Here is a 144179-nt window from a genome sequence, read left to right on the forward strand (position 1 = left end):
GTCCAGTGCAACTTCCACATTTAACTTAGAAGCTAGAGCCACAGACATTTTTTATCAAGTAAGTATGCACTTCGTTAACTCCTCCAAAGACAAGGGGTTGATTTCAAACTTCTCAAAAAGACACAGATGGGATCATTTGAAGAATACGTAAGTTTCTTTTTTAGGAACTGTCCTTGGTTTTTATCTGGTAAAGAACAGAAGTCTCCCCATGAAAACAACTGTAGCTGTGGATACAAACCTAAGTGAAAAACATGGGGAATCTTGTCATTTATGTAGAATCCAACATGCCAAACAAATTTTAATCTAGCTAATGTTAAAAGCCACATGGGAACTGGTCTATTTCTCAACTAAATGAGCAAACCTGTTGTTTTCAGTTTCTCGTCTTCTTACATGAAACTCATTCCATCCCATTTCAGTATTGATTTCTCAACAGTTCACAAATTGCTCTAACATTTGTATGCACTTCTAATAAAACAGTTTTATGCTGTTTTTAGAGTGTATTTTGAAGATACTATTAATTAACACACTTTTTAAAACCTGAAAACTGTATCATCAAATTCACAAAAATATAAATGGTGAAGAAAAACTATTTGGTTAAGAATGAATTGGGAGGATTTATACAAAAAGGTGAGCTTAACCAATTTCTCCACCACCCCTAGCCTTGACCCGTATTTCTTTGGGCAATCCATTCTGGAACATCCTTTCCCCACAAAGAATCCCTGACATCTCATTTTGCAGCTCTGGGTTGGCAGCCAACTACTGGCCATCTGGGTACAAGAACACACGGATGCTGGCATTGTGTTAAGTTGTAGGAATTTATTTTAAATAACCTACAGTTGATTAAAAGGGAATTCATGATAAAAATAGAAGATACTTGTCAAGGAAAGACTGCGGGAAACTTGTCTTTGCACCACACTAAGCTAACAATGCCTCTAAAACTAATGGATTATAGCAAAAAAGGCTTCACATTAAAATTCTGCTTTATTTTTTAAATTTTTGTACACAATTACAAAAGAAAAAAAATAAAAGCCCTAAATAAATCTTGATTCTTTTTTTTTCTTTTTTTTTTTGGACCAAAGCTCACTTCCCTCAAAATTTTATTGACCTGTGAAGGTTCTCTTTACACAATAAAATCTTTCAAGTAAAAGAGAGCAGAAAGGTTTTTTTTTAAAAAAAAAGGGGGGGAGGGGAGAAAAAAAAATCTGTCATAGGAAAAACAAACCAAAACAAAACCCACAAATGTGGATATTTCTCATATATATATATATCTATACATATATATATAATGTACTCAGAACAAAGTATGATGGGAATACATTTTGTCACAAATTTGTTTGTACTCATAATCTATTAACCCTCCCCGGCCCTTTCCCTCCTATCTTCTGCAAATCTACATGATCTTTAAGATCAAGAAGAAAAAAAAAGTTTAAATATTTTAAAATAATTAAAAGTACTAAAAATTCACATTAACAAAAAAAGTAACACTCAAGTCAGGAAGGATCTTCCCATCATGCTTTGCTTTGAAGAGATGTTGCATTTTTATTCTAGGTTTCATTACCATGATGGTGGCAAGTAAAAATGAAAACAACAGGGTGTTTCCAGGATGACCGCTGTGGCCAAAACCAGTGTGCTAAGGGCTTCAGTTGTGTTAAATTAATGAGGGGGGTGGGGAGAAATTAAGGAGTCCATTTTCTATTAAAATATAGAAGTTATTGCAAAACCCTAACTGTAAAAACATACCAATATCTCATTGGATTCTGTATACAGTAGCTAATGATTTCCAAGCTCTTCAGTGTAATGGCAAATTTGTCTGGTAGAACATTAACAAATTCCTCCATTCACTTGTCCTTACTCCAGAGATAAAACACAACCATACAGCTAGAATTTAGGTCTCTGAAACAGATTTAAATAAGTTGTCCATAGGACAACTGTCTTGGCTCCTCTACAATATTTCCAGGCATATCTTTTCTCAAAGATGTTGGGTATTTTATCAGACACTCACTTTCCCCTCTGACACCCCCCCACCCCCCAATATAAAGAACAAGTAAGGCTCACAGTTTATCAATCTCCCTAAAATCAGGCTATTCTCATTTTCTTCCATAAAATCCAGCCCATTAAAATCACATTAAAACTCGTAGTCTTCATCTGCCATGTCAATTGCCCAGGCAAATTTCTCTCGCTGAGTTTTGTTATATATTTTCTCTATAGGTATTCCAAATTTCTTGCACCTTAAAATGGGAGAAGGGGGGGGGGAGAGAGAGAAATGGAGATAAATCAGTAGCAGTTGATGATGACAAAAAATTACTACTGTCAACATTTCAAAAACTCAAGGATTCTACCATTCACCATCCAAGCCTATAACATATACATGGAGGAGGGGCCTGACCATGTCTACCATCAATTCTTAAAACCTTGCCTGAAGTCAGGTTATACTGGGAGACTGTAAGATAGGAGTTCATGGAGGCTAGGAGCAAAAGCTTCAGATTATAGTGTTTGAAACTCTAACATTTAAGACATACATGGGCAATGTATGACTTGTTGCTGAACCCTAACTCTCATTAGACTTAATTACCGTGGACCACTATAAAGCTCTATTTGATTAGACTTGCAGAAGTATCTATCCCCATCCCTAATCTAATGTAATTATGATTTGAAATTTTATATCCCTGTAATAAATCTTGAACAGGAGACACCCTCGTATATGTATGCAAACACAGAAACACTGCATTTACATTGCATATGAATGTTTTGATCTCAAAGTCACTATAGTGACTCGACCTTGAAATAACCTGAGTCAGCCAGTCTACAGCCCTGATGGAAAGTATTCTTCAGTTCTGAATCATGTGCATTTTGCAGACAGAGCACCAGCAGATATTGTTACAATTCAAGGTTAAAGCATCAATATACTGTTCCCCTAGATTTTATCATGCATAATTAGCCCAAACACAGTCATGGAACCAGGAGTCTGAGAAAAGAGGTTATTCAGTTCAGAAAGCAAGTGGCCAAATCCCTTTTCAAATCTATCCTAATGTTCAGTATAGCATTTTCCATTGCTTCTTTTCTTGCATTTCATAAGGATCATCACATCAAGACCTCAGTGTGACTGGAAGATCTGATACCTACATGGCCTGTGCTTTCCTGGATCTTCAGAACATGCAAGTCAGTATTTGCAACTCATTCTTGGTACTGCTCCATTCGTGGGCAGAACTTGTATTTCCAGGGTTGTGCTTTTCTCCTTATGTTATATTAGTGCCATATTGTTCAGACAGAGACTTCCTAGTTACTGCCCGAAGTAGTAACTATGCTCTAAGGGGCACTCTGCCTTTTTGCAGAGACTTTGGAGCAGAAGGTACTACATAACTGGTGACGGTAAGTTAATAACAACTGATAATGTTATTTATAGGTAACGTCTTATTTATGTTTTTGCTGTTTTAAGGATGTAAACTGCCTAGAATCTTCGAAGAAGTGACAAATATATGCATCAAACAATCTTCCAGTGGTATTTAGGCAACCATCATGTTAATAAACTACCAATAATTCTGGGAGCTTGGTTTTGTGCTGGGGTGCACAGAAGCTTCATTCCAGGTCTGTATGAATTGAACTCTGTGGAACTATAGGACGATTCACAGTATAGCTAAGCAGCAGGACTATTGTGAGCTTCACTTCTTTCTGTGACTAAATAAAAAAATCAAAACCCAATCATCCAGTTGTTACTTTCTTTCTATACCACAAAATGAAGCAATTGTTTATTTTCTCTTAGAATAAGTAAATACATCTGTTTGCTTCACTTCCTTTTTCTCCTGAAATAATTTTGAATTTGACTTGTCCCCAAAGTTAGGGACAGGACTAAAGGCATTATTTTGTGCAAGGAAGCAAGATATGCTATTTTGCTGGATATACCATTTTCGACTGTAGAGCAGCTCTCCCATGAATATTTTGGCACATTAAAAAACACATGCTTGCAACTAAAATCTTTCTCCCTCAACATGCTGCTTTTGTCACTACAAGAAAATGTTCACCCGATTTCTACTTCCCAAGAATCTTATTCTGCCCTCACTGGATGTAGGCTACATATAGATTGAATTGTATCTGCATCAGCCTTTTGAAACTACTGTATGAATCAAGAAAAGACCTAGCTTTACAGAACTGGCTTGCAAAGCCAAATATGATAAAAAGCAAACAAGGACCTGCAAACCCACCAAAACATAGGCCTAACTGACTTCAAAGGGATGATGGCTCCAAATCATTCTCTTCCTTTCCAAACAAGAACTTACCAAGCAACAGAAATTCTAGGATCCAGATAATTTAGTTTGGAGGTACTCAAGGCTATTTGCTTGTTTTCTTCTCGGTCTGTTGCTTGAACTTCCAACTTCATCAGCTGTTCCTCCACCCTTTGTACAGCCTTCTTTTTACTTTCCACAGTCCTGTGAAAGATGAGAAGAAATAAAATATGTAAGAACATTAAGTAGCTTTTCAAAATATATTTTTCCAAGGGGAATTAAGTATCCATGCAGGAAAAAAAAATCCCTTCAATGGACTGCTAAGCACATGTGAAGTTACTCTTCTGCAGAACTGAGAAGGGATTGTCGTCATTTCCCTGTACTAGAAGTATAAAATGCCTAACAATGCTTATTTCCCATGGCCTCCTAATCAGAGTTTATGGTAGGTCAGGACTATGTCCCTTATATAGATACGGTGAACAGATAAGGTGACTTATCCAAAGTGGCCCAGAAAGACTTCGGTTGGGAAGGAAATTGAATCAAAGGGCTTCTGGGCTTCATTCCAACAGATGTCCATGTCAAAGTTCCAGCTTTTGCAGGACGCTTAAACCGCAGAGACTAGGCAGACCATGGCTATTGTTTTAATTTGTTTTTTGTATAGTTTTTTTAATTGAAAGTGTGCATATCTAAGTTGGACCTACATACGATAGCTAAAGAAAGGAATAATGAATTACCTCACTATAGACAGAATGTTGCTCATAACCTGATCGGCCAGTTCTGATGTATACTTTTTATGCTGTTATTAGGCAGAACTGCTGGACAAGACAGAAATGAGGGAGCACTGCTCAGGGAGTGAGCAATGTGTGTGTTACTGACTTCTTGAAGCTCATGAGAAATACACCTAATGTAGCATCTTTCCAGACATACCTGGGCATCTTTCTATTCAGTATGAGAAGGCTGAAATGCTGCTCAAAACGCAGTGTGTGGGACAGTTGCCAGCAATAATGTTTTCATGTCTTTTGACTCTTGTACATCCAAGTATTCATTTAAACAGTCCTGTGTGGGTATTCACTGCCCTTGCAATCAGAACCAAATAAGGGAATATGAAAGCCTATTCCCTGGCTGGCCAACTCTGTCACATCCCATTGCTTAACAGTGTTGCCCTTTACGCATATGAAGAGAAAGCTGCCTTTATGTTAGTAGGCTCTTCACATGACTAGGGTTGCCAGATGAAACTCTGTAATGAGAAAAGGTGCAGCTTTCATCTGAAGTTATGTCTGTTAAAAGTTCCTTTACTACCCAAGGATTAAAGATGCAAGACTCCATATTCTTTTGCAGCTTGCCATACTAACATGATTTAGATTATAATGATACTTATGTATACTTATACATGATTTGTAAATCATGCAGGAAACCTACTTGTGTAGTTACCACTCCTACCTACCTACCTGTTCAATCAACCAACCACCCAATCTATATGATGCCTCAATCACAGGCAACTCTACCCTTGCCATTTCAGAATTTTCCTTTCCATGTGTGCAACAGCACTAAGGACACAGGAAGCAGACCCAATCCCTTCCTTATGTTAAGGCACAAAGTGATGAATATGCTTATATGGTAAAAGTATTTAAGCCTCACAGTTATAACAACAAAAAGGTAAATGTTCAAGTTCAGTTAACAGAGAGAGGAGAGTCCATGATTCTTCCAGAATGTTAACTTGTAAAAAAAAGTTTCAAGACAATCTAGGCACAAACCCAATTAACGTGTCTGCATAGAGGACACAAGAAATCATAAGAAATGGAAGGACTGAACACTGCTTCACATGTTAAAAGGAAACAATACCAGCATAAGTATGTGCAACAAGCCAACTAGGAGCTACAGTAGGAGGGATCTACAAGATAAAAGCATGAAAGCAAAACATGAGAATTAATCACAGACTTCTACTTTATGATACCTTGCCCAGGGAAACTTTTTACGGGCACAGAGCTGGGAACAGATGCAAAAGAGCAATGCAACCTATATGTGTCTATTCAGGAGGAAGACTCATTATCCTTGCTCAGATCAGTCGGCACAGAATTGCAGGCCAAGAGTAGATCTGAGACAGAACATTCAAAAGTTGAGTAAATATTCAATAAGAGACATTTTAAAAGATCTTTCATTTGGAGCCAGAGTGAAATAAGGAAATGCTTACATATGTGGCTATCTCAAAGCAGCCAGACTTACTTTTTAGACTTCTCATCCCTTCGGATCTTGGCATCAGCTTTGGCGCTTTTCATCTCTCTCTTGGCCTCGGCCAACTGTTCCTTCTTGGCATCAATCTAGATCATGCAAAACAGATTACAAACCAGAATATAGAGATGGGAAAGAATTGCAGTTGAAAAGCTGAAAGGTTTAGATAACTTTTTTTCCCAAAGAGTCTGCTTCCAGATTCCATGACAGAATATCTAGATTCTAGAAGGAAATAATATCCTACATAATCAAGAATCCCCTTTCTATCTCATTGATAGAAAAGTCTAATATTTATTGTTTCATTTATTTAATAAATAGATATATCACCAGCTGCCAAGGTTCCTCAGTGGACATTAAAGCAGTTAAAATAGCAATTAAAATAATCAGGTAAAACAATTAATAAAATTAATAATTAAAATGATTAAAACCTATACAAAAATATGTATTTTCAATGGCTGTTTAAAAAGCTAATGAGGATGTTAAACCCCTTAACTTCCATGCAGTGCATTCCAAAGTGCTGGAGCAGCAACTCAACCCCACTCCATAAGAACGGCTGTCTCAGGTCACTGTCAGACAAGCTCACAACAACTGCAGATGAACCTCTTTGTATGACCTCAGTAAACATGGACATGTTCTCTCAAATAGCCTGGATCTAAGCCATTTCTGGCATTAAAGGTACAGATCAATGATCTGTATCTTGTCCAGAAACAAACTGACAGTGCAACACTTCATATAAGTCCAAGCACAAGTATAACAGTCTCTGCATTCTTCCCAAGAGAAACCTGAGTTCTGTACCAACTTAACTTTCTGGACCAGACACAAGGGCAGCCCCACACAGAACACATTGTAGACAATTTGGAGTACCAGCACTTTCACCAGTTTTAAAGTCATCATCACCCAGGCAAGGACATAGTTGGTGTTATCAACCAAACCTGGTAAAAGGTACCACTGGCCATTGCCTCAACCTGGGAAAGATTTGCATCCAGAGGCACCCTGAACTGTGTACCTCCTTCTTCTAGGAGAGTGGGATCCCAGACACACAAAGCAAATTTACTACCTCCCTGGAATTATGGCCCCTCACAATCAGCATCTCTGTCTTGTCTTGAATCAGACAAGAGAAGAGAACAAAAGTTTACCAAACTCAACCTTGCCCCCCCCCAAAAAACCTGCTAGGTTTCTAAATACTAAATTTAAGGCACTTATACGTATTTTAGAATCAGAAAGACTTTGGAGGCCATCAAAATCTAATGTCATCATACATGATAGATAATTCTGATTGTAGCTACTCTGAAAGATGGCTCTTTAGTTTGTTTAATAATTATAGTTGAGGAGAACTGAGCCTCCAGAGATGGACTGTTACACCGTCAAACAGCTGTTACCATTTCTTCCCCCCTTCGTAATAACTACAGGTAGTCTTTGACATATGACCATTTGAAGCTACAACGGTGCTGAAAAAAGTGACTTACGACTGGTTCTTGCACTTAGAACTGTTGCAGTGCCCTGCAGTCAAATGACCAAAATCTAGGTGCTTGGCAACCAGCGTGTATTTATGATTGGTGTCCTGGGGTCACATGAAGGTTGCCATTTGTGACTTTCCCAGGGGGCTTCCAACAAACAAAGTCAATGGGGAAAGCTGGATTCGCTTAACAACTGCAGCAAAAAGGTCATAAAATTGGGCATGACTCACATAATGACCGCATCGCTTAGTGATGGAAGTTCCAGTCCCAATTGTGGTGATAAGTCAAGGACTACCTGTATTTTCTTAAAATGTCAACTTAATAGTTCTAGCTTTGCCCCCTGGAGCTACAGAGAAAAAGTCTGCTCCATATTTTACATAGTAACTTTTCATATATTTTAAGAGAGATTTATGAAATCTCTTATTAACTTCCTCTTACCCAGACCAAACATACTCAGTTCTTTTAGCTTTTTTTCATAAGGCTTTGTTGCTAGACCTCTCATCCACATCCTCCTTCAAACAATAGAATATGTCCACCTTAAAACCGTGCACAGAAGAAACACAACCTGATTAACACAGAATAAAGCAAACCTATTACAATGCATGGTTTTAGAAGGGTGAAGGATTTCCTTAACTCATTCTCCATCTACTGTCTGAGAACGGAGAACTGAAAGGCAGCACATTCTGGCCTTATACAATCCAAGGGCCACTGAGAAGCTGTACCCTAAGCCTTTCAGGACAAACCAGAGATGTCTACAGGATCAGAGGATTTTGTCAAAGCTCTGCCCCTTTCCTGCAAACATGGGACAGTGCACCAGTGCTTTTGTCAGATAGCTCCTATTGTGGACTCCTCTGGGAAGAACATTATGGCAAGTGGAAGAGTGACCAGAGCTCTTGAACAGAGAAGAAGCAGTTGCAGGGAACCTGACTTGCCCTCCCCGTCAAACTGACAGTTGCCATGCAGCTGCTAAATTAAAAACACAGCCTGCCCATCCACCCACATCTGCAGTTACCAGTTCTACAGATAATACCAATTGCATGTTCGCACAAACTAGATGCAAGTCTTTGCTGAGGTTTAGCTATGTTCACAGAACAGCAAAGCTAGGAATGCTGGTATTTACTTTCATCCTAAAGAACTCAGAAAAGCTCCTAAGCTTTTATAGTACAAGCTTGGCCTCAGATAATCCTTTAAATCAGTATTTCTTAATTCTTTTTGAGACCACAGAATATCAAATAATATATTTGAGTTAACATCTATTACTGTTTCTTTAAAAAAATAAAAAAGCCTTTTACTGTGCCCTCTACTTCCAGCTTAAGGCTGAAAGGCACATCATAATCAGTAATAATAGCAGCAGGACTCAACAGTTTGGGCACCAGATGGTCTTCACTGAGAACTGGCCAAGATAGCCTGGCCTTGGGGTGTAAAGATGCTCACCCACATCTACCCAGAAGTTTAGGCAGGATAACACTGCTGAGTAGCCGCACAAAACGCAAGCCATATATTATGTATGAAAATGTTCTAGACTGCTTGGGATGGGCCTGATGCACTAGGAAGTTTGTGGAGGCACAGGCCTCAGAACTAATGATGCTGCCTACTGAGGGAGGGATGGGGGAACTAGGAGCATTCATGCCGCTGGCATTGTCAGTGCACTTTAGTGCTTCCATTTGGCTGTGCTGTCATTTGACTTGACAAAGCTGTGGGTTCTATGAAGTAGGGCTGTGTAAATCTTCAAGGTAATATGACAGCGTCACCTTGAACCGAGCAGGGAATTCTGCACAGGCATAGAAAAGCTTCACATTGCAGCAAAATGGCTAGATGTATCACTCTAAGCTGCTTCACTTTTGAAGCAAGTCACTTTGATTTCTTTGTCTGAGGTACCACAGAGCTGATGCAGGCAATGCATCAAAAGAAACTCAGCAGTTAAATGGGACCAGGTGCACAAAAATGAATTTTTATAAATGCTTATGGCACATGTGTAAGTTGCTAAAAGAACACAGGTGTTACATAGAACTTGCATCATAAAATACTGTTTTAGATCAAGTTGCTCCTATCCTGAAAAAATTACTTGTACAATAGTCAGGAGCCTTTCAATCACAAGTGGGATTTTTCTTTCCCACTCCCTTCTTTTCTCTGAGAGTCCTCCACCTGAGAGTGCCGTGAGAGTCCTCCACCTCAAACTGTTCCTGGGGGTGGTGGTTTCTTTGTTAAGTAGTATATAATGACATTATATACAGAAGGGTGTGATCAGTAAATAAGTGAAAATTAGAGCCCTACCCTGAGCCAGAGTGCTTCTTATATCTAAAATTACTTAATGTCCTGAGGACCAAATGTATTTTATCTATATTATTGTTGCTGTCACAAATCAATTCACTGTACAATTAAGGTCTCTTCATTAAAGGTTATGGTCTTCAGTCTACCATGCTGGTCCAGTGCAGGTTGGCAGATGTTTTCTAATTTCCCAGTCTAGGGCAGAGAGAGCATGACTGGCCCAAAGTCACCTAGCTGGCTTCCTTGCTAAAGGATGACTAGAACCTAGGTCTCCCTGCTCCTGGTTCAGCACCTTAACCACTACACCACAATGTCCCTCATGTACTGTATATCTAATTTATTCTGCTTTTACTAGGTATCTTTTATGACTGTTTTTCAGAATTAAAATGTAATTAGAATTTGATTTTCAGAATTAAAATTTACAGAAACAGAGAAATACAGATTTTAGAATGGCTTGGTATGATGAGCTTGCACTGAAAGACGACATTTCTGTAACAAAACTAAACAGAATACAGATGTCTATAAAAAAAAACCCAAACACTTGTCAAGTATTTTGAGAAGAATGTATGGTAAGAAAGAGAGTTAACAAAAGTCAATTAACTTTATCTTTTAACTGAAAATGTAGCAGTCAATTACCTTGGTCTGTAAATTCATCATGGATTTTTCAAAGGTCTTTGGAGGTGCCCTCTGGTGGTTGCAGAGAATAGCAACAGCTCTGTTGGCACGATTGTAAGACAGGATCTTTGCTGCGATGTTATCATCCGCTGGAAGAGTTCAAAAGAAACACATTTCGTTTCATACAGCAAGATGAAAGTTTATGAAAAGCCGATTTCTAACAACTGAAAAAAAAGTCAGGGAGCTTTGAGCATATCTATCAGTTACCTCCATAATCATGAAGGCTAGAAGTTAGTTTATGCAGTTTCAGATCTGCTCTAAACAAGGGAGTGAAGTCTATATTGCAATTAACATTCGTAGAAAAGATGAGACAGGCTACCCCAAAAGGTACTTACGGGTTGTGAGTTCCTTCAGCTGCTGTTGTAGCGTAATAGAGGCATTATATGTTCGGAATACCTTGGCTGTCAGTCCTTCCATAAGATCTTGAAGATGCTTATTTAAGATGCTAGTCTGGAGGAATGAGGGGAAAGGAGTAAATAAATAAATATATAAACACACACACACACACCAATTTAACAAATGGGGAAGTATATAAACAAATTTAACTGGAAAGTTGAGGGCAGAGTGGCAAAGCATGGAAACAGTAACTGCACCCCAAACAACAGGAGCTATAAAGTTGAGGCATTCTGTACAATGGCCTGCATTCTCCTTCATAAGACCCAGATATTTTCATTAATTTATTCTTATTCAACTTGGCCTTAAAACCATTTCAAATATTGGGAGTAGCAGACCTAAAAGTAGATGGTGTCTCCTCTACTTTCACTTCCTTTCTACTCAGCTAGATAATTGCTGATGGCTGTATGATATTAACATGCAGCTATTCCACCTAAGAGGAGGGTGGAAATGAATGAAATACATGATAGTAATTGCAATATTCCCTTAAACTTTAAAGAAGAGGTAAATAACCAAACTTCTCTATACTTCTTCATCCTCTATCTTATTAAAATGTATTATATAAAAAGTTAAAAGGATATAAATACTATATTTTTTCATTTTTGGAAAGATTTTTAAAGGATTTAATGAAAAAAAGAGTAATTTTTCATCATTAAAAAGTTCCAAATTAAGATAAAAGCAATGCAAGGATTGAAAAAACAGCATCACACATTCTCACTGCACCTCTAAAGGCTGCATAACAAAATTTTTAAAATTAATTCTTTGCAAAACCAAAAAACAAACAAGAGGTATGACAACGACAACCTCTAGAAAGCTAAAAACAGTAACAACTGTGGAAAATACAAGTCTCTGTCCCCCTCTCCCCAATATGCCTGTGTACATATATGTATGTAAGTACACACACACACACACACACACACACACACGGAGAGAGGGAGAAAGAAACAGCATAGTTTAATTATCAAACAATATACCCATCTAAAATAACATTTGTGCTGAAGGAGGCAATCTTATTAACATAAAGAACTGTGTCCATATTTGGCTAAACCTATTCTTTATAACAGGGCTTTTCACACATTTTGTTAAATTGTCTGCGAGTGCATACAAATTACCTGCACTTTAGGATACCATAGATCCAATGACAGATGTACTTTCATTTGCCAACGTTTTGTAAAAACAAAACTTTGTTGCTAACAATATGCATGACAGATTCTGCTGGGGCACCTCTGTATCTTCTATTAAATGTAAAATTACATTTACTCCAAGCCATACCAGAACAACCAATAGGCATTGGTTTCACAGAAGGAAGTTTAAGAAACACCCCTTCAAGCTTACAGTGGTACATAAGGCTCTTAAGTGCAAGGAAAATAAGATACTCACATTAAGCCTGTCAAACAGATCGTCTTCTGGCTGCTTATTCTCCATGAATAACTGAAGATTCTTAAAAACCTGCAAAGTAATTGCAAGGGACAGAAACAAGCATGAAACAAGGAAACTGGAGGTTCTGCTGGCATGACATATTACTTTCCTCACTATATCACCAGATGTCATATTAATATGTTTGCTGGACACACACTGTATGCTAAGCCATGATGTGGACTATTGGTTTTGGCTGTGAGTGTAGTGTAAACTCAGCTACTGTGGTTTGTAAGCCAAGATTTATCGCCTATGTAATGTGTACAGCCAACCATGATTTAGTCAATAAACCATGGCTGTGCAAACCATAACGTAGCATGGTATGTGACATCAGATTTTGCTTACGGGTCCCTGTATTCTACAGTGTGCTAGTTCTGTTTGTTGATATGTAACAAAAGTCAGACGGCTATTATTCACTGTTAATAAAGCTAAATTTCCCAGATTCACAGCAGAATTCTAGAGGTGAATATTGGAGCCCATTTTCTATGAGAACAGGTGAAATTATTTGCTGTTTTTAGTTGGTAATAAAATAAAGAGGTAAACATAAGGAATATAAGAGATTCTGAAAATAAAAATGCTAAAGGTAGGAATACTGAAGGATTGATGACTGCAAACAATTATCCATGTTCAGTAGAAACATGCCTTTTATTATCAGCAGCTGGAGACCAAGCACAGCAAAGGGGTGATGCCTTTGTGATTCCTTGAGGGTTTCCCAGAAGCACAAAGCGATTGCACTGTGCATGCTGAACTTGGTGAAACATTGGCCCAATCAAGTGGAACAATTATACGAACAGCAATCAAAAGGCAAAGGAGATTTACAGGTAAAGCTACCCAATCTGTGGATTTCTTTAGAAAGATCCCTTACCCTTTTCTCAACAGGTACTTTGTTATAATATCGTATGGAGTCTTTTCCAAGGAAATCGAATTCTACTACATATTCCTGACCATCTAATTCTGGATGCAAATTGATATGTTCCACACGGAGGGAGCAACAGCCCACTGTGTCAGCGGTCTCCCCTTCTTCTTTCTCATTGCCAGCTCTCAGAGCAAGCTACAAATACGAAACAGTGAGACAGAAAAATAGAGAGGTCAGTTTAAACGGATGGAAACATTTTAATCATGCAATTCATTGGCGGGAGGCTACTTCAAGTTCACTAAGCGAAGAAGCTATTTATTTAAAATTCCAGAGCTGAGATTGGAGATATCTGAAAATTCACAGATTATAGTAACTAGAAGTCATGCATATTTATGCAACTTGGAGCCATCAGTACATGCACTTTAGGTAAACTGACATGGAATACAAAGCATAAATAAGATTAGCATAGCCTAGGATTACTGGCACAAATGTTTCTGCTCTGTTTGTCATTCTTTAATACCAGAGCTGTTACTGCAGAATATTCTATACACCTCTGATTCTGCAGAAGGAAACCTTCACCAAATTATTTGTGAAGATACATTCTAGGAAAGTAGGCAGAGCTTTATCTGAACAGTCCATTTGTCAGATGAAGTTCCCTATCCCTGCTATACAAGATAACAGTTCTTGTCCATTTAAATTCCCTCCTGTCTTCTCCGAGGATTTCAACAGCACCTGTTATACCTTGTTCACGCCAAAGTTGTACAAGGCTTGCAGTCAGGAGTACTGTTTATTTAGAACAAAAGCAATCTGTAAAAGTCAGAGTCTCACTTTATCAATGAAGTACAATGCCACAGCCCTTTGCCGCACTTTCATCTCTTTGGATTTCCAGTCTTCTCGATATTGATTTCGAATCCTATCTACACATTTCTTCAATCTCCGAGCAGTTTCATATTTCTGCCAGTCCTTCTCACCCTGCCAAGAAAATCACGGTGAACAACGTGATGGGTTGCTCAAGTATATCAGGGCCCTTATTTGGAAAGGGGATACCATTTTTCATTTATTTTGACCAGATATGACTTGATTCTTGATTGATACTTCTGATTTCAGAAGAGAAAAGCACTTTTAAAAATAAGTTTAAGATAACAAAAGTTTTTCTTAATGATTGAAAAAAGCATTAAAAATAAAGTCTACTTTGGATCTTCAGATATGCAATACATCTTTCCCAAAAGCATTAGTCATGACAGAAATAGTCTAGACACAAAACATTACCTTGATTCTAGAGCTGGGGTTCAACATGATGTACTTAATGGATCCCTGAATATTCTCAGTCCATGATACCAGCCAGGTTACTTTGTTATCATGCCGAACTTCTTTCCATTTATGTCCAGGCGGAGGTGGAGGGACTTTAGAATCCCTAGGCAGGGGAAATGCAAACACGTTTCAAAACTGGAAAGTTCATGAGGAAGCAATAAAGTATCAGTAAGCAAACTAATTATTCAGCCAGATTCAGGCAATGAAGACTGGCATTGTAACTACTACAGTATGATACACTGAGATTTATGACGCATTTTTACGAGTATTTCACTCAATTTGTATGACTGCCACTCACGACTCTGGTAAACCAGTATTCTTCAGCTTTAACACCTGATAAGCAGGCAAGCTTGAGCATGTGAATCTCAATTTTATGAATTCCTGAATAGATTCTTATAAATGAACATTTATTCTGAGCAAAACTGACAGGCTGGGTTTATATATAGCACAAAGCCATTAATGTGGTCAGTCTGTTTTTGCTTTACTGTGACATGTGGATTTATCCATTATGGCTTAATACTCTAAGTAAACCAGGCCATTACAGCTTATTCAACAAACAATATGAACCCTGCCAATAATAGCCACAATTTTAAGCTAATTAGCACAGCTTTATGGTCAAACTCTTCAAAATTAGTCTAACTGGCTTCTCTGATTGTGGAGGAATGAGCTTCATTTCTTCCAAGGCAGCACAGAAGCCAATCAAAAAGGCAAAGGAGAGATAAACCACTCTGCCCTTCTCTGCCTGCCTGCCATTACTTTCCTGGGCAAGAAAAGATTGAATTTTAAGTAAAAAAAAAACCCTCGGGGTAAATCGGGCACTACAATATGATGTTTTGAAGACAGCAAGTCAAATGATGTTGAAAAATCAGGTTTACAACCGCTTCGTCCTCTGATATATCTCATCTCGCTCTACGTCCAACATCACCCATTCCTATCCTCTCATCCTTTAAATTTGTTAAATTCTAGGTAACATTCTGCTCCTCAGACATAAAGCTACCAATATTAAGATCTTCTGCAATGGGGCTTGACTGCTCTTCTGCCTTAGACTATTTTACGTCTTGAACCAAAGAGTTTTCAATAGATCAAACACTGTCAGTATCTTAAGTATGAACAATTCCACATTTTATACTAAGCCAGGGACTTCATTTGGGCTTGTGCTGCAGTCTACAAGGGCTATGAAAAAATGTCTATCCCAGGAAGATATGACTGGTTCCCACTTTCCCAGTATTTAGGAAGAAGGCAAAACTACATCTCCTTTGACCTCTTTTAACTATTATACTAATTTTGTCTTATTTTAGTATTTTAATTGTATGGATTTTATTGTTGTGTTTTATATTTTCTATATATTTTTATAAGCTGCCAGGAGTGCATATAGAAGCAGAAAGGCAGAGTTTGCATATTAGAACAATGATACTAACAATAATAGCCTACAGTATTGCCTAGGTGTCCAAATATAAGCTGATCTGAGTTTTCTGCAGGAAAAATATGATATAAATATAACCACTTCCAGTTGCTATTTGTAGCTTACAATCTGAATATATGAGTCACTTTAGCACTATACACTATATAAAAGAAAAACTATCTTTACATACTAATGACATGATAACGTTTTGTGTATTTTGAATAACTGGTATAATACACTGGTTTTCCTGTTCTGTACCACACTAGGAGAGGTTCTGGACAGAGCTAACTTGAGAGGGGTGTTATTTGAGTGAAAAGTGTGTGTTTAGCTGCTGTCCTCTCTAATCAGAACTCTTTTCTAAAAGTATAAAAGGTCTCCCATCCTCACTTGCTACAGTTGATGATGATGTCTTCAGGCATTATCCGTCGCTTTAGCATGCCCATTTTGGGATGGTTACCACGACCTCTGAAGAGACCTGGAGGCTCAATCTTAAAGTTGGCAATTCTTTCCTTATGATTATCCATGATACAATAACCATATTCTTTTAATAACCGCTCATTCTCCTCTTTAATTTTCTAGAGGGACACATACATACAAAGAAAAAAAAATATAATATATCCAAAGCCACTGTATCAATTATACAGAGCCAGCAATCGAATAAATTCATTAGCTGTTGTGTTCCACAGGGTTCCTAGGCACAGGATTCTTACTGCAAGTGCACTACAAAAAAACAGCTACATTTGGTCTACACATCATAGAAAGGGCTTGAAAGTTATTTATCAAAATACCTGAGGGCTTCATAACCGTAATATGTACACCTACCTCAAGAGATTGCATACATATCTACTAATATGTCTGTCCCACTGAGTTCAGTTAGGTTTATTCTAGGTAAGTAGATACTAGTATGTACCCTCATATACTAACCTGAGACTAAACTTGAATGAACACAAATTCAGAATAATTTAAGATAAACTCTCTTCACTCCCCCCAGCTGACTTCAGGTTTCCTTGCTCAAACAAGAATTGCTGTGCGTGTGCTATAGAACAGAGGTGGTCTTGAACAATGTTCAAGTTACTACGAAAGACCCTTATCCCATATCTTTACCCTGACTGATCCTCCTTAGCACCCCAGCTTTTATTCCTAACAAGAGAATCTATGGTTCAATCATCAGTCTACAAGAAGGCTTTATCCTCTTATATATAGTATAAAACCAGCTATTTCAGATCATTTATTTAAAAAGAATGAAAGAAATCTGAGGACTAAAACATAAAAGAGGGGCAAATTCCATGGTGCTACTACACAGAGATCTACATGTGTATGGCTTCTCAATTCTCTGCAATATATCTACTTACCTAACTTTTTTATGTCTGCCTGGAAAAGGATAATCACTATATCTGGTATGAAGTCTTGACACTTATCTGATCATAACATTTGAACCAGTAGATTCCTTATATATTCTTTATGATTTGGACATCCTGCCCTTCTCTAAGATCCCAAGGTAATATACCAAATATATCATTTCATTTTATTGCCAGACCATCTCTGGAAGGTAGACTGGGCTGAGAGACAGTGAGTAAGAACAGAAAAAAAGCCCATGCCCATCTTAGTCCAGATTTTATTTTTTACAGTGGCCAGCCAAATGCCTCTAGGGTGCTTATAAGCAAGAAATGGAAATATGATCTCCTCCTCCTATGGTTTCCTTGCAACTGGTATTTGGAAGCATGCTGTCTTAATTCAAAAGAAAAACTGAATCTTCAGGATCAATAGCACTTGACAAACTTTGCCTCCATAAATCTATTCAAGTCTTCTTTTAAAGCCATCCAAGTTAGGGGCCATCACATTCTGTATTACATAGGTTAATTATGTGGTACTGAATATAAAAAATGCTTCCTGTTCTCTGTTTAACATCTTCTGATCAACTTAATGGGATGACCTCTGGTCTCACTATTCTGGAAGATGCAAAAAGAAACCTTCTTGTCCACTTTATCCAAACTATGTATGATTTTCTACAACTCCAACCTACAGACTCCCAAATATTCTAGCCTTTTCTTGTACAGAAGATTTTTGAGGCTCCAGTCATTTTGGTTAGTGCTTTTTCCAACTCTACTGTATCTTTCTCAAGCCTGTACACAGCACTTCAGATATCCCATAGATTTGTGCTAGGGCCTTACAATGCTGTCATTTTTATTTTCAACCACCTCCTAATGAATCTTAGTATGGAATTTGCCTTTTTTATAGCCTCAGCATACTGCATCACTATGTTCATTGTTCTATCCAGTGTGATCCCAATTTTTTTCCTGGTTAGTTACAGACTATTGAGATCCCATCACTTGCCTTCTGGAGCTCTTCAGTCACTTTTGGTTTTTACTATCTTGAATAGTGGCAGACTTGGCCAATTCACTGTTTATCCCTAAATCTACATCCTTTATGAAGGAGCTAAAAGCATTGGTCCCAAAAGAAAAACTTCAGTGGCTCTACTTCTTGCCTCCTTCCACTGAGAAAACTGCCCATTTATTCCTAGTATTTACTTTTTATTTTTTAACCAGACTGCAATCAATAAAATAACAGGTCCTCTTACCCTATGGACACGAAATTTACTCAAGAGCTTTTAATGAAGAACTTCGTATTCTTGCATTTTCAAAAAGCCTTTGACAATGTCAAAAGGATCATCTTCATCTATTTGCCTGTTGATACTCTAAAAAAACTCTAGAGGTTTCATGAGGAAGTATTTACCTTTGCAGAATCCAGCTTTATTTTCCTTTAGAAAGGCTTGTTTTTCTGTGTACCTAATTATTTTTTCTTTGATTACTTTTTCTACTGATTTGCTTAGAAAAGATGCCCAGCTCACAGGCCTATTGTTTCCTATATCTCCTTTGGAGCCCTTTTAAAATATTGATGTGAATATTGGGCACTGAGCCCAATTTGAGGGACAAGATAAATATTTTTCCTAGGTCAGCAATTTTATATTTAAATTCTTTAAATGTGGATGCCATCAGGACCTCATGACCATGTGACTGTATATCTTTAGGAGAAAGAGATGAGGTCTAAACCTATGTGGCAAGTTTATATTAATCCTGGTAGCAGGATGTGATGCATTGATACAAGACAAAGATGCAGCTTGTCTCTCCTAACATCACTGATATTGCAACTTAGAGCCTGAGAAGCAACACATGTGAAGTAACACATGTGTAGACCTTGCCTCTTCTACACTATTATTATTAAAAATAAAACATGGAAGCATTCATTTTTTGCTAAAATATACATAAAAACAGAGAGCCTGCTTTCTATTATTGTAAATTACTGGAAATCTAATACTGTCAACTATTATTAAAGCTGGTGCGATTACCTGTGGCACCACGATAAAAAGCTAAATCCCAAGTATAAAAAACCCCCCACCACTGAAGCCCATGCTTCATCCCCATATTACTCTATGTAATGGAAATAAAGACACTTGTAAAATCTGGTGAACAGAGAACATGTAGTATAGCTGGAGAGCATTCCAATTATAAGTTCTATTTTTCAAGGGTAAAATTTTTAGAACTTAATTGTAAGTAAAGATACCTGTTTTTCTTCCTTGGTCATTTGCTTTCTGGCTTCTGATTGGGCCTTGAAATACTGACTCATATGACCAAAGTCACATTTGCTGAGGCTGGTGATGATTCCCTTTTCTTCTGGAGTCATTTCCTGCAAAAAGAAAACCAGATTATTAAAGTATTATTAGTTAAATGAGATAAATAAAATAAATGAATGCAGTTGTTTGTTAGATTTATATTCTGCCTTTCTTCCATGAGCTAAGCTCTGAGTTGAATGTCAAAGCAGAAGTAGGCACAAAATAGTAAAAAACCAGGGCCTTCTTGGACATTTCTAGGTATCTTGTTAATTTTAATAGCAAAGAGCTTTTAAGAAAGCTGACAAGAAACAGTTTTGCTCTTGGTAACAAGCACCTAGCTTCCTTCTAAGATGGAAAAAATTGAACTGCATTACTAAAAGGCATCAGAGACCAGTATTTTACCTTTTATAAACATTCATATTAATGAAGCATGGCTCCCATGCTTTAAGTTTCTTGCTATTAGAGAGAAGCTTTCCATCTATCAAAAAACAGAGAGATAAAACTCTGGGAAACTGCTATTTTCACTCTAAAAAGAATGAAGTAGCCCACCACATACTATCCTTCCATAAAAGGCTGTTCATACCTTTCTCCAGTCTTTAAAGAAGTTTTTCCTGAAAATATCCTTTGTAGTGTACTCATGATCAAGCATTTTTGCAAAGAAAGTTGCAACCTCTTCTGCTTTGGGACTGAGTTTCATGACTTTACCTGAACGAAGAAAACTATGCATGAAATAACAAGGCAATATTCTAAAGATATTCAGCCTTTCAGCCACTCATTCCTCTTACCTCAGATAGAAAAGAACAAGGAACACACCTACCAGCAGATATACAGTGCAAGCCAGAATAATAACTCTGCAAACAAGTTATTTTGTTTCAAAAAAAAATAATAAAAGTCGTTAGCTTTGCTCCCAATTCTACTATGGACAGTGTGACCTCAGAGTGGGACACTAGCTAGGCAAGTCCAGCTGAGAAGCAGAGGAAACATCTTGTGAGGTGATCTGGGATTTATTTGAAGTGGATAGAATTCTCTGTGAGATTAGCTGCATCACCTGTGGGTTGAATTTCTGCCAACAAGGTGGTGTTGGAGGGTAGTTTAGAGTGGAGGTTAATGCATTCTTGGAATGGGGGTTGATTCCATTGGCCATGAAAGAGAAGCCATTTCTTGACCAAACTGTTCTGGATAATTATCAACCAATCTTAAACCTTCCTTTTTTTTTTTTTTTTTTAAGGGAAGACCGTCGAGAAGATAGTAGAAATACACAAGCAAAAAACTATTGATAAAGTGCATTATCTGGACCCTTTCCAATTAGGATTCAGGCTAAATCACATAGATTGCTCTTGTGGATATCACAACAACAGACCTGTAGATCTGTGGCTGGATCAGGATAAAGGGAGGCAATCCCCCTGGTTGCTATCAGCTACCCTTCTGGAATATCTGCAAGGGCTGGGAGTGAAGGCATTGCTTTGCAGTAGTTCTCCTCCTTCCTGAGAGGCTGGTTCCAGTTACAGTGGGGTGGGGTGGGAGAGGGTGATCCCTCAGGTACTCCACTATGTGGTACTACCAGTCTTGGCCCTTTCTTCCCTACTGTTTAAGATCTACATGACATTACTGGGACAGATATAATTAATATGCTGATTTTACACAGTTATAGATTGCTATTCTGGGTTGAACAGGAGATGTGGTTAAAGTTCTGTCTCAGTGCCTGGAGGCTCTGTCTGATGGGGATAAAGAGGCTTTGGATTAATCCTAGTGATAATAAGTGGATATCATTAGAATATCAGAGAAATTCCATATTTACTTCTAGAGGAGTTCTCTTGGGTGGAGCTGGTTCTCAATCATGAAGTCCCCTTGTTGTCACAGCTTCTACTAAAATAGGTGAAAGCCTGGCCAAAAGGGCCCTTGTAAAATTACTTATCACCTGCCCATTGGGTTTGTTCCTCAAATGGGAAATTTGCTGACAATTACACTCTGTGACGTCAAGTCTTGACTTCTGTACTTGCTATACATGGAGCTCCCTTGAAGATCATTTGGATGCTTCAGCTATTTCTGCATATGGCAGCAGCACACAGGTGGTATGGACTTGCCTGAGCTCTATAATTGGATGCTGCCAGTTAATTTCTGGGTGCAAGTTAAAGTGCTAGTTACTAAAGCTGCTTAGGGCCTGGATATCTCCAAGACTGTGTGTTCTTGGAGAAATCTGCCAATTCAGTGAGATCCAGAAGAGAAGGCATATTAAGAATCCTGCCAGCAATAATGTCGTCGTCATCATCATCATCATGGATATGCCTCCTTTAGCAATGGGCCCTCTCCTCTGGAATTGCTTCCTCCTTTCTCTACAAAGTTTCCAAAGAGCCTTGCAAACTTGCGGGGTTTTTTGGAGAGCCTTTGGGGAAGAGATAGGTAGTTGAACTCCCTCTGAGATAGAAGCCTCCAGATATTTTAGAGGACTATTGCTCTAATCCTTGAGCACTGGACCTTGCTGGCTGAGGCTAATGGAAGACACAATCCAAAATATTGGGAAATGTATCAGTTTTCCTACTCTGGATTACTAAAATGCTTTCATTCCAGAAAAATGTGGAGCTAGAAATTGGCAGCAGACTGTCTTTATCCCATATCTGCTTTTAAGCATCACCCTGGGCTAGGGGTGTGCCAAATGGAAGAATAGTGGTATTTTTAAATTCACTACTCAAAGACTTACTGTTAAAGGGCTGTCTTCTTAACATTTCAGCAATTTGCTACTATCCCATTTCCCCTTGATTCAAGAATATAATAGAAGCTCAACATGAAATATCTAGATATGTGGAAAAGCAGCTTCTTCCACAGCTCAAAGGGTAAGCAACTATTGCACTAATGTTGGTGATGCCTCTTTTTCCTATCCAATATGCCTAACGCAGACTCAGGCTGCATAACATCACTCTAGTACATCCAGAGAGGGCATCTGCCAGCATTCCACAGCAGCAGCAATGAAAAACAAATCCTTTCGATCATTTTAGAATAAGTGATTCTTGAAAATTCCAATTACAAGTATTTCTACAAGTGTAATTAAGACACAGAGAAAAAGCAAAGATTAAATCCTCTTGGGTATGTTTGGCAGGAGGGAGGGAAGACTTCCTCAGTGAGTTTTAAGAGAATCAGCCATACGAGAAGCAGCAGAGAAGAGTTTTTCTGTATGTTCAGTCAAGATGCCTTACCACCTATGATTTGAGAATGCTTCTAGGATATCTTTCCAATGAACTTAAATCATGATTTAGTAACATATGGGTGATTGTTGCTATAAATGTTACTCTGTTATAGATACTGAACTGTGAAGGACAGAAAAGGGGTGGTATATCTTTCCAAAGATACAAAAATACCATCAGGAAAAAAAAGGGAGGGGGGCTTCTTAGTATTTGAGAGAAAGCAAGTGTCCATCCTTTCAGGCTACATTAGAAGCACATCCATATCAGTGTGGAACATAAGGCAAAAGCTAGCTCTGTATATGTTTATTTTCCCATGAGGACTGAATATAAACATTTGAGAAGAAATAAAGCAACAGGACTAAAAGTATTCTCTACTATCTCTCCTCAGAATCCTGCAAGGCCCAGAAACCAGTGACCCAGTACACTAAAAGTGTGTGTTATAGACAGATTTAGATCTTCCTTACTGGACTGAGACAAAACTCTTGCGACAGATGTGCAAATTCAGTTTCAGGTACAACTTTCTTACCTGTCCATCCACCTCTACCCATTATTTTATTTATAGACCACCTGACTCCTCAGTGACTCTGGGTGGCTTACAACTAAAAACCCAACCTATTAAAGAACATAATGGACCAGAAAAGCAAAATACCAAAGCAAAACCAAAACAGATAAAAGCAAAGCAAAATAAAAAAGGGCTCCATAATCAACCTGTCTCTAAGACCTAGGAGAACAACATTAATATTTTAAAGAAAATGATTTCAGAACAAGTTCCATTAATTCCTCAAGAGTAACAAATAAAATCTCAGGCAGTGAAAACATCCAATTTCCTATAACCTAACTTGATCTTTGGTTGAAAAAACACTTCTGTGTGGATGAGAATACTCAACTTTCACCCTTGATAACAATATTGAACATGCATATAGACTGAGAACAAGTCAAGTTTGCCCATGAGCCACAACAGGACACAAGTAGAAAACTACCTTGTCCCAGCAGCAGCAGCAGCAACTTTCAGATACACAGCCAGCAATGGAAGGGGAAAGGATTTATAGACCCTAATAGGGATTCTCACATCACAAGTATTGAAAAAACAAAAGGTGGGGAGAGGGAAGTGTATTGGGCAACCAGCGTCCTCCTGGATTTAGCATCTACTACAGGGTAAAATTCATCTAGGAGACTACAGTGTTGTTCATATACCTCATACTAGGTCTGGCAATATAAGCACTTCCATAAAAGCAACTTACTCTCTTTCGGCTAGCATAGAATGCCTCTGCATATAAGGGACTCCAGTACGAGCTTCCCCTTTTTATATATTGTTTTATTTAGCAGCTGCCATCTACATCCCACCTGAATAGGCAGAATGAGCACACAAAAGGGTAGTCTATGTCACTGAACAATCAGCTGGAAAAGGTTTTGATTAGTATACTGGTGTTATACATTAGTATCTCTGTCACGGCTCTAGAACACTTGCTGGGGCCCGCATGCAGAAAGCGCAATTCACACTTTGAGGCTCCTTTTCAGCATATAAAGAGATAGCGACTGAATTACAACTCTTCCTGTCAAATGAGAATTTATTAAAAATAACAATGTTTTTAAAAATAAAAATAATCTTGGAGATAGTTTTCTATCAGCCTAAATGTCACCTATAGATCAAACCAAGTATGGCTTGGAAAGAAGCTTGCGTATTAATTATTAACCAAGTATTTACTGGGACTGGGGGCTTTATAGTGCAGGAGACCACACTATACACTGTAATCTAGCCATAATGAGAAGTAATGATTAAAAACAATTATGAGGATTAACTCAAATGCTGACAGTTTCAGAAGCAGCAGTGTATGTCAGAAGCTACAATAAAAAGGATTTAATGAAGTAAATGGAAAGTAAAGAAAATGGAAAAGAGATTCAACTTGCCCTTTCCTCCCTACACTTAGTACCTTGCTATATAAATTCATTAATTTAGCATGCTGAAGTATATAATGAGCATCATAGGACTTAGAATTCTGCTACCCATGGTTTCTTCTATATGCACCTATATAAGCCCCAAAACAAAACAACCCATTGCAATCTTGTTCCCACTCCTCACTATTATAAAATCTAGATAAATATTGATCTGTTGAAAGCAAAATCATTATCATTTCTGCTTATGCAAACTCATAGTTTGTCCAGTCTTTAGGGTACTGTAAACAGTTGTTAATTCTGCTCTTCTACAAAGCACAGTTTTCATAACTTACCATCATAGTAGAATTTGACATTTTCAGGCAACGGTTCATATGGGGGAGCAAACACAGGACCTTTGTGCTCCAAGAATTTCCATTTAATACCTTCAGGATAGCGTTCTTCTTCCCACCTTTAAAAGAGAAAGAGGAAAAGATAAAATAAGTAAGGCTAGTACCCATTCAGCTACTGCACATAAATCCAGATGTACAAAGCAGTATCATGGCATTCCATCTGAATGTCTAAATTAGTCAATTCAATTAAACCCAAGAGAGTCATTCATTGTTCTGATGTGCCTAGAAATGTATCTTTATGTATACAACAGTGTTCTTAACTGTTAATTTCTGGATTTGCCTTTATGTGACATCATTAACTTTTATTTCTGTACACACATTAACATTACTTATAGTCAAGGTATTTTCTGAAATAAAGAATTTCAAAGATAATAATAAATCAATGACCTCTACTACACAAAGATAGAAAACAGGGGAATGAGGATAATACAACAAAGCTGAATTCATTCTTGCTACTATTAATAAGTTACATAAAATAGCACTTAAAAACTGACAAGCCTATTAGCAACACATAGTTCCATGTTAATATAAAATCCTGTATTAATATAAATTTAATACATTTCTGTATTAAAATCTAAAGTATAAACATCTCATGAAACATCTGATGAAACTCACAATTACCACAAATATTATGTTTTTTAAAAAATATATGAAACAGGTGGGGGGGTGTAAACAGTAACATACTGTGAAATGTCTGACCAAGAAACCATGTTTGCATTATCTGTATTTCAATTAACAATTGGGATACATAAGGTTCTGAGTTTATATGTCAAGAGTGAAAGTGAGAATCAATTTTTAGATCACACTAGAACAAGTATAGGCTGCATAAAAGGAAAGTGCTAATTTTTAAAAATGGGCCCTTGTCAGAGTTCTATTAATAAAAATTAGTCTATGTAGTACCAGCATCTACCCAACAGTACAATCTCAGAATATCTTATAAATGTGAATACCTTCACCTAGGCTATAGGCAACACTACATGTTGCACAAGTGTGTGTTCAGATGCCTCTTGTCTCATGGCTTATTACAGAAACAGATTCCAAAGATCATTTAAAATGTTAATAATAGCAATCTGTCGCGCAAAACATGAGGCACAGAAAAGCATTTTTTTTTTGCCCATTGAAAGAGAGAGAGAGAGAGAGATTTTTGTAAATTCTCAAGATGGTACTCTTGAACCCAGAAACTCACTGGATTTAGTAGGACATAAAAGAGCTGTTCAAGGATTACTTCATTACTTTTTCACTGGTTGTTAAGTCAGGTTACAGCCATTTGATTCCTAACCCGGCCACCTGCCTCACAATTCTCTAATTCTTTCCTGTGGGTCCTGAGAGAGTTCTCTGAATGTCTGATGGTACATTTATTTGGTTGCTTTATACTGGAAAAGAGTTACTTTTTCACATTCTCTGCTGGAATAACTACAGTAAGCCTTTCCCAGTAAGAAGTGGATCACTTGCATAGAATTGCCACCCTCACAAGCATCAATATTTTCCCCTTCTGCCAACTGATATGGCTTGGACTAACTTCTGAAGCTCTTTCCTGCATTCCTCCCTCTCTTTTCTGGCCTACACTATTTATGTACTTCTCTATGGCTTTTTTCTTCTTGAACCATCTGACTAGTGAGCTCCCTTTCCTCCCTCTGCCTTGCAAAACCTTTTTGCCCAGTACACCTCCTTTCCTAGATCACATTCTGTAAATCACTGGGTTTACAGTTTGAGGAATAAGCTTTCCTCTGTTATCTTCTGTGGGATTTTTTAAAAATCAGCTCTGGGCTTCTTTTCTTTCTTATCAGCTGCAAGATGGGTTTGACTGTGCCATGCCTATGTTGTTACCATGTAGGCTAATTTCTTTGCAAAAATAACCATCTGTGGCCTCATTTCTGGCTCTAAGATCCTTCGGATTTCAGTGGGATTCCTGGACCCACACTCTTTTTCTGCTGTCCTTGTCACTTTTTTATTTGCAAGAATCTGCTGTTTATTTGCTCAATTCTACTACTATCTTTTTGTCATGCATTCTCAGGACTTATCAGACAAGATGCAGCACACAAGGACCTTCCTGTGAACCTTCAATTTTTTTTCTTTATTTGTAGCATATTAAGGATCGGACATTAGTTTCTCTCAAGATGAGTTTTTTAGACAGATAATTATGCTTTTTTAAAAATCTCCATCTTCAGGGATCAAGAATACTAGATTGTATGATGCATAAGGGTGTATGAAAAATACGAAAATTAATATGTCGAAGAACAAAATGATGGTCTTTGACAGGGAAAATAAAATGAATGACTGCAAATTATGCATGAATAGTGGAAAACCAAGGCAAGTAGATGAATATATGTATCCTGACAGAATTTTTACTAAAGATAAATGGATTGAGAAATGGTATGATATGCAAATACTAGTAGAAAGATAGTAAGTTGTACACAGCATCTTGTGAGGAATGTTTGTCAAAAGAAGCAAAGATACCTAGGAGTAACCTAAATGCAGGCAAACTAGGCATTTAAGAAATGTGTTTGGAAACAACGGTGGTTTGCAGGGTAGAAAGTTAAAGTGAACGGTGCTGGTATAAAAGAAATTTAGCTTTATTTCCTTTCCCTTTTCTACTCTCACACTGTATATTTAATTTAGTTGGCTTATTATTTCTTACTTTTCTGTGCTCTGCATAATATTGCTTATTCTGAAAGAGATTTACATGATGGATATATATATATACATATATATACTATATATACACACACACATGTATGTAGGTGTTACCATTTCCATTTTTGTTCCTCTTCTTTTTTTGTTTTTTTCTTTTTCATATCTCCTTCAGGGGGCTTCTTATCTTTGCTCTTTATTTTCTTGGGTTTGCTCTCCTAAAAAGAGATAAAAGAAGGAGATGTACTGGAGTAAGACAAGATTCTCTTACATTTTAAAAATTAGTTTAAAAATAAATTGTTGCCAGTCCATAAAAACAAAAGAAAATGTAACAATACCTCTTCATCTTCCTGTTTTCGTTTTTTTGATTTTTTTATATCTTCAGTTTTAATCTTCTTAGGTTTGTAGTCAATACTGAAATTGCAAAATAATTGCAAAAAATTCATTTTAGTCTTGACAGTTCTATATGCATATCAGGGCTTGAAAAAATTACCTTGCCTCCATTTCAAATGTGTGTGTCTGTCTGTGTCTTCAATTTGTATGGCTGCCCATCTCAGCAAGTGACTTCGAGAACTGATTGTTTTTAGAGGCCTTTTCCAAGACTATAGAAGCTATCCTAGCATCTGACAATAAATACAAATTATCTATCTGTGCTAGATCCATGAAACAGAAATTTGATGTTTTAGTGTTTGATGCAGACTAATATCCCTCACTTGCATTGATCAACTTTATTCTAGAGGAGATAACCTCTGCAACATAACACAGTGGCAATAATGCAACAATTGGAAAACACCCTATCAACTCTGAATTGTAGACCCCAGACTCCAGATATAAATTTGAGTTCTGATCTTATGAAAAGAGATTTAGCTAATCAGGTCAATGATCAACACTCAGCACTGAGAAGACAGCTGAATCTAGTACTCACTCATCGTCCTCTCGGGCTCTCTTGTAATCTTCTTTATAGTAGCCATCATCATCTATTTCTTCCTTTATACATGGTGGACTAAATGAGGAAGGAACACATGTTTACAAAAAATAATACTTAAAACTTCATCTGGAAGCTCACCTTACCCACTAATTTTACATGCAACAAGCACTCACTCATCATCCTTGCATTCCTACCTAGACTGGAATGAGGCGTGTGCAATATTTTATGTTAAAATGGAAACATGAAGTCCTGCAGGAATTTCTCTAAATTCTCCCCATGATGCGCTTTACTTCACTATGTGTCCATATTCCCACAGCTTTCACCCAATTTAAATGCAAGGTGAGAGAGAGAGAATAAAACCCCTCAACAATCAAACATAAGCTTCTGAGCATAAGCATTAGGTATTGAAGATTCAAGGTTTAAATGATTTAAAAAAATCTATTCCCTTTGAATGCTTGATTATACTTTATTGATTAGTCTATTTGACCATATCAAAACATCAACTGCAGTAAAATACAATAAGACAAAATGAGGTAAGATAAAATATAATGTGATAAAATAGGCTAGAATGAGATAAAAGAGATAAAATATAGTAAGATAGGGTAAAATAAGAATAAAAGATAAGGTAAAATAGTATACAGTAAAATGGAATAGAGAGATATATACTAAGATGAATATTAAACTCAAAGACAATATTGATTTAGGTGAATTGTATGCAACCCCAATGAGTTCTATAAAATGTATTCTCTGTGTGCGATGTCAAAAAATGGCAACATTGACCTGATATCTGCATAGAAGTAATATCACAGATTCCAAGTCCAGGGCAGATTATTCCCTTTGAATGCTCATTGACTAGATGTTGATTTAGTACCATAAGTTGTTTTATATACTTCTATTTTTTACAATTTTTTAAAATAAAGATACACATTGTATTCTATGGAATTTATCAAAAAGAGAAAAAAACATATTTTTGAAGAATTTTTTCCTTCCACCATGTATTACAATTTCATCATTCAGTACAACAAAACACAAAATACTTAGAGGATAAACATGGCTTTCATGAGTAAATTGCTAACATATATGAAGGATGTAAAAGCAAAACTGCTATTTGATTTGTTTTATTCTTCAGATACTATGAAATACTGTATCAGAAAAGAAAATAATAATTTGATCTCTCAATAGTAGCAGCTGAGAATACTAAATAAAAAATATTGAGGACATGGTTTTGCTGTTATCAATGCACTTATGAAAGATGTATCATGCTCCATTTTCTATTCCAAATATGTTTAATAGCAGCAGACATACTGTTTTTCTCTGCAATGCTCAAGAAACTCTAGTATGATTCTAATGTATGTTTATGTTGAAATTCCTGGTAAACTGGCCAGTTGCCTACTCCTGATTTAACATCAGACCTAAAAGGGTGTTTATGCCCATCCTAAAATATTAAAAACATTTTTTAAAAAAGCCACACACATTAAGACTGCTTTGCACAACTGAACATATATTTCTGTTGGGACCCCTGTGCTCTGGAACATGCTTCCTCCTTAGGTACACATTGCACCTCCCGCCTTGCATTCTGCAAAGGGGTAAAAACTTTGGGCCCTCACTGACTGATGGGTGCTCTGTCCTGGTATATATGTACTTCGTTCTAATATGTTGTTTTTGTTTTCTTATACCTTGTTGCCTTACAGCTGGGATGGTCTAAAAATACTGTAAATAAATGAATATATTCTCAACACATAACATCCCTACTTCAGCAGCTTTTTAGGCAAACGTGCATGCTGATCCAGGAGTTCTCAATCTTTCATTTGGTAACTCCTATCATCACTCAGTCAAAAGCCCACTTTTCCCAAAAACAACATCTATCTCTGAAAGTACCCTCTGAAGACCAGGAAGCAGCTTTGGGGAAGATAAAGTAAGCCAAAAATAACTTGTTGATTTCCAAACAGAGATAAGGAGCCCCCTTTCTGTCCCAGCAGCAGGCAAATATTCCTAACCCAGTTCTCACTGTAAGGGGGAAAAAATCTGGGATGGGAGAAAAGAATTCTGTAATTCTTAATGTTTAAAAAAAAAGAAGAGACCATTCATGTAGTAAAAAGCTTCATTTTGGTCTTGTTTATAAGTATAAAACTAATAAAGCAAACTAAACCAATTCCATGTTTCATTTCATTCCCCAATCACCAAACATGTAGTTTTTATGCTTCCTCCCTCCCTCCTTCCCTCTCTCTCTATAGTATAAAAAGTAGATAGATACACACACACTAACATCTTTACAAGCGCTCCCAAAAGTTTTTCTTTCAAAATTCAGACTTTCAAACTGAGATTTTAACCTAACTCAGACAAGTGACTTGTTGTTTATCATGTCATAAATGGTAATTGAAGAAAACCATTTGAACATACCGTTTTGTCCCCACCAAGAACTCTAAAGCAAAAAAGCAAAGTTCCAGAGTTCCTTTCTACCACTCATGATTTCAAAGCGGTTTTGGGGGGGGGAAAGTACACCATTTCCTAGAACATTTGAGTAAAGATAATAAGAGGAAGGGGATGTTGGGAAAAGAATCTCTCTTGGCATTGATGGAGGAATGTACCAGCACTACAAGAGAAGCGCTTTAGAAAATAGAATACCTCAATTCAGTGGGAGAACTTTACCGCAGAATTTATGGAGGAATCATGCAAGGAAAAAAAACACCATTTCAATTTCAGCCTAATCATCACCCAGTAGTTGCTGTCTGAAAAGAGGAAATTTTCAGAGGAACCGGCCATCCCCCACGCCCATTTTCTCAGCAGGAGCGATTGTCTTTCTTAGTGACTACAATGGGAAGCATCTGTTTCTCCTGCCACTGCAGTAACACTGCTGCGGCCATAATCTGAAACACCATTAATCTTTTATGTTTTTTAGAACAAGTTCTTTCATTGCCTCCCTCTCATCTTTCAGCTTTCCCATGCCCTGATTTAGGATATATGTCACATCTCATCTATAGTCCTTCAGCTATTAGTAGGAGTGTGCATGCTACCTCTGTTGGGAAACACTGTGCTAATTTGCAGATAATATAGGACTTCCTGTTGAAACAGATTTCATTCCTCTTTTCAGACAGGAACAAAAATTTAGAAAGTGTGTACATGCAAAGTTGTTACTTGCCTACCTGGAAAAGCCATTTTCTTTTTCTTTCTTTATTTTCATTTCACCAGAAGATGATTTACTCTAAAAGACATAAGTGAGAACTGGGTCATTATGCTATTAAAAAATGCCATTAGATTTCCCCCCACGGATCCAAATGTGACTGACAAAAGACCTTGCACTAGAAGCTTGTGTATCTTGACGTACTGAGAAACTTTTCCATGTTATTCAATGTGCGAGGCCAATTCCAAACACTGCATCTTTCCTATCTTAGTCTCATTAAAATATTTCTTGTGTTACAACCCCCAGCTTGTGTATTCAAAAGTTCTGACTGAACAATTCAATTATGTAATTACAAACTTTCCTAGACAGGAATAGATGGGATAGGCAGTTATTAAGGTAGTCTCTGTCCACCCTCTCTGACTGATCAAGGAACAATGATAGTTTTTTTAATCTGTTTGATCATGTCCAATTCTCAGAGACTGCTTGGACAAGTCCCTGCAGTTTTCTTGGCAAGGTTTTTCAGAAGTGGCTTGCCATTGCCTTCTTCCTAGGGTTGAGTGTGACTGGCCCAAGGTCATCCAGCCGGCTTTCATGCCTAAGGTGGGACTAGAACTCACAGTCGCCCAGTTTCTAGCCTGATGCCTTAACCACTATACCAAACTGGCTCTCAGATAGATGGATACCATTCAGCATTAAATTCCTATGGCTTTCTCATATGAAACTAATTACAGACTGATATCTTTACCTATCATTACTATGTTCAATATGGCATTTATTGTCACAAATTCAAATACAATCAAGTCATGTAAAATTCATAACTCCGTTTTCTTATCCTGAGGGCCTTAACATTTTTCTTGGCATCGGAATTGTAGATTAGAGAACAACTTAGAACCTGAAAACAGAAAGTGGCTCTTGTATCTTTATCCCTAACAAAACTACAGTTCAAAGCAATAATATATATCCCCATCATAGTACTGTACCTTTTCTTCCTTTCGCTTCTCCTTCTCTCTATCTTTGTGTTTGTCTTTGTGTTTGTCATGTTTTTCTGAACTGCCATCTTTATGTTTGGTCTTCTCCTTCTCTTTGTGTTTCTTCTCTGAGAAATCTCTGTGTTCACTGTTAGATTTAAGAATAGTTTCAGTCAGAGAAGAGACAGCTGAAAAAAATGACCCATTATCAGCACCCAAATAGACTTATCAGCATCCAAAGGTCAAGCCTTCAAAAATTCATTGTAATGACCGTATTGATAGGAGAAGGAACACTAGATGCCATTAACTTAACTTTTCTGTTTCTTTTCTAATAGCAGTAAAGGCTGCCTATGAGAAATCAACAAAATTCAGAAGTAACTGCATTCCTCCTGACATAATTATAGGAGTATGTGTCCTTTGTTTAATATGTCTCAAACTCAGTGATCTTGAACACAACACTGACTGGAATTCTCAATGGCGTTCTCCTACCTCAGTGAGACACATGTAAACTTAAAGAAAACAATGCAACTATAACAGTATTACATTTATACTCAGTTTCTTTAAATTACTCAAATACTTTGTTTAAAGGAAAGAAAAATAGACACAAAGATTTCAGCAACAGACCTTTATTCCTCCAACCACTCTTCAGAGAAAGCCAGTAAATGTGTTCAGAAACAGGCATATAGTAATGGCACCCTAGTTATAGAATGTATTCTCCAGAGTGGTTCTCTCAGCAGCTACTTACATCACTGAGTTTTTTTCAAAAATAGAAAGACATTTCCCACCCAATTCTTCAAGCTTTTTAGATGCTATTTTATTTCTGCTGACTCTTTTAGGATACTTTATACTTCTGCAGCTTTTCATTTTTCCCTTTTACTTTTTATTTGTAAATAAACATGGAAAAAGAATGAAAGAACTCTATAAAATTCTTACTATGAGTATGTTCAGAAAGAAAACAGTACATGTAGTATTGACCAAACCTTTTTATTTCTCTTAACCCATCATTCTGTCTGTTAACCCATAGTAAGAAGCAAGATTTCTTAGGGTTGGTTAAGAAGGACAGATTTACATTACACTGAAAAGAAAATGATATCTCACATCTCACTATTTCCATGGGGTGGAAGAATCTGCTGGAGAAAACCCTATTTCCCAATTAACTATACAATGACTCTTTAGATTGTGACCAGCAGAAGTCTGTTTAGTTTTGATGAATTGCTGAGAAAACTGTGAAGACATGTTACAGAAATAATTAAGGTCCACATGTGGTTCACATGAGAGGATCGCATTGTACCAAAGCACATGAAAAGGCAGCACATTGAGAAATATAGCCTGTTAATGTTACACCCATTAGGTTTCCTTACTTCTCTTGACCCCATTTCAACTCCCTGCAAAGTAAATGTTTTCTGAACTTCCCTTACATTCTTACCACTCTATTTTTATGGTTTAACTTCACACTTCCATAAATCTTTTAATGTGATTTACTGCTCTATGCATCTAGGAGAAAAGTTTGCTTTGCAATTTAATATGGACTGACCTAGTTTGTATTTCTCAAACTATCATAATTCTCAAACCTGATCGCAATTACCCACTTGTTTCTTTAGATTTTTAATTCTAAAAAAGCAATTTTAAAATAATAAATTCAGAATACATAAATAGTTGTCATATAATCATGGGAAAAAAGGTTAGCTTTTAAGACAATGGCTATGCAAGACCACCTAATGAACTTCATCAATGAGTAAAGTTTTGAGCCTAGACCACCTCAGGTTTAGTCCAATACTTAGTATTTCTTTTCCTACGTTTAAGAGATAAACGCTACAGATATGTTTAAAAAGTCAAACGATTATTTGACTTGGCCTTATGAATCATCTCATTAACAAAAAAACAAAAAACTCCAAAAAATAAGCCCTGTTTACCAATATAGCTTTACTGAGCATATAAAATATTGATTTTCTTCACCAAATATTTCTAACAACAGATCCTGTATTGCTTGGGCTTTCTTCAGCATTATGATTTGCTATAGCTCAAGAAAACAAGTGAAAACATGAAATTTCTGATTCTTATGATATTTGAGGCAGATTAATAGCAAATTTAGACTGAAGATGGTTTTGAAGCTAGAATATGGTACATATACAGAATATACTCTATTTGGTATATTCAAATAAATTTTGGCTAAGTAGTATCTGAAGAAGGTAATGGGACAGTATGCATACGTGGAAGAAAGTATGATATTTTCTATGTAGATTACAATTTTCCTGAAAAGAAGCTTATTAATGCAGAAAAATAATAAAGAAGTATTTAAGGTGCAGCAGATGTGGATTTTCTTGAATCATGTTATACCAAGTTTTATAGCTGTTCTGGACAATAAACTAAGCACATTCCCCAGAGGCCTTGCACAAATGTTTTATTCTCTGCACTAACATGTTCCCTAACCATAATCAATAGAAAACGGTAAACCTCATTCTTATTTTGAGATTAGAATGAGTCAGTTTTGCTCCATGTCTAATATATATGAGAATACTACTGTAAAAATTCTTAGTTATAAGTTCTGTATGAAAGGGGGACTGATGTGAAGATTCTAGGTTCACACAGAATGATTAATGACTTTTCAAAACAGTAGCAAAATGGCACTATTAGTGTACTCAGAAACAGAAACTTCTCACCTTTTCCCCCCATGTCCTGAATTATTTATGTAATGTACAGATAGAAGACAAAATGGGATTTGTAGGAAAACCTCTCACTGTTTTCAAATTAGCCCATTGTTTCCAGAACAGCATTAAGTAATTCAGGGCTTTCCTTTCTAGCCTCCAACCCCAAGCCCTCTTCTATTCTGAGAAGAACAAGGAAAGGGAAACTGGTATAGTTGTGAGCCACCATCACTGAGCAATACTCTGTAGTTATACACAACAAATTTGGAATAATCACTTAAAGGTGCTTAAGACTCCACATAATTAGGACTATGAAATACCCTTGTATGTAACAAGTAGGCTATATTGTTATTATTAAAATGGGAGACTACCAGTAAACAATAGGGCTGTGGAGTAGACTTGTTAAAAATATCCTAGAAGAAAGGATCTCTAATTTTAAAATATACAGTAGCCTACTTGTTATATATAAGGTTAGTAAACATATTAATGAATTAGTGTCAAAGAAAGGCACTTCTATATACAAAATATAATTTGTATTGTATTGCCATAAAGACTACAGACTTATGGGAAAGATTGTAATCATTCCCATTCCCAGCAACAACACTACTTGTTCCTGAAGGTAAGGCAGGATAGAAAATAAATACAATTTACAGGTGAATAACAGATTTAGAAAGTATCTCACAGGAGATGTGATTCAATTTTCACAATAGTTCAGCTCCTAATTAAGAAGGCAGCGTAACTCATCTTAATCTTGCACTAACAAAACAAGTCATCTGTGATGCATATTCCATTTCCTCATACCCATCTGAATCTTCTTTGAGTTCTGGAATTCTGTGTGAAGAGACAAAATTTCTTCCATCAAGAAAGATGAAAGCAAGCAGGAAAACTTGCAGAGACTAGGACATTTATTTAACTGATTTGCCTCTGCTGTGTTGTTCCTACTATAGCAGCAATAATTTTCCTTTTGGGCACTACCCATACCCACTTTTTGGAAAAAAGCACTGGCTTTCACATTTAGTTTGGTGCTGGTTGCTATACTTACCAGAGAAACATATTTACTTTCCCAGAATTAACCAGTCTATATTAATTCTACTATAGATCTGGAACACAATGATTTGTGAGAGGCTATTTTTCTTATGCAGCATGGGAAAAGTTTATAAAGAATCGCTGGCCATTCCTTGAGTGTCTGTCCTTTTGCTAGTTTCAGGTAAGACTCAATAGGATTTTGAAGAGATCACTCATACCTAATTTTAGTAGAGGCAATACATACATCATATTTGATATGCAGAACAGATTATGCTTATGGAGAAGACAAGCGAAGAAAAACCTAAGAAGTGACACCCCAATTCATAGTTAAACTGACTTTCCCAAGCCATGGAAATGTAATGGTTGAACTGAGATCCAGAAAAAGCTAAGTCTAAGCTAATCTCTCCTTGGATAGCCTGCCCAGAAATAAAAGAACTGGCTACAAGGCTATCTACAAGGTTATTGCTTATGATACTGAATATTAGGATTTGTATACAGGTTGACCAGTCCTAAAGCCTAATTATGATTGAGGGAGGAGCAACTGTAAGAGTGTCCAATGTATAATTAGCAATACAGTAAATCTTTAGTGGCCCAAATAATCTTCTAACAATACTGCAAACTTTGAAATTCTACAAAATTTTAACCACATAATGTCTAGAAATCAAAATCAAGTACATGTAATCTTACCGACCACTTGTTCAGCGACTGCTCAAACTTTTGAGAGCACTGAAAACGGAGACTTACAAAGTTGCGGCCGTTGCAGTGCCCCCACAGTCATGTGATCGCAATTTGGGTGCTTGGCAACCGGCATGCATTTGCAACGGTTGTAGCATCCTAACGTCATATGATTGCCATTTGCAACCTTCACAGCCAGCTTCCAACAAGTAAAGTCAATGGGGATATGCTGGCAGGAAGTTGCAAGTCGCGGTCATGTGACATTGTGCTTAACAACCCATGGTGATTCACTTAATGATTGCAGCTGGAACTGATGTCATAAGTTGGCGGAGTCACACAATGTTGCGCTTAATGACTGCACCGCCTAGCAACACAGTCGCTGGTCCCAATGGTAGTCAGTAAGTGAGGACTACCTGTATCATTGCAAACTCTACACTAAGATTGGGGTCTGAAAGTTTTTTTAAAAACCCAGCCTTTGTTGTTTGCATAAATTATTCTATCAAATAAAATTCACTTGATGTACAACTGTCATTACAGGAAACCACTAGTTTTCAGCAAGTTCTATCTGATCATAAAACACTGTTATTATCCAACAAAATACTTAAAATAGGCAAATACCTCAGATGTGCAAAGGTTTTGTGTGTGTGTGCATGCACACACATCTTCGAGTCAGTCTTGACTCCTGGTGACTGCCTGGACTAGTCCCTGTAGTTTTCTTGGCAAGATTTTCAGAAGTGGTTTGCCATTACCTTCTTCCTAGGGCTGCGAGTGAGTGACTGGCCCATGGTCACCCAGCTGGCTTCATGCCTAATGCAGAACTAGAACTCCCAGTCTCCCGGTTTCTAGCTCAGTACCTTTAACCACTGTGCCAAACTAAAAACAAAATCTTGGAAACTGTAATAAAAATTTCCTAGTTTCATCTATAGAGAGTCTCTCTGCATGCTTTGAAATGCTTCTTTTCAAATTTCTCTTCACTCAGTTCTTAGATTTATGTGACCCTAAAATTATAAAATAATATTATGTGAATGAAAGAAAACAAAAGCACCTGTAAACTGATTATCATTATGAGTTCCCCAAAATTTGATTCCTAAAATCTATTCATAGTCTTTTACCACAGTAACACATATCTAATTTTTGTAGCCTTAAGAGTGTTTCCTATTTCAATATCATTTTATGATGTGACAAGACCAATTATGGGTAACATTTAAAATGGTCAGCATTTTTATAGAACTGTATAAATGTGTAGCAGTGTCGCAGGCCTGTCAAGATAACTGACTTTCAAAATACACTGCATTAGTATGAATCATTTTATACTAACATTTCATGCTTATAGGCTTTCCATTTGGTTAGCTACTATGGGAAACAGAACACTGGATTGATCAAACAGGATTTTATAGAACATGTAATTGTTTTACACTCCTCAAAGCTATCTATAGGATCAAGTACAACTTGCCTACCAACAGGGATCTTTATTGGGCTAAGTTAACCCAAAAGAATATTCAAAAGGTAAATGAAAGTTGAACTAAGCTTGCTCCAACTGTTATAACAAACTCTCACAATTCATCTCTGTAACAACAATCAGAATGACATAATTTGGTAACCACAAATAATTTATTCAAGAATTTGAAAGCCCATATTTTGCATGCCAAAGTCATAAAAGCTCCTGGCCTTACCTGTTACTGTACTTGGATTTTTCTCTGTCTTTCTCTTTCTCTTTCTTGTGCTCTTTGTGTCGATGTTCTCGGTCTTTGTGTTTATCTTTATGTTTGTGTGAATCTGTAGACAGAAGAGCAAAGAAAGGAATTAGGAAATAAAACTGGGGAATAAAAGCGATTTCCTAAAAGCAGCTGTCCAAATTGCTACAATGCTACAAATCATACACTGCCAGCCCAGGTTGTGAGGGAGATGCTGTCCTGGTGGCTAGACATTGTAAGGGTCTGCATGGGAGAAAACAAGGTAAATTTAAACAAAAGCAACACAGAGTTGCTATTTGTACATCAGGGTTTTCCACTGACAGCAGTGTTGTCTCTCGGCAGGCAGGCACTACTTGTGATGGAGCACATTTATGATTTGGAAGCCCTTTAATATTCATGGCTCCTGCTTGAACAGCAGGTAGAGGCTGTGGCTACTGGGGGCCTTTGCCCAGCTATGGTGTGCTACAGTGACTCATGTCATTATCACCAGGTAGACTACTGCAATGTGATTTACATGAGTCTGCCTTAAAAGACTACTTAGAAATTACAAATTATCCAGAATGTAGAACTCCACATATTAAGGCATTCCTGATGCTGGGAGGATGTAACACCAAGGTCCTGCACTGGTTCCCAATTCAGTTCTGGGTACAATTTAAAGTACAGCCTTTAATCTATAAAATCCTTCATAGATATGCCTCCTCCAAACTTCAACTGTGGCAGAACTGCCTCCTTCAATCTGTACTGGCTACACCTAGTAGAGTGGAGGTCAGCAACCTTGTTCTACATAGGGGCCAGATGCCATGCCTCCATTGCCATTTCATCCTCCTCCTCTGACTCATGGCTTGCTCTTGCTGGCACCAGGCAGGAGATCTGTTGCTCTGCAGCAGCTGGTGAAGCCGTCATCAAAATGGCCACCTGAGGAGGCAATGAGTGCTCCCTCCCTTCCTCAGGCTGGGTGAATATATTTCTTTTTGGGACCATGGGGCTAGATGAATCTGCGTGGCTCACAGGCTGTTGCTGACCCCTGTAGTAGAACTTCAAGGAAGAACCTTCTCATGGTCCCTCACCTCCAAGAAGTGAGGGGAGAAAGTACTGCCAATGGCAGCACCAGTGTTGTAGAACAATCTCCCAATGGAGATCAGGCTAGCCCCTCCTTTACAAGATTATTAAAATCTCAACTTTTACGGTTTCAGCCCAACCAGGTAGACCATACAAGAAAATCAACTCCACAGGAAGGTTAAAACTACTTTTATTGAGAGTAGTTATAGCAACAGAAACTTGCAAGTCTGAATGTGTTGTAGCTCCTCCCCCTCCTTATACTCCTATCAGTTAGGGTGGCATCTGTCTGTTGTGAACCTAAATTATGTTTTATCCCTCATCGCTTTCGTAACAGATCTTGCATATCATTCACTGAAGCATAAAAAGGAGGAGGAAGTACAGCACAACCATACTTGCAAGATTTTGTTATTACAGCCAATCTCAATAAAAGTAATTTTAGCCATGTGGAATTGATTTCCTGGTCTGGTCTACCTAGTAGGGCTGACACAGTGGGTTTCTAGTTATACTGATGACCTACATCCTATTAGTTTGTATTCATAAAAGAAAAGCCTTGTAAATTAAAGTTACTACCTAAAAAAGGCCAGTATTGTGCATTTCCATAATAATTATACACAGGAATCCCCCATATAGCTTCATTTTCTTTAATGGAACTCAGGGGAATTAGCCATATATGAGGGAAGGATTTATTTCCAAGTCACACAGTGAGTTCTATGATCAGGTGGAGACTTGAACCTTTATCCCTCTGGTACTAGTTGAAACATTTTTTTACCACTATACTCTAACATACTACCTGCAGAGAATCAGAGTGATGACCTTGAGGGAAATAGGCAAGAACTGTTATATAAGCAAAACATGCTGAAATATTCCTTAATTCCTGGGAGACAAGACAGTATTTGGAAAAGACTCAGGTTTTCTCTCTGATTAACTGGGATATACGATGGAATGGAGGTATAGCAGTCAGGCTTGCAAGGTTAGAGCCTATCTCAATAAAGTATAGTTCTAGTCTTCCTGTAGAATCTGTTTCCTGAAAGACTGACACCACCTCTCTGGAATGCATACTACATAGCTTTCCATGATCTTTCAGAACAATGGATCATTTGAGCTGAACCATTATCTTTGCAACCTCACTCTCAGCCTCTCCGTTCCCAATTATATGGGAGTAAAAGCAACTTCCTCTCAGGACTGGGAAGCATGTTACACACACTAACAAGGTAAATATTAAGCATTATCAATCAAAAATTAGGTTCTGATTATTTTTAAAAGATATATGCTATCTTTATGAAAAGTATAATTAGTACAATTTTAATATCAAGCCTGAAGTATTATAGCTTATAATATCGTTAATAAAAACTAGGTAACATTTGCTATTCTCAACAGTATAAAACAAACTCAAAATATGGATAAATCTTTTAATGATGATATTCAGAATGTCTTGGCCATGCTCAAGAAACAAAAAATATAGAAAAAGCTAATCAGTTTTATTTTGTAAAATAAATTTCATTCTATTTCAAAAGCATGTACCTTCCATATAAACACATTTGGGAAACTGCATGGGAATCAGAACAGGGAATTAGGTAAAATTGGGCAGAAAATCACTGAAGTAATTGTCAAAGAGCATAAAGACAACCTATGCTGAAACACAATCATGGTTTTGAAGGCTATTAAAGGATAATAAATCTTATGTTTATTTAGCACATATTCATCACACTCCAAGCTTTTTGGAATAAGGAATTTGGAATTCATCACATTTTTCTCTTTTTGACTTCACAATCATTCTGTCAAACAGATTAAAATGAAATTCTGACTTTCCCAAAAATACTACTTGAAATTAATGGAAACTGAACCCTGATCTCCCATAATCCTGGGGCTAGGAAACTGCTATCCTCAGAATCACACTATTCTCTTAGAAACTGCTTCCTTATCCACTTTGTCTATATGCAGGGAGGCAGGGGGGATATGGAATCCAGCAATGCTGCAAACTTTGAACATTATTCATTCTAGATACATTTGACTGGTTGATTTTTCCCATGAGTCAAGACACCTTCAGAGGAAACTTGTTCTGGAATCTAACTTCAACTCTAATAAACTACACTGGCTATTCAATACAGTATGAAGATATATGCTGCAAGGGAAGCCTGGATCACTTGTCTTTGGGCTGTAGCAGAATAATTTCTAAGACATTCTTACTTTAGCCATAAGGATGCATGAGGAAATACTGGCATTCAACATGATTTTAATGCAGCAAATTTGTTTTCACTAAACCATGTTACCCTGTTCTGTTTCTTGAGTATACTAGCACTACCACTCCATTCCCAAGCCTGCACTAAGAAAGTCAGTGGTAGGAACATATCTATATAGTAATCTCCCAGCACTAGATAAAAATCTAGGATGTATTTTTATTATTACAATCAGATCATATAGGATTTACAGAGTAAAATGAGGTGGAGGTGGGTAGTCAAGAAAACAATGAGCAATCATTTAATTTTTATATTCCATACTTAGTTACAGACTTAGAAGGTAATTTTATACAGGTAGTCCTCGCTTAATGACTGTTTAACAGCAGTCTGAAGTTACGACAGCCTTGGAAAAAGTGCTTTACGACCTGTTCTCACACTTATAACTGTCGCAAAACGTCACATCATCCCCGCAGTCACATGATTGCAATTCGTGCACTTGGCAGCCAGCTCTCATTTACGACCAGTTTCAGCGTCTTGCAGTCATGTGATCGCAATTTGCGACCCTTTTTGCCGGTTTCCAGCAAAAAACGACCATTGGGGGAGCTGGATTCGCTTAACGACCTGTGATTTGCTTAACAACCATTGTAAAAAAGGTCATAAAATTGGGTCTAGTCATGTGGTGACTCACTTAACAACCAATATAATCTCCATATGCAGATGCAGTCAAAAGTATTGGTGCCCCTCTTCTTCCCAAAGAATCCCAATTTGCCATAAAATAAGTTGAAACTGACACAAGTATAAATAGCATGTGCCATTCTTTATTCCATAGTCCACAGAGCAGATACTTTGCTTTTGATGTATGACTTATTTATTCTTATAAATAATAAAACAAATGAAAATGGTACCCCTTAGAAGTTAAAAGACATTACTGGATTTTAGTGATCTCTTAAGCAGACTACTTACTTTAATTAGTATCACAGGTGTTTTCAAAGTCACTCAGCCTATTTGAGTGGAGAAAAGTACTCACTCAGGCATTTTTGTGTCATTGTGTGCAGCACAATGAACACAGGCAAGAGAAAGAAAAGCAGAGAGTTGTCTGAGGAGGAAAGGAAGAAGTTAATAGGCAAGCATGGTAAAGATATCAAAAAGATACAAAACCATATCCAAAGAGATTCATATTACTGTGACCACAGTTGCTAATATTATCAAGAAGTTTAAGGTCCATGGGACTATAGCCAACCTCCCTGGATATGGCCGCACAAGGAAAACCGACCCCAGATTGAATAGAAGGAGAATCTGAATGGTGAAGAAAGAACCAAGGAAAACTTCAAAGCAGATCCTGGCTGACCTCAAAGATCAAGGCACAACAATGTGAACTTGCACCATCCGTCTGAGTTGGACTAAAAGTGGCCTCCATGGTAGAAGACCCAGGAAGAGCCCACTTCTGAAAGACACAAAAAAGCCAGACTGGAGTTTGCTAAAATGCATGTTAACAAGCCACATTCTTCTGGGAGAATGTCCTTTGGACAGATGAAATAAAATTAGAGCTTTTTGGTAAGTCACAGCAGCTCTATGTTCACAGAAGAAAAAATAATGCTGTTAAAGAAAAGAACACCATCCTTACTGAGAAACAAGGAGGAAGCTCCATAAAGTTATGGGGTTGCTTTGCTGCCTCCGGCACCTGGTGCCTTCAATCTGTGCAGGTAATAATGAAATCAGAAGATTATCAAGGCATTCTGGGGTGAAACATAATGCCCAGTGTTAGAAAGTTCTGGCTCTGTCGCAGATCATGGGTTCTCTAGCATGATAATGACCCACAACGTACCTCTAAGAGATCCCAAGAATGGTTGAAAAGCAAACATTGGACTGTTCTGAACTGGCCTGCTATGAGTCCTGATCTGAATCCAAGATAACATCTATGGAAAGAGCTGAAACTCACAATCGGGAGAAGAAACCCACCAAAGCTAAGACAACTGGAGCAGTTTGCTCAGGCAGAATGGGACAAATTGCCAGTGTAGAAGTCTTATTGAGAGCCGAGAGCTACAGAAAGTGCTTGATTGCAGTTATTCCTCAAAAGGGTGTGCCACAAAATACTAAGTTAGAGGTACCAATAATTATGTCCATGCCATTTCGTTTTATTAGTTGCAAGAATATGTTAAATCATACTGTATATCAAAAGCAAAGTGTGTGCTCTGTGGACTATGAAATGCTTTTATATGTTATAAATGTAGATACCTAAATTTATTATGTATTCTACCATAACAGGGTAGATATAATCTGATACTGTAGTTTTTCTCTTTCCAGCAGCCTTCCCTGAGAATCTAAAAATTGAAAGTCCTGACTTCGCTCCCACCTGGGTGTGTTTCCTTTTAACTTCAATGTGGTGGTGTACAGAGACCAAATGCCAAAACAGTTACCCTTGTTCCAATATTTCTGGTCCTGAATGTACAACTCTCCTATCTGCCCTTTTATACACTTATCTTGTTGAAGCTACAGCTATGAGTGTCACTCTCTTCTTCTTAGAAATCAAAGTTACATTTCAGAAAGTATCCTTTTATAGGAAAAAAGAGAAAGATACCAGCCTTCAAAAAATATGTCCTATGTAAGATACTAATTAAAACAGTGACTCAAAGATTCAGTGGCTAGGCAGGGTTTTATGGGATGGCACAATTAATTCTACAGCCTTTGCTTCCAACAATCCAATGATAGCCCTCAAACAAAATTAAATAAAATGATTGTTCTCCAGAGGTGGCTGTCTGGAAGGTCAAAGAAGAGATGACAGCACATCTCTGCTGAAAGTATCTCTGTAAAGATTTGTAAGGAGACTGAGTATGCTTACAATACTACTGAGAGTAGGTTGGCTTTCAGCCTTTGTCAGAATAGCCAGATGTGCAAGGATATCTTATATACGCTTCCCAACATACATTTTATCTCTACATTCATAGGTAGATGAATGACTCTAGGATCGTTTAATACAGAGTTTAGCACCCAAGAATCAATTTGGTACTGATTTCATGCTGCTGGTGCTACTGAGACCATATGGACACTGGAGAAGAACACACATATTCAGTAGTCTATAGACAATAATTCAGACTCTTCTAAGGCTAGGAAGTATTGATAAATATTTAGACAAATTAAAAAGCTAACACCCATATGGCATAGTGATGACTACTCATTTCAGAGAGCAGATTATGGATCCCTGCTCACAGAGAGGCACTCACAATGTTGACAGTCTTGTCTCTCAATTTCAAAGGCTTAAATTCACTGCAATTTAAAAGAAAATGAAACAAAATAAAACAAAAGATATGCAACACTGAACCACTGATAATTCCACAAGGCATCGAGTATTTCCTGGACTCGAAAGAATTTGCTAGGAAATAACCAAAACTGTTATCTAGTTATAAAAGTTTTTTTAGTTTTTAATATGCTAAAGACTGCTGTGTTAGTCAATTAATTGCATGTTCTTTAATAAAAGATACAGTTCTAAAACAAGACATACATATTTTTTCAAGATGATGCAGGCATGTGTAAGAAGCACCTTGGAAAAGGCATTCTTGTGAGAGATGAAGTTGAACTGCCTCCTTACAAGGATATTAGCCAAATACAGTATAATTTTAATTAGAGCATTTCTTTCTTTAATATAACCTGCCCCTTAATTAACCAGGATGTCTATTTAGTTGAAACTGAGGACATATTGAAGTGCTGTTTAAAAATCCTCTACAATCTAACCTAAAACAGGTTAGGCTGATGCAACACAGAATATAAATATGCTAAAAAACATGTTGTGTGCAAGATTGCACATTTATGCTGTCCCGAAAGTTTATTTACAAAGTTAAAATTTTAATACAAACATTTCTTTCACATTGGCATGTACCAACTGAAAGTTTAATTTAGCACTCTTAGTCACTACAGTATGCTAGCACTGGGGCACAGATATGTACATATAAACAGGATTATTATATGTTTAGATTCTGAAGTCTAGAAGCAATCAGTCTGCTAAATCTTGCATCTGGACCCAAACAGGAACCAATGTCTGAACCATGAAGGTAAATAATCATTCAGAATTTTATTGATAAAAACTTATTAACTGTCTTACTGAAACACCAATGCATAGTTTTAAGTATGGTGTAGACAGATATTAATTGTATTGCTAAATTGTTACAAGACAGACAAAACAGGGGAAAAGCATAAAGACAAAACCTTAACTTTAAGTCCATGGGTCATAAGCATTACTCTGCAATATTTATTATACCAACATGGCACTATTTAAAAAAGAAGCGGAATGTACTGGACATCCCAAAATGAGCATAGCACATTCTAAAAGCATTTAGCGTTCTTCTAAAGAGAAAGGATGGTTCTCCCCATCAGATCAACTTATGTGAGTAGATTATGCTGAGAAGCAGTGATAGGTGCCATGCACTTCAGTCAGGGGAGTAGCTACGTTATGCTCTTGCTCCTTGTTGTCCAGTGTTTTTAACCCTCTTGTAACAGGCCCTCTCTGACCCAGCAAGTGTTCCGAAAGGAGTGCAATTGGGATGCATTCTTGCCCCCTCTTTTTTTACCTTATGTGCCAATTCAGTGCTGAACATTCTTCATAGCCTGGACTTCCACGCTCCTAAACTAGCAGGGAACAACATTTCTATATCTTCAAGTGCTATTAATTGCTTCTTCTACACAAGCAGAGGACAATTAAAACTTTTTGAGGCCAAATTGTTGGCCCCAACCCTTTATGGTACACAAGTGGGAATTTATGTGGAGAAGAATGCACTGGAATCAGTGCAAACAAAATTCTTGAGATTGATCCTCACTGCACTCAATGGAACAGCAAACACCCAGTTAAGGCTTGAGATAGGAATGCCCACAATCCAGGAAAGAGCTCTGAGGATGATGATAAATTAATGGCTGAAAATCTAATTCTTTCCAGTTGACTTGACCCCTCTAATTTTAATGGATAATTTTCCTTCTCCCTGGAAACAGGTTGTGGAGCAGAAGTTGGCATTGTACCAGTTTTCCACACTATTCCTAATTTCTTTATGGCAAGACCAAGCCAAATAACTGCTGGCCCAAAGAATAAGAGATATGGAGTTCCAGGCAGAGTTAATAAGTTGCCCCAACATTGTAGAAATTGGATAAATAAGTGCACTTGGGAACCAGCAAATATTAGAAATTAATATTCTATAAAAGAATTGTCTTTGGCTTTTGCCCATGATGTCCAGTTGTGGTATAATGGTGAAGCATAGAGAATATTATTCCTGTGCATGAATAGGATTAAAAAGTTAGGGTTAGTCTTTACAGAATTTGTCTGAATAAATCTAGTTATAGATATTGATACTGATAGCAATTGTATACCGGAACCATACCATACTTAGAACAAGTAATGATACTTGTATACTAAGTATACCATACTTGTATACTAAGTATACCATACTTAGAACAATTATGATAAACAGTATTTAGTAAGATGATTTCCTAAATATATCTGTCAAAGAAATGGAGTGTACCTTGACTAAGTACACATTTCAGTGGGTAAAGAGTATGGTTTTATAACATACACATTAAATTTAAAATGGGTGAAACAGTCCATAGAAAACTATCATTTGCCCTTCAAACTTAGCTTGCCAAAATATTTCAGGAACTTTATAATTCCACTGATATCAGTAATCTTTTATCAGTCCTCTGAACCATTAACAATAACTTTATCTCCAAACAAACAAACAAAAATTCTCCCATGTAATGGATACAAAGGGCTTACTTAGATAACACTGCCAATCCATTCCACAAAATCTAATCCAGATGGATCAGACATTTCTTTCTGCTATGTGCAAGCTCAAGACAGACCTTGCTACACTGAAACGTTACCAGGGAGCAGGATGAAGACTTAAAATCAAGGTACGACTTAACCAGAATTTGGTGTGTTTTAAATCAGAACAGATATGTTACAATAAGTTCAAAACAAGTCATTTCTGGAATATTGGTGCTCTCTGAGCTTGGTTGTTTGCTTGCAGATGTTTCATTACCCTATTAGGTAGCGTCATCAGTGTACTGATGTTACCTAGTCAGGTAATGAAATGTCAACAAGCTCAGAGAGCACCAAGGACTTCATAGTTCAATCCTGAGCTACATATATTCTCTTCTGGATTTCTGGAATAAAACATTCTGTATGCATATAGTAGTAGTGCATTAACCCTACTGTAATACAAAAAAACATTCTTTACGTATATTTTCAAGGAGTTTTGTAAGTACTGCAGCCTATCAGATCTTTCCATGTATTTGTCATGCTCCCCAATTAAATGTTCCCAGAACATCTTATCATACTGGCATCCATTTTGGTGTACTGCGTGTCAACCTGAGAGTTGACCAGCAGGGAGGGGGAGCATGGCTGGAGTGTAAATCATTTTGTTTGGACTATCTTCCAGCACCAAGGTCATCCTCAGAGAACCGTTACAGACATCTGTTGGCATGAGAAGGAGGGGTGCATACCTAAGCGGGCAGCGAGGGGGAATTAGGCTTTACTGGTCTTTTGAATTGTAGAAGTGCGTGGGAATTTTCATTTGCAACTTTTTCTCGGCACTGAATGCTTCGCACCATTAAAAGAGATTTCTAAGCAAAAGCTTATGAGTCGCACTTCAACGGGAAGTCGAATGTTCCAGTCATCACATAAAGTTGCAAATCATTAAACCTGTGACTCTACCTGGCGACTTCGGTACCGAGTTGAGGGATTTTTACAAAATGCCAAAACCAAGGTCAAGAGAACCCTCACCATCAGCAGAAACCGACTAAACTATCCACTACACCAAAGGGGCAGAGGTGATGGGGGAAGCAAAGAGGGACCTAGAGGGCGACAGGACAGAGGAAAGCCCGGAGGTCCCAAAGGATTATCCTACTGGGTTAGATGCCGAACTCATCACCTGGGATGTGACCCAAGAATCCCAAGCAGCCGCAAATTGGTAGACAACGAGCCAGTTGGACCTTCAGGAGCCAGAGTGGTCACCACGCAGAGACCAGAGGTGAACAGACCAAGATTGGACTGCAGGAGCTGACGGAGGGAGTGGGATGGGTTCACACCAATCAAGTGACGTTCATGCAAGAAGCCGACAGTTTAGCTCTCAGGAGACTGAGGATGAGAGGGGAGCTACCCCCCAATGAATTAGAGGTTTGGAAGCCAGAATGTTGGCCATGGAGACTATGCTGCAAAGTATTTCGCTAACCCTGGAACACCTGGTAGATCTACACGAAGAGGGATCAGTAGCCTATTCCAGGAGACCCTCCACAGATCGAAGCATGGGACCCCGAACTATACCCTCTCCTAGACCACCCTTTCCGCAACCTGGAGCCAGAAGGAGCGGAAGGCAGACGGTGACCTGGGGTGAGCTGGTGTCTGGGCACGGAAGTCTTCCCCCTCCCAGAGGCACGCAAAGGGACTTACAAGTTAAGTTTAACAGATTCACCTTTTTAACCTAATACTACCCGGCAACCTTGAGAGAGTGGATTTGGCTGGCTGGGGAGGTAGAGAATAGCCAGTACCAGTTCCGCCGGCAACTGAGAGCGCAAGCAGTCAGGAGAAACACGTGGCCCTGAGCCAGATTTCAGAGAACCCAAGAAAACCAAGCAGACTTGGGGAAGAGGACAGAGAAAGGAAGTAGAAAAAGGGAGGATGCTACAAATGTGGGAAGGACAGCCATCGCGCATCAGAATGCACCCGAGGGCCCAGTGCAATATACTAGTCAGAATTGCATGTACTCATTCTTAACATAAAAAGTTGTGGTCACTGGGAAGACTGTAACACCAATGACTACCACATGCAATAACCCAAACACACATTCCAGAGTAACAGTAAGGAGATGACAGCCCGGCACGGCTGAAACACTCCTCCCAGCAAATGACAGACACGGATCAGGAAACTGACATGTGAAACGTTACGATGTACCCAGAATATTGGAACGATGAACATGACATACCGCCCCCCTTAAACTAATATCAAAACGATGTTTCAGGTTCCTTCTTCCGCTCCCAACTTTTAGGGAAAAGAACAGTTCTCAATATCGTAATCTTATACTCACTTATATAACATGATGTACTGTAATTCTAAGAAAATATGCATAGGGTTGACTATACACATCTTAATGGGCCCATTTCAGCACTTAATATAGCTAGTATTTGAATGAACTGTTTTGCCAAGTTATGCTTTCACTCTGTCAAATCAATGGAACTAAGATGTATGTGCAGCAAAATGGTATTACCACTCTTTTTTCAGCTATATGTAATGTTTTTCTTTTCCCAATGTCTTATACAAAGCTATCAGTATACTGATTCCCAATAGCAGCAGTTTTAAAGTCTGTTTAAGTAACAAACAGTTCTGTAAAATAATTTCTGTCCAAGATTATAAAAAGGAGAAAAGTTTGTCCAAAATTGGCAAGGCTTTTTGTTTAAAATTGTAAAATAAACCTTTGCTTTAGCTGAACCAACATCCTCTTTAAAATAAGGGGTGCTTTTTGGATGCCAACACCACTGTAATTTGCCAGGATTTATCAGCACAATTATTTTAAAATAAAATTAAAGAGAAAAATTGTGAATCATGTTGAGTACTTACTGCAATTTTCACATTTTGTGCTGACAATGCAACTAAGAAAATGAATAACATTCAGAGAGCTACCAATCTCCTGAAGATTCACTGGCAGTCTCTGCTCTTATGCAAATACTTGAATGCATATGTATATTTGTTTGAACCAAAGACACTCCTTGTAAATGAGAGATACACAATTTAAACTGTAATTTAAGCATGAAGTTCTGACTTAGCAGCTGGAAGGCAATCCCATTTCTGGAATAAGTGCAGTTCAGGATGCTGAAATATTTCTGTTCAGGTAGTTCCTCATAAACCATTATATCAGCTTATTTCAAATGTTCTATCTACAAATGAGCTTAAAAAATTCACTACTTTAATGTTACAAAGCATAAATGGAGACACATTACTCCATCATTTATTGGCTATTTCAAGATTTCATGAAATTATGAGCAAGTGGGACAATCTTCACATCTTTTGAAAATACCTCTCATTATAGAAATAAACATTTTAGGCTAGGATATTATGACAAATGCCAAACTTGTTGAGAGTTAATGAGGAAAAAAACTGCATTTTTAAAATTGTTTTTGTCCTAACTTCTGTTTTGTATTTCAAAGAGTTTGCTTTGTGATTCCCAGCAAAAATCATGTAATGAATATAACTTTACCACACGATCATAATAATTAATACTATAACTTCCCTGAGGAACCACCAAACCATCCCACTGTATTTATCTTCACAGTAGAATGGGACAGAAAAAGAGGAAATACATTTGGATTGCTGAGGCAACAAGAGTGCTTTGTTAATTCCTCTAAATATAAGAAAGGATTCTTGTCCTGATTACACACATTTGCACAACACTAGTTGGGGTAGAAAGTGGACAGTAATAAGCATCTCTGTGTACTGTCCTAATTAGCCTACTATGCATCACTGGGTTGTGGCAGGTGACAGACTGCTTGGTGCACATTTTGTGCCCAAACACTTCATATAAACAGAAATGTAAATTTTTCAAGAAATTTTAAGCCATTTTTTCTTATAGTAATGTGTCACCTGAAGGGGAAAAAATCCTGTCTTACATCTGACAGTTTCACTGCACAGTGATTTCTTTGCGTACTGGAACTGTAACAATCTGATACTGTAAATAATATTACATGAAAGTAATTTGATCACATAGTTTTCCAAAATAATTATGGGAATTAAAGGCTAGGTACCAAGATATAAACATTTTTCCTAAGCATTTTATACATCATTTAATAAGAAACCATTTGGAAATACTTTATAATCCATTTCCCACTTTTCAGAAAAAAACAAAACAAAACTGATTTCTATCTCTATCTGTATGTTTCACACTGCATTTACAAAGGTGGTAAGGTTTCATGTATGGGAAGAAAGTCACCACAAAATATGCCCCATTTCAACCAAGCACTAATTATCATCAAGTTAGTAATTTATTAAAAACTTGTGTTCATTTTCTACAACAGGGCTCTACAGAAGCTTGTTCTGCCTCTAATTCTTGAGCTGTTGGTTCAGATGGTTTAAATCAACACTGTTCTAGAAGTATTTTCTCCATTCCCAAATTACCTCAGTGTGCAACAAAAGAAAAGTCCATTCTAAAAAGACAAAAAGAAACAGTTTAGCAGAAAACTCTCCATGAAACTGTATAAATCATTTTCTCCTTTTGAAGTAGTAGCAAATCTATTTGGGGCATAAAATGTTGCAGATGAATCTGTACACTCAACACTGCAAAAGACAGCACCTTTTCCTTAGTAAAACCCAAATGTGTGTCAAAAATTGGAGCAGATATTTAATGTTTTATGTAACATTAGGACATTTGTTAAACTATTGACCAAAAGTTAAACTATGTTCTTGGTAGCTTACAATTATATCAATAGGTCCTGTGCCTGTCTCACACATTGGTGGACATATGGCTGCTTCAACTTGTTGATATTTTTGCATGGTCTTGCATGAACTGTTTGCTTCAATCAAGCCAGAACCCTGCAACAAAATTATGGTCAGGGCTTTGTCTAGACCATTTCCTAAAGGTAATATCTCTTCTGCTTCAGATATTCTGTTGTGAATTTACTTGTGTATTCATGATCACTGTCATGTTGCACCTCATAGACAGGTACCTTACATTCTGAAAAATATGTTGGTACAATCCATTGTTCTGTAAATGACTGTGAGCTGTCCAGGTCCTGAGGCTGCAAAGCAGCCTCAAACCATTATACTTCTACCATTATACTTCATGGTTAGGATGTGGTTCTTTTGTTGAAATGTAGTGTTGTTTTCAAAACAGTTACACATCATTGCATCTGTCCAAAAGAACAGACTGTTCCATCAGCATGCTGGAACATCCAGTTAGACTTTCCTGAGATGGGAAGTATACGCTTTTTGGACAGCAGGAGTTTCCTCCTTCCTAATTTCCCATGTGCATCACTTTTCTTCAGTGCTTTCCTTCTGGTGAACTCATGAACACTAATAACAGACAGTGCTGCAGATCCTTTGCCATCAGCTCTGGGTTATTTGTGACTTCCCAGATATACTGTACTGTTCCCAGATACACTGTACTGTTGGAATTATTTTTGATGGACATCCACTCCTGGGAAGAGAAACAATTGTGCTGTATTTTCTCAGTTTGTACACCATCTGTCTAACTATCGATGGAGGGTAAAATTTTTTGCAGAATTTTGTAACCCTTTCCAGCCTCCTGAGCATTGAAAGCCCTTTCTCTAAGCAACACAATCATGGCATAAGGATATGACTCGCTTCTACAAATCTGTACCATTAACAGCAGACTCTAATGGTGTCAACCAATTTTTAAATTATTATTAGATTTTTCATCCCGCCTTTATTATTTTTATAAATAACTCAAGGCAGGAAATATACCTAATACTCCTTCCTCCTCCTGTTTTCCCCACAACAACAACCCTGTGAGGCGAGTTGGGCTGAGAATGTGTGACTGGCCCAAGGTCACCCAGCCAAATGTGTGTGCATGCTTTTAGCAGGGGACAACCACTCAAATTCACCCCTTATTAACATCTAATTGAGTAACATCTGACTCAACTTATCTACTTATCAGGACTGATTATCCTAGGGCTTCATAACCCATTTCCAACAAAGACATTGAATTAATGTGTTCGGTAAAGACACTGATTTTGTTACTGGAATTTAGATGCTTCTCAGTTTCATTAAGGCTCTGAGCAGCTTACAAATAATACAAAATAAAATGATGATGATGGATGTTTTTAATAGGGGACATCCGTTCAATTGTGTCCAATTCTCAGCAATTCTATGGACTAGAAAGAATTAAAAGAAGTAATAACCAAATTAAAAAACTCAATGAGTCAACTTCCTAGCTACTGACACATTGAGGAAAATAGTCCTAGCAATAACAATTGCAACTACAAAGAGGGAACCTACCATGCCAACAATCCCTAAAGGCTTTCTAGAACAGCCAGGTCTTGGTGGCTTTCCTGAGTACCAACAGGACTGGTGTTGATCTGACCCTGGGTAAAGTACTGTTACATGGCACAATATACTGTTTTGTGTGTTGTTTCTTTAAAAAAAGATACATTTGTCTATTAATAGGACTTAAATGAAAGTCTGATCATATTGTAGGTGTGCTGCAAGATTATGGATAATTCTAAAGGATTCACAAATTTTCTCTCATCACTATATATAAATACATCAGGAAGCCACAAATTACAGCTTGCTGACACCTATGACAACCACTGCTTCTTCTCTAGGATGGATTAGAAATCTGCAATCATGGAGTTTGGAGAATCTTAAAAATCCAGTAGGCCTATAAAGATAAGTCTTTGCTATCCCTTTGCGAGAGATTTTAGGGAGTATGGAAAGAAAGAGAAAACATGCATAAACATATAGCAGGCAGGTCAGACATACCAAAAGATAGTGGGTAAGTCAGTTGACAGTTTACCTCATAAACAGAAATTTAGCCCAGGTGAAATTTGAAAAGAAGTATTTCAAAGCATCCAAAGAGACTTTCTATAAATAAGCCTAGGAAATTTCTAGTACAGTTTCCAAGATTTTGTTTTTAGTTTGGCAGTGGTTAAAGGTACTGAACTAGAAACCGGGAGACCAGGTGTTCTAGTTCTGCCTTACATATGAAGCCAGCTGGTGTCCTTGGGCCAGTCACTCTCTCTCAGCCCTAGGAAGAAGGGAATGGCAAACCACTTCTGAAAATGCTGTCAAAAAAACTGCATGAACTTATCCAGGCAGTGGCCAGGAGCAAAGACTGACTTGAAAGCAGCAATCAATCAATCAATCAATCAATCAATAAATATCTCTGAGATCTGTGTAGTTATTGCTTTCCTGATCATGCTCTGCTGAGTGGGTCTTGACATTCCTGAAACACTTTGAAAGGACTCTCACTACTGTGACACTGGTTAGCCAAATTAACATACAGTAATCACATTAAAGTAAGATGAGCTTAGAGTGAACATGCATAATCCTACTTTACTGAGCACAATTTAGTTTCTTTGTCCACACATGGTCCTAATTTCCATTTGCTCCTGTAAAGTGAGGTTTGAAAATCTAGTAATATGATGTTGTATACCAGTCATGATACTAATTAGGAACAGAAATGCTTCCTTCTTTTCATGAGAAGTATGAAGAGTTTACTTTAAAAATGAATCCAATGTTTGCTTCAACAAATTAACATGACAAATCACTAAGTATTATTCAAGATCCTTAGAAGCAAACTACTCCTGTTTTCTAGAATAATTATCATATAGAAGACATCTCAGTTGATATTAACTGGTTCACTAAAGAAATGTCACTGCTGGCAGGGTAGGATGCAGAGTTTCTTATACAATGTCCTACACTACTGCACAGTAGTAGCTACACTAACTGCAGTAAGCAGCACAAATTTAAGCAAAAATATATGGTCAACAGGATGGATTGAAGATGAGATGGGAAATCTAGCAGAAAGTTTCAAAAGCAGCACTTGCACAAGCTATATATGGGTTTGCTAAGTGCAAGCTTCCTTAAACTTATGCTTGAAATAATAGTACTAGGCAAGGGGCATCTTAAACTCCCAGGGCACTATTGCACCATTTTGGATACACTTTATCCAAAATACAGTCTGTAATATTGACAGTGACAAGGTAAAGAATCAGATATATACAGTTTGAAATCAGGCCATTAAACTAACTCTCAAACCCCCATATTCATTTTTAAAGGCAGAATCATCCTACTAACCAGAGTTGTTAATAAACAATCCAATACAGCTAATGAGCTCAACATAGAGGACTTTCAATATTTTGACTCAATTAGATACATTTGATTATTCACATATGAAATATGAAGAATTAAGACAAAACTCTTAGCAGCTTGCTAAATGTCAGATGCTATCTTAGCTGCAAAGCCATATAAAAGGCACTATAGAGGCTATCCTGTAGAGGGCAAAGCAGAACTGCAGCATGCGTTATTTGGTTTGCTGTACCAGGATTTCACATGCCTTGCTTTAAAATGAATCGGCTAAACATTAGCTGATTTAAGAAACTGAGAGCAAAGTCATCCATTTCCTGAGAACAATAAATACAGAGACTTCTTATTCGAATATTGAGTTTGAATATTAATCAATATTAATCAATTAATATTGAGGATATTAATTGATTCAAGTGATCTATATGGTCTTTAATGTCCTTACATGTATTTAGTCACTGTTTACAAATGAATAACTTAGCCAGCTTATTAAATGTCACTAAGGTTAATACCCTTTATATATAAGACGCTTCTTTTATTTCACAGGTCTCCTACACATATTGAGTAATACAGTACTATAGTAATACTTTCTGGCCAACAAAATGACAACAAGAAGTCTACAAACAGGACTTGTGCAGCAATACACTCTTCCTTAAGTTCGCCTGCAATTGAGATATAGGTTGTTTCTGATTCTGGAGTTACTATATCATCTTCCTGACTAGTAATCATTATTGCTGACCATCACTTCCCAAACACTTACTATGAAACAGATCCTGCTATGATTAGAAGACTTATTTCCAAGCAAACAAACATGGTTCAAATTATACTGCAAATATGCTTCAGTGAGAAGTGCTTACAAATATGAACTTCCAAAACGTCAGAGGTTCAAATGATTTGTTCAAACCTCAGAAAATAATGCACTGGTATTACTCAGATATTAACCTGTGCAATCAGATCACACTCAATACTTTTTATTGAGAATGCATTGCAAGTTACTTGATGAGATTTATTATTCCCTTAAAACACACTCAAAAAGTCTTGTGCACTACAAAAAAGATATTGTAAGAATCAGGGTTACTGCCTCTTAGCAGCTCTAAGTCTTTATTTGTAAAATGAAAATACAGCCATGGTTTGCAAACAATGCAGATATTGAAGGGCAGGAGGGATTCAAACACATACAGTTTTGTTAGCTTGGGGAAAAACTCTGCTGAAATAGATTTCAGAGATTTTCCTTGGCTTGGCATGCAAATTCATGTTGCAAAAGAGTAATTTCCATGGAACTATTGAAACACATGTAACACAAATGCCTCTCCGCATTAAGACAGGGGTCATTTACTTCCAAATGCTCACCATGTGATGATTTCAAAATCCTAACAACATTACTTAGGTTCAGTCCTCTAACCAATTAAATCCTGGAAGAAAATGTAAATCCTGGAATCAAATTGCCTACCATAAATGGCTAATGTTTCCAGGTTTTCCAATGGAGAATAAAGATGCAATCATTAGAATAAATACTGAACATATTCCTATAAAAGCCAATTAACAGCTGAATTACATGCAGTTTAAGTTTACAATGGATTTATTTTACAACAATTACTATTCATCATCTATCTATTCTGGAGACTGAAGTCCCAGGAGACTGGAAGGGAGTAAATGTCACCCCATTGTCAAAAAAGGAAAGGTGGACAACCTGGGAAGCTACAGACCAGTCAGCCAGACATCTACATTGGACAAGATCTTATTGGCATGTTACCATTAACAAGATCCAGCATGAGTTTGCCAGGCAATTGTATCTCCTTGACAGTTACTAGCTAGTAGGTCAAGGGAATGCTGTAGACATAGTGTACCTGGGCCTCAGCAAAGCCTTTAACAGCTTGTTAACTTCTCCTTCACAAAATGCTAAAATAAGGATTAGATACTACTGGATGATTCAGTGGCTGAATGACTGTACAAAAAGACACCAATTAATCTTGAGGGAACTACTGAGTAGAATGCCACATGGCCCTGTCCTGCTGGTCAACATTTTTATCAGTGATTTGGATGAGGGAAGTTGTTCGCAGATGATACAGAATTGGGACTAGTATTAATACTTTAATGAAAGAAAAAAATCAAAAAGATCTGAACAGGCTTGAGCAGTGGTCTGAAATAAATAAGATGGACTTTAACAAGGAGAAATGTAACCTTCTGCATCTGTGGAACAGGCTGCCATACAAAGTTGAGAGTCTTCAAATAGAGGCTGCATTGTCATCTGTCAGCAATGCTCTATGGCTCCTGCACTGAGCAGCAGACTGAACTACCTGACCTCTGGTCCTTCAACTTCTATGATTCCATAACGTGAGCAGATGGCTACAGTGCTTTCAGAACTGTACCATGGCAGAATACAGCCAAGGTAATCTATTTGCTAACAACACTCTGTATGTAGAGTTAAGCATGTATATTAGCCTTCAAAATGGCAATGCTGGCTGTGAATATAGATTAAAAATGGAGAGGGGGAGGAATATAAGGAACACTGAAGTAGCAAATCTTAACCCTAGTACATTAGCTTCCTATATAGACAATGATTATTGTTTTTAATGTGGGGAAAATATACAAACTGAAATCCTTCTTCTTTATCCTAAAATGGTCAAGATATAGAAACATTTTCCTAGATGCTTTACTGAAATGTTTAATAAAATCTCTGAAGTGGCTGATGCAAACATGAGTGTAGTGAGGAAGAATCCTGCAAACAACCAAAATAAATCTTAAGTATTTATTGTAAGTATAAATATTAATGCTTAAGAGTGTATAGGAGTAAGAACCTTACATTAAAAAAGCAGAACACCCAATGAGAAGCACATAAATTGCATTTTACGAAACTACTTAAAAATTGACAAAGACAAACTCACTAAGATATTGAGAGTCAAGGCAGTCAAAGTTATGACAGGCAGAATCTTTAAAATCACTTTGCTTCTGAAGCCACTATAAAGACTTTAATTTTATTTGCAGAGAACACTGCTATATAATAACTCAGTCGTGTTCCATGGACATCCCCCATCAACAACAAAATTCTAGCTATAATTCTTAGTTTATAAAATCTGAAATGAGGTATATAAAATGGCCTAGCTGCACATTACAGTACTGTATATCAAATGAGCTTTCATCACATGAATAGATAATTGCATATGTAATAATACATTACATGCTGAAAAATAGGGAATGCTGTTTTAATCAGTAGCTACTTTTAAATAAATGTGACTGAGGAGACAATAGTTTGCTAATTTTGTGTTTTAAAAACATTTTCCAATTTTAGAACTGAAGAAACTTTTTACCAGGGTAGAGAATAGAGAAAGGGAAATGGAAAACTCCTTGAACATTCTTATGTATAGAGTGAAGTTTATGCTGATTTAAAAATACTCATTAGAATAAAGAGTAAACATTTATTAGCATAAAATATTGTCCCAAATCAATGTTATTAGTAAAATAAAAAATTACATAAATTATTTACAATAATGGCACGCATAAGTCAAATAAATATATAAAAATAACTACTTTAGGTAAAACAGCAGGGGACATTAAAATGGATATTGAAAACACTAACTGCAATAGGCAATGACAGACTGAGATGTCAGGAGCAATATGTAATATAGTAAACATACAGTGTATACTATAGATTGGTAGAAAAGAACATGAAAGCAAATTTTGCCTTAGTGGCAAGGTCACAGGGGACATGACTACTGCCACTGCTATTACTTAAACAATAATGAAACCTGTGGCTCCATTAATTACTATAGTGATAAAACAGTTAATGGAAAGATTGGGTCCACAGGAAGTAAAGGAAGTAAAATCATATAATCTATATGTATCCCTTCTGCTTGAAATATCCAATAGAAATAAACTAGAAACACATCCAAGAACAAGATACAAATGATTAGGTGTCCATTCTGTTGAGATGAAAGAGCCAGTATAAGCTTTACATGCCTAGATAACAAAACACATGAGTTAGATCCCCCAATATACATTTTAAAACAAGTCAAAAACTGAAAGACTCAACAGTTTCAATTGCATTATAATCCAATTAAAAAAAGATAGTCATAGCACTGAGTAACACTTTCAACTCAAATTTTAAACATATGTATTCATATGTCATTTATATGTGGAATTATCTTCCCTTTAACAATTGCAAAAAATCACCTTCATGCTTTAAGGAGTTCTGTGAACTTCATTTTGGGATAAGGGATATTATTTTTAAATTTTAAATCCAGCTCCAATTAAATATCTCTGTATAAAGGGAGAAAGTAAATCTGCAGACCTTAATATACTCTTCTTGCATCATAGATAATGTCCTGCTTCCTATACAACAGCAGAAATGTAGGTGACAGAATCCACTAGTAACCAGTATTTAAGTATGTTACCCAGAATACGGCAATGTTTTATGAAAGCAAGATATCCAGTACCATACAGCCTCTGGGAACTGAATGTTAAGGTGAAATCACCTTTTTAAAAGGTGGAGCAAACCATCTTGACATTTTTGACAGATAAGCCATTCCAACTCTGTGTCTCCTTCCCTCATTTTCTTCTTTTAAAGGGCTGGGAAAGCTTGCTATCCAACAGTGACAAAGCCATTCATAAGATAATAATGACTCCCTCCTCCCATTCACATACCACAGTTTTTTAAAAAAACCACAAAATATTTATTCTTCCTCAAACTGAAGACAAAAGAATACCCTGCATCAACTATCAAACTTTAGCAAAGTGATGTGGGATACTATTCTGAAACCACCCACGTTGTTTTATGGTATTTTATTTCAGGATTTTAAAACAGAAACCCCACCCAGTTTCTGCATTTATATCTTAAATGTGTTCCTTACTCAAAGTGATAGAGAATCTGTTCAAGAGCAACATGTTGCAACCACCTTTTGTTATAGGGGGAAGGGAAGGAAATGGAATTGACTGAAAGAAACAGACCTGGGGGAGAAGGAACAGGGGAAGCGATATGAATAAAAAGACAACCAGGCGACCAAGTCAAGCTTTAAAAACCAAAACCAAAATCAAGTGATGTTTTCCCCTTTTCAGGGACGATATTTGAAACATGGATGTTGGTTATTTCGTATGTTTTTACTGCGGAAGGCTCCTTCTAGGCAACTCGAGGGAGGAGGAGAAGGAGAAAGACACACACAGGGAAGAGAGAGAAAAAGAAAATGGCGCAGAGACTAAGTCCCGACCGTCGACAAGGCGACTTTCCAGGGGAGAATCGAGGCCCAAGAGAGATTTTTAAAAAACAAAGGAAGACTGATCTGGGGTCTCAAGCGTCCTCACTACGGAGAAACCAAGTCAGAAAGGCCGAGGGTCTTAAGATTTCGGAGAATTAGGAACCTCGATGGGAACAATGGGGCCGGTGAGCGAAGAGACGGGACTTAGTCTCTGGGACGCCATGTCTGTCCTTTACTATCCTTAGCATTGCAAGAGAAGGGAAGAGGGGAGAAAAAGAGAGAAAGCAGGGGGGAAAACCGATCCCACACCCCACTTTTACAAGGTTAGGGAAAAGACACTCACCATTCGCTCGGAAATCTGGATCAATCTATGATTGGAAAGGAAAGTGGGAAAATACGTTTTTAAAAAGGCATCCCAGGACCAAGGAATGATTTCACACAAAAACTACGTGCATTTTTAACAAGGGCATAGCTAGCCAAGGCGAGGGGAAGAAAATCATTCCTAAGGACTGTACATAAATACCTCGACAAAAGGGGCCGAACTGTTACCTACACCTCCCTTCCCCCACCACCCCCACCGAAGTTTTGCCCTCCAGTTTTAATTGCCTTCCTCCTCGTGCGTGGCTCTCTATCCCCAGAAGGTTTCCTCAGACACCCCCAACCCCCTTTTGAGTCTCCCACGCCCGGCAAGCGGCGGGAGGAAATCGGAAAAGACAGAAAACTGCCACCTTAAGGACCTTTCCCCTTTTAGGGAATGGGGCCAGTTGAATCAGGGCTTACTGGAATAATACGCAACTTAAAGGGAACCCCGGGAGAGGAGCAAGGAGGGACGAAGGGGACAGAGAACAGGCCAAGGGCTCGGAATATTATTGAAGGCCCATGAGCAGAGCGAAGGAAACGGGACTTTCTCCCCCTACACAAAAAGAAACCTCTGTAGAAAACCTGGGAGTAGCACCCCCTCCCCCAATTACCTGGCAAGATTGTACCTGGCCTGAAGAAATGACCTCATCAGTCTTTCTGAGGAACTGCTGCATTATGGGCATAAACCTTTCTTCCCCCCACATCAGAAAACCTCCACTTTTTTCCTCAAAGGGGATGATAGGCCTCAACGTCCACAGACTTTTCTTCCTTTCCCCCATTAACTACTAGAAGAATGGGAGCCCCTTACCTTGGAGTCGTTATGCAGCTGATCCCCACTCATGCCTATATCACAGTTCGTAAGAAAGAAAACCCAGGCAGAGGGAAGGACTTGAGGCCAAAGGGAAACCACAGCTCCCTAAGCAGCACAGTCAGTTGTATAACAGACTAAGTCCTCATTTCCATCCACTGCGCAGGCGCCGCGACTTTTAAACGGTGGGGCGGAGCTAAGCGAAGCTTCAGAGGCCGGGCAATAGATCGGAGATAAGAACGCCCTTCTTTCCATAACCCAACCTATCATCTTCCTCCCCTTCAATCAGTAATATCTCTGCTCAGATTTGCATGCACGCCACGCCCCCAGCTCTTGGTTGGCCCCGCCTCCGGCCCCCTGGCTTCCCACTTAGCCACGCCTCTTCCTTCTCCGCCATTTACGAAAAATGCCGGTTGCATTCCCCCCCTTCCTTTGCTTCCGTCTGCAAAAGCCGGGTTCTATTTACATATCCGGTCACGCCCCTTTATTCGCTGCCAATAAGCAATAAGAGGAGGGCTTGTTAAATTTTCATAGAGTCTCCCTGCTATCCGAGGGAGATATTTTCTTGCGGCACATTGTACAGGGCCAGCGTGAGTACGCCACGCATGCGCACACTTCCTCGTGGAGGCGCACTTTAGAAAATCCGAGTTCTAAACGTGGGGCAGTTAGAGCTTAGGGACCCCGAGGTATGTATGGTTCTGGAGGCGCGGTAGATCGAGTAACTCATTATTTCCGTAATTATTTCCTGTTCTGTTCCTGACCCAGTCGGAAAAATGAAGTCTGGGTATGTAATTAATTATATGGATATAACTAATATATAAAGTCGGGTTTGGACCCTAGTTAAATTCCCATTTAGTCATGGATGAAACTGGGCCAGACACTATCTCTCAGAGGCAACCTCCCTCACAGGCCTATTGTATCAATAATAAATAGGCTCTGTTTGCATGACATCCTCACCCGTATCTAATTGAACCACGGTTTTTGCATAAAACCAAATGCAAACAGCACAGGCTGAGTTTGTACAATACATTAAAATGGAATATGGTTGGTAACAGTGTGGTAGTGAATACCGACACTCTTAAACGCTTTCAGGAAACAGAAGTCATAATACATTTCCAGATCTCAGAGGCTTTTGCATGTCAATTTAATCAGGAATATAACTGATAATCTCTGATATGTATGCGTGGATCTTAGAATGTCTGAAATTAAATTAAATTTCAGCCATTCATAATTTCTCAGCTTAATCTGTTTTAGTGAGGATGTTATGAGAGTAAAATAATATTATCTTCAGTTCTTGAAGGAAGGCAGAATATAAAATGTAATAAATGTTCAGCTGGAAATAACTCATTTTCCCCCCACACAGGTAAATGGGAAGTATTTATTCCATTTTATTTTGCTTGTCAGACTCCATCTTGAGTAGAGCGTCCAGTTCCGGGCACACACTGTAAGAAATATTCAGAAATGCTGGAACATGTTCAAAGAAGAGCAGTGAAAATGGTCAGCGGACTAAAAGCTAAGCCTATGAAGAGAGATGGAAAGCATTTAATTTAGACTTGAAATGAGAAACCTAAGAGAGAGATAATATCACTCTTTAAATACCTGTAAGAATGTCACAAAGAAAAAGGCATTTATTATCTCAAATGACCGGAACAGTAAGAGTAGTTTGGCAGTGGAATCAATTACATAAAGAGATGATACTGTTCTCTTCACTGGATCCATTCAAGTAGAGGATGGATCCTCTGAGGTGAATGCTTTAATTTAGATTTTTGTATTTAGAGCAGGAAACTGGAGTTGATTCCTAAATGTCTCCTTCCAGCTGTATGAATCTTTCCATAGAAATGTGCAAAGGATCATACTGCACTATAATTTTTTTCGGAACAAGTGTGATGAATGCTAGAAATGTGCTGTTTTCAGTCATGCTGCTTATGGAGAGTTCGTTCAAACTCATAAAAAATACTTCAAGAAATAACAAAGAATATTAACTTTTCAGACTGTGTTCTTATTTTAAAAATTAAGAATGACTATGTGAGTAGAAAAGTCCAATTATAGTCAAATATGGCTTATTCCTACATAGGTATGTATAGGATAGCAAGCCAGATGTAATTTTATGTGTATTTTCACAAAACATTTTCTTGTTCTATGCAGTCCGGCGTGCCAAGTTTTAACAAGGACAGTAACCAATTGAGAATCTGATATGCAGAAGAGAGCATTCAAGAAATCAGGTTCTTTGAGGAATAATAGAAAAAGCTGAATATTTTTAGTCAGAAGAAGACATAATAAAAGAGAAAAATCTTATATTAAATTAGAAGAAATTTCTTAACATTAAGTACTGCTTGACTGAACAAACTGCCTCAGTACATAGTGAGATCCTTTTCCTTTGCTGCCAATACAATGATAATTTGTCAGGGATGTTGCTATTTAACGTAAATAAAATAAATAAAGTAACTTTCCAGTCTTGGAATTGATACCAAAAGTTCCTTCAAATTCTAAAGATTTATATAATACCTTTGAGTCGACTTCTGGTGACTGTCTGGAATGCCTGCTATATTCACACACAGCATACAAGACCATGCAGTTTCCTTAGCAACATTTTCAGAAGTGGTTTGCCATTGTTTTTCTTCCTAGGGCTGAGAATGAGTGACTGGCTGAAAATCACCCAGCTAAGGTAGAACTAGAATTCAGTCTCTTGGTTTCTAGCTTGGTGCCTTTATTTTAGCCACTACAGTAAAGTAGCTCCCAAAGTTCTATTACTCTACTATTTAATGTTCATTTTATGTTAGGGAGAATTACATGTTATATTAATAATGTGCATTTACAGTAAGAGTTCAAAGACCTTTATGTACAAAATCACTTGTAAAATACTACTAAGAGGAGGAAAGACTCAGTGGCTTTCTTAGGTTACCTGGTTGATTTTTGGTTATGGAAAGAAGTGACCTAGTGATTTAAAAGTATTTGCATTTGCCCTTATTCTATGCCAGGTATGGAATCACAAGATTCTATGAACTAAGATAATTATTTTAAAATTAAGGTTACCAAGCACAGAATAACAGCTGAAGTTATCCAAGTTGTCTAGCAGCTGGTTTGTACTGCAAAGGCAAAGAAGGTGATCATCTTCTACGTGCAGAAAATTCTCTTAGTTCTGCACCATGAAATTAGATCCAGTTGAAAAGAGTATCCCATGTTCTGCTCTCAAATTGGTGCTCTATCGCCAAGTAAATACATAATACACATTTTCAGTGTTGTACAGAGCATGAAATGGAGTAAGGGTTAGTAAGCCCCCCCCCAAAAAAATTAAATGCATGAGATGAGAAAAAGAAGCAGCTAAAATTAATTAATGCTAACATTCAATATATTTCTCTATACCTTTCTACTCTTGCAATTATTTTTACCATATCCATACATTGCTGCTTACATTATCTTTCTCACCTCTCATTTTGAGGCTCTAAAAAAAACTAAACTCCATCTAAATTTAACTGAATTTCTGATTCTTCCTCATCCTCTAAATCAATTCACTCTTCTTGCATATATTTGCTTTACAATTTAATCCTCATTCATGCTTTCTATATGACCAAAACATCTCAACATAAATTTTTTTTATACTGGTCACATGCTCTTGTATTTAATTGCATTTGATTTATTGAATGTTCATTCAATAACCATTCTTAGCCCTCACTTGGTACCCCATTCCTGCTGCATTCAACATGTATGTTTCTTCTGAAATACCTCTCACTTTCATATAACAAAGCTATTTTAGCTTCTTTTAACAAACACACATTCCTTATAAGTCATTACTCTTCCACCAGCATTGCACCTCTTAAAATTTCTCCATCCATTTTTCCGTCTTTAATAAACTTTCTACTAACGTACAGACATTCATTTACTAGGTCTAATACACCACGTATGTATGAATTGCAGTCATTCACTTTATTTTTCTTTTCAAACACAATTCCTGAGTCTTTGATACATTAATTTTCATATCCATACTCCTCACTAAGTAAGGGACGCGGTGGCGCTGCGGGTTAAACCGCTGAGCTGTCGATCGGAAGGTCGGCGGTTCGAAACCGCGCGGCGGGGTGAGCTCCCGTTGCTCGTCCCAGCTTCTGCACACCAAGCAGTTCGAAAACATGCAAATGTGAGTAGATTAATTGGTACCGCTTCGGCGGGAAGGTAACGGCGTTCCGTGAGTCATGCTGGCCACATGACCCGGAAGTGTCCTATGGACAACGCCGGCTCCAAGGCTTTGAAACGGAGATGAGCACCGCCCCCTAGAGTCGGACACGACTGGACTTTACGTCAAGGGAAACCTTTACCTTTACCTTTACCTACTCCTCACTAAATCATATAGTTTATCTAACAATTGCTGCAAAACACAGGTTTTACTTACTGATCATTTTTATATGGCTGCCCATCTCATGTAGTCTAACTGGGCAGCATATAAAACAACCATATTTTTTTTAAAAAAACACTCAAAAAGTACAAAAAAGGCTAAAATCTCTTTGGAATATCCTTCACCCGGAAGTGAGGCTGGCCCCCTCTCTCCTGGACTTTAGAAAACAATTAAAGACTTGGTTTTACCATCATGCCTGGAGCGGGAGGGAGAATAGTCACCTTTGTGGATGGCTAGTTTCCTAGGGTGGCCCTATTCAGCTTGCGGGTTATAGAGACATTTTAGCCATCGGGTTCCTATCATATTTATATTTTACTACGTATTATATTTATTCTATTGTTTCATAGGATTTTATCTATGTTTTGTTGTAAACTGCCCAGTGTCCCTTTTCTAGGGAGATGGGCATTGATAAATTTGATAAATAAATTAAAAAGGCTATAAAAGGTTCTCAGTCAACAACATAGCATCAAAATTACATGTCCATTTATATCCCCATCCTATAAACCTCTAATGCTATCACAAGCATTCCTTATACATTTATGCATAAATAAACAACCAAAGAAACTTGTTGCATCTTTGCCCAGTGCTGAACCATTTGCTGAACATGCCATTTATTCTTTACTTTCATCATACATCACTTATTGTATTCAACAACCAATCTTCAACTCCATATTTGTGTAAAACAATCTATAATTCAAGCCATATGGTAAAGTATATTTAGTTTGTGAGATGCTTTCTCTAATCCAACACACAAACTTCCTCATATTTTATGTATTTTTCACTGTGAAGAGCAAGCTCTAATCTGCACACCCCCAATACACTTCTCAAATTTTGTAATATCTTGTATTCCAATCAGAACTCTGCCAAGCACATTCTCAGGCACACTTAACAAACTAATCGCTCTGTAGTTTTTGCATGGAAAAGACAAGGAAGTTCCAAAAAGACATTTTTGCTTTATTAATTTTATTAGAGGTTTCCAAACATTCTTGGTTCATGGTGCCCTTAGTGGTTCCCAAGTAGTGAAATATCCTGTGGTTCCCTTGTGATATCACTGTGGCACCCCAGCGCACAGTTTGAGAACCACAGGATTATATAAAGCCTATATGGATTACTACAAATTATGTAGTGCTTTTAAAATGTGGGTGTACATGTTTGATGTCCAGGAAGCAACAGTTAGTACAGAATATATAACAACTAAAGGTTCAAAATTGTGAAAGGAATTTTAGTCCTCTTCACCTACTTCCAAAACATTTTAATTTTTTTTTTACTCAAAAATGTTACGCATTTTCTCTGTCTCTTTTAATCTTCATTGCTCCAGGCTTTCTTTGACAAGGTTCTTTGTAGCTATCTTTTTCTTTATTCGTTTCTCTTATCTTTTGTAGCAATGCTTCTTTTGTATGCCATTTTTTCTTGTTAGGTAGGGGTCCCTTGCAATAATCCTTTTTCTGGAATTTGGCACTCACAGGAAGTCTGGACTTAGGGAAGATACTTATGTTACAGAATCAAACAGCTATAGAAAAGTACAGTGATACTAGTAAGTGAGGAATCTAATGGTATTTATGTGCATATCCCTGGATTCAAATTCTGAGCTGTTTTCTTTTGCTCTTTTGCAACAGACTGCTTGTAGATCTTTTCCGGCACTGGTCCTTCAACTGGCCTTTGATTACAAAACTGTTTATTCCATTCCCAAGCTCGTTTTCCACCTTCCCAGCTCAACTTACACTTCATCATTCCATTAAGTAGCCTTCCTTATATCACAGATTTCTGTGGCACTCTATAACAATTCTTTTTATTCTGTTCCAAGCAGGTTCCAAATTCTCTATTTTTACTTCTACTAATATACATTCAGAACCTTTAGTTACTCGTGTATCATTTGATGATTCTTTTGTCATACTTCTTTTCGGTCAAATCATACTTTTAAATTCCTTTGCCATGCATATGTATGAATAAATTTATGCTTAAACCACAAATTCAAAACAGACTTGTTTCTGAACAGATACTGACCAGTCACCATTCTTACCTATTCCTGCATCTCCAAAATGGCCTGATAATTTTTTGTATATGTTCTCATCTTGTGTCAGCCCTACTAGATAGCCCAGATCAGGAAATCAACTCCACAGGAAGGCTAAAACTACTTTAATTGAGATTGGCTATTATAGCAGAATCTTGTAAGTTTGGTTGTGCTGTACCTTTCTTCCTCCTTATAGTTTGGTGGATTAGGGAGGGTCTGTCTGAGCCACTTCCGAATGTTACCTTGTAATTCTGACATTAGCCTCACTAGGTAAATCAGATCAGGAAAGCTTGTGCCCATTTATCTATTGCACATTTTCCCCAAAACACATTTCTGATTCTGGTTCTTCCATTAAGAACATTCACTGGAGTGTGACATGTAACCATCACAACCTATGGATTTCTAATCTTATAGATTAGAATCTTATACCTTCACTTTTCTGTGTATCTTTACCATTTCCACAAGATAAAACCACCTTCCTTCAAATCAAAAATGTCCTTGCCCTGTCTCTTAGATTCACAGGCATACGATATATCTATTTTACTTTTCTTTCATTTAATTAGTTAATTCATGATCTTTATTATTTATTCCTCTTAGAATCCAAGTCACAGTCTTTCATACGATTGTCATCAGATGGATACATAGACTTGACCTCTGCCACCCGTCTTGTGTACACAAGTCCACACTCATATCATATGCACCATTCCCTGTAATGGTAATGACAGTACGGGTCAAGTTTTGCACATTTTAGCCAGTATGGTCACAAATACCACCAAAGCCTACCCTAAGCATATGATATTCTGATGCAAATTTAGTTCTCTAATCTAATCCCATCAGCTAGCAGTATATGCAGAGTAAGGACATATACTCCAGATGTTCCATCACCAAATTATGGAGTAAGTAATATTTTTCCCTTTAGCAAACAGAAGGTCCTATATAAACATGACACCAAGGAATTAGTGGCCTACAAGAAGCCGTAGTTGCTCTCTTCTTTGTGCAGTAGGATTATTAAAAAGACAAGAAACATCTCAAGATGTGACTTTCCAACATACCAATATCCACAAGGGGATTATTTGTAGAATAATAATTATCCTGTGACTAAACAGCTGAAGGAAAACAAAAGATTATAATGCAATTGTGTATTGACAAACTATTGAATTAATTTCCAGAGAACTAGGCACAAGATTGTAGCCTTAACATCCCTTTCTGTTCAGCAAATAAACCATGATTACAAACCATAGTGACTAGTAAATCTAAAAATATATGTTATGTCATAGCTACGTTATAATGTAGTATTTTATTTGGGGTTAATACGTTGTGCAAATACACCAATATGATTTGTTAATAACTAGTGTATTTGACTTGAATTCAATATATAATTTTTATTGTATGTTTTTAATTTAAGCATGACTATGTTTATCTTACGGAATAATACCATTGTATTGGTCTATGACTGTAATAAAGAGTGATGATGATGATTTGTTAATCATGATTTAGTGCACTGTATACACATCACCTACATATTTCTAATTTCTATAGATTTATATCTATGTAAACATATCTAAGATTCCTGTCTAAAGTAAAGCTTCAGTAACAGTCATTTCAACATTCATTCATTTGCTCTTTGATAGTTTCATATAATAAACACTTTGTGTGATAGATTCCTCTTTGTATACAGCTCCAGGCACTGTTACAGCATTATATAAATAATAGCAGCATCGATATTTCAAACTGTTTGCTTCCCATTGTGTTATTTTCAGAACTGTTTCTCCAAAATGTGACATCTAATCTAAGCTGGGTTGTTTCACTTCATTTCTCTGATTTCACGCAAGAGCTGTTCTACTGCATAGTATTTAGTGCAGCAAAATGTAGCACAGTGGAGCACAAGTTGCTTGTCAAACATCAGAATTCTACTACATTTACCATGCAGACTTATCGCAATAAAGTAATAATTGATTTAAAAAAAGGCTGAGCATGCTGTTAAATGATCATGATGTCTCTCTAGGTACTAGTATCAGTATGAATCAGTGAAATAATAGGATCCCTTTAATGACCCAGTTTTTGACATTCTCTAACCCATATACCATGTTCCATTTCCTCCTTTCTTTTGTACAGTGATAGAATATGTGTGTATGTTTGTATAGACAGGTAGATAAATTTCAGGAAAGGACATAAGATTATTTTCAGCGAAGTGTTTCAAGTTGTACTACTGTATTGCTAATATTTTTATTATTTTTAATTGTTTACAATTTCTTTCAGATTACTAGCTGCCTTGCTAATATTAATACATTTACTGTATATTCAAATTGAGGTGTCCCAACCCCTAACCTAGATGTCCTTTTCCTCCTGTCAATTATCCACTGGTGTTTCTATGCCATCTCAAGGGAAAAAATCAATTGGAGAAGCAGATATCTGCTGCTCCTTTGCACTTCTGATGCTTCTCTGTCAGAGAGAGCATACTAGGAAACAGCAATGGCATTATGGCAGTGTTTCTCAGCCTTGGCAGCTTGAAGATGTGTGGACTTCAACTCCCAGAATGTATTGCCTCTTTCTTGGGCTTGGATGCCAAGAACGTGATGTGCCATAATCCAGAAACCACAATATCTGGGTTCACACGCTATGCTAACCTACATCAAACAAACCGGTTTATGACGTAGCACACTGCGTGAACCTAATCATATTTTCTCTTAATCTCCAGCAAATGGATTTAGGCAAATAATGTGTCTAGACCAGTGTTTCTCAACCTCAGCAACTTTAAACTGTGTGGACTTCAGCTCCCAGCTCTGCTGGCTGCGGAATTCTGGGAGTTGAAGTCCACGCATCTTAAAATTGCCAGGGTTGAGAAACACTGCATTATGGTGTTGTGATGGGCTTTCACATACACATAATGCCATTTGACCATGGCTTTGACTGTAAGGTCAGGTTAGTTAATGGCATTTTAGGAGTTCATTTCAGATGTCCTTCCATCGAATGATTACAGGTCTGCTTGTAATTATACTGCATGAAAGAAAGTGGAGCTCTCTACATTCAGTAGCCCCACCTCCTCTCTTGCAGCCTGATTGGTCATGCCATCCCTGTCCTCCCACTGTTGAGGAATGTCTCCAGAATGGGAGATCCTGGTTTATTTGTAGGTACCCTGCTAATTGTGAACTTCAATCATGCAGTGTTCTGAATAACACAGAGGGTTTAGGTGAAATAACCAGACTTCTCTGTTCATACTTTCTCCAATAAAAAGACCAGGCTCTGAGTGGTGGGGTGTGATGGTTCTGGCCAGAGCATATTTCCTAATCATTTCCTCCTTTATCATTCCCCCTCGCTAGTTAATCTCATCAGGCCACCAATTCAAGATCATTGAGACCTTTCTCCTGACAGACACAAAGACAGCAAAACCAATCTCCCCCTGCAATGGCTCGCAAATCTAATTAAAAATCAAAAAGCCAGGGCAGGGGAAGCTAATAACAGCCTAGATGGCATAATAGCCAAACAAGCCTGTCAAGGCAAATTATAGTCAAGAGCAAATACCTCAAGTGGGAAATATAACATAGTGCTATAGGATGGAGTGCTCCTGTTTGGTAGTTCAGCTAATCAGCCATGTTTTCTGTTTTACTCCCCCACCCCCCGTTTGTTTTGGTTTTTAAAACCTATTTGGATCCCTGCACCCTGGTAGTCAATTAATACTCCACACCAACCTACTTGCTCAATAGCCCCTGGGTTATTCTGTTTTGTGTGTGTGTGTTTAATTAGATTTGTGTTTTTTTTTAAAATCTCAAGGGTTTTTTTTTCCTGAAATACAAATCAAGCCTGCTGATACTTCCTGCATGTGTGTGAATTGTGATGTTTTTACTATATAAGACATGACATTCACAGAATATGACTGTTAATGCACATTGTTGGGCTTAATAGTAATTCCACAGTCAAGTGCCAGTGTATCTTAAGGGATTGAATGTTGAACTTCAGAAGACTAATATTTTGGCTTAGCTCTGTTGTTCACTAGTAGTGTAATCCTACACACACACAGTTTACTCTGAAGTGAGGCCACTGAGTATAGTGGCACTTCTTTGTAACAAGACAGCAGTCTGAATAGTCCCAAGTCTGTTACTATTTCCAATCTACTTTTTGGAATTATTGCGACTAACCTGGTATTGTTGGATGCCAGCCAACATACTTCATTAGGAGACCCACTGCTGACTAACAACCCCCCATGGCTAGGTTACTCCTCTACTTAACATTGGTTCCTTGTTGACCATAGCAGGTGCCACTACCTGCTCACATCTGCTTCTTTTGGACAATTGTAGGGATTGATTCTAGAGGGAAAGCAGGTAGGTGTTGTGGCTGGGGAAGCAACAACATGGTTCTTTGGTTTTGACTTAGCACATTGTACAAACCAAACCAATTGTGTTTTATTCAGTAAATCATGGTTAAGTATGAACCCGGCAGTGGTTGGCTTTATTTAGTCATGATTTACTGAAAAAAATCACAACTGACTGGGTTCATAGAACACACCAAATTAAAACCAAACAAAGCATATTCTGATTAACAATGTTTGAATCAGGTCAGGTTTTGCTATCCTGAACTCTTCATAAGTCAAATTAACAATGAAATAAATCTCATTTTGGATGCACAGTTCTAAAGACTGCCCGCACTACCTAACAGAGACAGCCCCATGACTTAGTGCAGTCAGAGAGAAGGCTGCATTTTAAAAAGCTTTTGCAGAACAGTATTTTTCATAGTATATAACCCAAGTACATAACAGCTTAACTTATTCAAGAACATGAGTTTTTTTCTAGAAGTTTATTTTTGTACTTCTTCAGTCATCTGGGCTGCTCAGAGCTGGCTGATACCTCCCTTTTATTCAAGGCAAGGGGTGCTGCAAAAGGAGATGTGTTATTAGTACAAATGATAACGGGGAAAATTTAGGTGATGATGAGAAAGCTGCATTCAGGTTAACATAAAATTCATAATGGCTGCGGTTACCAATATAGAGGCACCCTTCTCTCTCTCATTCCTCATTGTGACATGGAGTGTGCAGCCATTTGTTCATCATGTAGTGCCATCTGTCAGTATTTTTTTAGTGCGATTAAAAAAAAACACCTTTATTTAAAAGCATTTTGGTGCTGCTCTTGATTTAAAATCTTCAGAGTGGCTTGCAACTATTATAAAAGAGCATTAAGTAAATATAAATATGCACAATAATATTACAGCACCAGTGAATAACAAAAGATTCACAGATCAGAAAGCAACAAAAGTCAGGTATGGAAACTGGCCAGAATAGAGGCCTACAACCCGATGCACCAGGGATATACCTGTTTTCCAAAAAACTTGAATATTATCTCCAAACTTCTAAAAGTTATCAAGTTGTGATTTTTACCATGATGGGAAAATTATTAAATATGTGACCGGAGAATACCATATTAGCTATATTTTACATCAGTTAAATATAAAAATGAATAAAGTAAAAATTTATGGGCCATTTATACATACAGTCATGTAACACCCCAGCCCAGGTGCTGTACAGCTCGTCACTAGGAAGCCTGCCCCAATGTCAAGAAAACTGCACGGACTTGTTCCTGCAATCACCAGCGGTCAAAGTTGACTCAGTAGCCATACAACAACAAAACAAGTAGATCTCGGACTGAATGCTAGACATGAAGGATACACTTCTGGCAGGGCACTCTACTATCTCTCCATAAACATTACAACTTTCTATTAGCATCAGTGTGAAATTTCCCCCCTAATCCAAGTAACAAATTCAGAGAAAAGATTAACCACAGGTTTGTGACAGGAGAGAAGAGGGTTAAATTTCTATTCCTTGCCTGTTCTAATCTATTTAATCATCAACTTCTGATGATGCCATTTAAAAAGTGTGTACTTGAGACTGAATGCAGACATGTCTTTGGCCTGCAACATCTTAATATCTATATAGACCTGTGTGACTTGTATTTTTTTCTTTACACACTTCATAAGAATTTATTACATAGGAGATAGAAGCACCAGCTTTCAGAGTCTGGTATAAGGAGCAGGAGAAGACCATGACACTAGCACCCCCTCCACCATGGGCTTCCACCTCCCATGGCTGGAGGCCTGGGCTTCCAAAGGGAGTTGTGGAATTGGCAAATCAGATGTAGGGCATGGACTTGGTCAGCATTTTTCTGGCCCTTCCAGTCTATGAAATACCGGAGCCATCTTCAATGTTGGCACAAGTCCAGACTACAGGATCCCTCATGTTCTGGCTTCCCTTGGACCATGACAGGAAGTGATGGAGGTAGAGGCTGACAGTGTGGACTTAAGGGAGTGACAGGAACTAACAGGGAGTGGTGGAATACAGGCTGCACATGAGTGAATGTGTGCTGCAAATTATTGTATGCAAATTCTGCAAAGGGTGGGAATCCCAGTTCTCTTGTTGAAAATGTGAGTACCATTAGAAGTATTGCTCAAGAATGCTATTGATCCTCTTTGGCTGTCAGACAGCAGGTAGTGGGCTGAGGATAGATTATAATAAATATATTAAGTGAAATCTGTTATAGTCCTCAAAAGCTTATGCAGTAACAGATGGACAGTATTAGGCTTTAAGGTGTTACAGAATTATTTTGCTGCCTTTTGCTCTAAAAGGCATGGTGGCACGATCTCATAGGATGGGTATGTATACTATGTCACTAACGACCATCTTTATATGATAGACTGTCTAGTCTAAGTCCAATTTAAAAATAAGTAGACATTAAAAGGGTAAATCAAGAGCCCTAGTCAGTATCTCTCATTAGTTACCCCCAGATCAGCAGTAATGCAGGTCATAGTATTCCAAACTAGCTTGAGAGCTGTTTCCGTTATAGTGGCTTTCTACATATTTGCTTTTATACATATTCATTTACCTGTGCAACTTTTCTGCACAATTGTATCATTTTGCCCAATTTTGGTAATGCATGTTCTCTCTTTTTGTCATATTAGATGCTGGGGATTAGAAAGCAGCAATGAGATATTGGAGGACGATGCTGGATATTGATTGATTGATTGATTGCTCAAATTTAGCCACCACCCATCTCCCCCAAAAGATGTTCCTTGCAGCCTGCACTGTGTCCTATAAACTTGCTTTCTGCCCTCCTGTGTACTGTTACTCCATTATTGGTGTTGAAGTAGATTCAACTGCCAGTTTAGTCCACAACAACAAATCTTGAATTAACCTTGCCTGTTCCCAGTGAGCTCCTTCTCTGTTTATGAGACAGACTTGGAAAATTGCATTAGGTATGTTTGCATCAAGCCTCCCTCCCTCCCTTCCACGTTTGCAACACCTCACATCTTATACCAAAGGGTCTTTCTCATCACTTTCCTAAATAAACAGTATGTGGCCAGACAGGAAGAGTGCAGTATGTCAGCAGAATGCCTCTATTCTGTCTCCTTATGATTTTTCAATTCTGGTCTATATTTGCTGCATTCCTGGAACATCAATGCTGGCTTTCAATATTAAAGCAGTTCTGACTCAATAGATACAGAAGGCAGGAGGCCCTTTTACTTTTTTACACTCGTGCCAGTGACAAAATTCACCTGCTTTTGATGGTTATTAAAATAGATGATAATTACTCAGTTTTTTTAACAGGTAACCATTTTTAAAATATTAAAATACATTATTCTCGGACCCATGTCTAAATATTTCTCTCCATAGAGTTCAGTCATCATAGTACGCTCTCTATTCTCTGCAAGTTGTGTGCCTGCATGAGAGAAGATTCTGTTTCCACCAGGTGTAGACCTGCAATGAGACTATAGTACTGTATTATATAGCAGATATATTTTATACCAGTGTTAAAAGCCAGGCTGTATGCTTGTGTTGCAAATGTAAGCTTTAAAGCTCAGGCAGCAATTCATTGTTTTAAACCAGAGTGGTAACGTATAGCCTTCCAACTGTTGCTGAACCAGTAATCCCAGCCAGCATGACCAATGGCACGACTAGTATTTCAGCAACACCTTGACAGCCCAACATAGTTGGTCCATGCTTTAGTTCATTTAGTGAATCATGGGACTGTTGAAAATCTGTATGATATATCCATGATATACTGGTATGAATATTATTTAATGCCACATATCTACTCATAAAGTGTAGATACAGAATATTAACGCTCCCAAAGATCAATAGAGCCTATATATTAAACATCTGTAATTATGTTTACAACAAGAAACATCCAAAATAATTACTGAACACATGACACAGAGGAAAGCATGTCATTTCTCTGAATATAATCCCTAACAATAATGCTAGCTGTCTCCAGCCTGAACACACCTTCCACAGTAGCTAGGGATTTTACGCCAACAGATTTGTTATATATGCAGTTATGTTTTATTTACTATGATGTTGGCAAGAAGAAAAAAAAAAGCTAATTTCAATTTTCTAGTTGCACAATGATCCCAAATGGCTTGTATCATGAACATTTGAAAGGAGACAAATGTTCAGGATCATGTTCCATGGCCCTGTTTACATGTTTTAATTTGGTCTCGCACATAGTGCATCCTTGCATATACGCATAGCCTCTGTGCACTACCATGTGGAGATTGAGCTTGAGTCTCATGTTCAGCGATCATGGATATGCCTAATGATAGGGTTGTTGCTGTTCTTCCATAGCTAGACTGACTCAAGTTATTCAAGAGCCACATGGGTGGAAATAACATGAATATCATCCTTAATCTTAAACAGCATTCTCAATCTGTTGAGTACTAGTAATGTTGTAGTCAATACTGCACCACCCAAGCATAAGGCAGGGAGAGATATTATCTCTCACTAGGGAACCCTAAAATTTGCATAAGTATAAATCTATAGGAGGGGAAAAATCCTCAGTGGAAAAAAATCTCCCCCAAGAAAGCTTAATTGCTGAGTGTTGAATCTGCAAAATTGATTGGCAGCTGCAGGGGGTGGGGGGAATGAAAAACCTCTGAATGGATGGAGGGTCTGAAATCCTAAAAAAGCATTTCAGGATTTCAGACCCATTATTTATTTATTTGTCGCATAATTTTATTTATTTATTTATTTGTTAGCTTTAATTCCTCTTTAGATCCCATCTTTTCTCCAGAGCTCAAAGTGGCACACATCGTGCTCCCTCCTCCAATTTTATTCCCATTACAACAACTCCATGAGTTTGGGTCAAGAGGTAGTCCAGTTAGCCTGTTTACTTCAATGGCTAAATGTGGCCTTGAATCTGGGTCACCCTGTTCTTAGTCCTACAGTAGATCTTTGCAATTATACTGAATATTTGGTGTCTTCAGATTTCTGCTCCATTTATTCTTGCAGTACCTCTGTGGCCAGGACTGAATAACTTGCCCAAGGAAGCTCAACAAGAATGTAGGAGCTTGCACACAGATAAACTCCTGTTTGCTCCTGTGCTTTCTCACTTTCAATAGAACACCACAGTGATAGAAAGGCCTTTTGGCTGTCACTTTTGAGAGTCATGAATCCTCACTGATTTGTTGCAATTCATTCAGCAATCTACCTGTAGATTCTGATCTTCTATCTGTCCTGGTTTTCTGCATTGAAAGAACACCCTCATCCTTGTCTCTGTCATTCTGTTTATAGATATTTATTGATTTGGGGAGAAGTCTGTGGCATAAATGGAGTCTTTAAACCTGGATTAAGATACCTTTACTTCTGACACGGCTAAAGTAGAACTGTTAACATTTTTTTACCATCAGCAGTGTGGGGTATACTCGTGGAGAGTTCTCTAATGCCACAGCTTCTCTACTCTTGAAAAACAAATATACAATATCCTAACCCTGCCTTCTCCAATTTGGTATTTTCCTGATGTGTTGAGATGAACTAGCTGGGAATCCTGAAAGAGACAGTTATATCACACAGTGATCACAGAAGGCTCTGGATTTCCTGAAAATGTTCTTGGTCCCTTTTTGTTTATTTCTGGATATTATTAGCCTTCCCATTAAAAGTCTAATACAAAGTTAGAATGTAAGATCATAAGATGAACTCTGCTCCGACCAAAAGTCCATCTAGTCCAATAGCTATTTAGTAGCTATTATAGTAACTATTAGCCTGTGGGAAATTTATAAGAGTCTAAAGAGTGCAGAGAAGAGTGACAAAGAGGGTGTAGAAGGCTTGGAAGTCACATCCTATGGTTGAAGGAACTTGATACGTTTATCCTAAAGAAGAGCAAGTTGAGAGGAGACGTGATAGCAGTCTTCTAATACATGAAGGGATGTCACAGGGCAGAGGATTTGGGTTGATTTTCCATAGCACCCAAAGGTAAGACAAAAACCAATAAGTGGAAGTTTTACAGTGAGATTTCCTGACTGTGAGAACTAGTAAACAGTGGAACAGTTTGCCTCTTGAATTGGGGGTACTCCATCACTGGAGGTTTTTGAGAAAAATGTGAATGGCCATTTGTCCTGGATGGTATGAGAATTCCTGCATTGGGCAGAGGTTTGGGCTAGAAGACCTCCAAGTTCCCTTCCAACCATATTATTCTATGATGGATATGCTTTTGACAGACTTAGACTTCATAAATTTATCTAGCCCTCCTCCTGAGCCATCTAAGCAAGTGACAACCAGCATATCCTGTGGCAATGAATTCCATTTATTATCTCCTACCTGTTGGTATAGTCTGTCTAGCCATTCTATTACTTGCCTCCTAAAAATGGGAATGGGTTTGACTTTAACAAATGAATTTTATATGAGGACTCTGCTTGTTCGTGTAGAAATTAATGCCTCAACCTGATGCAGATATATTTTACATATGAGCTATTTAATTTTCAGCCTAAATCTCTTGAATTTAAGAATTCAAAAATTATTTCAAATGAAACTATTTGTACATAGGATCTCCTTCTGAATGCCTTTTCCAGATCCATCGATAGAGAACTATTGAGATTCTTTGGCTGCTTGTTTGTGGAAACACTTTGTATGGCTAGGCTACTCTGTTATTACTCATCAGATATAGTTGCATTAGTTGATTAAATTTGTGTTTTTAATCAGTAGATCTAAACACAGTTTATACAATCTTTCAACATACCTACCTATCCCCAACAGTAAATTAGGCTTGTCCAATCTGAATATTATGAACTAGGCAGCAGGGACCATTAAGGCTAAGAAAATATGCCAGCTTACTTCATGAGTGAGTGGCTGATGTGGAATTTGAATTAGAGATTTTCAGTCTGACATGTTTGTCACAAACAAAATTACTCTGTGAAAACTGTGTATAGTGTACATAACAATGTGTATAATCATGGACTAATCACACATAGTATTGTCTGCAGCTTAGTACGTCATTGTTTAACCTATAGTTTATGGTTTAGTGTGTTGTCTGAAACTAGGCATTTGTTTATTCACAATTAATAGCTCAATGTAGCTTGTGAATCTATTCATTGTGATGTTTGGACTTCCATGAATCTTAGGTAGGCTTAAACCCAATCACTTGTAATATGTAAACAGATAAAGAAATTTGTTTTGAAATGAAGTATTTGTTGGGAGCCAAGGAACTGGGTTGCTTTGGGTAGTTTTCAGGTTACATCTGATATCAACTTCAAGATGGCACACACAATCCTAGGTATAAATTATTCCAGCTACTAGAGGATAAGGTAATTGTATGGTCTAGGTTTTTCATGGTTCTTTGATTTTAAGTGAGCATCAGAGGTATTATTTAATTACTGGCACATAATATAATTCTGTGTAATTATAAGCTTGAGATAAGCAGTTAACGCGGCCTGCCTGGACTTTACAAGACTTCTTGCTACACTGTTTCTGTGTAAATGAGTCAGACTGTTGAAATGGCATTAATCCCAGGGAGGAGTACAAAGAAGGATCTTTGATTTATTCTCATGTAGTAGCGAGAGCTGGACCATAAGGAAGGCTGAGCGAAGGAAGATCGATGCTTTTGAACTGTGGTGTTGGAGGAAAATTCTGAGAGTGCCTTGGACTGCAAGAAGATCCAACAATCCAGGAAATAAAGCCAGACTGCTCACTTGAGGGAATGATATTAAAGGCAAAACTGAAATACTTTGGCCACATAATGAGAAGACAGGATACCCTGGAGAAGATGCTGATGCTAGGGAGAGTGGAAGGCAAAAGGAAGAGGGGCCGACCAAGGGCAAGATGGATGGATGATATTCTAGAGGTGATGGACTCGTCCCTGGGGGAGCTGGGGGTGTTGACGACCGACAGGAAGCTCTGGCGTGGGCTGGTCCATGAAGTCACGAAGAGTCGGAAGCGACTAAACGAATAAACAACAACAGTAGCACATTACCATGCATTAACAGAGAGTCTCCAAGATAAGCTCTAAACATTTCCTATGAAGACTTTTCTTACAGGGAGACCAAGAAATAGCAAATGAAGAATAATGCTTCAGGAAATATTAAACTTCTCTTATTAGCTAAGTTCAAACATCACAGCAGGTATGACATGGTTTGCTTCTTTCTAACTTAATATGTTGTAAGAATCCAGGTTATTGTGGCTTATTCAACAAACCATCATTATACCTTATCATTGGATCATGGGAACCCAGTCATTTCTTTCTCCTTCCTGGCCTGTCCACTCCTGTTATGCCTCTATATCTCATCTACCCCAAGTCTTCAGGGAAGTCTCCTTCTAGCTTCTCTCTCTTTTTGGAATTTCCTCTCTCTGACATCCATTTTAATACCAGGTCCAGGTTTCTTTTCATTTTCCCTTTGTCTCTTCTTAGAAACTCCTTCATAAGTTTAACACATCTCTTTTGTAAATCCAAAATAAGAAAGCTATCCAAGTCACTCTTCTGGTTTGTTATTTGTATATACTGTACCTTTTAATTATTACGGCAACAGGTGGTTTCTTTTGTAAATCCAATGTGGCATCTTTTTCCGTAACATTCTTGTAACTTGTCATTTTTAAATCCACATCTGAGTCAGCCTCAGTCTTGATCTTGTCCAGTAAAACCTGTTCCTCTTCTATAACCACTTTTCAATCCAGGTCTATGATAGCAGACAATCTTAAGAGTAATTTCTGAGTGCATTGTTCCCAAATATCCTTTAATTCTTCCAAAGTTAGAGTATTTTGCTGCATTCTGTGGGTCTCTTCTCCTTTAATTATAATCTTTAATTCTTTCTGGTTCCCTCTGGTGTCCAACCTTCAAAGTCCCCTCTTACCATGTTTTTCCCATGAAAATCAACAGTATTTTCCCATGGGAAGGTTTCTTATACTTAATTTCAAAATCTTCATTTTTTTTATAGAATTCTAAACAATCCACAGGAAGGATTCTTGTGATTAATTTCAAAATCTTATTTCAAATCCATCTGGCCCCTTAGTCCATTTATAACTTTCCAAAATCAGCATTCTGATCACCTGCTTGCGGTTTATTCCAAAATAAGAATTTTTTAAGTCCTTACACTTGCATAAAACTTTTTTTTGCTAAGGATTGAAGGAGACTTACCTGGTGTAATGAAACTTGCTGTTCTGAAGGTTCCTAATATCCAGAAAGAAGTTAACAAGCAATTTCCAGAAGTGATTAAGAGAGGAAGTATGTGAACCCACTGTCCTTTTGAAGATGTCAACCGCAGCAATCCCTCAGCTCCCAGAGCTGTAAACCTGCCAGACTGCTGTCTTACAGTCTCTTTGCGGGGAGCTACTATCTGGAGCCCTTGTGGGTGATCCCAAAACCTCTCTCCTTGTCCAGAGAGGAATTCCAAGAAGCCGGTCCATTCATTGGCTCCTCATTCCACCACAGTTGTCAGCTCCATTCTCAGTGGAGCCATCTTCAGTTCACCATTGCTTCCCCAGAAGTCAAAAACTTCCCTTCTTCATGCATGGAGCACTGTTTCCCAACCATGGCAATTTCCAGGTGTGTGGATTACTAGTCCCAAAATTTCTCATTGCCATTGATAAGAAGAAGTCTAACTTTTTTTTTTTCCTTTTCCACAGTTTCAAAGAAAAGTTGGTGTTAGAAAGTGATATATAACCACTGGCTTCTGAAGAAAGATCTTCTGAGGAAGGATTATATTCTTTTTCCATGTTTATTCTTTTGCAGTCTACACTTAAAAACCTCCTGCGCATTAAATCCCAAAATGAGTTTCAATCTTTTGCTCTCAGTGCATCACAAGGAAATGAGCCATCCCCATAGTTTTTATCTTTTAACCATAAGAAACTGGAAGTATGGGATTTCCGGTGGGGACGTGGCAGACTGAACAGCTGTGCTCGTGGGCTTAGTGGGTGGAGTTGACAATGTAGCAATTTTTTTCGGGCTCAGGCAGGTTTTCCTGAAGCCCAGGAGTGTTCTCCAGATGAAGGAAAATACTTGGAATCACCCCATCTGCCCTCTGGACAGCTGCTTGCAGCCAGAAGATCGCAAACAGCGTTTTGTATAAGAGCTAGCTGGGAGGTAGGGACATCATCGTTTTGCAAGCTGCACTGTAGCCTTAAAGGGACACTAAGACTGGCCACCCCATTTCTAAATCACAAAGTTTATATATATTCTTTCTGACTCCTATCAAGCTTTTATTGCAAGACATTCAGAATATTGTGGAAAATATGAGCTCTAAAATGTGTCATCTGGTTGGGGATGTCATGGATGAAAGTGAGGAATTTAACAGTGATAAAAATGCTTCTCCTAAAAGTGAGATTGGAATTTCTTTTGAGATGCTGGATGAAGATTGGAGTTGGAGAAATTTAAGGGAGAGAGAGATCTGCAAGCAAAAAGAGAAATTGACTTTCTGGTGAAATGCCATGAAAAAGAAAGGGTTATTATATGTTGGAGGTTGTTTTGAAGAGAAGTTGGATTTTTTGAGGGGGGGCGGTTGAGCTGTTTAATCTTTTTAAGAAAAAAGCTCTGTGTACATAGTTGTTGTTGTTGTTTATTCATTCAGTCGCTTCCGACTCTTTGTGACTTCATGGACCAGCCCACGCCAGAGCTTCCTGTCGGTCGTCAACACCCCCAGCTCCCCCAGGGACAAGTCCGTCACCTCTAGAATATCATCCATCCACCTTGCCCTTGGTCGGCCCCTCTTCCTTTTGCCCTCCACTCTCCCTAGCATCAGCATCTTCTCCAGGGTGTCCTGTCTTCTCATTATGTGGCCAAAGTATTTCAGTTTTGCCTTTAATATCATTCCCTCAAGTGAGCAGTCTGGCTTTATTTCCTGGAGGATGGACTGGTTTGATCTTCTTGCACTCCAAGGCACTCTCAGAATTTTCCTTCAACACCACAGTTCCAAAGCATCGATCTTCCTTCTCTCAGCCTTCCTTATGGTCCAGCTCTCGCAGCCATATGTTACTACGGGGAACACCATTGCTTTAACTATGTGGACCTTTGTTGTCAGTGTGAGGTCTCTGCTCTTAACTATTTTATCGAGATTTGTCATTGCTCTTCTTCCAAGGATTAAGCGTCTTCTGATTTCCTGACTGCAGTCAGCATCTGCAGTAATCTTTGCACCTAGAAATACAAAGTCTTTCACTGCTTCTACATTTTCTCCCTCTATTTGCCAGTTATCAAGCTGGTTGCCATAATCTTGGTTTTTTTGAGGTTTAGCTGCAAGCCAGCTTTTGCACTTTCTTCTTTCACCTTCATCATAAGGCTCCTCAGTTCCTCTTCGCTTTCAGCCATCAAAGTGGTATCATCTGCATATCTGAGATTGTTAATGTTTCTTCCAGTGATTTTAACTCCAGCCTTGGATTCCTCAAGCCCAGCATGTCGCATGATGTGTTCTGCATACAAGTTGAATAGGTAGGGTGAGAGTATACAGCCCTGCTGTACTCCTTTCCCAATCTTAAACCAGTCCATTGTTCCGTGGTCTGTTCTTACTGTTGCTACTTGGTCATTATACAGATTCTTCAGGAGGCAGACAAGATGACTTGGTATCCCCATACCACTAAGAATTTGCCACAATTTGTTATGGTCCACACAGTCAAAGGCTTTAGAATAGTCAATAAAACAGAAATAGGTGTTTTTCTGAAACTCCCTGGCGTTTTCCATTATCCATCGGATATTGGCAATTTGGTCCCTAGTTCCTCTGCCTATTCTAAACCCAGCTTGTACATCTGGCAATTCTCGCTCCATGAATTGCTGAAGTCTACCTTGCAGGATCTTGAGCATTACCTTACTGGCATGTGAAATGAGTGCCACTGTTCGATAGTTTGAACATTCTTTAGCATTTCCCTTTTTTGGTATGGGGATATAAGTTGATTTCTTCCAATCTGATGGCCATTCTTGTGTTTTCCAAATTTGCTGGCATATAGCATGCATTACCTTGACGGCATCATCTTGCAAGATTTTGAACAGTTCAGCTGGGATGCCGTCGTCTCTTGCTGCCTTGTTATTAGCAATGCTTCTTAAGGCCCATTCAACCTCACTCTTCAGGATGTCTGGCTCTAGCTCACTGACCACACTGTCAAAGCTATCCCCGATATTGTTATCTTTCCTATACAGGTCTTCTGTATATTCTTGCCACCTCTTCTTGATCTCTTCTCCTTCTGTTAGGTCCTTGTCATCTTTGTTTTTGATCATACCCATTTTGGCCTGGAATTTACCTCCGACGTTCCTAATTTTCTGGAAGAGGTCTCTTGTCCTTCCTATTCTATTGTCTTCTTCCACTTCCGCGCATTGCTTGTTTAAAAATAATTCCTTATCTCTTCTGGCTAACCTCTGGAATTTTGCATTTAATTGGGCATATCTCCCCCTATCACTGTTGCCTTTTGCTTTCCTTCTTTCTTGGCTTACTTCTAGTGTCTCAGCAGACAGCCATTTTGCCTTCTTGGTTTTCTCTTTCTTTGGGATGTATTTTGTTGCCACCTCCTGAACAATGTTGCAAACTTCTGTCCATAGTTCTTCCGGGACCCTATCTACTTAGTCCAGTCCCTTAAATCGATTCTTCACCTCCACTGCATATTCCTTAGGAATATTAGTGAGCTCATACCTAGCTGATCTGTGGGTCTTCCCTAATCTCTTTAGTCTGATCCTAAATTGTGCAAGAAGAAGTTCATGATCGGAACTACAGTCAGCTCCAGGTCTTGTTTTTACCGACTGTATAGATGTCCGCCACCTTTGGCTGCAAAGGATCTAGTCAATCTGATTTCGGTGTTGTCCATCTGGTGAAGTCCATGTATAAAGCTGTCTCTTAGGTTGTTGGAAGAGACTGTTTGTTCTGCAGAGTGAGTTGTCTTGGCAGAATTCTATCAGCCTATGTCCTGCTTCGTTTTGTTCTCCCAGGCCATGCTTACCTGTAATTCGAGGTGTCATTTGACTGCGCACCTTACCATTCCAGTCTCCCGTGATGAAAATAACATCTCTTTTAGGCATGTTGTCCAGTAGGTGCTGCAGATCCTCATAGAACTGCTCTACTTCAGCTTCTTCAGCATCTGTGGTTGGGGCGTATATTTGGATCACTGTGATGTTAGATGGCTTGCCCTGAATTCGAATTGCAATCATTCTATCGTTTTTTGGATTGTATCCAAGCACCGCTTTAGCCACTTTGCTATTAATTATGAAGGCTACTCCATTTCTTCTGTGGTCCTCTTGTCCACAGTAGTAGATCTGGTGGTCATTTGATGTGAAGTGGCCCATTCCAGTCCATTTCAGTTCACTGACGCCCAAAATGTCTATCTTGAATCTTGACATCTCACCAATAACCACATCCAATTTGCCCTGGCTCATAGATCTTACGTTCCAGGTTCCAATGGTGTGTTGATCCTTAGAACATCGGATTCGCCGTTCACCACCAGCACCGTCGGCCGCTAGCCGTCCTTTTGGCTTTGAGCTAGCTGCGTCATCACGTCTAGGGCTAGTTGAACTCATTCTCTGTTCCTCCCCAGTAGCATTTTGACCATCTTCCGACCTGGGGGTCTCATCTTCCGTTGGTATACCGACATATCTCTGCTTGTACTGATCCACTGAGTTTTTACGGCAAGAATACTGGGGTGGGTTGCCATTACCTTCCCCAGGGATCGCATTTAGTCTGACCTCTCTGTCATGACCTTCCCGTCTTGGGTGGCCCTTCACGGTTTAGCTCATGGCATAATTGAGGTGCTCAAGCTCCAGCACCACGACAAGGTAACGATCCTTTGCTGAAGGTGTACATAGTGGGGATATCTAAATGCTCTGGTTTATTTTGAAGTAGGATGAGGGTTAAAGAATGTTTATCTGGCTTGCTTTTAGGGTTTGGCTGATGTTATTTGTATTTAAGGATTTGGATTAAGATTATTAGAATAAAAATGTTTTTATTTTGGGTTTATTACGTTTATTAAAATTGCTATACTATTAAGTATAATGACAATTTATGTGCTTTTTAATTTGATTTTTATTATAGTGGACAGAAATGTATAGAATAGTAGTAGGAATGGAATATTAAAGGGGGAAAAGTTGCTTAGGAGGTTCATATGAATGTTTTTTTCTTTATTTCAATATAAGGGAAGTGAGTAACTCTACTTGTTGATTTTTATAATGTGCCAAAGTGGAATGATTTATAGAAATAATGTGGTTTTGATTTAATATAGAGTAAGAGATTGATTATGGAAAATTTTTGTATATCCTTGCTGTTAAAATTCAGAGTCACATCTTTTTGTAACTTTGAAGAAAAAAATTCTCTTGTTTTTTCAGATCTTTTTAGTTTTTCTTTTTTTGTAGTTTTTTTGGTTGCTTTTATCTTTGTCTTGAAACTTAATAAAATTCTTATAAAAAAAAAAGAAACTGGAAGTGTGATTTCTCTCTCCCCTGAAATTGGACTGTATAGCCCAAAATATATCTTGGTTGAAAGAGTATGATTTATGTTTTCCTTTGCATCAGGGTTTGATGGCATCGTTGATGGCATCGTTTTCTAGGATGCTTTTAATGGCCAAACGTGTACTGAGAAAGGACACAAAACAGGAAAGTTCTAACCAAAGAAGTACTTCCTGTTGCAAGTTTAAAACTACCTCTTCTCTGCCTTAGAATGAAACAGCTCTGCTTCTTGTGACAATCTGGCTAGATTCTTGGGACTAGCCATAATCAGCACTGGGTTTTACTATCTTCCTAATGCAGAATGCCAAATGTCCCTAAACATGAGGTATGAAAATTCACCAAGAGATAAAACAAGACTAAAGAAAACATAGGTCTCCATGTTTGAAAAGTCTCATGGGAGCCCTGCTGAACTAAGAAAAGAAACACTAATTGGATGGGCATTGTGATTTATTTGTTGTTTAATGTATTGTGGAAATCCAGCCACTATGATTTTTAAACCATGATTAATAGTTTAACATGCTGTGTGATGCCTGCCATTTGTTGCTTAATTGACAAATTGTAATAGCACCATGTGGGAACTCAGTGTTACTTCATGGTTTGTTTTAACTATGAATTGTGGTACAAGCTGCAGTGACTAGGGCCACACAATATACAACATTAGAACCAAAGAATATCATGGTTTAGTGCTGTATCCATAAAGCTCATATAAAAACAAGATGTGGAATTGCTGTCCAACTCTACCATTAAATGGACAAAACAGCAAGATCCATAGAGCTTTGAAACTACTGGCTTAAGCAGCAAAACTGTCCTGCTAACAGTTGCCTGAATCTCTTTTAGTAGGTTTTGTTCAATCACATTGCCTGAATTGTTATGAGCCTCTGATGTGACATCTGTTAATTTCACTTCTCCATTTTGATCAGTTTCATTTTATGTGACAGGGTAGCCTCATGTCCTTTGACTATTGCAGATTTGTAGCCTAGAGATATCAGGAATTGGGTAGTGCTCACATTTGAAAATGACAGATGGGGAAGCTCTGACTTATACATAAACCAGAGCATCTAGAACAGCCTTGCTCAACCTTTTGACCCTGGAGGAACCCTTGAAATATTTTTCAGGCCTCGGGGAACCCCTGCACATTCAGGCTCAAATATAGGCCAGAAGTTACAAAATTACTGTATTCGTTTCATGTGTAGGCCTGTATATATGCATTAACAGTGTTCTTAAACTAAAAATAAAGAATGAAACTTACCTCTTTAATGTGAAGTTGCCCGCATTTGAAATATTTTTTAAAAATAAATTGTGATCTCCCAGGGAACCACCACTGACCTCTCGTGGAACCTTAGGTTTTCACAGAAACCTGGTTGAGAAACCCTGATTTAGAAACTCAGATACCAAATCTGTATGAGTGATGAGTGAAATTATTTAGTAGTGTCCCTTTCTATGTTCGAAGACTGTGACCATGTGTTTTCAAGCAGATCCCTACCATTTAAAATTTTCAGGTTCCTACCTTGGAAATGGACTTTCCAAAATAATGATGTGAAAATTAGAACAGAGGTGGTGTTTCTTTGCTTTGCTTTAGCAAAATGGTAAGTAACAGAATGATATGTTTAGTTCAAGAGCAGGGTCTCTGACTGCAACAGTAAAGTTTGATGGTTTTAGGGAAGACAACCCTTTTCATGTATTGAGATGTCACACTCTGTCTAGATCAGTGTTTCTCAACCCCAGCAACTTTAAGCAGGGTGGACTTCAACTCCCAGAATTCCCCAGCCGGCAGAGCTGGAGCTGGGAGTTGAAGTCCTCATACCTTAAAGTTGCTGAGGTTGAGAAACAGTGGTCTAGACACATGATTTGCCTAAATCCATTTGCTGGAGATTAAGAGAAAATATGATTCGGTTCATGCAGTATGCTACATCATAAACTGGTTTGTTTGGTGTAGGTTAGCATAGCGTATGAACCCAGACATTGTGGTTTCTGGATTATGACACATCATGTTCTTGGCATCCAAGCCCAAGAAAGAGACAGTACAAAGCTGACATTGTTTTAGTGCTGTAGATCAAAGGTCCCCAACTTGATCGAATCGTTCCACAGCCAGCATGGCAAATGCTACCAAACTGAGGAGGGCTTTTATAGTTCTAACAGTGTAAAATGCAAACCATTATGTGGCTCAGCGGTTAAGATGCCAGGCTTGTCAACCGGAAGGTTGCAAGTTTGGATATTTGAGACCCGAGCGCCGTGTGACAGAGTGAGCTCCCGCACTCACCCCAGCTCTTGCCAACCTAGCAATTTGAAAGCATGCAAATGTAAGTAGATAAATAGGTACCGCTTTGGTGGGAAGGTAACAGCATTCTGTGACTGTCATGCTGGCCACATGACCACGGAAGCGTCTTTGGACAGCGCTGGCTTTTCAGCCATGAAATGGAGATGAGCACCGCCCCCTAGTGCCAGATACGACTAAACGGGAACCTTTACCTTTTACCTTACAACACTGCCAGTAATTTTGAGACACTATCCTATGCAGATTTTCTGAGAAGTAATTGTAATGGGAGTTACTTCCAAGGAAATGGATATAGATGCAATGATGTCATGATGTGTGTGATGTCACTGGCTTATCAGACTTCCCTCCTGCTACTCTAGGAGGAAACAGATCATCCAAGAATCAAGAGTCCAGAGTGTGATAATTATTAGAAAGAAGGATAAGGCTGCAGCAGAACTCCACCGTGTGCCTTAACTTCAAATTAGGTTTCTACATATAGTTAATTAAATCAAGAGAACTTGGGGCTTACAATGGAGGGGGCTGGAAAGAGGGGAGAAGACCTGCTAGCTGCCTCTTTGGTCAAGGCAGACATCCTGCATCTGCCCATTGTTTTGACCACCATTAGTTTAGATCCAGATGGCCCTGACCCTGTTAGCTTCTTGTACAGGTAGTCCTCGACTTACAACCATTCATTTAATGACTGTTCAAAGTTACAACAGTGGTGAGAAAAGTGACTTATGACCAGACCTCAAGCTTACAGCTGTCACAACATCCCCACAGTCACATGATCAAAATTTGGGCGCTTGGCAACTGCCATGTATTTATGATGATCACAGCATCCCAAGGTCATGTGATCGCCATTTGCTACCTTCCCAGGGGGCTTCCAATAAGCAAAGTCAATGGGGGAAGCTGGATTTGCTTAACGACAATGTGATTTGCTAAGTGACCATGGCAAAAAAGGTTGTAAAATTGGGTGCAACTCAGTTAACGACTGCATCACTTAGTGGCAGAAGTTCCGGCCCCAATTGTGATCGTAAGTCAAGTACTACCAGTAAAGTTCTGAAGACCTGGCTGTTTCGCCACATGTTTGAGCCAGGAAGTTAGGCAAGCTCTGATGATGATATGACTGGAATGTATCATTTACCTTGTGTGTCACAGGCTACTGTTTTTAGCGGTTGGGTTTTTAATCTTTGTATGCCACCCAGAATCACTGCTGTGAGATGGGCAGCCATATAAATTATTTAAATAAATAAAAATAAATACATGTTTTGACAACTGTTTGTTTATCAGTCTGGGATAGATAGTCTGGCAACTCTCATGTTGCCCCCCTTTATCCCCCCCACCCATGGATGCCCATTGATCCCAGTTTTATTACCTTAATCCCTCCTAATCAGCTCAACTCTGGTAATTTGTAGTGGCAGCCCTAAGCCCCAATAGAGGGAAATCCAGATTCATGGACTGATTGTTTTTTGGGGGGCCTTTATTGTGAAGGTCTTAAAAAATGGAAAAAGTCTGGAAGATAACAGAGCTGCCAATAAAAGTCTGAAAGATAATAGGCTTAATATACTTAGCCAATCACTGTCCATTAAATTTTGTTTAGTTTATGTTTCCCAGCCAAATTAGATGACTGCATCTCTTTTCTCAGACCTAGCATGATGACCCGGGTGGAGTCACTTGATTCTTTAGCAATGTCCTCCAGTCCAGTGCCTGAACTTTAAGGGTGAACCTGCTTATCTCTGGTATTTTATGGCCAAGCAGAGCAGTTTCTAGCCATTTGTCAGGGAGTGGCTATGCCCTTTGACTTCTGAAGAGCAACTACATGCCTATAGTGATGCAACAGCTCTTCTGATAAGTAATTAATCGAATATGTCAACATTTGGTGAACACAAGGCAAAAGAGGCCCTCTGACTTCAAATGAGAGTGAATAAAAATTTTAAAAAATGCCTGGTGAAATTCAAATTCTCAGAAATATGGTGCTTCACCGGATTTGAAAAAAGCTGTAAAGAGGAAGGGAATAAATACCAAGGTCCTAAATCAAAGAAAATATCATTATATTCATATTTGTTGGTTCAGTTGTATTTTTTTCAACCATTAACCATAATGAAAAGCAGCAGATTAAAATAAGAACAAAGCCAATTAATAAAACCAGACGATTACAATTAGGCCCAGCCATTTCTGACAGAAGGTGTATCATATATCCTTGAAATTAGTACTTAAGCAATTGAGCTGGTAATTGGATAGTGTTTGAAAGTAAGTACCCCCACTTGTACTGGACAACATGTAAATCAAAAACATTTTGTAACCACCACCGTGATTTCCTAGTAATTCCATTAACAATGTATAGTAATCTAAAATTGTTCATATAGGAAAATACAATATGTCACATAGCTTCCAAAAGTACATATGTGAGATGTAAAATATTGAATGCCTATTTCTGAAACTCAGCAAAGTTTGTACATAATTGGCTCAGAATGGCAAAGACAAGTTCAGTAGATGGATCAGTAAGATCTTTTAATGTTGCTGTTGCCATTCTGCAGTTTGGAAGACATTATAGCCTAATTCCAATGAGGCCATCTCTATAAAATGCAGTCGTATGTTTTGCAGAGGCCCAACATGGGCTGATTAGTGAATCTGCTGCTGCTATTTGAGTTTTATGTTTACCCTACAAATATGTATACAAACAGTACACACAGACATACATGGATCAGAAGGAACATTTTTCCTGTTTTGGGTGCCACAAAAGTGATGGTGATATCTCATACTGTTTGCATGGTTTGAGGTGTTCAGTGTTTTTAAAACTCAAAAACAGTTGCATTGAGCATATTACATGTTTAACATGTTTACTCAAGGACTTATTTTGGGTTAACCTATCTAATCTATCTACACACGAAGTTGTTTTATCTCTTTAGTTGTTTCCTGGGATGTAAAAATCCTTAGATGACCAAAGAGGAGACATACTAAACTTAGTCATTTAAATCATGTAGTTATGTTGTTGCTTTCACAAGAAACTCATATACTTCCACATGAGAAAGATCTTTTATGTAGAAGATGGATGGGTCAGATATATATTACAGAGAATTCAAAATCTGCTATGAAACAAGAAGTAAGTGATCCAGAAGGAAATAGACAGACATAACATGAATAAATGTTTTAATAACTGTACTGAATGTATTAATTAATGTGGGCCTACTAAGAACCATCCAGACTGTTTACATAGGTGTTTTGAATATCTTTTTAGTTCAGCTGTGAATCAGAAAATTATGGCTGGAGATTTTAATGAGGTGTTATATCCTTTGTTAGATCATTATATTGATTTAACTGAATTTAATTCAGGTACATGAAAAGTGCTACAAGTTTATTTACTGGAATCTAATTTGGTAGCTATATGGTGACTTTCAAAACCTTCTCAGCAAGAATGTACTTTTTTTTTCAGTTTCACATCAGGCATGTTCCCAACTTGATTGGGTATCTCGTTCCTTAATTACTCAGATAGAAAACTGTAATATAGATTATACTGCAGTATTTAATGATGTTCCAGTTATTCTATCAATAACTATAAGAAAAAGTTATTTTTCCCAAGATAGTTCTTAAATGCATTATTCCTAACAGATCTACATTTTATAAAACAGTTTAGCAGCTGCCCAAAATGGAAATGATTCTTTTCCAAGCATGAGTCTCAGAGTTCTCTTGAATAAGATTTATTGAAATGGAAGGGTTGAGATTATAAGAATTTCAACAACTGAATGTCTTCAGTTCAGAACAAATACATCCATCTGTACATTCAGGCAGAGACTTTCTGATTCCCTTTCCAACAACTTTCTGAAGAACTGGGGAGGAGGCTTTTCTCTTCATTGATCACAGGAAAGTTTGGGGTTGTTTACTTAACAGTCTTGAATCTCTCACTCTGGGAACCAATTCTTACAAGATTTTGAAGAATGTTTTTGTTAAAATAAACACTCATAAACTTAATGGTTATTTGGGATACTTTTAAGGTTTGTGGTTGTATTGTTGCTTATGCATCATGGAAAATAAAAAAAATATTAACAAATCTAAACAGGAAAATTTGGAAAATATAAAGTTAAGGAACTTTTGAATACATATGCAAGGCACAGAAATATCTAAAGGTTCTATGTCTGCAAAATTGGAACGCGATTCCCTTTATGCGTTTGATATAGAATGTTCAATGAATCACATAAATCCCAAAGATTTTGGAGCCAAGGAGGAAAGACCTGGGAAATTGTTGGCCTCTCATTTGAAAAGTAACAACAAAATAGTATCAGTTCTTATAATAAAGATCCTCAGGGCAAAGTATATAATTACTCTGATCTAATATATCTAAATAATTTTTAATATTTATTTTTATCCTCAACTTTATAATATTGAATCAGAGGTTACTGAGGAAGAAATTACCCATTTTTAAGAATGTGAGTCTTCCAAAGATTACACATGACCAAGAAGTTTATTTAGCTGCTCCTTTATTTCTTCAGGAAATAATAGATGCTATTGTATCTATGAAAGCAGAAAAATTTCCGAGTCTTGATGGATATCTTATTGAGTGGGATAGGACATATACTGATTTGCTCTCACGGTGTTTGAGGTTCATAATGGTACTTTTCTGAATAACATTTTTCCAACTTCCTTTAATGAGGTTCATATAACTTGACTTTGAAGGCTGATAAAGATTCTGCTGATAGTGCAAGCTAACCATTGATTTCCTTGTTAAATGTTGATACCAACATTTTGACACTGACTCTGGTACATACTGTAGATTGCAGACTATATTACCTTTGACTGTTCATTTTGCAAAGTCTGGGTTCATAAAAATATGACAAGCATTGTATAATATTAGATTACATGACATTTAAGATACATATTCATAAAAATTGGAATTGGCAGTAATGGTCTCATCAGATGTGTAAAAAGCCTTTGATACGATACATTTCAAATTTTTGAAGCAAATTTTGGCCAAATACAGTCTTTTTAGAACTTAATTGGATTAAAATGTGCTGTTCTTAATCCTTCAGTGAGGGTTATTACAGAAATTATTATTTTTCACCTATCAAGATGTCTTGTAGAATTTGAGATATCCTCTTTAATTTGATATCAGAACCACTGGCCTGTTGTGTCAGGTAACCGAAGACCATTTGGAGCATAAAAGCTGCTGGAGTTGATATATTATGTCCTATTGATAATTATGAAAATTTTATGCCAAATATTATTAATAGAGTACAAGAGTTTGATGACATATCAGGTTCTCAGTTAATTAGAGTAAGTTGCATATACTTCCCATACACTCTAATGCATCTATGGAAATCTGTAAGAATTGGAACTTCATTCGACTGTTTTAATTCTATTAGATATCTTGAAATAATTATTCCAAGAAAAATGTCATTGTAGACGTAAATATTTCAAACAGTTTTTATCTCAAATTAATATTGATTTAAAGACATTGTAAGAATTCCAGTGATCTTATGAGTAAAGATTGTTGTAAAATGAATTTATTGTTGCAAAATGAATACTACCTCAAGAATATGCCACACAGACACGGACTCCCATATTAATACCTTGTAAGATATTTCAAGTGGAGTGATATGTTATTAAGGTGGTTTTTATGGGAAGGACTAATCTCCAGATTTTTTAAATGTAAATTAAGGTTATCATATGGAACAATGGATCAGTACAAGCAGAGATACGTCAGTATACCATGGGAAGATGAGACCCCCAGGTCGGAAGATGGTCAAAATGCTACTGGGGAGGAACAGAGAATGAGTTCAACTAGCCCCAGATGTGATGACGCAGCTAGCTCAAAGCCAAAAGGACGGCTAGCGGCCGACGGTGCTGGTGGTGAACGGCGAATCCGATGTTCTAAGGATCAACACACCACTGGAACCTGGAACGTAAGATCTATGAGCCAGGGCAAATTGGATGTGGTTATTGGTGAGATGTCAAGATTCAAGACAGACATTTTGCGCATCAGTGAACTGAAATGGACTGGAATGGGCCACTTCACATCAAATGACCACCAGATCTACTACTGTGGACAAGAGGACCACAGAAGAAATGGAGTAGCCTTCATAATTAATAGCAAAGTGGGTAAAGCAGTGGTTGGATACAATCCAAAAAACGATAGAATGATTGCAATTCGAATTCAGGGCAAGCCATCTAACATCACAGTGATCCAAATATACGCCCCAACCACAGATGCTGAAGAAGCTGAAGTAGAGCAGTTCTATGAGGATCTGCAGCACCTACTGGACAACACGCCTAAAAGAGATGTTATTTTCATCACGGGAGACTGGAATGGTAAGGTGCGCAGTCAGTTGACACCTGGAATTACAGGTAAGCATGGCCTGGGAGAACAAAACGAAGCAGGACATAGGCTGATAGAATTCTGCCAAGACAACTCACTCTGCAGAACAAACAGTCTCTTCCAACAACCTAAGAGACAGCTTTATACATGGACTTCACCAGATGGACAACACCGAACTCAGATTGACTAGATCCTTTGCAGCCAAAGGTGGTGGACATCTATACAGTCGGTAAAAACAAGGCCTGGAGCTGACTGTAGTTCCGATCATGAACTTCTTCTTGCACAATTTAGGATCAGACTAAAGAGATTAGGGAAGACCCACAGATCAGCTAGGTATGAGCTCACTAATATTCCTAAGGAATATGCAGTGGAGGTGAAGAATCGATTTAAGGGACTGGACTTAGTAGATAGGGTCCCGGAAGAACTATGGACAGAAGTTCGCAACATTGTTCAGGAGGCAGCAACAAAATACATCCCAAAGAAAGAAAACCAAGAAGGCAAAATGGCTGTCTGCTGAGACACTAGAAGTAGCCCAAGAAAGAAGGAAAGCAAAAGGCAACAGTGATAGGGGGAGATATGCCCAATTAAATGCAAAATTCCAGAGGTTAGCCAGAAGAGATAAGGAATTATTTTTAAACAAGCAATGCGCGGAAGTGGAAGAAGACAATAGAATAGGAAGGACAAGAGACCTCTTCCAGAAAGTTAGAAACATCAGAGGTAAATTCCAGGCCAAAATGGGTATGATCAAAAACAAAGATGGCAAGGACCTAACAGAAGGAGAAGAGATCAAGAAAAGGTGGCAAGAATATACAGAAGACGTGTACAGGAAGGATAACAATATCGGGGATAGCTTTGATGGTGTGGTCAGTGAGCTAGAGCCAGACATCCTGAAGAGTGAGGTTGAATGGGCCTTAAGAAGCATTGCTAATAACAAGGCAGTAGGAGATGACAGCATCCCAGCTGAACTGTTGAAAATCTTGCAAGATGATGCTGTCAAGGTAATGCATGCTATATGCTAGCAAATTTGGAAAACACAAGAATGGCCATCAGATTGGAAGAAATCAACTTATATCCCCATACCAAAAAAGGGAAACATTAAAGAATGTTCAAACTATCGAACAGTGGCACTCATTTCACATGCCAGTAATGTAATGCTCAAGATCCTGTAAGGTAGACTTCAGCAATTCATGGAGCGAGAATTGCCAGATGTACAAGCTGGGTTTAGAAAAGGCAGAGGAACTAGGGACCAAATTGCCAATATCCGCTGGATAATGGAAAAAGCCAGGGAGTTTCAGAAAAAGATCCATTTCTGTTTTATTGACTATTCTAAAGCCTTTGACTGTGTGGAACATAACAAATTGTGGCAAGTTCTTAGTGGTATGGGGATACCAAGTCATCTTGTCTGCCTCCTGAAGAATCTGTATAACAACCAAGTAGCAACAGTAAGAACAGACCACGGAACAACGGACTTGCTTAATATTGGACAAGGAGTACAGCAGGGCTGTATACTCTCACCCTACCTATTCAACTTGTACGCAGAACACATCATGCGACATGCTGGGCTTGAGGAATCCAAGGCTGGAGTTAAAATCGCTGGAAGATACATTAACAATCTCAGATATGCAGATGATACCACTTTGTTGGCTGAAAGCGAAGAGGAACTGAGGAGCCTTATGATGAAGGTGAAAGAAGAAAGTGCAAAAGCTGGCTTGCAGCTAAACCTCAAAAAAACCAAGATTATGGCAACCAGCTTGATTGATAACTGGCAAATAGAGGGAGAAAATGTAGAAGCAGTGAAAGACTTTGTATTTCTAGGTGCAAAGATTACTGCAGATGCTGACTGCAGTCAGGAAATCAGAAGACGCTTAATCCTTGGGAGAAGAGCAATGACAAATCTCAATAAAATAGTTAAGAGCAGAGACATCACACTGACAACAAAGGTCCACATAGTTAAAGCAATGGTGTTCCTCATAGTAACATATGGCTGCGAGAGCTGGACCATAAGGAAGGCTGAGGGAAGGAAGATCGATGCTTTTGAACTGTGGTGTTGGAGGAAAATTCTGAGAGTGCCTTGGAGTGCAAGAAGATCAAACCAGTCCATCCTCCAGGAAATAAAGCCAGACTGCTCACTTGAGGGAATGATATTAAAGGCAAAACTGAAATACTTTGGCCACATAATGAGAAGACAGGACACCCTGGAGAAGATGCTGATGCTAGGGAGAGTGGAGGGCAAAAGGAAGAGGGGCCGACCAAGGGCAAGGTGGATGGATGATATTCTAGAGGTGACGGACTTGTCCCTGGGGGAGCTGGGGGTGTTGACGACCGACAGGAAGCTCTGGCATGGGCTGGTCCATGAAGTCACGAAGAGTCAGAAGCGACTAAACGAATAAACAACAACAAGGGCTATATGGAATTCAACTGATCAAGCCTCCAAACCATTATGTCATAACCCCCTGATATTGTGACAGATGCTTGGTTCCTTTTGTAGTCAATATTCTACTGTATTTCCAGCATTAAAGTCTGAAAGACATGTCCAGTCTGAACATCCTGAGAGGGCTGCTAGAATCCCCACTCCATGGTGCTTGGAGCAAGCCTTTTCTGTAAGGGCTCCCACACTTTACAAGATGTTTCCTTCAGAGGTACATGGAGCACCCTGCCTCTTTGCATTCTGTGGAGCAGTGAAAGCATTTGCATTCCACCATGGTTTTGACCTTAATTGATACATATGTATTATTTTGGTTGAATGTGTTCTTTTTGGTTTCTTTCTGCCTTGTACTCCATTCTGAGTCTCACAACTGGGTGAACTATAACTGTTGTAAATAAATTACTAATTATGTAAGTGATAACATCTGATAATAAGACTCAGCCTAGGTTCTTTGGGAATATCCACACAGCTATGTCAAAGAATTACTCTTCTTAAAAATATAATGCAAGCTTCATTCTGGTCCTGCTTAAAATGTTAAAAAGGGAGCTGTTGTTACGGTCCAAATGTTTGCTAGAAGCAGCTTTCTCATTTAGCCACATTTTCAAATGCAGTGAGAAAGTCAAGACACTATTGAAAAGCTCTACCATTGTAAGCTATTCTCCATATGGTTCTTTGGTTAGTATGAAAATCCCTAGAGCTGGTTTAATGTAGTCACTCATTTGTATAGAAGTTTGCCCCTTCCAGTGCAGATGACAACAACTAGCTGACCTTGACTGCTTGCAAAAAAAAAAAAGAGAGAGAGTTAAGGAGGGTGGGCATGGTTAACAGTTAATTAATTACTTTGTTAATTCAGTCTGGACACTGCCCAACTTCAGCTAACTCTGGTATTATTTGACTCTGACAAATAATAACATAAAAGAAGGAAAATTATCCAGGTCACTCTCTTGATTTGTTATTTGTATATCTCTCTTAATTATTAAGACATCAGCTGGCTTCTTTTGTATGTCCAGTGTAACATCTTTTTCCATGTCATTCTTGTAGCCTGTCATTTTAAAATCCACTTTCAAATCACTCTCAATCTTGTCAGGTAAAACTTGTTCCTCTTCCATAACATCTTTTAAACACAGCCTATCTATAGAGGCAGACACTCTTGAAATTAACTTCTGGGTCCATTGTTTAAAAATATCCTTCAGTACGTCCAATGTTAAAATATTTTGCTTCATACTGTATTTGTAAGTTGAATTTAAATGTTCTCCTTTAATTGTAATCTTTAGTTCCTTCTAGTTCCCTCTAGTGCCAACCTTCAAAGTCTCATTCTATCATGTTTTTTTTTTTAAAAGAGAATTCAAAACAAAAGCATTTTCCAACAGGAAAGATTCTTATAATTAATTCCAAAATCTTATTTCAAATCCATCTGGACCTTTAGTCCATTTGTAACTTTCCAAAATCAAAATTCTAATCACTCTTTTGTTGTTTATTTAATATATATTTAAGTCCTTAAACTGGTATTTAAAACTTCTTTCGCTAAGGATTGAAGGAAACCGGTGTTTTCAGACTTGTTGATCCAAAGGTTCCTAATAGCTGAAAAGCAGTTAACAAGCAATCTCCAAAAGTAATTAGAAAAGGAAGTGTGCGAACTTGCTGTCCTTTCAAAGGTGCTGACCATAGTTAGAGCAAAATGGCTATTCTTTCCTCTCCCAGAGCTCTAAACTTACTGGAGATCGCTGTCTTGGTACTGGAGATCACTGTCTTGCGGTCTCCGTCTTAGGAGCAACTGTCTGGAGCACTTGTGGGTAATCTCAAGTCCTTTCCTTGTCCAGAGAGGAATTACGAAGAGCCAGTCTACTTGCTGACTCTTCATTCCACTGTGGTCGTCAGCTTGTCTTTTCTTCCCCAGAAATCCCAAATGCTTATCCATTTCTAATTATTTAAAAAATAAAATACCCTTGAAGTTTTGATTAGAATTTTCTCATTATGTATGTTTCAGGTGGCAGAATCTCAGGTCCATTAAGTGATGGTGGGTGGGTGGAGAAAAGTGAGACATTTATCAGTTTTGAGCTTCTATAATCTAGCTATTAATGTCCAAACTTAATATTATGCAGGACATCTGTGACTTGATTTGTGGCTCTTTTTGTTTTGTTTTTGTTTAAATCCGACTATGCAGACAGCTGCCAATTTGGGAGGAGCAGCTTGGGAACAGGTTAAAGCATCCTGCCATATCATTTTCCCTAGCTGAAATCTTAAACATACTCAGATGTTGATCAGTGGTAATATTTTGTCCCCTTATTTACAAGATAAACAACAGATTGGGACATTTTCAATTAAAAATCATGAAAGTCCCCAAGATAAAGCACTTTACAGCTATTCTAAAAAAACAAAACAAGAACCCTGAAATGCCCCATAGCTGTGCTCCAGAAGTAGTAAATGGGAAGTCACTAGGAGGCTTAAGAAAGGGATTATCCCATTTCCCAGCTAGATAGCAATTCTAGGCTTACTTGGTAAGTCCCTTGAAGTGATTTAAAGTAAAGTCTCATTGGGGTTGAGCTCAGCTCCTGGAGGCCACATGAACATGTTCATCTAGTTTTCTTGGCAACCATATCAAAGTAGTTTGTCATTCTCTTCTAGGATGTCTTTCTGACTTCCCTGACTAACTTGTACCTGTAGAATTCCCTGGGCGTCTCCCAACCAAGGGCTTACCAGGTTGAACTTTGTTTAGCTTCTTGCAATCTGCCCAGATTGGCTAGTGTTGCCACCTATCTGGGTGAAGAAATGATTACTGGAATACTGCCTCTGAAGACTTTTCAACACAAGAAGGAAAGGAGTCAGGTGAGGACAAAGATTCAAACTGGGATCAACACAGAGGAATGTCTGGAACCAGCACTTTCATCAAAAGGACTAAAGCAGCATTGAAGCATCCCTTTTGTACTTGCAATGATGCAATGCCGCTTTCCTAATTTATTTATTTATTCTGTAGCCTTCTGAACTTGTTCAGCAGCCTTCTGAAAAACTCCTGAATCCCACTGCAGTTGAATGACTCTTGGTGGTTCATATCAAACAAAAATTAAAATACCCACAGTCAGATTAAAACCAATCTCAACCCCAATACCAATCCCAGCAAAATGGAAAAAACATGAAAAAAAGATGGCGTCAGGTATAAATGTAAGAGAAAGCCCTCTCAGATAATTCAGGTTTTAACATTTTCCAAAAAGCCAGGGAGGGAGGGAGCTAATTTGCCCTGTCTTTGACCCCTCCTGCAGACCTCTCCATATAAATGGGTCAGTTTCTTTGAGTTAGATTTTGCTTTTGTCTGTTAAGTATAGCTACAGGCATTCCTTTTTTAGCTCTCCAAAGGGCCTTTAAAAAAAATCCTGCCTGACCAGCCAAAAATTCAATGGGAATAGCTTTCCCTAAAATGTTGAAAATGCTTTGCCTGCTGCATTTTTGCCAGCTTGGCATCTCTTGAGGTCACTGGGAAGATAAGACTGGTGAGCCCGCCAATAGATAGAAGATATTTTTCCTTCAGAAAATGACATTAATGCCCCATAGTTTGTCTGCTTTTGAGAGATGTCTAAGCATACTTTTCATAAGAATCAGTAAAATAATCTTTATGTCTCCTCAATAGTCAACCGTGGGACTGAGAATTGCATTCTGAAGCCAGATACTCAACTAATTCTGTAATGACACATCTCCACAGATTTTCACCAGCTGACAGATGGCTCTGAAGACAAACAAAGATAATCTAATCTTGCCATTCCTCTTGTTTGCACCCAACTTGATTGTTCATAACGGTAGCTGTTGAGGTCTCCAGCCTTAAAAGCTTCAGACCACCCACAGATAACAATGATTATGTCCTTAACATTTATAAAAAGCAAAGATAGCTTTATTAGTCCTTGAGAAAAAACAATTCCAAATTCTACAGTGTTGTAGAAGCAACCCAAATTTCACAAACTACTAAAAAAAGGTTCTGGATTTTTTTTTTCCAGAATTCTTCATCAGACCACACAGACACATAGAAAGTCAGATGTCATTCACAGAATACCATGGACTGAGTTCACAGATCTTGCTAACCCATAATGTGATTTCTTTGGTTTTGATTTAGTGTATTGTGTGATCTCAGCTACTATAATGTAATGGCTATGGCTTATTGAGCAAAGTATGGCTTCATGTGATCTGAAAACTCAGCCATAGTTTAATCACTGCTTAAATTTTTCAGAAATGGCAAGTAAAGAAAGATAGGTCTATAAATACTTATTAGCTGTGGTAAATAAATGATTCTTCCAGCCTTGTATGTAGACTAACAGGATCATGCTGAGGACTTAAAATAGGTAAGCATTTGCTGCTGCTGCTGCTGCTGCTGCTGCTGCTGCTGCTGCTGCTGTAAGCGGAATGTTGGGTTAGATTGAACTCCAGTCTCATTTAGGATGAATTATCTTACATTATTGTTGGGTCTCCATGCATTTATGGTGCAAAGTGGACTCCTTTTAGATGATAATCACACAGTAAACTGTAGCCATTCTTTATGACTGTCAGAAAATTGTATGCCCAACTGACTTGGAAACTGCTTCAAAGTTAGGGCTTTGGCAATGAAGGAATGAAGGAAGGTTATTGTTTATTTTGCAATCCAGAATATGCAATTAAATTAGCAAAAAAAAAAAAAGTTAAAAGGAAGTTTACATCGTTTACAAGACGGAACTCTGCACATGCACAAAGATGGTTTTCTTTCACTAATGTTTAAAAGGACTGTTAGAATACTTCCCCATCAAAGTGAAAATAATTTGCGCTTGTTCAGAAGTACTTTCCCCCTTTTGAAAAATAAGCAGAATATTTACGCTGTTCAGGAAGAATGCACTCTGGACATGGTGAGAGCTGTTAGAGATTTCATAATATCTGCCAATACAAAAATGCCAACAATCTCCTATCAAATTTTCCAGTGCAAAACAGAGAATAGCTTTACTTTCTTGAGGAACAAGAGACACCTAGTGGATAAAAATAGCAACTGCAGTGAACCACACAGTACTTTACAGGCTTTGGAGAGCACATGCCTGTAAAACACCTTCAAAAAACAACAACAACAATAATCATGCATTAAAATTCTGTGCCGCCTGACTCTCAGTGACTGTGGGTGGCTTACATCAAACAAGAAATTACAATAAGGTCAATAAAAGATAAAAGATAAAGATAAAAGATGGCAAGTGCAATAAATCAAGGGGTCTCATTCTCCCTCCTCAAAGGCCTGGGTGAAGAGAAAATGGCTATCCATACTACCATTGTAAAGCTGCCTGCAAGTTACTTCTGTGCTGCAACTAGACACATATACGCCTTTCAGTTGGTGAGCGTAGTACTACTCATAGGATTAGTTTCTATTTTGTGTGTTCTTGAATTGCAATCTATAATCTGCAGTTCCTGGTTCTGTTTCAACATAAATGAAATTTTAAAACATTGTTAGAATTACACTATATACAGTTTGTGTTACAACTACATTGTTTTATTTCCATACTGGTTGAATTTCAAAGCACGTGGGATAATGGACAGACAGCAACTTCTCTGACAGAGCCAAGAAGAGGTCCTGGCACTCCTTACCACCCTAGGCAGTCTTCTCCGATCCTGCAGTTGTGTTGGGATTACAGCCCCCAGAATCCCAAGCCACACTGCCATGTAAGAGTTCTGGGAGTCATCGCCCCAGTAAATATTGAGGTTACCAGCATGAGGAACGTAAGCAAGAGCCATCCTCCTCCTGAGTTCCAGTTTCCTCTGAGGGATCCAATTTCCTCCAGATGGAAATGAAGAGAAGAACACTTGCTTTCCTTCCCTCCCCCACCTCCCAGCTGCTTTAATAATTGTTTTCCATTGTATACAACAGGACGGGTGTCTGCGGAGTGTGTGTGTGTCTAAAAAATCAAGATGGTGTCCACAACCATGCGATTGAAGCCCCTCCCCCTTTATGTGTCTTGCATGTAAAAAAGGGGTGAGCCTTCAATCACATGGTTGTGGACACCATCCTGAATTTTTAAACATCCCCCCCCCCCAACACTACTATCCAAACAGGAGTCTATTTTCCAAATCAATAGCTGAGCAGGTACTAGCAGCTAGTTTGGGGGTCTCTCTTGGAAGGCGGGCATCCATAGCCTCTCCCAGCTATGGACAGCTGGAGTGTCCACTTCCATTTTCTCTGCCAATGTCAGAGCTCCAGTTTTAGGGCTTTTCCACCTTCCAGCCTTAAGGTCCTTGACTCCTTTGTGTAAACTGGCTGGATTTCATCCTGTTCCTGGTGAAGTCCAGACCAGTGTTTCTCAACCTTGGGAACTTTAAGACGTGTGGACTTCAACTCCCAGAATTCCCCAGCCAGCATGGCTGGCTGGGGAATTCTGGGAGTTGAAGTCCACACGTCTTAAAGTTCCCAAGGTTGAGAAACACCTGTCCAGACTGTGTTTCCCAGCACTCCTGATTGGTGAAGCCTCTTGCTTCTTTACACCTCCCACCTGTGCTGGGAAAGTAGCACCTATCTTTTGTGGGGGGACTTTTGAGGACACAGGGTTTCCATTGATAGATTTTTTTGTATGAACACCACTCTGTTCTCCCTTGTACTTGATGCCTTCTCATCTACTAGTGGAAGAGAGAGAGAGAGAGAAAGAACACTATAGTTTTCTTACCTTTCTTTTACTTGAACTAGTAGAGGAAAGTGGTGGAACTCTGTTCAACTTCACCAAATGGTCCATTTTCACTGTTCTATTGGTGAACTTTTAAAAAGAAAAGGCCCAGCCTTTTACCATTTCACTGTTCCATCAGTAAGCTTTTTTTTTTTTAATGATCATGGAGGGCAATGACCAGTGACTGGAGGGCAGGGGTTGTTCTCACCACAGAGCACAGTAGCCAATTGGAATGGAAGGGTTTGTCTCAAATGAAATAAGCATAGTAGGCAAACCGGACAGGACCACTCAGGCTGGCACAAATCAGAAAGCACCACTTTGGATGTGTGGAAAAAAATGGCAAGAAGACGTTGCCTTCCTGATGGGCTGGTGATAGGGAGGAAGATGTTGCGCATTTCTGTCCTCACAAAATGGTCAGTGGCCTTTACTTGCACTGGGGCACACTGGTGCAGTCAATCAGCCCATAGAAAAAAGGGGTTGTGAAGGTTTCCAAGATATCCCAGATGAGATATCCTGGCCTGTGAAGGGAGAGATCTGAAAAATGCTATTGTTCTTCCAAGAACATAAAGGGATTTGCAAAATACAGTAAAAGTCCCAGAGAGAGAAGGGAGACCCATGAAGGCGCACTAAATTAGGACATTATTCAGTTCAATGTATTTCAGTTGGACTCCTTTTCAGTGGCACCTAAACCGAAGCAATGTGCTCTTATTATTGTGTAATAATATGATTTCTCTTTTCTAGAGAAAGCAAAAAGCAAAAGCAAACATGTCTCTATTGGCCCATGAAAAAATCCATAGTATAATTATGGCAATCAAAATATAATAAAAATGGTTTCTGAGTTTTCCACCACTCTTAATCAGTATTAAGGGAGCAGAGAGGATATTTCAGGTTGTAAACAATCTGCATTTTAGCAGCCTGCATTATTCAGTATGCTCCTGGAAGGGCTAAAAGGGCACGGGGGAATATTAATGGGAAAAGACAGGACCACAATATATCCCCATTAACTTCCTAGCAGTTTGGGGGGTGGGACAACCTATGAAAGAGAAGATATTCATGTTTCATATTTGGATCAAAAGTATGCAATTTATCCAGTCTGCAGCTCAAGATTCTAATAGAAAACAGGGGTCTTTTCACCCCAGTCTTTGAATTTGAACATCTGGGCAATCTTCTTTTAGTGCTTTGTAGACTTTTAGTGCTGATGTTGGGGAGCAAGAACTGACCAGTGTGCCATTCCATCCATTTCATGGGGTCTTAGAAAAAGCATACCCCTGTGTTTTGGGTAAATTAGGTGGAAGAATAGTCATACAAGGAACTTGGTCTTTCTAAGACTAGTCTAACATTATTTTATACTGTGTGCAAAGTATGTTGGGGACAAGTGAGAAAACATGTCGTATGACATAACACAAAGCCTGTGATTTATGCACTTGCAGCCAGGGCAGGATTTGCATTATGGCATCACTGTATGTGTATTGTCATTTCTTTGTAACTGTGGTTATCTGCAGATACCTATGACTCTGACCTTTCCCCAACTTGGTCCCTGGCAAAGGCCTTGGATTTCACCTCCATAATCCCCATCAACATGGCAATGCTTAATTTTGTGGGCCTGGTTTTATCTGGTTCTCAGCCATTATCTATGGAGAGTGTCTAAATCAAAACATTCCTTCATGTATTAATGTTACTCATAGGGAAAAGGTAGCACAGATGCAGCATTTCTTTTGTTTTTGGGTATGATATACCTAACAGCAAGTTTAAATCAGAACATAAGCTTGTAAATTAGGGGCCAGTCTAAGGCTGAATTCATTCGTTATCCTTCAAGCTTGCTCCATAAAATAAAGCAGTGTCTGGTACCTTCTGGACACTCAGCATAATTAAATCTCATCAAAGCAGCTCCGTTGATGGCCTTTGATTGTCTGTTGTGCATGGATACATAAGCACATAACATGCTTCCAGTGGCATTTCCAGCAATGTGATGTGGCCAGTCTTGGTATTGTGAAGATGGAGCATCTTACTTTTTTGAATCCAGGGGCTGCCAACAATAAGAGCTGAGGCACCTCTGTGAAGTTGCACCATAGTATTAATTCTCAGATGCCTAGCATTTATTGATTGTTAATCTCACTCCAAACCAGTGTGAATTTAAAGTAGGTTACAATGGGATAGTTGCTGATGTGCTTTGAGAGGTCCTTAAAATGAATATTTTCCCAGTGAGAAAAAATATTTGGGGGGTGGTCTTTTCCTCCAGTGAAGTAAAACATTAGTGACTCCCCAAAGAAGATGGTGGGAAGGGGAGCCCACCGTCTCCCTTGGTTTCACTCTTGAATGGCTCTAACTGTTGGGAAGGACTTCCTAACTGTCATGTTCACTGATTCAATGTAGTTTATACATCGTAACGTTTCACATGCCATGGTGCTGACGCACGTTTCTGTTTGGGAGGGAGCTGCTGTGAGACCTTGTACCAAGCTCTGTATGTGAAATCAGTACAGTGGAATGTGTTTGGGTTATGTTCTCTGTTCAAGGACTTTTCCCACAGACCATCAGAAACCGTTAGGAGCACCTGGGATTGTGAACTTGAGAAGATTCTATGGGGGGAGGGATTTCATTTGCACCGAGGGTTTTTAGTTTGAATTTGGCACGCTTTCATCATTCTCAGCTTTCTCTCTGATCCTGCATACTATTCTTTAGTAAATCAGATATCTTTGAATTCCTGCTCATGAGTCTGATAGTGTTTTAGAATAGGCAACCATTACACTAACATTCATTTGGATGTGTGAGTCATCTCTGATAGTGCATGAAAGTCATTTGCATTTCTGTTATGCAGGTAAAAATAGTTTCGTTACTGTTGTGCAATGAACCAGAAAGATCTTGCAGATTAAACTCCTTCTGGGCAACACTACCCACATCCTTTCCATCATCCCAATGTTCTTTGACAACGCTATCATTCTCCTTAAGTGTGTATTACAGATGCTATATAAAAATAAAATGTGCCTTTACTGATGATACAAAACTCTAGTCTTAAAATGTAATTGATGACAAGACTGTAAATCGTGAACAGCCAACATTGCTTTTTTTTGCTAACTCATGAGAAAAACCCATGATTCAGAAATCTTGCCAATGGCGTTATTAGCTGCAACTGGTCTACTGAAAAATGGTTACAAATGCTTCTTTTTCTTTTAACTTGCTTGCAGAAATCATTGCTTTATTAATTATTGTTCCATCCATCTGTATTGTCCTTCTGGCTGGTTTTTTTGTGAACTGAAACCATGAAAGGTTTTATTCCTTATACCAGATCTCCTGTTTTCTTTGATCTTTGTGTCTTAGATTAACAAGTTTTCAGACTTTCTAATTTCAAGAGCCATTTCTACACTGACTGGCCTGGTGAAAAATGTGTCCATGTGTCACAAGTTCTGAATGCCACAGAAGATGCTGTAGAGGGCACACAGCTGCAGAAGATGCTGGAGAAGTCACACTCACTTTGCAGGATAGGTAGCTTTTTTGGGACCAGGTACAAACTTATGTAAAACACCTTACTATATAATATTACTCAGGTGAAATTTATTACATTTTGGAGGATTTAATAATGATATAGAGCCATGAAAAGCAAAGGGCAAGCTGTGATACCATGTCATGGAATATATGTACTAAGAGGTAAATATTACCAACATGCACTATGAATGAAAAAAGAAATCCATGAGGATGAGTTTGGACATTTCATTCCATAGCAGCAAGAAATATAGACCACAGCTGAAGTACTGCCAGCATTCAACTTCCTTTTTTAAACAAAAATCCAGAAGAATTTGGACAGGAAGGACAAATAAGCCTCCCAGAGTTGTTTTTAAGATGGCAGCTATATAAATATATTGAATGAATGAATGAATGAATGAATAAGTTAGATACTTCTGTCCTGCCTTAAGTGACTTAAAAATCATCCTGAATGCCTCAATCTGTGGAAGGTTCAAGATTTAAATTGAGTTGGAGCACAATCCTACTAAACCCATATTTTTATAATAGTATGTCTTTACTGGTAAAGCCCAGTTTATTACATTTATTACTGGTAATAAATGTTCTAATTAATTTATAAATATTAATTTATAATTAAATAGGAAGCAAGACACCATTCAACAGACCCTTTGATTTTCTGAATGTTCACCTCTCTTCCTAGGCCAGTCCAACGTCCTGGAATTTTCAAAAAGCGGCTAAACTATCCTGAGCATGCTCCAGGAGAAAAGGGGAGAGACTAACAGCTTCTCCAATGTTATTAGTCATAAGCATGCTGGATTTCTAAAGGCTCTGATTATAATTTTGTTGACAATAGCATGGGTTGACATCATCATGAGCTTCTGGTGCCTGAGTAGGTTAAAAAATTGACAAATAAGGAATTAGCAAAGTGAAAGAAACCACAAAAGCTCACTAAATTCCTTAATATCTACTGGAGTGTGAATCACAGTTTAATCCCTGTTCACAAGTCTGATTAACTTTGTTGTGCAATTTTTTAGTATGCAGCTAACCAAGATAGTGCGTCCCAAAGATTCTTATGCTCTGAAGGCGTCCATATATAATGTTCTGCCTATCTACTGGGACACTTTGGATTCCTCATGAAGTAATTGGATTTTGCTACCCAACCTGAATGGTGATGTTAAATGGAGAAAAATAGGAGAGAGGAAGTCAGGAATGAAAAAATGTGACCCAAGGGTGTTGGTAGAGCCCACTGTTCATTTTTTAAAAAACTTTTAGCTCCTTATCTTCCATGTTTCTTAAAATACATGGTTGGTTTAAAGGGGGATTAGACAAATTTGTAGTAGATAAATTTGTCCTGGTACCCATATGTTTCCTCCAGTAGCAAAGGTGGTATGACTCCCAATCTCAGTTCATATGTGAGTGTGAGGGTGGTATTGGACTTCTCTGCTGCTATCTGGCCTCTCAGAGGCATCTGGATGGCTACTATAAGAGCAGAATGAAGGATTAGATAGACCTTCTACTCAGCATAGTCCTTGGGTTTTTAAACACACCTTTGATTTACATCTGTATGATAGGGTGCCTCCCCACTGTAGAAGCCCATTGATGTTTGGGATGAAAAGGATATATAATTATTTTTAAAAGCCTTCCTTTGCTATTCCTTGGATAGCAAGGTACATAGCCTCTCTATTCTCCTGGCAGACTATTTTCAGTAAGCATCCGATAAGGCAGTGCATTCACGAGGGCAATCAAAAGGTTGACGGATATAGTAATGGTCACATCACTCCCTTGTGCAGTGCTGGCTACAAATGAGCATTCTTTATGCGTAATTACCAGTCTGATGGGATGGGATGGGTATATCACCTTCTCACAGCTCAAAGAAGGAAAAGGTTGGATCACATTTCCATTAGGGGGCACTGTTGCTCTGCAAAACAATAACAACAACACAAGGGGAAGCTTTACTTTGCCACTTGAAAGATCACTTCTTCTCAGTGTTGTGATAAATAATAGCTCCATGTTCTGTCAGACTCTGCGATTTAGATTCCCCAAATAACAAAAGTGTCGAGATTTCTTGAAAATTTATATTTATTAAACAAGAGAAAGGTGAAGCTTGGCACTTTCATCTCTTAACAGACTCTTCTTTGGAGTTTGGGAAGCATCCAGTGCTCTGCAGCCAGCTACACAAGCCTCTTATGAACTGCTGAATTGAATCTGCATCTGATCATATCTTGGAATTGACTATAAACCAGGGCAAAGAACAATCATTACTGGACAATGCGCTGTTTCTGGGCATGTAAAATACTGTACTGTCCAAAGCTAAATACCAGGGAAATACCAGAACTGATGACAATATTATCACCTCAGATCAGCAACCTCAGGAAGGTGAGGAAAGTCCCCCTCCACCCCGTCCAACCACGCTCTCTTCTACACAGCGGGTCTCCCATCCTCCTCCAGCCCAGGCTCCCAGTGCTATCAGCTGACCATTCTGTGGCCGTTCAGTGTCTGCTGGCTTTGCTTCTCCCGGTGGTGATGGGGCTGGTTCTGGAAATCTATGCCTCCTTTCCTAAGCAGCATGAATGATGAAGCCAAAAGCAGTTACCATCCTTAACTGTGGAGATTGAGGTGTCCCAAGTTCTCTCAAATGCCTCCTCACCCATGCTTGTGGAGGCCCAGTGTCTGTCCAGTCCCTACTTGGTACTTCAGCCTATATTAATCCCCCAGCATCCCACCAGCTGGGATGTGGTAGGAAGTTGGAAGCCTTGTTTTGCTCATGCACCCCTCGTATTTCCAATACTACTGGCTATTCTTACTCCACAGATCCTTGCTTTGGAACCTCTGTTCAAGTTTTCACTGGTTGACTGATTATTTTCCTTCTTTGGAGGAAGGAGGTTGGTTCAGATCTTCCTCCCAAAAGTTGCCCTTGACCTATGAACCTGTGCCCTGTGTCCCTGAATGCCTCCCAGCTCTTAGCAGTGGTGATGGAGGCACTGTGGCTGTCCTCTTCTTCTAGAGCCATTAAGGAATTGGCTGCTACTTAATTTTCCAGCTGAGTGTCCTGTTCTCCCACCATAATAGCCATTGCAATTGATCTATGATTTGATGTTAACATGTTCTGTGCATTGGCCTGTGACTGAGTGAAATATGCATCCATCATGCACAAGCTGGGGCAGCAGAATCTGGTGCTGCATTTTCACCAGTCCTATCATGAGTCTGTTGCATTTTGACTGAAAGTCTGTTCAGGGCTGGAAGGGATAAATTCCACAATTCAAGCTACTTGCCTTCTTTATTTCATAAGGGGTTTACCTGAGGCAAAATACTCTTAAAAACCAATAACAGACATGACAGATCAAAATGCACAGTCAGGCAATGCTTTTATTAGGGCCAATTAAACTAGCACAAAAGAGCGTGCAAACTTCTGAGTTGTCCAAAACACTTAATCAGGCAAGATCTTTTAAAAAAATGTATCTGTGGTATGTGTGAGGAAAGAAGCAAGAAAGCCAGTTGTTTTAGCCATGAGTTCTACAGCTAAAAGTCAGGTCAGCATGGAAGTGTAGACTGAATGCAGCAAATTGTCAGCATCAAGGTTACACCTCACATTCAGAAATAAGACTAAGGGTTGCCCCATCCAACACAGCTGCTAGTTTCCAATCTGTCTCCTGGCATGGACAAAGCTTATAGGTTGTGTTGTGGCAGAGAGCAGAAATAAGGCAAAATTACAATCTTTGTGTTAGTGAAACCAGAAAGTGATCTGTTGGTGATATAGTACACATGAAATCATATATGAGTACTTAGTGGAAATGTAAATATCACCTGAATATTGTCTTGAATTAAGATTAATTAATATGATATAATGCCCTAAAGACATAAAAGGCATAATAGCAATTAATCCCAACCCACTTCATAAGATGCTTGTGGTGAGGATAAAGTGTCTTTTTCCCCACATGGAAAAGTACTATCTACAGAAGAATGACAACTCTGTCCAAAAGGCTATCCCCAGAGTTTTAGAAACTTGGGACAAGCCTCCTCCATGGACAGAGTTCTCCTCAGACATTCACCTCCAGGATGCAGAGAGTGATGAAAATAATAATGGAAGGGGTGGAGCAACCCCTTACATGCCTCACTTGTGTACCTGTCACGAAAGGGAAATGCTTCTGTAGATTTTGAAGATCTTCAAAACAGAAGATATTTGTTAATAGAAAATTGCATTATTCTCCTAGAGCCATATTTTAAAGCAGCCTTACAAAAATCCCCACTGTCTTTTTTTAGGAATGGTAACATTCTGGAATAAAATTAATGCTGCTATTGAGAGAATCACAGGCTTATGATTACGTTGAGATCCATTAATCTTCTGTTAACTTATTCGAGGTATACCAGCTAAGTATCATGAATTAATTTCATACATGGTTACTGCTGCAAAAGCTTGCTTTGAGAGAAATGAGGGAATATAATCTGTCCCGTTGTTATGTGAATAAGAGAACAAACGATAGGATAATGTTATAATGTCAAAATTGACAAGCTATATTAGAGGGAGGGAGGGAGGGAGGTTTCAATATGGATTTCTTTTGTTAATTATCAGCATGGAAGATTCACATTTTATAAATGTAAACCTTAACCACCAGCCCATTCCAGCAGTTCTTCTTCCTCCTCTTTTAGGAATTAATCTTGAAATAAGTTAACATTGCATCAAATACATGTATTTAAATGCACAGGAGTGCCCAATATGGCCAGTGCAGGGCACAGATCAAAGTTCACCTTTTAATGTGAACTAACCTAATTGAGACTTTAAGAACCTACTGTAAAACGGAATATAATCCTTTGCTGATAACTGAATTTTTCCAGATGTTTGTGATACAGTTCATTACTCAAAACAACAATATCCCCCCCACATACCAAAAATGTGTGTATTGGGAAAATTGTGTGCATGCTAGGGAATTGTGTGCACAAAGGCACATATTAGGGAACTATTATTCTATAGCCGCCCAGAGTCACTTGCTGAGATAGGCGGCTATAGAAATCAAATCAATCAATCAATCAATCAATCAATCAATCAATATTATTTATTTATTTATTGTTAAATTTCTATCGCTGCCCATCTCCCCCTGAACATTATGTGCAAAAGATGTATAGATTAGGCATAAAACCTATAAAAGTAATTAAATGAGAAGAAGGTACATATATTAATACATAAAGATAGAGATGTCCTTGAATCAAGATCAACTCTTGGCATTGAGATGGACACATCCATGCAGTTTTCTGATATTAGACTGAATGAACTAAGATCAGAAAAACTAGAAACTAAACAAAATCAAACTCAGCAGTTCACTTGTACATATGATCCTTTCTCAGACTGACAAAATTCATTTTGAAATGGTGATCATGAAGAGCAGGATTAAGATCTTATATCCAAGAACCTACTAGAATATGCTTTATCTACAGAACACACGTTTCCTGCATTTTTAAACAGTGCAAGATACAGTAGATATTGGCAAACAAATGAATATGTGATCATTTTCAGTCATGGTAGAGCTTGGACTGTTGAGAGAATTAGACTGTATTGTACCTGTCTTTGTTTTCGTTTGTTCAACGCTGGAAGATACAGGATATTCTCCCTCATGACTGGCTTGCCTTTTCTACAGCTGCAGGCAAGAAAATGTCAATGAAATGAGGAAGGAGAATAGCCAGCCTTGCCACACACCAATCCCTGTGGGTGCCTTATGCAAACGCACTTCAGCAACAGCACTTGACCCTACTTTAGGGCATTTCACACAAGATCTTTCAGCACTCAAACAGCTGTTTTGCTTTATCCTTGCTTTTATTTTTCCCAGCAAGAAGAAGCTATGCTTAAGATAGGGTAACGATATGGACAGCTGGGTATAGTGAAAGGGTTCCCTCACGCAGAAATGAAAGAACCTATGTCTATTTTTCATTATTTCCCTTTTTCAGTGTGCATTTGTTGGCTGCTGATTCATTTTAACTGAGCCTTTCTGTAAAATGAATCTATAAGACAACAAATAGATATTAGAAACCTTGTAGAAAAGGGGAACATACTGTAGGTGATAAATGAAATACTGAAAACTAAAGAATGACAACTATAACATCTAAAGCTTATGTAAATAACACCAGCAACAAAGGAGTCAGATAATCAAAGCACAAGGAACTACTGTACTAAAAGCCTGCTTGCTTGTTTAAATGTGGAAGGAGAAGGGGTTGATGCAGCTTTCCAAGATGACATTCTTTGACTTGGCATCTTCACTGAAAGTGCCTGGTCTCTTGCACATGCCCACTGTAGGGCAAATAGTGATGGGATGCAGAAATGAACCTCAGAAGATGACCTTACATAAGACCTAGACAATTATTGCTGTACGGCTGCCTGTGCCTCAACCTCTTTTTCCAGCCCCTGCTGATTTTGAGCCAGGTAACACATCGGAATTGTAGAATAAAATCTGGAAGAGTCAACTCCACTTAAAAACATAACAAAACCTCCAATCTCACTGTCCCCTATTCCTAGTCATACCCACATGCTTACTGATGCCATCCACTGTGTGTGTTTTTGTCCACTTACAATAAATTAAATGTATCCCTGGCCACTGACATGTGGTCCATCTCTCTTTAGAGCAGGATCCCATGAAGAGGGGAGGCAGTTATTTCAAGGGCTACAGAGACATTTGAAGGAACCCTTGGTTTCATTTGAAGCTACAAAGCAAAGACTGTGTTATTAAAGGGGCTGTTCAAAGCATCTCCTTGTAGGGTCAGCTCTGACTGCAAATTTTTGGTAGACATGTTTCTTATTTCCTGCTAAGAAAATCTTAGAAACAATCTCAGAAACTGTGAAATAATGATCCAGCACTGCTATTTTTATCAGAAAGAAACTAAGTATCTGTCTTATTCCACTTTTGGATACATAAAAGCTGGCAGATGAGGGAGAGAGATTATAGAATACAATTTGATGCCCAAATCATAGCAACTTATCATACATAAACTAAGAGGCAGAGAAGACAGGGAGGGAAATTAGCATCTGAAAATTTATTCAACTTGTTCTTAATAGTCTGTGCTCATCACACTAGCTGCTTGCTTTTAGATTGTTTTGAATATTTAGCCAAGAAACAGAGACAATGATAATCATGATGATGATTAATAATTAAAAATGATAAAAGAAAGATGGCCTAATAATATATTTTTAAGGCATGGGCATCTAATTGCAGTTCATTAAGAGAACTCTTGAAATGTAGATGTGAATGATATTCAAAGGCACAAGCAATCAACAGTAAAGAAAGGAGCAGATGGACTAACTCTTTCCTCCGGTTACAAAATTAGCTACCAAAAACAAGCACCTGAAGAGTTACTAGTTGTGAATTGTTGCCTATGCAGCAAGGGCTGGATATATATTAGTCCATAATAATACTCCCTTGATCTGAACTTGTGACTGGGATATTAAAATAAATGATATCCTGGTCTCAGCATCCTTGCTAAATACTTACTTAGCCTGATTATGTTCTCATTAGTAAAGGTAAAGGTTTCCCTTGACGTAAAGTCCAGTCGTGTCCGACTCTAGGGGGCGGTGCTCATCTCCGTTTCAAAGCCTTGGAGCCGGCGTTGTCCATAGGACACTTCCGGGTCATGTGGCCAGCATGACTCACGGAACGCCGTTACCTTCCCGCCGAAGCGGTACCAATTAATCTACTCACATTTGCATGTTTTCGAACTGCTTGGTGTGCAGGAGCTGGGACGAGCAACGGGAGCTCACCCCGCCACGCGGTTTCGAACCGCCGACCTTCCGATCGACAGCTCAGCGGTTTAACCCGCAGCGCCACCGCGTCCCTCATGTTCTCATTAAACTTGTGTTATTTTGAAACATGAAAAATGGTATTTGTAGCAATTTAAAGACAAAGCTGTGTTGATATATTTGCAGAAAAGGTTCACTTCCTGAGATGAAACTTCATCACTTACATCATCTGTCTACCTCTCCAAACTGGACAAGCTGGTTGTTTGATCTCAGTTACTTTGTTGTCTTTGCTGCCCCAGTTAATTTATATTAAATTTATCAAGATAATTTATCACTTACTTCACTGCTGCCCCAGTTAGTTGACTACATAAATATACAGCATTAGATTAAAAGTAAAGGTTATCATAAAGTTCTTATCATGACATTCTTATCAAATGATACAGCAAATGGGTCAAGTGCTGCAACCAGCTGGGGATACTGAGGCTGCACTTTCTGCTTTTTCTACTGCTCCATCCATGTTATTTCATTCTCCAGGAACTTTACTGGACAAATGTAATGGAGCTCACAGCAAGTTCAAGTTTCATCACCAAACGTGAATTGTACATTTCTAGAAGAAAGTCTGAATTCCCCATAGGTTTTACCTGAGTGGACTTTATTCTTAGACTCTTGATAGAGCTGATATGATAGAGTTCCTATCATAGACAACAATAATCATATAATGGATAACTATGTCAATTTTATGCAGAGATTTAGAATTGCTTTTGTTGATTCTGAATGACATATTTTCTGAAATCCTGGACTCTTATGTCATGGTGCTTTTAGAGGACATTTTGATTTTTCCAGCTGCCCATACTAAATAGAAATATGACATCTGAAATATTCTGGAGAGGCTGTGCACACACAAACCAAGTGCTAATGTGGAGAAATGTGCTTTTTGACCTCTCTGTCCTGCAATTTTTGGGCTATAGAATTTCAGCAGATAGTATTCAGATGTACTCAATTATATCCTGGCGTTCTTCAAGGCTTGTCAAGTATGTACATTGTTGGTGTGTGTGTATTAACTTTAATAGGTGTTTTAGACCCAATTTTGCTGAATACACTAGAGTTTTAACACGCCTTACTAAGAAAGGGATTCTGTTTAAGTGCTCAAGAAGCATTTCAGGATTTAAAACAAGCCTTTACTTTCTAGTCCCTGTTGTATCCTCTGGACCCCAAGTGTCCTTAATTGTTCAAACTGCCACATCAGACTCTGCCTTAGGTGCTATTCTCTTTCAAGCTGTTGCGAATGGGAGAAAAAATGGTTGTCTTGTGTTGTCTTATGTCTTGTGCCAGGCTGCTTGTATTGGCTGTATGAAACTATGATTTTTTAAAAAATAAAGAACTGTTATCTGTAAAACATTCTTTCCAGCATTGTAGACACCGTTTGGAGGGCTCACCAGGTCCATGCCCCATCCAAGTCCAGACTGATTATAAGAGCCTAGAACATCTACAGACTGTGCAGAAACTCAAGTAATGCTAAATCAAGTGGGCACACAATTTTTCTCATTTTGATTTTTATATCACCTATGTTCCTAGCTTAGAAAACAGACAAGCAGATGTTCTCTCTTGCAAGCATGAATATCATATCCTCTATAATTCACTTTCAGCCATTATCTTGAAACCTGAGAAATTTGTCCCCATCTTCATCCCCTGAAGCTGCATCAACATTACTTCCTGAGATTTTGGTGGTCAGGATGCAAGTTTCTGAATTTACAGAAACTGTAAGCAGCAACAGCAATCACATATCTGGGTGAAGACCCACCTGATGCTTCTTTCTTTTCTTGGAATGAGAGATAACTATGCCACAAAGGTCATCTGTATTTTCCACCTTCTCTTAGGAAAGAAGCTTTGAAGTTTTGATATGACAGTAAGACTGCTGGACAGTTTGGTGTCTTCAAAACTTTGCACTTTTTATTTTGAGATTTTGGGTGGCCTCACATCAAAGCGAATGCAAAAGTATATGTTTCTTGTCACATTTGCCATTGTGCCTAGATTGTCATAACTAAGCTAGCTGGGGTTTTACATTCCTTTTCCTCTTCTGCAGGGCCAAAGGATACTGACTCTTTGGATATTATTACTGATCTTCTGAACATTAAGGGTTTGACCACTATCTTGGGTGCTATGGATCTCTTTTACTAGGATAGTCTATTTTGTTCTGTGTATAGGACTTCCCTAGGCATCAGAGACTGCCAAATCATTTATTGACCATATTTTCAATACAGAGGGAAAAGTTAATCATGTTACTTCATACTGTGGCATTCAACTTACATCTCATTTCTGAAAAGCCTTGTTTCAATTATTTTAGATTCTTTTATCCTCTGTCCATCATCCTTTGTCAGATGGTGAGGAAGAATGAACTACACCAACTCTAGAGCAAACCTATGTTGCTGTGTCAACTGCCAGCTGGAAAATTGGCCTGATTTGTTATTTCTAACTGAATTTGCATATAACAACTTTGTGCATTATTTTACCGGCATGTCTCCTTTCCTAGCTGTTTATGGCCTTAACCCTGCCACCTGTCCTCCAAGTCCCTCTCTTGTTCTGTTCCTTAGGCCTTTAGCTTCTTGCAAGAGCTATAAACAGCACAATTCCTCCTCAAGGAACAACTGGATCTTGCCAAGGCTGCTTACAAAAGTGCTATGGAGTACCATCAGCAAGAGTGGCCCCTATTACTCCAGACAATCACGTCTGGGTTTCTATTAAGTTTTTACCCGCTCACTTCCCTCCAAGAAACAAGATGAATTGGTCCTTTTCCAGTAGCAGCTTGGATTAGCCCAGTTGCCTTTCCTTTACAGCTCTTGGCCTTGATAAAAATCCACACAGTATTTCATTGTTCCTGTCTTTTTCTCAAAGATCCCTCATGTTCTCTGTATTCCATAACTCCCCTCTGCTAGCTGGGAAGGGGTAAAGAATAATTTGGTTGCATTGCAGATACAGAAGGGCCTGAAAAGCTAATCTGACATGGAAAAATCTGGGAAAGTGCTGCTTATGTTCATATACCTCAGCTTTTCCATCACTTCTATCTCTAATATCATCAACAGGCCCCCTGCCCCCAACTGCTTGGCATTCATTTAGATTCCTCTGAAAGGGAAGGGGGTGACCAGGACTTCAGATATCCTGTTGATAAATTCCCACGTCTCCCACCTGCACCATAAGGACTAAAAACTGCTCAGGTGGAGGGAGTATCTGCCTAGCCCCCCTCACTTAGATGCTGCTTCATTGCCTTCCTCCAAAACAGTGATGGGGAGAGATGCCCTTTCCCCAGCCCTCCCGTCTTCTGTCTCTGGGGAGGAAGGAGCTATCCAGATAAATTGCTTGGCTCCTCGTTCTGAGAAGAAAGGGGCTGTTCTCCTTCTAGACCCATGGGGGGGTTGCCCATGAGAAGGCTGTGAGGAAGTTCTCTGAACTTAGGTATGAAAATGGGTATTTCCAAAATATTGCAGAGCAAGAATAGACAGATGTTTTTGTGGTATCAGATAAGAGATTAGTATCTTCCCCGTTAAATCAGGACTCCACAATAAAAAAGATCAAAGGTAGTAAGGAGGTCTATCTTATACTCACTGATAAATGAGGGCCATGGCACAGATAGCCGGTACCCCAGATTCTGCAGCCAGGCCCCCTTTTCCCTTGCAATGAACCTGGCTATTCTGAATCCACAAGAATCTTGCTTTCTAGACTGTGTGTTGCTGTAAGAAGTTTCACAATATCTGTAGTTTCTTCTAGATATGATACTTAGGGAAAAACTAGGCTATCACATGGTAGGAAAATACATACGCACACACAGAAAAAATCTATGACAAACAAAACCATCTGGTTACCTTAATCAAAGCAGTGTATTATGGGCAATGTCTCTGACTAAATATTAAACGTACTGTATTCTAGCATTATTTATTGCTTGGACCGCTACTACATCACTCTATTATCCATACTTATAGAAAAAGACCCACTGTAAGTATAATTAGTTAATAAATCACTATGAGTGATAAACAGAATGATGGATGCAGGTTTCTCCTGATCACTTTTTTATTAAGGAGAGATAAATCAGCATCATATTGTTACTGTAAACCTCTGAGATTGGTTAAAAATCTGGTAAGCCCAAAATCTAGGAAGGGAGGGTGATTCACATGTCATCTGCACTGCAACAAATTGTTCTAGATAATTGATATCAATAAATCCTTTTAATTTTGCCTCAATCTAATGGGACTCATATGTCATGCTTCTGTTCCTTCATTTTCAGCCAGCAGCTTTTGTTTCAGTTTTCCTTGGTGCTGTCTGAATGATTTTTTTCCAGACAAGCCAATATGTGCGTGTTCTGGTTTTAAGCCCTGGGTTGAAATGGGGACTTATGGTTTAAATGAAGTTCATTCTAGGACTATCTGATGCAAATTTACTAGTCTCTCGGTCAATCTGACATTACATTTACTGGCATTGTCCCAAATGAGACTGCAGCTGTCACTGAGGAAGCCACTTTTATTATAAATACAATATTTATAAATATTTTCCCTCTTGTTCTGCCCCTTTCTTGTTGTGTCCTTCAGCATAGATCAGAAGACTGGAGAAGTAATAAAAAGCAACAAAATCTTTATCTCTCCCCCAATCACATAGGTAGAAGCTGCCTTTATATGGCACACTGAATGACAGTTTTGCCAATCATACTGTAGCCTACTATGTTGTGCAAAACCATATAGCATATGTGATTATTTTATGGGTCAGTGACTCATGAGAATCAAGGAAGTTTGGTAACTGAATAACTGAATAAAACTGAGCAACTGAGTGAAACTTATCTGTGGGGTATGTATATGTGTGTATTTGTGTATGCTCATATGTATATACATACACACACACACATGTGCACACATGTACACATACATACACACTCAATTATAGGGAAAAAAAAGTATGGAAATTAAATCACATGCCCAGCACAAATAACTGATAGTGCTTATAATAGAGAAACTTTGCTTGCAGTTATGAAATAAGAAATGGGAACCCAGATATCAGCAGATGGAAGAAATTTGCTGTATAGATAATAGCATCCCAAGGGGGCGTTACCGCTAAATTAGATGAGGATCCACCTGATAAACTACAATTCCTCTCTCACCCGAACCCAACACTCTGCCATATTGTTCTCTATCGTACCTGCTGCTGTTGTTTTCCATGTATACTGTAACTGTCAGATATAATATCCTGCTGACATAGCGTCCTTTGCTGTTACACTTGCTATAATACAGGGACGATGAATAGTGCCCCATAAGTGCCTCTTAAGTTAATGTATAAGTACATTGCACAACATCATGTATTCAACAAGCTGTCATTTCCCTCATCAATTTTGAAGAGTGTTTTTGCTTCCTGAAACGATTGGCTTGCAAGTCAGCTGGAGAAATAATCACAGCCATGGCCTACCCTGAAAGCTGCAGCTGTAAATCAGTCTCAAGTGTTTGTGGGCACTTGTCTCTCCCCTCCCCAACTGTCACTCCAGTTTATATGGATATGCAGCCCTATTGAAAGAAAGACCAGCATCTGTTGACAATCAAAGAGGTGCCAGCTTATATATGCACAACTCTCGACTCCGTCGACAATCGTTATGGTGAAAATCAAGCTAAGAGGCTGGTTTTAGGAAAGAGGTGCCCTCCTGGAGCTAATCAACATGCCATCTAGTCCAAGAGTGGCCACCAGTCAGAAATTGGGCTCTTGTTTACAAGCAGGGATATGAATGTTATAGCTCTCTTCACCACTTTGTTTCCAGCATATCCAGCAGTATTCAGAATTACAATGCCTATAAACATGGAGTACCTCCAGTTAGTAGGATTAGACAACGTGTGCTAGAAGGAAACTTCTCTTGGGATTCTGACCATTGTTAGCAGTCAAAGTAGATAATATTGGGATAAATGGACAAATAATCGGACCTAACATTTTAGGAAGGAATCAGCTCTTGTGGGGCAATTTGTCTTACCATTCCTCCTCAGTGCAGGATATCTAGAGCTCAAGGGTCTGCTCTTAAAACATAACAGCAAGGACAACAGCGACAAATAGGAGGCCATTCCACATCCTTAGAGTAACTTTAGTAAATGCATTGTTCCTTCCACAGCAAGATGGGCTTCAGAGCACCTTTGGCCCACCACTGAACAAAGTCATTTAGCTGGTCCTCGTGACATTTCCTCTTCTGTCACGGCCTCACGTTTTTAGAACGTTCTTTCTTGATAACTTCACCTTGTTTCTTCTCTGGCATTTTTTTTTAATGAATCGTAAAACATTTTTAATACTTTGCTAAGATTTCTCTAGTGTGTTATTACTGCTTTTCTTTGTTTAATGTTTGTATACTGTTTCAAATCTTAATGATTAAATTAATACTTTAATAGAAATGAATACACTGGTCTGAAGAACTGTTTATTTCCCAGTGAATTTCAGCAACAATAGCTTTCCCTGCTTCGATACAGTCAGATGCATCTGCTGAAATGCTGTCTTTTAAAGGCCCAAAGCCATGGTTTCATGCATATATGATCACCCTGGTTGTTGTGTCATGTTATGGCTAAGTGATAAAGAAAAACTAACTGGGGTCCCTTGAAAGACGACAGGAAATGTATTCTTCCCCCTGTACCTCTTTGACACCATCTGATAACACCAGTTCCCTGCTTTCAAGTATCCCTGAACGAATGACCCTGTTACAGTAGTCGTGCAGTTTTTTGCTCTTCTTCCTTGTCTTCTGCTCTTCCTAACTCTGATTTGATCAGCCAAATCTGAAATGATGTGTGAAAGTAATGATATTTTGTAATTAAATCTCTGGTGATGGTGCTTCTAATTTGTGGTACATGCATTGTTCATAAGGAAAAAGGCATCAATTCATTTTCTGACTGGCTACTCCTGGGACTCATAATTAGACCAGCCCCATCTTTTGTTGCTTTGCATATTAAGGAGCTGCTGAGATGCAAAGAGAATTTGGGGAGGTTTTTCTTTTTTCTTTTTTCCTTTTGGTTAAAAAAGACACAAGATCTAATCATGTTAGCTCAGGAACATCAAGGGATTTAAAACACACAAGGCATATACACACACTATTCACAAAGATGGGAACAATCTATTGGGAATCTCTCTTGAACAAACCCACTCTTAAATAAACAAAAGTGACAGTGAGGATCCCTGCGTGCTCTTTTTACACATTCAAGACAGTTGTCTCCACATTTTTTAATGTTTCATGAGTTTCTTTTCTGTTTGTGAAGGTAGTGTTTTTGCCTTTCTTTTCCTTGATTAAAAATGAGTAATCTAGGATATTTCCATTTCATATACCTGCCCTTCTTTTGTGGAGTGGAGGCAGATTTTCAGGGATTTGAATACATTTCCAAAATGTACATGTTGGCAGAGGGGCTTCTTTCAACTTTTAATATGTTTTAAAAAGCCAGGAGCGTTTACAGCAGTGTTGGGCTCTTTGTAAAGAATTTCATCCACAGCTCTTCCTTGGCTTGCTGTGTGCCCGTGTCAGGGATTATAAATACACCAAGCAGCAAACTCCCTCTCTCTTTTTAAAGTGGGAATAAATACTAGCCAAATGTTGTTCCTGCTAGGATTCATGCCTCCATAAATTTCCTGAAGGAAAACTCTCAAAACTGCTGTCAGCATGATCCGTAATGGAATTATTTTTATTTCATGTGATTGACTTCTTTTTAAAAATCACTCTTTATTACTGGAATATTCTGTGGTCTAAGATTATTAAATTCTCCTCAGTTTTAAAGAAGCAGCTTAAAACTTGTTTCATTTCATTTATTCTTTGTTGTACTATTTTGTCTCATCTTCCACATCTTGCTTTTAGTTTTGTATTGTTTGTCCTACAGTATATTGCTTTTAGGTAGAGAGCCTGTAAGCAGGATCCTGCGTAACTTAGAATTTTCGATAGTATAGCAGAGGAAGAAGCACCATCTGTTTGGAAGAAAATTCTGATGAAGCAAATACATATAACTGCCAAGGAAAGAGGATGTGCTCACATAGGCTGAGTTTACATACATGCTTCAGGTATATGTTCCTATGTCTGGTATCTAACCCTAACCCTAATCCAGACAGGTCATAGTACATGAGCTATTACTCTGTGTTTAAAAATGTGATTTTTTTTTAGCTAAGTCATTAGCTTATCTGTTACAGGATACACTGTAGAGTTTTTGAAGAGCACTGTTAAACTTCACCTGCATCTCCTGACGCCTAAGATGCACTGCATTTATCTTTAAATCATTATCTGAAATAGAGTGACTTTCTCTTTTTTATTAAAACAAACATCTGTAACAGGCTAGAATAAGTTAAATTATTACTCTTCACCTAATCAAATTACTGGCTCCTGTCTCAAGGCTTATAAAAATAACTGATCACGTTTATCTGAACCATGCAAAGAAGAGGAATTCTGAACTGTCCTTTTTGGATTGCTGAAATGAGTTCTACTTAAATTCCTTTTTATATATTTTTTTCTAATAGAATCATTTTTTAAGTAAGTCATGTATTACATTTGTCAGATACTTACATAGACAATTTGAGATAACATTATCTTTTCCAAATGGTAAAATATTATTCTGTGAAGCACCCCCCCACCCTTTTTCAAAAAAAATCAATATGTATATTCTTCAGGGTTAGGGTTAGGGTTATTCTTCAGGAAGAATAATTTTGATAAAACCATGTTCCTAAATTTTGAGATCCCTGTGCAGTTTTCTATTACTATTTTTAAAAACCTTTCTGTCAGTTGCTTCAGGTTGCTGTTTAAGAAACACACAATAAATTATTAACTTTGACATACTACTTTTTAAAGTTACAGAGAGAGAAACAAGAAAATTTGATAAAAAGTCTATAAACAATGAAGAAGTGTGGATTTATTTCAGTATTTTCAAGCAAGAACTATCACCATGTTTTCATGTAGAAAATATGAAAGAATGAAGGAAGTTTGTTTTTAATTACTGATTGGCACAAATCATTCTGAAGGTTTTATAAGCTAGATTTTTGCTTTGTTATTAAATACCTGTGAGTGCCTGGTATTTAATGGATAAAATATTTGAGAAAGAGAACCCAGTGAAGAAGTGGAAAATGGATGAATATACCAAATAAAGGTCAGAGCTTTTAATTAAAGCTATTCTTTTAAAAAAATCAGCATTAGTTGTGTTTCGTTCAAGATAAGCTAAATATATTTTTATTTTATACATTCACAATTATTTGGATTATATAGGAATAATTTTGCAGATTGGCTTTTGCATGTATTTTGTGATCATGCAATTTGCAGTATCATAGAGGTCCTGTGTATTTTTCCTTACAAATTTGATGAATGATACCGATTTTTAAATTCCTGCAAATTTCTTCATGCAGGCTAAAATATGTGTAGTAAGAACCTGAAATAAAATTTCATTGCAAGCTGAATGCTTTGGAATAAAGTAAAACTGAAATATTCCATTAAAATGTATATAAAATTAATTGATAACATAGCACATAAATAATGGTATTTGAGATACCATCTTTATTTGCCAAGTTCCAAAATAATAAATATCAGGACAATATTTAACCATAAACTGCCTTTTTACTATGAAATATTTACTGTCTTTTTATTTATATACAGTATATGTTGTTGGCTCTGTTTTTTTCATCTCATAAAAAATAAAAACAAAATAATTGTAATATAAATGGCAAAGGATTAGATGATGATGACTCCATTCACTGTAATATGTCAGGATCTACTTAAGTAATTGTCAGTAGAGATTATCAGACTATGATAGAGGCATTTATTTAATTGTTCACCTTTGGGAACTTATTTCCATTTCTGCAATGTTTAAATTCCAATTTACATTTTAAAATTCCACTAAAGGTCTTATTTTGGACTCCGGAGCAAATGGAGGTTTTGCACTGTGATGAATCCAGACATCTCTCCTCAGTTATCACACCATTCCTCTGGGCAATGTCCAGACATGCCCAGACCCAAATCTACCTGAATCCGGGTCTGCTTTTTCTGTAACTCACTGTTATGCCCAGTAGTACTGAAGGAACTGTCAACATGAAGGTCTCTCCTTATAAGTGCTTCCCAGAGGCATTTGCAGAATCCAACAGTTTTTTTAGAAGGACAAAATGAGAGTTGTGACGTTGTGATGTACGTGTATGTGACATGTACATGACACTTACAAAGAGGTAGAGCTTGCGTTACAATGTGTCATGTACCCCGTTGCGATGTATACATACATCACAATGGGGAACATGCCTTTCCGGTGAAGGGGAGGGGGGAGGAAAGAATCAGTGCTAATCCCATAAGCACTGAAAGACAAAACAGATAAAGGACAAAGGAGCCATACCGTTGCCCTGACCCGGGAAGCCATCATCCTATCTCCCTGACATCTCTGCATTACCACGGGGGACACACCTGCTCCGGACACAGGAAGAGGACAGAGGTAATCAGCGCTAATCCCCCTGATCACCTATCGAGACTTCGGAATCGCCCCCTGATCGCCCATTGAGACTCCGGGTTCACCGTCGGTCAAGACTTTGGGACAATGGGGGGTGGGGAAGGATCAGGTCCGCACCGCAGGTATTTACCGGCTACCTTGCACACCATGTGCTCATTCCCATCTTTCTCCGTGTCTGCATTCTATTCTTAATAAACCAAATATCCTTAGCCCTGACTGGTGAGTCTGTGTTTTTTCTGAATAAGGCAACCATCACATAAAGATGGGAATCAAATTTTTTTTTTTCCCGCTAGCACCATTCCAGATTTCATCTGTGAGGGATCAAAGCTGGCGATGGAAAGACTCAACCCACGAAGAGGTGGCTACCAGAGGACCGGCCGCTGGGAAGAGGCTGGAGCCGGCACGAAACTGAGGCAACGCCGCCCGGAGTCTGGCTTGGGGAATCCCCACACCAAGACCGGAGAACCCCAGCAGCCCAAGGTACATCCAGACGACCAGATGTGGTTTGGAGACCACCAGGAGCAGGGTTGAAAGACTTCGGGGTCAAATTTGACAGGGACCCAGCAACATTATCCTTCTTCCTAACAAATGCCAAGAACTACATGGAAGAATTTGGGCCATATTTCTGCTCAGAAAAGGGCAAAATTAATGCCATTGCTAACAAACTTAAAGGAAGGGTGGCTGACTGGTATGTGCAGCTATGCCAGGCAGAAGCCCCAGAGCTCGATGAATTCGACGAGTTCCTCTGGGCACTAAATCTGCACTTCAGAGACCCCTTAGAAAAGGAGAGAGTGAAGAGATCCCTAAGGGGAATCAGCCAAGGGCAATGATCTGTAGCAGATTATGCCATGGAGTTTAAAGCACTGGCTGGAAAGGTGGTGGACTGGTCACAGTCTACCCTAATTGAACGTTTCAAAGAAGGCCTGAACTTGGACGTTCTGAGGTGGGCATTATGCAGAGACTACCCAAACACTCTATATGAGTGGATACTGCTGGCCGGTAAGGCGGAAAATGCCCAGGAAACCTTCCTACAAGCCAAGAGGGCGGCGCAACAAGCGGCGACGGTAAAGGGACCCCGAACTGCTGCAGGACTGGTGAGGCCAACATCTCAACCCTGGAGAGAGGAGAGGGAGTGACGGTTCGCCAAGGGGCAGTGCCTTCGATGCGGGAAAGAGGACCACAAAGTGGCGGTGTGCACTAAAACAAAGGTAGTTGACAGGCCAGGAAAAAAGCCGGGCAGACCACCCGTAGGGCCCAAAAAGATGCCAGCGGCCAGGGGAGAGATTGGAGCAAAAGAACTACCTTACTCCAGTGAAGAGGAGGAGAATGACCAGGAAGAACTGGCAGGAAACGCCAGCCACCTGCCCTGAGAAGCGCCAGAGGGCAGGTGGAGGAGGAGAATGGGCGCAGCGACGTCGGGGTGAGTGCCAACTGTCCCACCCTGTACGTAAAAGTTAAGTTAGGTTCCACTGAGAAGTCGGTTGAAGTCTGGGCCCTAATAGACTCAGGCTGTTCTAGGTGCCTAATGCACCCGGATGTGGTTGCCGATTTAAATCTCCCCTGCTTTCCACTTCAGCACCACATAGTGTTCACGCAATTGGACGGTTCGGCAGCAGGAGGGGGCCCAGTCACCCAATTCACCGGAGAAGTGGCGCTGCAGTTAGGCAGCCACCAGGAGAGACTGAAATTTGTCGTGGCACTGGTGGGCCACCCTTTAGTCATCTTAGGCATTCCGTGGCTGGTACGAAGGAACCCATACATAAATTGGGAAACCAGGACGCTCACGTTTGCAGACGGCTTCTACCAAGCACCTACAGGGGACCGAATTCCCCGTGCTGCAGTGGGGAGGGCAGCGTCTACAACCACACATCTGGCTGCAGCGGCCCTGGAAGGCTTACCGGACAGGTACACTGAGTTTGCAGATGTGTTCGGGGAGAACGAAGCAGACAAACTCCCACCCCACAGAAAGACTGACTGTGCGATAGAACTGGTCCCCAACGCACCCTCGCCAAAGCCAAAAATTTACGCAATGACTCAGAAAGAACTGGCAGCATTGCGGGAGTTTGTGGACAAGAACTTAGCACGAGGCTTCATCGAGCCCGCAAACTTGCCAGTTGGAGCCCCAGTGTTGTTCAGAGAAAAAAAGGATGGGACATTAAGACTCTGTACGGACTACCACGGATTGAATTCGGTTTCCATATCAAACAAATATCCCTTGCCCCTAATCAAAGACATATTAGCACATCTGGCAAAGGGGAAAATATTCTCTAAACTGGACTTGCGAGAAGCCTATTTCTGCATACGCATACGGGAGGGGGATGAGTGGAAGACGGCTTTCAATTGCCCACTGGGATCATTCCAATATAAAGTATTACTGTTTGGTTTGGCAGGGGCACCAGGGGTATTTATGCAATTGATCAATGAGGTCTTGCACGAACACTTGTTCAAGGGGGTCCTTGTGTATTTAGACAATGTATTGATATATTCTGAGACTGAAGAGGAGCAGGAACGCTTGGTTAAGCAGGTGCTCAGGAAACTCCGCAAAGCCGAGCTATTTGCCAAGCTTTCTAAGTGCGAGTTTCATAAAACTCAGCTAGATTATCTGGGTTACAGAATCTCTGAGAGGGGCATCGAAATGGACCCTGGGAAAGTCCAGGCCATCCTGGCATGGGAGCGCCCGCGCACTAGGAGGCAACTACAAAGTTTTCTGGGATTTTCTAATTTTTACAGGGGGTTCATCAAGGGACTAGCAGAAATCGTTTTGCCCCTAACTAATTTACTCTGCACCTTTACACTACGTGCAAAGCACGAAACCCGGAGCGCTACTTAACTAGACACCTGAATGTCAAATTTTGATCATCTCAAAAGCCTGTTCACAGCCGAACCGGTTCTACAACACCCCGACCCCACCAAGCTCTTTGTAGTCCAAGTAGATGCCTCTGATTTCTCAATTGGGGTGCTCTTGCTTCAGCGGGATCCAAATGATCAGCTGAAGCCCTGCGCGTACCTCTCCCGCAAGTTCTCCAAAACAGAACGGAGATGGCATGTATGGGAGAAAGAGGCTTTTGCCATCAAAGCTGCCTTAGAGGCATGGCGACACCTCCTGGAAGGGGCCACTTGCCCCTTTGAGGTCTGGACGGACCACAAAAACCTGGAAGTGCTCAGTACCCCAAAATGCCTCAGCCCCAAGCAGGTTCGCTGGGCTCAATTTTTCATCCGCTTTAATTTTCAGCTGAAGTTCATACTGGGAAGAAAGAACTTCTTAGCTGACGCTCTCTCTAGGCGGCCCCAGGATGCCAGTCAGGCATCAGACATTATAGGTACTGTGTGGACCGACACACAGCTGGGTTGCCAAGCTGTCACGCGCAGCCAAACTGGAATGCAGCGTACTCCAGCACAACCGCCTGCAAGGGGAGGGAGACGCATGTCAATTTCATCACAATTGCAACAGCAGTTCGTACAAGCCTTAAAAACGGATACATGGTTGCAAACCAATAAAAACAATGTTTCTTTTGAAAATGATTTGGCCTGGAAACAAAATAGCCTGTACGTGCTGGAGCAATTGCGAGCAGAGGTTCTGAGACGTTCTCACGATGACAAAATGGCAGGGCACTTTGGCTTTGTAAAAACGCTACATCTGGTAAGGCGACAATTCTGGTGGCCTACGCTTAGGAGGGATGTAAAAGATTATGTCGCTGCTTGCCCTACATGTGCTATGGCCAAGCGAAAAGTGGGTAAGCCCCAGGGACTATTGCAGCCGGTGGCAAGCCCCCCCGCCCTTGGGAGGAAATCTCGATGGATTTCATCGTAGACTTGCCACCCAGCCAGCGGAAAATGGTCATCTGGGTGGTTAAGGACTACTTTTCGAAACAGGCCCATTTTATTCCATGCGCCTCCGTTCCCTTTGCTCAACAGCTGGCACGCCTCTTTTTAAATCACATTTACAAATTACACGGTACCCCCTCCCGCTTGGTCACAGATAGGGGCACACAATTTACTTCACAATTCTGGAAAGCATTTTTGAAGTTGATTGGCACCAAACAGGCATTGTCCACTGCTTGGCACCCCCACACGGACGGCTCTACGGAAATCCTTAACTCCACCCTGGAGCAATTTTTGCGCTCCTTCATAAGCTACCAGCAAGATAATTGGGTAGACTTACTCCCCTTTGCTGAGGTGGCATACAACAATGCAGTGCACCAGAGCACGGGACACACCCCCTTCCGGCTAGTCTATGGACGAGACTTCGTCCTGATCCCGGAGTTGCCACAGCCAGCTACCCCGCCTTGTTCCCCAGATGACTGTGCTGCTCAGCTAGCCAACATTTGGCCAATCATTCAGCTGGCTCTCTCCGAAGCCCAAGCAACCTACAAGCATTATGCGGACAACCACAGGGCTGCGCAGCGAGACTTCAAAGTGGGAGATAAGGTCTACCTCTCCACTAAATTCATTAAGTCTCCGCAGCCCTCAAAGAAGTTAGCCCCCAAGTTCATTGGCCCTTTTCCAATAGTGGAAATAATCAACCCGGTAACTTTTAAGTTAGAATTGCCACACAACTTGAAACGCATACACCCAGTGTTCCATTGTGCCTTACTGAAACCGGCTACCTCCTCAAAGTGGTATAATGAAACCCCCCCTCCTCCCATCATGATTGATGGGCAGCAGCACTTTGAAATAAAGGAGGTTCTAGATTCCCGAAGGCTACGGGGCACCCTTCAGTACCTGGTCCGCTGGAGACATTTCCCCCACCCTGAGTGGGTGCATGCCCGGGATGTCTCAGCGCAACGGCTAGTCACACGCTTCTATGCAGCGTATCCTTCCAAACCGGTGCCTTGAATTTTTGGGGGGAGGCAGTATGTCATGTCCCCCATTGCGATGTATACATACATCACAATGGGGAACATGCCTTTCCGGTGAAGGGGAGGGGGGAGGAAAGAATCAGTGCTAATCCCATAAGCACTGAAAGACAAAACAGATAAAGGACAAAGGAGCCACACCTTTGCCCTGACCTGGGAAGCCATCATCCTATCTCCTTGACATCTCTGCATTACCATGGGGACACACCTGCTCCGGACACAGGAAGAGGACAGAGGTAATCAGCGCTAATCCCCCTGATTGCCCATCGAGACTCCGGAATCGCCCCCTGATCACCCATCGAGACTCCGGGTTCACCGTCGGTCAAGACTTTGGGACAATGGGGGGTGGGGAAGGATCAGGTCCGCACCGCGGTATTTACCGGCTACCTCGCACGCCTTGTGCTCATTCCCGTCTTTCTCCATGTCTGCATTCTATTCTTAATAAACCAGATATCCTTAGCCCTGGCTGGTGAGTGTCCTAACAACCAGGAAACACACTGAGACAATGAACTGGTCTCTAATATTTATTGCTAGTACTTAACAGGAATCCTAACAAACTGAAGAAGCGTGGGAAAAACCCAGACATATAACCCCCAAGGGTTAAGGCGGTCCCGATCTGTGTCTCTTTGAATGGCTGAACAATTCCTCAGTGCTATGCATGCGCTTGACAGTCTGGATGGGAGCCCCCTGCTCGCCATCCTTACTCATGACATCACCCTCCCCTCCAGATTCATATTCCATTTCAGCCCCCTCCCCTCCAGAGTCTTGATAAGATGTGCTGTCTGCTTCTAACGTCCCATGGGAACTGGGCAAGGAAGGCAAGTCTTCAAAGGACAACTCCTCCAAGGACGAAGCAGTGCTGCCCTCCCAATCCGATAACACCTCCGGGCCAGGTGGCTGCTGCTGGAAAACATCTAGAGAGTTAGCAGGGTCAGCCCCCCTCCCCCCTGGGAAATGCAAGCCCGAGGTTGAGGGCTGTGGTTCCTCCACCTCCTCTGTAACTGGAGTCGAGGCTTCAGGCGGGGGCGGGGGGAAATACACACTCACAAACTCCTCAGCTTGGGCTTCTTCGGCCTGCTCAGGTGAAAGAGGAATCTCGGGTAAAATGCGAGGCTTGGGTTTGTGAGGGAAAAGCTGATGGAATCGATGAACCAGTGCTGGAGCATGTACATCTCTGGCATTCTCCCACGTGCGCTCTTCCTCAGGGTACCCTTTCCAGTGTATGAAATATTGGATGCCCCAATCTGCATTGGCTCCTCTTGTGCTGAGTGAGAGGATGCTACAGAGAGAGCTGAAAATCCTGAAAATGCTCTGAGGGTCTTGCTTCTCCCCGGCTGCATCTGCCTAAGCTCCTCTAGCCTGGCATCTATGACTACTGATAACTGATATAGGGCTTCTAACGTAGCTGGTGTTCCCTGGCGCACCAATTCATTCTTAAATTCCTCATCCAGCCCCTGTTTGAATTGGTCTTTCAAGGCACTCTCATTCCAGTCCAGATCTCCTGCTAACAACTTGAAATCAGCAATGTAGAGTCCCACCCTCTTGTTACCTTGCTTGAGCCTCCGAATCTCCCGGCTGGCCGTGGCTTCTCTGATGGGGTCGTCAAAGTGTGCTCGGAACCCTGCCAAAAAGTTCTGGTAGTCGTTGAGAATCGGGTCGTTGTTCTCCACCATGGGAATAGCCCATTTGGCAGCTGGTCCCTTCAGCAGGCCTAGGATGAAAGTGACTCTGGTTCTGTCTGTGGGAAACTCTGCGGGTCTGCTATCGAAGAACATAGTACACTGTGTGAGAAAGATTCTCAGCTGTCCTGCTTCTCCAAATTTCTCTGGTAGACTGCCCTGGGATCTCAACATTACTGGTGGAGCTGCTGCTGCTGCTGCTGCTGGTGCCGGTTGTGGGTTAATCGGAGCTGGTTGTTGTAACTGCTGTAGCATGGCAGCTTGTAATGTGTTGATCTGGAGATCTACTTGTTGCTGGTGTTGTTGTAGGGCTGCTGCTAATTGTTGGATGGCGAGCCGCATTTCTTGGTTTTCTGAAGACATTTCTAAATGTATCTCCTTAATTGCTTGTTCCTCCCTCTTTCGATGGGAGTAGGAGTTTGTTAGGATTGATGTCCTAACAACCAGGAAACACACTGAGACAATGAACTGGTCTCTAATATTTATTGCTAGTACTTAACAGGAATCCTAATAAACTGAAGAAGCGTGGGAAAAACCCAGACATATAACCCCCAAGGGTTAAGGCGGTCCCGATCTGTGTCTCTTTGAATGGCTGAACAATTCCTCAGTGCTACGCATGCGCTTGACAGTCTGGATGGGAGCCCCCTGCTCGCCATCCTTACTCATGACAGATATGGCATTCTTATCTTATAGGCAGGGGTTGTGGTAAAAAGGTCAAGATGGCAGCTAGTTGGTGTGATTAAAACTCCACCCATTTTTTATGTGCACACATACAACACATGTAAAAAACATTGTCATGGCTGCCATCTTGACTTTTTTGACCATACCCTGCAGTCACCCCACCATAGGATTGGACTGTGCAGATCCTGCCCCCTCAAACTGTCACATGTGGTCACAAGGTCAAGCCAAAAAGCCAGACTAGTGTTCATTCCTCTATAGATCTGCTGCTTTGAAATTCCATTCTTAGCAAGATCTGATGTGGATTGTTTTAAAAATCTTAGGTCATTTTCCCACTAGGAATTTGTAGCATCTTCTAGACCTGCATGGAAAAAAAATCCTGTGTCTCCTCTGACTTTGTCCTATCCAGATGTTTCTATCTAAGCCACCACTGTTTACCAAGATATTGTGACACATTAAAAGGACGACTTTGGCAGCGTCCTGTGATTGGATTAAATAGCATACTATTGGGACATTTATACTACAACCTGGCTGTCCTGCAGCTTTCTAAAACTTGGGGGGGTTGGCTTTTATTTTTTACTTATCTTGAAAATTGAGGAAGCTGCCTTCTATCTATCTACAGGTATTGGAAACAATGAAATAAGAAAACAGATACCCTCTATGCTTATTATTGTTCATCCTGCACACGGTGCCCTGTTTTTACAGCCAGGCACTCCTTGACAGTTTCCTAATAGGCACACCACTGGCCATCATTCCTAACTGAGGAAGGTATCAAGCCTTCAAAACAGTTTAATTATTCCAAGAATGCTTAGCTATTAGCAGAGACAAGAGAGCTTAGGGCTATTTTTCAGCATTAATTTTCCATTTGAAATGAATTCCTTTTGGTTACACTTTTTAAATGTTTCTTTTAATTAGACACAATTACTTCAGAAGAATCGCTTTTATTTCTATGCCTGAAATCTCAATGATAAAGCTGTTAACTGGCCAGGCTGAATGCTGTGTATGGCTCATTTAGCGAGTACACTAAAGTATATTGAACTAGGAAATTATACAGTGAATCAGCTATTAATTCATTTTATGATCTTTCACTCTAACATCTTGAATGAGCTCTTCAGGGGAAAATTTAGTCACAATACATATAATTGTCCAACTATATATGTGCCACTCATTTATGACCATAAGGTTACTGGCACTCTGGATCTAATCGGAGTGCAACTGTGCAAGCAGAGTTGACTCCTAATCTGGAGAATATTAAGGAGATCATTAATGTTCTTTTGACCAGAGGGAACTGGACCACATATTATGTGTTTAGCAGTGAAAAAAGTCCAAGTAGATGCATACACTATCAGCAGGGTTTAATCTGAGGCGAGAGTTCACTGAAGTAATTTCCAGTTCCCGTTCCCAATCCTAAAACATGAGGAATGAGAGCAAAGAAGAGCATGCCTCTGGGTATCCACAGAGTTCATTTCCTCTCCTCATATTCTAGGCCTTCATAAGGGCAGGTCTCCAGTCTCCCTCAAAATATGCCAGAGATATAACTTGCCATAGGAAAGGGTCACAACTCAGAGGAAGAGCCCAAATGAATGAAGGTGGAAGGTTTAAGCCTTGGCAACTCTACTTAAAAGAAGCCATAACACATAATGGCTTGAGCCTCTGGAGAGCACCGGGCTAGAGCAGGCCTGGGGAACCTCTAGAGCAGTGGTTCTTAAACTGGGGGTAGGTACCACACGGGGTAATTTGGGCATGGGGTAATGGAGCAATTTGTAATTGCTTGCTTGTGAGTTGAGGGCCCACTTTGGGACTGCTGCTGCCAAGATGCTTAATTAAAACAACAGAGTTGTCTTTCGGGGTCAGGGGGAAAAATTGACATAATTTGAGACCAGGAAAAAGGATAGATGTGTCAAACAGTTTAATACTCACTGCTCTAGACTTGGCACTGCTTCTTCCCTTTGCACTTGGGAAAGAAGAGGCCCATATTGGATTTTTAGGGCTGCCGAGTGAGAAAGCCTCAGTGCTGGGGCAGAGATCGGTTGGCTCCCCTCTCTCTCAGGGAAATCCCTCACTGTATGGTAAAGGTGAAGTTTTCCACTCTTCCCCAGGACTGACAGAGGCTCCCTGGGCAAAGAGACAGCTGCAAGCTCTGCAACCAGGAGAAAGGGAGGGAGGGGACAGCAGCCCCTCCCTTGCCCCTTCGTGTGGGGTGGGGGTGGGGAACAGGCTTCTCTCTTCAGACCAGGCCGGATGGGCTCCCATTCTCCTCTGAGCAGCGGAAGGATAGCTGGAGGGCTTAGCTTCGCAGAAGGGGAAACTAAAAGTGTCATAAATAAATATTATTACGATATACCAATTGCTGACACCAATTGGTCAAATATCAAGCGCTTTAGAAATCACTTCAGCATGGGCTGCAAGTCATTTTTGTGACCTCAATCAAGATTTTCAATCTGCTTGCATTTATCGATTGCATATGAAGAGAGAGAGAGAGAGAGAGAGGGAGGAAAAAACACGCACTTAGCCTCTATATTTTCCTATTAAGGCTTGTGATGAAAGATTATAGATGGCAGCTCCCCAGAGTCCTTTTTTTTAAACCCAGAAAAAACTGACACACTTTTTAATAAAATTAAATCTAGCTCAGAAGTCATGTTTTAACAAAATGAGATGATTTCAATTAATAAAAATAAAGTTGCAGTATATGAATAAAAAGGTGAAAAAAGGTATAACATTTGTAGAGGAGGAAGGGATGTGTGGAACTGCCCTCAGATGGAAGTCAAATGTTACATTACACTGTCCTTTTTATATAATAATTTTTATTAAAGTTTACAGATACAAAGACAAAAACTAATATAAATTAAGAAAAATATAAAAAGAAAAAAAAAGAAAAAGTATGGGAAAAAGAAAAAAATCAAAAAGGAAAAAAGGAAAAGAGAAAAAAATAATAAAGAAAAGGAATATATAAAGATATGACTTTCCCCTTCATCAAGACAAGTACAAACAATTTCAGTAACTTATCACCTTCTCTGATACTGGAACAAAAAATCCCTTCTTCCCATATCTGCTCTCCTATCTATAAATAAATTTTAAAGCCTCGTCATTCAGTCCTAATGAGCAAAAGTCCATTAAGAGTTAACAGAAATAATAACATATATAATAACATATATTTTAATCGTAATCAAATAAACCAGTTTTATATTCCTTTCCTTTCCTTTCATCACTTTCTCTGAAAATACAGCAAAAAATCTCTTCTTCCCATATCTTATCTCTTATCTAAAAACAAATCTGTGCATATGAAACTTTGAAGATAGTGATAGTGAGGCAGATCATCCAGATTGGGAAGCATAAATTTGCAGCATTCTTCAGATACCTATGAATCTGTGTTCAACTCCAGTTCTTATCCAAGCTTCTGTTATTATTCCATCAGTGATAACATTTGTCTCCATCAGAAGCATCATGTTTGGATATTTCTAATGGTGGTGTGGAAAATCTTTTGAATTCAAAATGCTCTCTTCCAAATTTAACACAGCATTTCCATCTTTACCGACAGGGTTCTAACATTCCAGAAGTATGAGTTTCAAAGATCTCAAATTCAAAACAGGGCCATTTTGAGGTATTAGAGTAGGTTCAGGGAGACCCAGGATCAAGTCCACTCTTACCCATGGAAGCTAATTAAGGGTCTTTGGGCCAGTCACATTAGCCCAACTCACATCAAAAGATTCTTGTAAGGAAATCTGGAACCTGGAAGAGAGAGTGCTGTGCACTCTGCCTTGACCGTCTGGAGAATAGGTGGGATAGAAACCCAAGAAATAAATAATTAATATAAGGTTGGCTACTCAGGACAGAATGCTTCAGGCTTGAAGCATTTTAAATTCAAAACATTTTGCACATTCCTAACACTTTAAAATCAAGTTTCAAAACCAGAAGTAGATGGATAATATACGTAAATGTTGGCTAGCTGATCATCAATATCCTGATTGCTGTCCCTTTCAGGATAAGAGTCTACTCTGAGGTCTTGATGACCCTCCCTGCACCTATGTACTGAAAATATACTCTGGAAGTGCACAATACAAAAATAGTTGTGCCTGTGGCAGCTGTATTAGACAGCACTTCTCAACATGTAATCATATTTCACACCCTTGGATTTTCCAGATCTGTTTCTGATCAGTTCCAGCAAGATGTCCAGAAAGGATATAATATATCTTGATTTCAGCAAAGCATTTGACAAAGTACCCCATGACAAGCTGATTAGCAACTTAATTATGTGTGGGATGGATGGCATGACAATTAAGTAGATACATAGCTGTCTCAACAATTACACCTACAGAGTGATCATCACTGGTTCCTCATAAAATTGGAGAATGGTTATCATGTGGGAAGCTACAAGGATCAATCCTGGATCCTTTATTCTTCAATATTTTTATTAATTACTTAGATGATGAGGTGGAATTCATATCAAGTTTCTAGATGACACAAAATGGGGTGGGATAGTTAAGAGAACAGAAATACATTTCAGAATAGACCTGACAGGTTAGAGAAATGGGCTGTTGCTTCAGTTTTTCATGTATGAAAAAAAAATCCAAAACATAATTATGGGGTGGAGAACACCTGGCTTGATAATGGAACTTGTGGAAAAGGTACTGGAATAATAGTTGATTGCAAAGTAAATTTGAACCAGCAGTGTGATGGGGCTGCAAAACAAGAAAATGCCATTTTAGGCTGCATTAACAGAGAGATACTTTCCAACTCGCAATAATCATTCCACTTTTTTGGTTACACCCTCCTTAAGTACCATTCCAGTTATGTGCTTCACACTTTCAGAAGGATTCAGAGAAATTCAAAAAAGGTTCTAAGAAAGGCAATGAGGACCAGGGGACTAGAAACTGTCCCATCAAGAGAGACTGAAGGAGCTGATATAGCCTTGATAAAAGATGACTGAGTGGAGATAGAATGGTATTCTTCAATATTTGAAAAGATACCACACAGAAGGTCGAGGTCAATTCTCATTCATTCCAGGCATGGAATAATGGATTTAAGTGGATCAAGAGGCCCTGCTCATGGTCATATATGCCTTGGTCACCTCCTGTTTTGATTACAGCAATGTACTTTACATGGGACTGCTCTTGAAGACTACTCAGAAGTTACAACTAGTCCACAGTACAGATGTGGATTGTGGTGGATTTCAGTAATGCTGCTGGCTTTCAGGAAGGAGGGATAACATTCCAAGAATGGGGAAAAGATAAGAGGAAACATAGTTCAGGGGGCAGTTGTGGGAAAACCAAGAAGTTCAGAATAGCCCCACCCTAGAGCTCTCCCAGGTTATTTCCCCTTAGATTAGGTAGAGTTGCTTTAGTCTGGCAAGTTTCTATCTATATGGTGTAAGGAAATAAACAACTGAAGTTTGAACTGATCCTCTGAAGTTCTTGGCCTGGGCCTAACATGGATAGTTATAGGTACACCGTGGTATGCCCATGTAACACCACTATTTTGCAAGCTGCACTGGCTTCTAGTAAGATTCTGGGTGCAATTCAAGGTGCTGGTTATAACCTACAAAGCACTTCATTGCACAGGTCCAGGTTATTTGCATGACCACCTGTCTCTTATTATTTTAGCCCATCCTACTAGATCCAACAGGGTGAACATGTTCTGGGTTCACTGCATCAAGCAATGTCATCTGATGGGATCCAGGATATGTGTCACAGCACCTGCCTGTAGAACATATAGCTGAAGATCTGAATAGTTCTACTCCTGCCAACCTTTTATACGCCCTGATTTTTCCCTTGGCATTGGTCCAGGGCATTGTGTGAGCCCATCTTTAAAAGGTGATTATGTAGGTGTGTGGGTGGTTTTAGGCACAATGTATTATTTTTAGCCACTCAGAGTCACATTTGTTGGGCAGCCTTATACTCTGAATCTATAAATAAATGAATAAGTTGAAGGAAGGCAGATTCCAACTGAATATTAGGAAAAAACCTTCCTAACAATAAAAGAGTTTGACAGTGGAACCAGAGAGGAGCTCTCATACATTGGATGTGTTGACAGACAGACATCAGTCTGGGATGCTTTAACTTGAATTTCTGTACCAAATAGGCTGATACTTGATGTCTCAAATGTCTGCTTCTTACTCTATGATTAGATGCCACCTCTTCAGGTATGAGTTCATTCAGATAATTCAAGTATTAATACTGAACATAGATCTGGCAGTAACATTTGAGTTATTACAAATCAGGAATTCTAGCTACTTTATTTAGAGGGCTGGGAGAGACTTTTTACTGTTTTGCTAAGATTAAACATCAGAAACTCCTTGCTGATCTATGGCAAACCATTTGATATAAACCCCAACAGATTTTCATCTAACTTAGGTTAACCCTTCCCCATACATTATCTAGGACTATTCAAGAATGATTGAAGAGTGGACTCGAGAAGCTCCAATCATTTATCTGAGTATGTGAAATCTTTCTTACCACTTGGTTAAATGCACCATTTAATATTTCTATAGTTTATAGTATTGTGTACCATGATGCAGTTGAAGGAAGCTTTCCAAATAAAATGTTGCTGTAATTGCATACAATAATTGGTAATTATTAACTAATTATATGCAGGATGATGTATGGAGGATACATTACTTTCATTAGCATATTAAATGGAGTTTGTGTATATGTTTTAAGAGGAAAAATATACAAGTTGTTGCATTGTAGTAACCAAAAGGAACACACATAATTCACAATATGTGCTTGTTCATTAGAGTAAAATGATGCAGAGTCAACCCAGGCCACAGGTCAAACCTGGAATATGTGATTCATTTGCCTTGGTCTCTCTCCCAGCGTAAGCAATTGAAGCTTAACTAATTAAATTAGGGTTTGAATATAATTCTAAAGTGTAGTGTAGAGGTGCAGAATCTGAGGATACAGAGTCACCTATAGCTCCTGGGGTGTGGCCAGATGGTAATGTTTAATACTATATGCAGGTTAATAATATAATATAAGCTATGTTGATTAGAAAATCATAGAATTGAAAGGAGCCATTCAAGTCATCAAGTCCACTCCATTAATCAGTGCTGGAATCTAAATATGGCATCCCATAGATGGCTATCCAGCCACTACTATTTTAAAATTTTAAATTTTAATTAAATTTAAATGCAAATGGAAACAAGCAAATTACTTTTTGACCTGGGCCCATTTACTGTTTCTTGGAGTGTGCTTCTGCACATCTCTCAAAGGCCACGTGTCCCTCAGGTTAGGAAAAAAAGGTGTACACTAGCCACGATGGATACAGAAGTGATCTCCAAAGAGGAAGAGGAAGAAAATGAAATAACATGAGCCTGAGCATCTTGGCAACTAATCCATGAAATTATAAATCAATTAACTTTAGTTGCAAATCCTTTCTTTCAATTTGGAAGAAGTGGTTTATCATTTATACTTTACAGATCCCTGTGCATGATGTCAATTCTCAGTGCCCAATATAAGAAATGGACTGCCTGCTGCTGAAAACAAGGGAATTGTCTTCCCACTGAGCTTTTCATTTTTTTTCCTGTCTGCAGGTTGATCTAATAACATTATGAGCTTGCTGTTCCATCTTTGCTGTGAAAGGTTAGAGACTTACAAGAAACAAGATAAAGTTGCCTTCAATTTGAGTTCAACTCCTGGTGACTTCATGGACCATCCATATAGTTTTCTTGGCAGCACTACAGCTGTTGTTTTCTCTTGGGATTTAAAAAAAACTTCCTAGTCTAATCCACAGTCCTGGGATTCCTTGGAAGTCTCCCATGCAAGTACTAACTAGGCCCAATCCCACTTATTTTCTTAGCCGAGACAAGATTGACCAGGTACTGCCACCAACTGAGACTGGAATTACCAAATCAAATGGTGGCAACCATTGGGTATGCTATAGCTGGTTTTTTTTTTTAAAGAAAATGCAAACAACTTTAACATTCAACTCAGAAATATACATGTTGGATACTAATGCCCATTAACCAAAAGCCTACGAGGAATCTTCTTGGATTAAATCTAGAAATTTTACCTACTGATCATGACCAAAGCATGTGTTTCTCCAGAGTATATGCATGGAATCCAAATTTCCCATTACTATAACTCTCCTTTGGATGACTCAATATTTTTATTTTCTAACACAAGTCACTTGACCGTGATCTTCCCCACAAAGGGGAGATGTATTGTATTGCATTTAAATTATGGCCATTATTCCCAACTCTGCATATAAATGCACATGCACAGATTTTATGCAACTCACAGTAGTATTTTGTCCTCTTTTTAGCATTTCATCTTTCCTAACATGCCTTAAATGGCTGCCCTGCTTATGATTCTAGCAAAAAGCATAACTAAAGCTTTGAATGTGTTGAACTGTGTATCAGTATGTGCATCCTCCATATATATTTAAATGGTTTGTTAGCTTCTTTTCTAAACTCTCAAAGAACTAAAACAACAAACCCATTGTTAAAAAAACTTTCTCTTCTCCCAATCTAGCTAGCTGAGCAAAACCCAAGTAGATTGTGATGGATTCTGTACCCTATTTGGACAGTCAATATTGAGTGAGAATTACAAAACTCAGGAGAAAATTCACCACATGTCCTTGAGGCTATTGATACAAAGTCCTGCTTTTTATCGTAATGTTTTTACTTTGCATAACGTTTGTATTAAGGGCAGACATTGGATATGATCAGAGCTGATGTGGGAGACAAAATACTTGTATTCAGTGTTATTCAGGCTTTCCTGTTCATTACTTTTTTATGGCCTCCTATAAAATGTAACTTTTTTAAAAAAAAGAAAAGTTATTTTGTAGGAACAGGTGAATGTCCTTTTGAAGCAAGCAGGCTTGCCCTCTTCACCTTTGTTTGTACTAAGCTGTTCTGTCTGCCCAGTCTTGAAAAGGATAATTCAGTAAAGCTATTGAGTGCTGGGCCATTCCATTTGTCTTCAAATGGCCCTTTAAGCTACCTTTTTTTTTCCTACTGAGTTCCATCTCATTGACTTCCTATAAAGACTAATGCAGAGTCACAAGTAGAGAGGCATCCCTGGAATGTGATATGTGCAACCTTCAAAAGAAGCCACCAAGATCAAAGCTGGAATCATTCGGATGATGGGAAGCAAGATGCTGCAGCAAGAAATCGCTTGGTCAAAGTCAAATAGCTGGTTCTCAGCTGATACAAGCACAGCGGGACATTGAATATGATGCTGGAGGGTTTTTTTGTTTTTGTTTTTGTTTTTGCAGAACATCTGTTTGAAGGAGCCCTCATTACCATTAGGAATTAAAATGGGAGGACATATGTAATGTTTCAGAAAAAAATGGCCAATATATATATTTTAATTTTTTTAAAAAAATGTTTGGATATGGTTGTACAATGTATGTAGTAGGGTGAATTGGCAAGAATGTGATATACTGTGATAGTGCAATTTTGGGCTGCAAGGGGAACAAAATATGGTTTCCCCTTGTTAAAGATGTTAAATCATTAGAAAGTTAGGTGAAGGGCAGTGCTAGAATCTTTTCTCCAGTTCTTATTTCCTAGCATTTATGAATTTATTGTAAATGCTTTTATATTACACTAGACTTAACAAAAGTTCCAAGGAAATCTGGCACCAAAATTTTATCTTCCTCAGAAGGGAAAATATTAATAAGTTGTATCCTTCTTTACCATGGTTCAAAGTGGTACATCTTTTCTAAGCATGCTACGGCTGATTCCCATCTAGGAAGCAGTGTTACATCGAGTTAGGCAATTAATCCATCTAATCTAATATTGTTTTTACTCTGAGTAGCAGCAGCAGCAGCTCTCTGAACTCCCATCTGGTACCCAATTGTTTCAATTGTTGTAAGTGAAGATGCCAGGCAAATTTTCTGGCATGAAGGTCCCCTGCCAGCCAGAGAGAAGGAAGAAGCACCTGATACCTCCAAATTCAGAGGGGGAGGAGGAGAAAACAGTGAGGGAGATATTATAAGGAATGAAGCTGATGAGGCAAGAACCAGTGGCTCCCATCCTGGAGATCCTGCTAACACAGATCAGGTAACGTCTAAGACCATTAAGAGGAGACCAAATATTTGTTGACTCAGAAAAGTGGGAGGAAGGAGCCTAAAGTTTAAACCCTGGAGCCCACAGATCTACAGTATATGTAGATATATACAGTTTTGGCTTCTGTATATTTGCAGATATTGCATTCATGTCTGCAATAACCAGACAAATTTTACCTAGTCATGACTGTGAGCTTTCTGCTGAGTCTGAGTATATTGAATGAGGGACTCGTTGTCCAGAGAGCCAAGTTTTACAGCCATGCTTGGTGTGAAGCCTGACATTTCCTG

At 38.9% G+C, this 144179-nt stretch overlaps 1 protein-coding gene across 1 annotated transcript; it reads right to left on the minus strand.

Annotated features, from left to right (window-relative positions):
* Nucleotides 1–796: 796 nt before the first annotated feature.
* Nucleotides 797–62508, minus strand: TOP1 (DNA topoisomerase I). The gene is made up of 21 exons (XM_063297169.1): nucleotides 62369–62508; nucleotides 61544–61568; nucleotides 38969–39071; nucleotides 32962–33097; nucleotides 32004–32062; nucleotides 28858–28935; nucleotides 28271–28346; nucleotides 28050–28150; nucleotides 25245–25360; nucleotides 20421–20542; nucleotides 19789–19911; nucleotides 16615–16802; nucleotides 14784–14928; nucleotides 14343–14486; nucleotides 13524–13709; nucleotides 12623–12691; nucleotides 11185–11299; nucleotides 10811–10938; nucleotides 6444–6538; nucleotides 4275–4424; nucleotides 797–2228 (listed from the first exon to the last, which is right to left on the minus strand). Exons 1-21 carry the CDS (start codon nucleotides 62399–62401, stop codon nucleotides 2126–2128), a joined length of 2295 nt encoding a protein of 764 aa, XP_063153239.1. The 5' UTR covers nucleotides 62402–62508; the 3' UTR covers nucleotides 797–2125.
* Between the last annotated feature and the right edge of the window lie 81671 nt (nucleotides 62509–144179).

Source organism: Candoia aspera, chromosome 3 (assembly GCF_035149785.1).
Source record: "Candoia aspera isolate rCanAsp1 chromosome 3, rCanAsp1.hap2, whole genome shotgun sequence".
NCBI classification, from domain to species: domain Eukaryota; kingdom Metazoa; phylum Chordata; class Lepidosauria; order Squamata; family Boidae; genus Candoia; species Candoia aspera.

Bases quoted from the DNA above. Each gene is read 5' to 3' on its own strand.
- TOP1 (XM_063297169.1), bottom strand. From the start codon at position 62,401: ATGAGTGGGGATCAGCTGCATAACGACTCCAAG. The intron at 16,803-19,788 runs GTATCTTTACTT...GTGTCCCTCTAG, and splicing joins TGACCAAGGAAGAAAAACAG to AAAATTAAAGAGGAGAATGA. The intron at 2,229-4,274 runs GTAAGTTCTTGT...TCCCATTTTAAG, and splicing joins CCTAGAATTTCTGTTGCTTG to GTGCAAGAAATTTGGAATAC.